General features: G+C 25.2%; 1 protein-coding gene and 1 long non-coding RNA gene across 3 annotated transcripts; both read left to right on the forward strand.

Annotated features, from left to right (window-relative positions):
- The first annotated feature begins 40414 nt into the window (after positions 1-40414).
- Positions 40415-90338, forward strand: LOC122511619. The gene is made up of 3 exons (XR_006302536.1): positions 40415-40551; positions 52932-53045; positions 90249-90338. It is a non-coding gene; the product is annotated as an uncharacterized LOC122511619 (long non-coding RNA).
- Positions 90339-92869: 2531 nt separating this feature from the next.
- On the forward strand, positions 92870-95412 carry LOC122511611 (spindle assembly checkpoint component MAD1-like). Of its 2 annotated transcripts, XM_043626981.1 has the most exons (3): positions 92870-93013; positions 93713-95007; positions 95080-95412. In XM_043626981.1, the coding sequence occupies exons 2-3, from the start codon at positions 93763-93765 to the stop codon at positions 95269-95271; spliced, it is 1437 nt and encodes a 478-aa protein (XP_043482916.1). In that variant the 5' UTR covers positions 92870-93013; positions 93713-93762; the 3' UTR covers positions 95272-95412. The 2 variants fall into 2 exon arrangements, with proteins under 2 accessions (XP_043482916.1, XP_043482915.1); XM_043626980.1 differs by having other exon boundaries at positions 93713-95412.
- Positions 95413-144179: the final 48767 nt, after the last annotated feature.

Consider the following 144179-nt stretch of genomic DNA (forward strand, 5'->3'; position numbering starts at 1 on the left):
GTGGAAGGTGAATGCATTGCAAATGATTAATTTAGTCTCCTTTCCGCGAAGTTAAGTTTCCTTAAGTACCACTTTTGAGGGAAGGGAGGTAAAGGGCAAAAAAAGGAGTGAGAGAGTGAGAGAGAGAGATGAGCATGAGAGTATATCCTGGATTCGAGACACGTCTCCCATCCAAGTTACGACGTCCAGCTGGATCGTCCAATCTCTCGTGCGCATGGATCAACAAGCTCTTTTTCTCATGAATCCATCGCAAAAACACATCGAGAATCTCTTTGAAACGAGAAATAATGTGCATACTAAAAAACTTTTTTTTTTTTATTTCTACTTCCAAATAAAATATTCAAAAAAGTACTATTTTTATCGCATATTAATTTTTTCTTTTGCAAAATGTATTCTCAAGTATAGTCGAACCTTTGTAAACAATGTTCTGTCAATACTAATTAAAATACTAATTAAAATTTAGAGAGTAGGTATTATAATATAATAATAATTAGCAAAATTTTTGAATAGAGAAACAAAGGTGAATAAATAAAAATGAGGAGCAGGTGAGAAGATCAACAAATGGGGATGGCTATTGTTCAAGAAGAGATTTCAAAAAAAATGTTTCGAAAGACAGAAGGTGATAGTCGGGAGAGAAAGAGAGAGAGAGAGAGAAGAGAAGAAAAAGAAATGAATGGAGAAAGAGAGTCTCGTTACAGGGGGGAAATATATATCTCGCGGCGTGACAGCATCGTAACGAATGGTGGGCATTAGTTAACAGGATATCAAAAGGATATCCTGAGCTGGCCACCAAGGAGTCAAGACCCCACCCAACTTGCAGTCGATGCCGCGGCACACAACATTCATGAACGAAACCATATGGAATACAATGCCTCGAACCTGAAACTCTATCGCGATATCATCCCGGTTATAAATTGGAACACAGCTTCGTCCTGGCATTATGATGTCTCTAATATGTCTTTTTCCATAGTCATTCCCTGCCACTGGTCGCTATACACCATCATTATTACCCCCCCATGTAAATATTAATCCCCCACCTCCCCGAAAAAATAGAATTTTTTAAAATAATCAACAAGTTGGTAAATAAATCCACTCTGGTGACATTGTCAGTTTGGTTTCTTTCTTTTGTACTATACAGAATCACAATGTCATGAGGGCAGAAATTTTAGAAGCATTTCTGCATAACTACTTACAAATAAACGTTAGACTAACGTTAACTAACGTACACTAACGTTAGACTAACGATAACTAACGTTCACTAACGTTAGACTAACGTTAGACTAATGTTAACTAACGTTATAATCTGATATTAGTAATCAAAAAATGTCGTTAGACTAACGTTAGCCTAACGTTAGTTAATGTTAGTCTAACGTTGGTAGCATTAGCTAACGTTAACTTTTCCACCTGGGATACATGATAGTAAATACCAAACTTGAAAGATGATAATAAATTTTTACTATGTATACCATAAAATTATGGTATACCATGTATATTTTTAAATTTGAAAGTTGAGAAGAGAAATGATATGATGATGAACACAGTTGGAGGGGCAAAAGGAGGTCTAGTTCTTCAGATACATGGGTCAGTCTGGTAGGCGTTACCAAAGAGGCCAGGCCTACCTTCTGAATCAAAGCTTACAATGGACCTGCAACAATACAATGTGAGTGAGCTCGTTCCGAAACCTAACCTCACTTCTTCACTGACGCCCTGAGACACTGATGCGTGTGTCGAGACCGGACACCAAAACTCAATACAAAGATAGCCTTTTCCTGGTCGCCCACCTCCTGTCTCCTCTATCGCACAATGTACTCACATGCGGAGCGATAAAAAGTTTAACATTGTTGACAACCTACTTGAAAGCGTGATAAAATTAACTATAAACTTTGATATCGTTTTCTCAATCTACACATTTACAAATACTATTCATTTGAAATTAATTATATTTCGAGGCGCGCATTATCTAGAAATGTAGCCATGAATTTTAGAAAAACAAAGTTGTATGTATTATTCTAAAAGAGGAACAAACAATTGTTTTTGGAATTGTTTTTGAAGCATTTGGCAACCCAGGTGGAAATGTTAACGTTAGCTTATGATATTAATGTTAGACTAACGTTAGACTAACGTTAGCTTATGATATTAACGTTAGACTAACGTTAGACTAACGTTAGCTTATGATATTAACATTAAAACGAAACATATTTGACTCCTTTTCATGTTAAAACAAAAAGTCATTGTAATAATAAAAATCCCGAAATAAAAGTTTTCAAATAAAAATTCTTTCCGAATACACTTGACGTATAGTGATCCAGGAGCAACGGACTTGAAGAATGTAATTGCTGCAAAACTTGAGACTATATAAAACCACATACATTTATACCTTGGATCTTGATTCTATACCTGAAAATAAATAAGAAATGCAGGAAATCGTTATGGAGTTTATATGTGTGAATGTTTAAGATCTCTGTTTCTTATATTATACGCGTCCATGAGTCAGCACATGATCGTGACCTCGTTACCTTGACTCTTATGCGGCTACTGTTTTCCCAAGAATCGCGCGCGACAATCAAAAGAATCAAAAAGAAAAGAAAAAAAAATTGCCAGAACGATGACAACAATAAATTTTATGACCTCGTCAAAAATGTCAACTAACTTTTATCAAGATCCCATTCGGCATCACACCTCACGATCGTATCACATCATGATGATAATTATATTGAAATTAACGCGAAACACTTTCGCTCGAAACGATTTCATTAGTCTCTTCTTCTTCTTCCCTGCGCCTTAAAAAAACGAAGAAGAAGAAGAAGAAGACAGAAATTCACAATGATGAGTCCGAAAAGTGTCTTTTAACGAGAATATGGATCTTGTTTGCTTTAAAGATTGGTAATTTTGATAAGTACGAATCGCTTCCCAGAAAACACCTTTGAAAGTGTGCGATTTTATATAAGTTTTAAGGTTAAAATTACCAATTCAGCTGAAAAAGTTCTATTTCACTATAGAATTATTCTATAGAATCAATCTATATGAATTCTAGTGAATATTCTACAGAATTTTACTAGAATGATTCTATAGAATTTCTACATGAATTCTACTAAATTTTAGTGATTTCTAACGAGAAAGGATTTAAATTCGTGAAATATTTTTTAACTTTATATTAATGTGTAATTAAATTTTACATTTGATTTCTATGACAAATTTTTGGCAAACATTGTTTATATCATTTAAATATATTCTAATTCAGTTAATTTACCCAGGTGGAAAAGTTAACGTCAGCTAATGCTACTAACTTTAGACTAACATTAACTAACGTTAGGCTAACGTTATAGTCTAACGACATTTTTTGATTACTAATATCAGATTATAACTTAGTTAATATTAGTCTAACGTTAGTCTAACGTTAGTAGCATTAGTTAACGTTAACTTTTCCACCTGGGTTAGTAACAGTACTCGAAGCAGTGAAAGTATTTAAAAATACGGATTTTACGGATCATGATCTAGATCCTTAATTTAATGCAATACTATACCTAATATTAATCTGAATCATGATCTACATCATTTTCGGGCATTTTTTCGGGTAAATTAATAAGATTCGGGTATTTGAATTCGGACAATTTTTTTCGGGCGAATGTCCATTCGGGCATGTATTTTCGGGTTTTTGACCTGGAATCAAGGCCTATAATATAGGTCTGACTGATCTGCTTTGTGGGATCCACAAAGCAGATCAGTCAGACCTATTATAGGCCTTTTAAAAAACCAGAAAACCTCGTAAGGCCCTTGCTAAACCCCCATTTTCAAATGAGGCAAAGTATTACGAAAATTTCTAAAACAGAACAAAGAATTAAAATCACATTCCCCATAGAGAATACTTAATAGCAAATATTTTTAAACTCTGGATTCAAATTTTTGGGTACCGACCAATATCCACCTGTCACCGTTTATCCTCCATGTGTGTGTGTGTGAGTGTGTATAAGAGAAGTGAAAAAAAATTCACTCTCATTCCCAGGGGACAAATGTTTCTTACAATTAGCAAAGCGGTTGGGCCGATCTCGAGCAATCTCTCGGACGTGTCGTAATTCATAAGTAAACCAGAAGGCAGTGCACCGAGCTGTCCCAGCGTCCCAGCATTTACGAGAATCCAGTTCAAGTGTGTATATAAACGCGGATACCCCAACAATCCGGTGGGGGCATGAACGCAGGTAGGTATATATATATATGACGCGCTGGATAACCAGTTCTCCGTGATTTGTGGCTATTCCCGAGCGATCTGGGCGCGATAATAAAGTGGCAATGGGGCTTGTTAGCGATGTGAGTTCAACGAGAGACGTTGTTTCTATATGTTGTTGTACTGCCCTCGACGCATGCCAGTCAACCAATCACTTTTCTTCTAATTGTAATTTCGTGAGAAAATTATTTTCTCCATTTCTTCATTATTATCCCCTACTGTTATAAAACATTTATCTTTCTTGTACCCTTAATTTAAAAAAAATATATTTTTCCTTATAAAATGTTACCTTCGAATTTCTCCCCTTTTCCTAAAATCTCCATATTTTTACCCTTTGTTTAAAGTTCTATATTAAGGATCTAGATCATGATCCAAATTAATATTGGGTAGTAGTGCTTTAAACTAAGAATCTAGATAATGATCCAGTAATGCTAACTAAGGATCTAGATCATTATCCAGATTAATTTTAGGCAGTGCTTTAAATTAAGGATCTAGATAATGATCCAAATTAATATGATCCAGATTAACATTAGGCAGTAGTGCTAACTAAGGATCTAGGTCATGATCCAAATTAATTTTAGGAAGTTAGTGCTTTAACCTAAGGGTCTAGATCATGATCCTGATTAATGTTACCTGGCAGTACTTAAAATTTAGAATTTGGTTCAAGATCCAAATTAATGGCAATACTATTTATTATTAATGACAATATTGACTCAAGACGGACATATATTTCATCAATATTGTTCCCATATTCCATGCTCCTTGAAACTATCATCCATTTTTGTTTGTCCGATAGAAACATTCTACACAACCATTAATGAAAAAGAAGAGAAAAATTTTCCAGAATGCAGTGAATCAAAAATGAAAAAAGAAAGAAGCATAAGAACAAGAAGAAGAGGAAAGATTGAAGAATGAGAACTTTGTGTAACGAAATAAAGGAACGTCAAAGGATAACGATCGCTTTACACACTAAGGAAATGCCTGAGCTCCTTAGCAAAATTGTTTAAGGCATATACACATAATGCTCTTGCGCTGGTACTTTCGTCGAAGTTCGAGGCATCTCATGGGGGATGGTATTCTCGCTCGGCAACCGCGACTAAATCTCCGTTTATGACAAGAACAGATGTCTACAAGCCTTTGTTGGGCCTAGTTTGTGCGAAGGCGCCATATAAGCTTCGCAATACGCCCTGAAACATAACACATACTCTCAGTAAAGAAGTACAACACAAACATATTCGCCCTTACTGCTTCTTTTTTGTTTTTGCTTTGCAAAGAGACGAGAAAACTGGCGAAAGAATAACGATATATAAAGTACATCCGACGATAGTATATCTGTATCAATTGTATGCATATATGGGACCCATGGCCATTGCCTACGTACATTTGTCGCGCCTAACCATTATATGGTTTATCGTTATTGTTCGGCATCGAGAAGGCACTTATACAAAAACGACAGTAAAGAGAATGAAAGAGAGAGAGAGAGACTAGCAGACATAACCCCCATTAAACCCTATACCTTATGCGATCTTCATTTAAATACGATTATGGATAACGCGACTCGCACCACTATCAATTTGATATTCAAATGAACGATCTTTTGTTCGACGACAATTTTTCGATCGCTACAATCCGCGAATCGATTCTGTTATTCTGTTGGGATATTGTACAACCGATTATGGTCTCATATTTTATCCAACAGCAGAAGCAGTAACAGCAGCGGTATAAAATGTATAAATGCCCTCGAGTTGGGGACGTTATCGTAATTTTCTTTCGATTCAAAGAATATTATTTAAGAATTAGGTGACATTGTTATCGTCGATTCTGATTTGCATCGTTTATCCTCGACTTAATCTCTCTTTTTTAATTATAAAATTATAGTAAAGGAGAATAAATCGAAAACAATTAATTATAAAAAATAATCTAGACCTGCTGTTAGCGGTATTTAGATCCAAGTTTTGTTTCGTTAATTTCGGCCCCAAAAATAAAAGCAAGAAAAGGGTTTAATTTCTTTGGAAAAATTTGTTGTACCTATCCTAAACTCTAATACAGAAATTGACACCCATATGAATACAATCATAAGGTGTTGCTATAAACCATAAGGTGTAGTTTATAGCCAGTCGAGTAAATATATACATTTTGTACATATGTTTATAAAATAAATACAGATCGAGTACATAAAATGACCTAGGAGTATAAAGATGCCTTAATATAAAGATTTCTATACCAAATATAACGCACAAAGGACACCGCCGAGAGCTGTCATATTAAATATTATTTATGCTACTGCGCATAAACATGCTGGCTACCGCTATGCGACCACATGCGTATTGCTATATAGGTAACATTCTTATATATGTATATAAACAAATATATATTGTATATGTATATACAATAGCCAAAGAGGGTTTATACTGCATGTAAAGCCACTCGATGTAACATATATACAGTCAGTATTCCAATCAGAAAACAATATCGATCCATTGTTTCGACTCACCAATAAATATCATGAAATAATATCGGTCGAATGAATTACTGCCGATCTTACAAGCAGATCGGTTCCTTTCAATGTGTATATACTTCATGCCTTTGGTAAAAAGAAAAAAAAAGCGGACATTATTTCACTTGGTTTATTTTTTTTTTTCAATTCTTTGCGAATTTATCCGTCTGGTAAAAGTAATACTGGAAATATATTCGATAACTTATTCTGTAAAATAAGTAAAAAGTAATTTTTTGAACACTTACGGAAGGGATTCTTGATGTAGAAGAACTTACTCCGGAAAATATATTCGATGACTTCTTCTACAACAAATAAAAAATATTTTTTTTGAACACTTACGGAAGGGATTCTTGACATATAGAAGAACTTATTCTAGAAACATTTCAGAAATATTCGATTTCATAGAAATTTTTGAAAAAAAAACATTCGGATTATTAAATGTTTAAATTAATCATTAAATATCGAATGTTCTTAAAATTTTAGAACTCAACAAAAAAATCTTTGATGCAAATAGTTCCGCCAAGTAAAGTTTTTTTAATTGTCCAAACAATTAGTGAAATAAAAGTTTACCAAGTAAAATTAAAGTATATTAGTAATTAAAGTAATTAAAGTAAAACTAAAGTTTTTTGAATTGTAACAAATATAAAATTTAATTTAATTATTAACATAAACAGCTCATGAAATCCGATTGTTTGTTATAATAAAAAATTTCTATTAGAAATTTTAAGATCTTGGCGTCAATACTTTCTTTATTAGAAACATTATCGATGCCAAGATTTTAAAATTACTTCTAATAGAAATTTTTTATTATGACGAATAATTGGATTTCATTGGCTGCTTATGTTAATCATGAAATTAAATTTTAATTCGTAAAAAAATTAGAAACCAATCAAAAGCAATTGTTTCATTGAATAACAATTTCGTTTTTCCGGAAAATGGTTTTTTTCTGGGACAATTATTTACAGAAGTAAGATTAGAATTTTGATGATTAGTAAAAATAAGGAAACGACTGTTAGAGTAGTTCTTCTTTAAGAAGGGGAGAGACTAGGTGAGTTGAATTAGCCCTTAAAGCTGAAGTGACAAACAATTGTATCGAGAGGGAAAAAAGAAAATTTTCAAGTTTTGATTCTTTTAATCTACCAGTTAATTTTTCCTCTACGATAGTTAATTAAAAACAAAAATTTGGATTTTTACACTAATTTTTCGAAATAATCTAAATAAAAAAATTTACTTCGTATCCAAGTTTAGATTATTTTTTTTATTTAAAAATACTAATAAATACCGTCAGTGGAAATTTTTTTTATTAAATTATCCAAAAGGAAAAAAAGTGGCGAATTTATTCCTATGTTTGTAACAAACGCTAATGGCACATGTTGAGACATCTCTTGGTTTTCGCTCGAACCTCAACTTACAATTTCAGCGATTCTCAATTTTCGGCTCCAATCAAAAAATTAATTTTCTTTCTTTTTCCAAAAATATTAAAGCAATTCTATTAAAATTAATTTTTTTTTGTTCTTCTATTAAAAACTCCGCAATATAATTTCAAAAAAAAAACTTCTAAATTTCTATTTAAAATTATTTTTTCTTCCTTCTTTTGCATTGATGAAAAAATTTAAATTCATTGCATTTCTGACAAAAATGTCAAAAAGAAGAAAAAAAAGAAGAAGTTTACTATTAAAAAGACAATTTTTGATGCAAGACAAATTCTCCAGGCACCCATACACAAAATAAAACAGTAGTTTTATTCTTATCGATATTAGCATGGAAGGGCAATTTACAAAATCGTTACATGCTTCGAAATGGGACATTTGGGTCCACTAAAAGATATCTGTCCTCGAATAAAACGACTTTTAAATAACTTGTTAATAAATTGCTTTCAAATAAATATTCAACTTGGATAACAGTTTTCGTACGGTCCAAATCGAATTTTATTTTTCAATTTAAGATATTAATTTCAAAATTCTTACTTCTTTGAAAATAATTTCTATTATTTTCAATTATTAAAATATTGGGACAATATTGTCCCAATATTTCTGTCACATCTGCAACATTTCAGAATATCCCGAAATGGGAAAATATTGGGACAATATTGTCCCAATAATTCTGCCGCATCTGTAGAATTTCAGAATATCCCGAAATGGGACAATATTGTCCCAAAATTTCTGCCGCATTTGTAAAATTTCGAAATATCCCGAAATGGGAAAATATTTCAGCCGCACCAGTAAAATTTCGGAATATCCCGAGATGGGAAAATATTGGGACAATATTGTCCCAATATTTCTGCCGCATCTGTAAATTTTCGGAATATCTAAAAATGGGACAATATTGGAAAAATATTGTCCCAATATTTCTGCCGCATCTGTAGAATTTCCGAATATCCCGAAATGGGAAAATATTGGAACAATATAAATTGTCCCAATATTTCTGCCGTCTTAAAAATATCACACATATAAAAAAAAATTCCTGATAATTTTTCCAATAATCTTTATTTGTATATGTGCACGTATCAAAAAAAGACGAATGCATTTGAAAAGCCACATTGTCGTGATCTCGTAATGGAAAATCCCGAACGTGGCATAATCTCTCATCGAGTGGTTGGAGAGAGAGAGGTCGATGAGGTGTGAAAGGATAAAAGGGGTGAGAGGGGGGGTGAGGTTAAAGAGGATTGCCGATCTATCCATGTGGGATTCTGTAGTCACTGAATGCCAGATAAAACCTCGCTGATGCCTGCCTCGGCGATTCAAGTGAGAGCCAGATGAACTGAGAACGAAAGTGGAAAGAGAGGACATAGGGGGAAAAAAGGAGGAAAGAGAGGTGGCGAGAGAGGAAAAGGCGATCCCTATTGAAAGCGAGCGGAAGGTAAAACTCGAGATCACTATATACGAAAGAGAGCAGATCCAGAAGACTCATTCCAAATCCATATAAATTGTCCTATTGTTGCCCTGCAATGCATACCAATTTTTGTATTCTTCTTCTTATTCTTCTTCAAGAAACAACTTTGGCGAAAATCAAAATTTTGATTTTTACCAATATTTCCATATTGGGTGAACAAGGTTTTTTTTTAATTTAAATAGGATTCTAGTAGGGGCCTAGATAGTTAGGCCCCCTACTAAAATCCTACATTAGAGTAATTTTCAACCATAAAAATAAGTAGAAATTTTATTTATCTGAGTAGGAAAAAAACAATTTTTCAATTTTTATTAATTGCACTAAGAGCAAGTGCGGAATTTGTTGTGGAGAATAAAATATAAACCGTAATTTTATTCCCATAAAAAAAGAAGGCGGGGGATGGGTTAAAGAGTGATATTTTGACATTGAAAAAGTAGGGAGTAACAGTAATCACAGTCAAAATACTTTGGTTTAACCGATAAATTATTATCTTCACTGTGAAGATTAGCCTCAATGTTGCGACCCTCATAAATATTGGAATTTTTTTTTTTCACGCACATATATAGATATATATATTTATTTTTCGCGTTCCGTTAAGCCGATTTTCTTTCTACCGATGACTTCGAGACGCTTATGAAGTAACCGATGCCGAACTCTCAGCGCCTGAAGCAAAGATCCTCACAGCACCTTTCTTCCCTTTCCTTGAAACTAAGCTGCGAGAGATTAAAGACGTTTCTCAGCTTCCTTTTAGTCGGCTCGAAGTTAATGCAAACTATATAGAAAATAATATTATTTTGTCAACTACTTCTTTTTCACCAATGTTTTGCTAAATACGAAAAAATATTTGCCACAAAATAATAAATATATAAAATTCCAGGATTTTCCAAAAGTCAATACTTTTTAAAATTTTAGTCAAAAATTAAAAAAATTTCCAGACCAATAACACAAACTATTGCTAGAACAATTCCAATTAATATCTGAGTTATCAACATTAATTTAGTTAACAATTCATAAAAAGTAACGAGGCGCATGATTATTCCCCAAATGTCATTTGATCGAACTGTCATTTTATCGAATTGCATTTATCTGAACTGTTATTTTAACGAAATGTCACTTTTGCGAAACGCCATTTTTACGAATTGCCACTTTTGTGAAATATAATTTTTACTAATTGTCATTCTTACGAATCGTTATTGTTCTGAAATGTCATTTTTTCGAATTGTCATTTTTACGAAATGTCATTTTTGCGATTTGCCATTTTTACGAATTGTCACTTTTGCGAAAAGTCATTTTTTCGAATTGTCATTTATGCGAACTGTCATTTTTTCGAATTGTCATTTTTACAAAATGACAATTCGCAACAATGACATTTCGTAAAAATGACAATTCGAAAAAATGACAGTTCGGATAAATGGCAATTCGTAAAATTTTAACATTTCGTAAAAATAACAATTCGAAAAAATGGCAGTTCACAAAAATCACAATTCGCAAAAATGACTTTTCGCAAAAGTGACAATTCGTAAAAATGTCAATTCGCAAAAGTGACAATTCGTAAAAATGATATTTGTCAAAAATGACTTTTCGCAAATGTGGCAATTCGTAAAAATAGCGTTTCGCAAAAGTGACATTTCGTCAAAATAACAGTTTGAATAAATGCAATTCGTTAAAATGACAGTTCGGTAAAATGACATTTATGGGGAATAATCTAGTCCCAAACTATTGCTAGAACAATTCCAATAGTTATCTGAGTCATCAACATTAATTTGATTCACAATTCATAAAAAGTAACCACAGCCGCTAATCAGTAGAAGATGAAAAATTATTTTTTGACCGAACTAATAATGAAAGTATTGACGCCAAAATCTTAAAATTGTTTCTAATAGAAAATTTGCATTATAACAAATAATTGGATTTCATTAGCTGCTCATGTTAATCATTAAATTAAATTTTATATTTGTTACAATTCAAACAACTTTAGTTATAAATTTAGCTAGGTCAACTTTTATTTCACTAATTGTTTTGGATATTTGCAGAAATGTTTTATTTGGCGGAACTTTTTGCATCAAAGATGTTTTTGTTGGGATATATTATCTATTTAGAAGATATGGATTTTAAAATTAGGAAACTTTTTGTTTGCCAAAGATGAAAGACTGGAGTTGCAATTTTGTAAATCGTTTGCTATTTATCATGAGAGGTGGAGAGACCAACATAGAGAGACACACATCTCTCCCTTTACACGATTCGACCGTTTTCATATTCTGTTTTACCATTTTCATATATAGCGAAATACAAGCCGCCAGAGATTTTAGAAATTGATCGTACGTGAGGACAGGCGTGAGGAGTTGGCGAAAATCACCCCCTCACGTAATATGCAAAATTCTCCCCCATTCTTTCATTGACGGAAGTTTTAACATATTTTCCAAACAAATATATTGAAATTGTAAAATGGGAAAAACTTTTTTTTATTTTAGACAAAAATCTAAATATTATTAAAACTAATTAGGTTAAAGTAATTACATATTAGTTTTCATTATATTCACACGATTCAAAAAAATTTTGTAGATAGCAAAGCTTACGAAAAGTACTGCAAGTTTCCGGAGCTAGCGTTTTGATAGCTTGCTGCAAGCTTGTACTGCAAGTTTCCAGGACTAGATTGCCTGTTAGTTTCCCAACAATAGATTTAAATCAGGCTAAAAATTGACCCAAATCTGACAAACTGGTGAAATTTTTGTTTTGGACCCAAGATTTCTGTACACTTGTTAGAATGAATGATGATGATGATGACGATGATGATTTTTATAAAAACGAAACAATTTGTAATGCATTTGCCAGAAAAGTGGCGTACAAGCCAAGACGTACTGAGTGATGGTGGTTGAAAAAACAGACCAGTGTACGTTTATGTGTCTCATTTATCAGCACAGATATTATTATGGCTCTGCGTCGGAATTTTTACACACGTTGAAACATTTGTACACTTTCGGGATATAATATAAGAACGTAATAATGCAAAACACAGACAAATAAAAATACAGATATTCTAAATCGCGTATACTCCGCCTTTTCCTTCCCTGACATTTTTATCATTTCCGCCTTGACCTCGCTATTCGATTACATCCTTCCCTTTTGGACGTTATTCGGTACTTTTCGGATTTCATTTTAAAATTTAACAGATGTGTAAAAATATTTTTTTAGTAGGTCTGTCTTAGGTCTTAAGTGGTCCTGATAGCCCTGGCCCTACCCTGACTGTGTAGGGTTGTGCTGAAGCTAGACCGAGGGTTTTTAGGTTCCGGGACTTGATTTTAATTTCTCGATCCAGGGAGAATAAATATTTTCATAAGTAATCATTTCTATTTATAAATAGACAAATGGAAAAATATAAGAAACATTCATAAACATCTTTATTTTCCTCTGTCAAGAAAAAGTATATCGCTTATTTCAGAATTCAAATTCAGTGCACTTGATGCACGTGAAACGTTTTTCTGAAAAGAATTCTCGCTCGGTTTTTCACGTTCTCTCGGGTTTTTTTTTTTATTTTATTTTTTTTTTGTGAAATAAGCGTATGCACGAAAGAAGAAGAGAGAGAGAGGATGGATCAAGAGAACCTCAGGCCAAAGAGGTGGTCCCTCCTCGGTCGTCAAACCTTAATACATTTACAGCTCACGAAAGCTGCTGGTGCTGCTGCTTCTGCTTCTTCTCTTCATCTCCTCATCCTCCTCTCTCACGTTTGCTATATATTCAACAGATCTCTCTATAGGACTGTATCACATTTTCGCATATGTGAATCACACTCACACGAATGACATTTACTTGTAATTGTGCGTATATAAACGAATATGTTTCTAAGTAGAAGAAAGATAGCTCAGGTCGTCTGTCCCTAGCGGCTAACCCCCTGATATATCGTTTACGTGTCTCAACGTGCATATGTCGTTTGGGACACACGCCTTCTTCTTCTTCTTCTACTACTTCTTCTACTTTCTTCAACTTCTTCCACCTCTACTTTCCTCCACTTTTTCTCTGTATACGAGAATTCAACCCAAAACCATCTTTTCTCATCTAGTAGATATCGCTGGAGTCTTTATTTATTTCATAGTTCTTGAAAATATTTATTACTCCCTACTGAGGAAGAAAACAAACATTTCCTAAAATTCGAATGATTATATCCTGACAATTTTATAGACATATTTGCAGGTGCATATTTGCATATTTGCAACCAGTGAAAGTATTTAAAAATACACTGGCCTTTACGGACCAAAAATGAAAAATTACTGACAAAAATATAAAGAGTCCGAGTCAAATAAGAGAATTTTACTTAAGACTATAAATTAAATTTTTCATAACTATAAAACATGAAGAAATCGATAACTCCGAGTCTTCGACTCGAAGTCATCGATTTCTTCATGTTTTATAATAATTAATAATTATTATTAATACAAAAAATTTATAATAATTAAAATCATTATCAATTCAATTATTATTTTTAAGAATCTTCATCTAAAATTCTTCTTAAAATCGATTATTTTTAATAATTTTCGAAAAAGTTCTTTGACAATTTTCATGTCCATTTGTTTACAATATTTAATTTTACGAAATTTCAATTATTCGTAAATTCTTCAATTAAATATGTATTGGAAAATAAAGACTTAAAATAATATAAAAAAAATTTAATTAAACTTCTTGAAAATAATTAATTTTAAAATTCAATTATTTCTAGAAATTCACGCAATATTATTGCTTTTAATATTCAATTATAATCTAGAATTTTAACTAAATTCCATTTTCAAATCAATTTTTATTTGAAAATTCTACTAGAATGCAATTATTTAAATATAAATTTAAATGCAAAAATGCAAATAAATAATTTATTGAATAATTGAACGTTTCTTAAAATTCAATTCCCATAAAAAATCGTTATCAACAAATTTTCAAATAATTGAATTCTATCAACGAATTTTAATAAATTTTTTGAGAATAATTACATTTTTGGAGTGATTTTATTAAAATTGTATTAAAAAGTAAATGAAATTCTGCATTGAATTATATTATTTATCAAAATAATTGAATTCTTGCGAGGAATTTTATTAAAATTTTCGAAAATAATTAAATTCTTGTAAAAAATTAACAGGAACTCAATTGCAGAGATTCAATTATTTGCAAAAGTCTTGATAAAATTCATCGCAAGAATTCAATTATTTTCAAAAATATCAGAATTTTAGCAGAAATTCAAACATTTTAAAAAGTTTTAATAAAACTTTTTTTGGTAGAAATTCAATTATTTTTAAGACAATTTTTAAAAAAATTGTCTCGACAAAATTCAATTATTTTTAAAATTTTAATGAAATTCCTCGAATGAATTCAATTATTATAATCTAAGATTTTAACTGAAATCTATTTTTAAATCAATGTTTATGAGAAAATTCTACCAGAATTCAATTATTTAAATACAAAAACAAATAATTTAATGAATAGTTGAATGTCTCTTGGAATTCAATTCCTATTAAAAATTTTATCAACAAATTTTTAAATAATTAAATTCTTTGGACGAATTTTAATAAAATGTCTAAGAATTTTTTCGAGGAATTCGATTAAAATTCTATTGAAAATAATGGAATTCCTAAAAAGAATTTTATTACTTTTGAAAATAATTGAAATTTTGCAATGGATTTTATTAAAATTTTTGAAAATAATTGAATATTATTACTTTAAAAAATCATTAAATTTTGTCGAAGAATGTTGCTATTTATTTATAATGATAATTGAGATGTTGACCATTTTTTATAGATTTTTTGAAAATAATTGAATTTCCGAGAAGAATTTTAATATTTCTAAAGATAATTGAAATTTTGACGAGAATTTGAACAAATTTTTGAACATAATTGACTTTTTGCGAAGAATTTTATTACTTTTAAAAATAATTGAATTTCCACAATGATTTCCAATTTCTCTAAAATTCTCCAAATTATATCTTACAATTTACTAACTTTTCGTCTTTTCTCAATGAAATTTCAGACATTACGGGCCTTTTTTCAAAAAAACGGACTTTTACGGACTTGAAGCAAAGTTACGGACTTTTTCAGGATTTACGGACCTACTTCGAGCCCTGCAATTCGTAAAAATGACGATTTGCAAATATGATTTTTCGCAAAAGTGTCAATTCGTAATAATGACAATTCGTAACATTGACATTTCGTAAAAATGACAATTCGAAAAAATATCAGTTCGCATAAATGACAATTCGCAAAACTGACAAATCGAAGAAATGACTTTTCGCAAAAGTGACAATTCGTAAAAATGTCGATTTGCAAAAGTTACATTTCGTGAAAATGACACTTCGGAACAATAGCTATTGGCAAAATATATATAGCTAAATATGGCAATTCGTAAAAATGACGATTCGTAAAAGTGACATTTCGTTAAAATAACAGTTCGGATAAATGCAATTCTGTAAAATGACAGTTCGGTCAAATGACATTTGGGGAATAATCATGCGCCTAGAAAATATTTGTATTCTTAATTTTATTTCAAACTGCTAAAGTAGTGAAAGTAAAAATAAAAATAAAAACATAATCGACTCTCAGGTACGTGGAAAATACGAAATATTGAAGAAAAGAATATTTTTCGAATTGATTTAATATTTAACACAACATTGCACTTATTCAATATATAAACATATATTTATCCGTTTCCCTTTTTGATTAATCGCAAAATGTTGATTGTGTGTGAATGCAAAAGAAGAAATTAAAATTAAGAAGAAGGGGAATGAGGATCTTTATCGCGTTTGGTACGTTCAATTCGCATAATAAACAATCCTCGGAGAAAACCGGAACATATCTTGCGGGCGAGCGCATACAAATAAACCATTATCGCCTGGCGACAAGTTATCTCACACCCGCTGCTTGTCCTATGAATGTCTCGACCTGAAACCACACACAGTTATCACCTTTTATTTCTACACATATACGTATACACATATAAATAAACGCGTGAATCAAACGAGAAAACCCGCCCAAGGAATACCTAAAGGACATCGAAACATAGCAATGCTTTATGGTGGTCCGCATTTGAACCTGATTTATAAGTGCATTACCTCAACAAACACACTCGAAACACACATCTCTTTTCTTCAGATTCGATTTCTTTACTAACACTTTTTCAATTTCTTTGATTTACCATATATTTTTTTTTACCTTTTTTTTATCCTTTTTTTTGTATATATAACTTTAGTGCCAAGATCCTGTTTAATGTGGATAATAAATTTTATAATATACTAAAGTAAAATTTTGTAATGTTCGGATTTTTTTTTTCATTGGCGTTTAAATGTTTTATGTATATAAGCGCAGAGGAAAAAAAAATGATATTATGGACCAGAAGGAAAAAAGAATTTATCGCTCTTTAATTGGTGGAGAAAAATTGTCTGTGATTTTTATATAGATGATTTTTGCTCTGCAATCGTATATTTCTGATGACAAACGATATTCATTCGATGCTAATTTTTTCACACCGTTTTGCAATACCGATCGTGTCGAGAAAACTTATAGCCGACACTTGGGATCGTTTGTTTCTGTGCGAGAATTTACCTGCTCTCACTTAATCGTTGACTCGAAACTCGTAAGTTAATCCCGAGAAACCTTTTTCGTACTGGTTTTGTAATTTTGTAACTTCCCAGCTTGTAGGCAAATTATTACTTATAAAGCGGTCAGTCGATCATTGCCGATCACAAGAAGGGATAAGGAGGGTTTTTTCTTTTTCTCTCTCCTTCTCTTTAGAAAACCAGTTATATTTTCATAAATATATTTTTAATTTTCTTTTTAAATTTAAAAAAAATTTTTTTAAATTTCTTTTTAATTTTTTTTTAATTTTTCTTTTTAAAAGAAATTAGGTTTTGTTTCTTTTTGACCGAAAAAAATTCATTTCATGCCCATGCGTTATCGGGCAATTTGTTCCTTGATTCGAACTGTAATTAATAAAGTGACAATTTGACTGATAATGTTGAAAAAAACCGGTTCGGCGAAAGCAGACGAAAGACTAGAATTCAGATTGAAAACATGGAACTGTTGTTGTTAATATTCACCGATAAATAAGTAATAGTGTCCAACAAACTGGAACTTCGGAATCTTATCGAAACAACAATTTAAAATGGCCCTTGGTAATGTTATAGGTCTTTAATGATACCAGTTCTTCTCTATCTCTCACGATCCTTCATTCTCGACTTTAAACAGAAATATGCTTCTTACAGAAACATCTGCTTGCTTTAAATACATTTTTAAAAGTACCCTCTGAATATTATATAAAAGAAATTTACCCTCTAGAAATAAATATTTCATTATTAAACAATTTTATATCAATTCTTTTAAATTTTAACTTGTATTATTTTGAAGAAAGTCAGTTTTTTTGAAAAACGGTATGTAATTGAATTGATAATGATTTTAATTATTATAAATTATTTTTATTAATAATAAAAGTAAAATGTTCTCTTATTTGATTCGGCCTGATTCTATTTTTGTCAGTGGGACCGTAAATAGTCCGTAATTTTTAATTTTTGGTCCGTAAAGTCGGTATTTTTAAATACTTTCACTGCTTCGAGCCCTGGAATTGTCATTTTTGCGAAAAGTCATATTTGCAAAATATCATTTTTACGAATTGTAATTTGCACGAATAGTTATTATTCCGAAATGTTATTTTTTCGAATTGTCATTTATACGAAATGTCAGTTTTGCGAATCGCCAATTTTACGAATTGTCACTTTTGCGAGAAGTCATTTTTGCGAAATATCATTTTTACGAATTGTCATTTTTGCGAAAATTGCTATAGTAATTCTATATAGGCATACAAGTTTACCATAGCAATTTTCGCAAAAATGACAATTCGCAATAGTGACATTTCGTAAAAATGACAATTCGAAAAAATGACTTTTCGAAAAATTGACAATTCGTAAAAATGTCGATTCACAAAAGTGACATTTCGTAAACATGACAATTCGAAAAAATGACATTTCGGAAAAATAACGATTCGTAAGAATGACAATTCGTAAAAATGACAGTTCGGTAAAATGACAGTTCGGTCAAATGACATTTGGGGAATAATTATGCGCCTCAGAGAGTTAAAATTAAATTTAAAAAGTTACGTGTTTGCGAATGTCAATAACAGAAATAATGAATTAATAATAAAATTTTGTGAAATAAAATACGTAAACGTATATGTCTTGATGTTCCTTAAGGGAAACCATGATGATGTATTGTGAGAGTGGTTCTCGTATAACCTTAGAAGGAGATTAGCCATAATCTGAAATATATTGGTGCTCAGTGTTTGTCCACATCTCGTTGACCGGCATTATAAATCGGCGTAGCGTAGGCATTTGCTCGTGGACATTACTCAAAGCCCTGTGCGCCATACGATAATGCGCCTGATATCGCGAATCTTTGTAAATATATTGTATTAGCGACTTCAACGAGCGCATAATCAAAAAGATCCGCGAAAGCTCTCTGCATAATTAATATAATAAACTGGCAAATAATTCGCGCACTAACACGAGCGGCTAATTTCTTATTTTCCTTTTTTTTCTAAAAATAAAATTAGTAATTTTAAAAATAGAATTTAAAAAATTTTTAATTTAAATTTAAAAACAATAAAATAAAATATGAATCGTAAAAAATGCGTGTAGTAAATATTGCCGCAGTATTTGATCCCTAGATACGATTTCTATTCTTTAAAAAAAATCACCGATATGAATAAAAATTGATTATTAAAGGAAACTTTCACTATAAATAAATGGATAAATAAATGCGTGAAATTGAAATGAAGAAAAAGAATTCCAATTATTGAGATTGGGAAAAATTCGAATTGTGTAAATCAGTCAGGGATGTCGCTTGAATTAATATTTACTGTCATAGTGCGGTCTAATTGCAATTAATACAAAGACTTTGTCGGCGTCATGAATTGTGGTTTCGTCAAAGCACCAATAAAGAGAGTGTGCGGTGTTACAGTCATTGCGCGCGAGTGGTATTTTCGTTACAGCGCCAGGTTATTTTCTCTCGACAAGTTTTATTAATAGCTTTTAAATACTACCAGAAGAAATTTTTGAAAAATTTTTCTATATCATTTATTAACCAATAATTTAGTTGCCTAAATCACTAAATTTCTGTACGATAAAGAATTTATTTATAAAAAATGTTTTTAAAAATGTGTTTAATAAATTTATTTAAAAAATGTTTTTAAAAATGTATTTAATAAATTTATTTAAAAAATATTTTTAAAAATGTATTTAATAAATTTATTTAAAAAATGTATTTAAAAAAAAGTGGGGAATTGACAATTTCTCGATCGACTCTCGTGAAGTGAGTTCGATTCGTTTCTTGTTATAGATGTCGTCGTCGTTTTCTACCCACTCGCGATAAGTCGGCTTCGTGTTGTGACTCAATCCCGCGATTTCTTCCATTATAAATCTTTCTCACGGATATAAATCAATGCGTCCTCTAGCGATGTGATACGAACGAGAGCCCTCTGATACACTGCCAAAGGACCCTTCGATTCGAGAAAAGACACATTGGTCCCACTTATGGTACTCTATGTTTTACGCCAAGGACTCCATTCTTTACTCGATGCTTCAGAAAGGAATGTCCCCAAAAACACTCAAGAAGCTTACAAAAAATTTTTTTTATTTGCATTTTCATTTTATTTCACTTTTAGAAATACATTTAAATCAGAAAAATTTTAAATATATTGGAAAGAGGGTTAACTTTTGGGCATGCTTTGTTTTTTTTGATGTTTTGAGTATAAAACATGAAGAAATTGATCGGTTTCTTAATTTTTTATAATAAATTAAAAATAACTGAGGGAGAAGATCATTATTTTATATAATAGGAATAATTTTACTGTAATTTTTTGAAAATTATTTTTATCATTTTAATTCAATTATTATTTTCTAGAATTTTAAAATACAAAACAATTATAGTTAAAGATGTTTAGACTTCTTTGGATTGTTCTAATATAGTAAAAGATTAAATGATTAAAACTATTAAAAGATTAAAAATCAATTATCTTTAAAAATTTTTTGAAAAAGTTCTTTGAGAATTTTCAAATCTATTTGTTTACAATTTAATTTTACGAAATTTCAATTATTCAGAAATTCTTTAATTGAATACGTATTAAAAAATAAACACTTCAAATAATTTTAGAAAAAAATTCAATTAAACTTTTTCAAAATAATTAATTCTACAGAATTGTTGATTATAATTATGAAAAATTAAGATTTTCAAAGAATTTAATTTGAAACATTTTCAAAATTCAATTATTTCTTAAAATTCATGCTATAATGCTTTTAATATTCAAATATTATTTAAATATTCAAATAATTTGAATAATAAATATTCAAATAAAAAATTTTAACTGAAATTAATTTTTAAATTAATTTTTATTAGAAAATTCTACGAGAATTCAATTATTTTAATGCAAAAATAAATAATTTATTGAATAAATAAATATTCCTTAAAATTAAATTCTCATAAAGAGGTTTATCAAAATATTTTTAAATAATTGATTTCTTTTGACGATTTTTAATAAAATTAGTAATAGAGTTGAAATTATCGATAAAATCGTTAAAAATAATTACATTTTTCGAGAAATTCGATAAAAATTTTATCAAAAATGATTAAAATTCTGCGATGAGTTTTATTATTGTGTTGAAAATAATTGAATCCCTAAGAAGAATTTTATTATTTATGAAAATAATCCAATCCCTGTAAAAAATTGTATTATTTATGGAAAACATTTAAATTATTGCAAAGGAATGTATAAAAAATTTGTAAATAATAGAATTATTCATATGAAATTGAGGAAAATTTTTGATAATAATTGAAATTTTGACAAGAATTTTATCAAAAATTTTAAAAATAATTGGATTTTGAAAAAGAATTTGATTACTTTTGCAAATAATTGAATTTATGCAATCATTTTAATTTTTCAAATATTTTCAATTTTAAAATGAATGAATTAAAAATCACCGAATTGTTGCAAACAATTTTTTAAAAAAATTTGACAATAATAGAATTTCTTTAAAGAATTTTATTATTTAGGAAACTAACTAAAAATAGTTGAATTGTTTCGATGGATTTATTAAAATTTTTAGAAATAATTAAATTATTATGAAGAATTTTATAGAAATATTTGATAATAAAAAAATTTTTTCGTGACATTCAATTAAAGTTGTTTCGAAAATAATTGAATTTCTTTAAAGAATTTTATTAAAATTAAGTATATTCAAAATAATTGAATTCATCACAAGAATTTTACTATTTTTTGAAAATAATTGAATTCTTTCAATTTTTTTTTTTTGACGAATATATTTAAAAATTGCATTGAAAGTAATTTTATTTTTATATAGAATTTTTGAAAAATATTTTGAGAATAATTGAATTATTTTTAGAGATTTTTAAATTCTTGTTGAAATTGAATTTTATGGACATTTTTGAAAATAATTAAATTCTTTCGTGTAATTTTATTTAAATTAGATTAAAAATAATTTAATTCCTGCAAATAATTTTAGTATCTATAAAAATAGTTGAATTGTTTTGAAGAATTTATTAAAATTTTAGGAAATAATTGAAATTCATGGAAATTTAAAAAGATATTTGAATTCATCCGAGGAATTTAATTAAAATTGTTTTGAAAATAATTGAATTCCTCCAAAGAATTTTATTATTTATTAAAATAATTGAATTTTTTCGAAGGATTTATTAAAAGTTCAGAAAAAATTGAATTTTTTCGAAATGTGTTATAATTTTTTTAAAAAATTAAATTCTTCTGAGGAATTCAATTAAAATTGTTTTGAAAATAATTGAATGTTTGTAAAGATTTTACTATTTAAAAAAATAGTTGAATTGTTTAGAAGTATTTATTAGAATTTTAGAAAATAATTGATTTCGTGAAATTTTATTAAAATTTTTGAAATGAATTTATTTGTTGCGCGCATATTATTTGTTAGTTTCTATGAAATTCATAAATGTAAAATTAAATTTAAGATTTATGTAAAAAATATTTAAATAAGAATATAAAAATAAAGAAGATTTTGTTGTGAAATGAACGAAGTAGATATGAAAATTTTTTTCTTTGAATGTAAAATCCGATCGAAGGAGTCAAGTTGATGAATGTTATTTCTATTGGGAGGTGAAACGGAGGCACTTGAGGGTTAAAATAGTAGAAGACGAAGGGTCCTTTGCAGTCTATTGGTCTCTTTATTTCTTCCTTCTTGCCCAGCGTCGAAGAGAAGCACCACACACTCGATGTTATTTACGACTGCTGATTTATCGGATGAAAGGAAGCGGCAGCTCAGCTTAAGTCTCGGACCAATCTCAACGACAATGTTAAAGAAAAGAAACTTACTTTTTCCCCCGAAAAAAATATTTTTTTCCCTCAATAAAACGAATCATTTTTTAAATTTCCCATTTTCTAGATAGTAAATTTAAAAGAAAAAATTTAATTTTTTCTTAAATTTACTTTAACGAAATAAATAGAAAGAAAAGAGTGGATAAATTTAAGGAAGATATAGTACACAGTTTGGTTTATTGTGCGGCTGTTAATGAAAGTGGGAGTAATAGTTCGATACCAATTAGTGGAGAAACTGTTCGAAATGGCTGGTGGTGCTCATAAAAAGAAACGGCTCCTAGGTAAGTAGGTATATGCTTCTAGCATTAACTACCCCCATGGACTATGGCCGCAGAGGACCCAACGGGCCAACGTTAATTGAACGCACCGCTCGTAACAAACTTACCCCACGGCTCACTCTCTCTCTCTCTCGCTCATTTTCTCTCTATACATTCCACCCCTTGAAAAAGGTCGACTCTTCACATTTGTGAGAATCTATACCACTTACTTTTATGGTTTCCCAGCCTAGTCAAGTGTACACTTACTTGCCACGGGAAATAAAAACCCTCACAACTATTATTGTATACTCTTTCTTTTCTGTCTTTCGAATGCTCCAAAATCAAGAATCAAATTGTGAAGATAGGGATCCGTAATTTTCGAGGCAGATTTTTATTTTCATTGAAGGAGAAGAAAAGGGAAATTAAACGATAAGAGGAGGAAAGAGAACAGAATAAAGGAGAAGAAAGAGGAAAAAGAAAAGAAAAAAGAAGGAAAAGAAGAAAGAAGAAATAAAAAAAGAAGAAAGAAAATGAAGAAGCAGAAACAATAAAAAAAGAGAAGAAGGAAAAGAAGAAAGAAACAGAATGAAAAGAAGAAGAAGAAGAAGAAGAAGAAGAAGAAGAAGAAGAAGAAGAAGAAGAAGAAGAAGAAGAAGAAGAAGAAGAAGAAGAAGAAGAAGAAAGAAACAGAATGAAAAGAAGAAGAAACAATAAAAAAAGAGAAAAAGAAGAAAATGTTATTATAGGTAGATCGCAACTAGGAGAAGCGGCCCCCACCCTACGGACGCATAGTGGGGGACCGCTTCTCCCTACTATGCGCCAAAAAAAATTTTAATTTCCTAATGAATGTCTCGCTTAATTTCATTCCGAAATTTTAATTTTTTTCTCTTTTCACAAATTCCTAGACACAGAGCTAGAACCAGTAAAAGAATTTAAAAATACGGACTTCATGGACCAAAAATAAAAATTACGGACTAATTACTAACAAAAATATATAACCAGTCCAAGTTCATGTTTTATAATAATTAAAATTGTCAAATTGATAAAGTCATTATCAATTCAATTATTATTTTCAACAATTTTTAACTAAAATTCATCTTTAAACCAATTATTTTTAATAATTTTCGAAAAAGTTCTGTGACAATTTTCAAGTCCACTTGTCCATCTACAAGAATTCAATTATTTAAATACAAATAAAACTAATTTTTATTGTATAATTAAATGTTTCTTTAAATTCAATTCCTACAAAAAAATTTATTAACAAATTTTTAAATAATTGAATTCTTTCGACGAATTTGAATAAACTTTTTAACAATAATTACATTTTTCGAGAAATTCGATAAAAATTTTACTGAAAATAATTAAAATTATGCAATGAGTTTTACTATTTCTATAAAAAAAAATTGATTCTCTAAGAAGAATTTTATTATTTTAGAACTATATTTAATTTTTGCAAAGAATATTACTACCTACTATTGAAAATAAATTAAATTTTTGCAATAATTTGTAACTTTTCCAAAAATAAATTTTTCTTTGGGTTTTCAACTACGATTCTTTTAAAAATGCAATTATATTTAATAATTTTTGAAAAAGTTCTTTGAGAATTTTCAAATTCAATTTTATGAAATTTCAATTATTCTTAAAATTTTCAATAAAATATATGTTAGAAAATAAAAGCTTCAAATAATATAAAAAAATTTCGCAATTAAACTTTCTCAAGAACATTAATTTCTATAAGAATTGATGGTTAAAAATATGAAAAATTCAGATTTCAAAAGATTTTAATTTAAAACCTTTTCAAAATTGAATTATTTCTAAAAATTCAAGCTATATTACTTTTAATATTCAATTATTATCTAAAATTTTAACTGAAATTCATTTTTAATTAATTTTTTATTAGAAAATTCTCAGAGAATTCAATTATTTAAATACAAAAATAAATAATTTATTGAATAATTGAATATTTCTTAAAATTCAAATTGCCATAAAGAATTTTATAAACAAATTTTTAAATAATTGAATTCTTTCGACGAATTTTTATAAAATTTTTTAAAATAATTACATTTTTCGAGAAATTCGATTATTCGTAAATTTTTCAATTAAATATATATTAAAAAAATAAAAACTTTAAATAATATAAAAAAAAATTCGCAATTAAACTCTCTCAAAAACATTAATTCCTAAGAATTGTTAGTTAAAAATATAAAAAATTCAGATTTTTAAAGATTTTAGTTTGAAACCTTTTCAAAATTCAATTATTCCTAAAAATTCAATCTCTAATGCTTTTCATATTCAATTATAATCTAAAATTTTAACTGAAATCCATTTTCTAAATCAATTTTTGTTATAGAAAATTCTACAAGAATTCAATTATTAAAAAAAACAATTTATTGAATTTGCATATTTCTTAAAATTTCAATCCCGTGTAGAAAAATTTCGTGGCGCTAGCTTGCAGCGCTAGACTGCATGTAAATTTACCATGTATCTAGCACTGCTAGCTAGCGCCAAGGAATTTTTCTAAACGGGATTCTTATGAAGAATTTTTTAAATATAGTTTTAAATAATTGAATTCTTTTGACGAATTTTAATAAAATTTTTAAGAATAATTATACGTTTCGAGGAATTTGATTAAAATTATATTAAAAACAATTGAAATTCTACGATTAGTTTTATTATTTATGAAAAATAATTTAATGATTGCAAAGAAATTTATAAAAAATTTGTAAATTTGTAAATAATTGAATTCCTGTGAAATTGTTATTATTTTATGAAAATAATTAATCGTTTGCGTAGAATTTTATTAAATTTTTTTTTTAAAATTGAAATTTGAAGAAGAATTTAATTATTTCTCATGATAATTGAAATTTTAAGGAGAATTTAAAAATTTTTTGAAAATAATTGAATTTTCGCGAAGAATTGCTTCAAATACTGAAAATATTGCTTCAAATACCTACCATTTAATTGACTCCAATAAATATTATTGGATTATTGTATATTTTCTTCAAGTATAAATATTTAATTGATAAATAGTGAATTAATTAATTGAATCAAATAAATTTTTAACAGTGTAGTTATTTTTTTTAAAATAAATATTTTGGTTTTTTTTTGAGTTTTTCTCTGGATGTTAAATACTAGAGGGATGATTATGGAACATAAGGTAAATTATATTATTATACGAAGAGCTTAGAGACGTTTTAATTTATAATATTTGTTATAAGAAAATACGTCCGTTTTGTATAGAGGAGACATCCGAAAATAATTAGATTAGCATCCAATAAGTCGGGTCGCAATTTATGTAGTGTTAAATATGTGGTCAGCAATGCAACTCTGACCCTTCGGACCAAGATCTTCGCTTAATTGGAAAGCCAGGGAGTTTCCGAACAGTTTAACTGGCCTTCGGAGTGCCATCGTCCGTCCGACTATCGTAAATGTTACAAGGTCCCCCAGTATTATCTCAGTGGACAGAGATCCTGATCCCTTCTTGACTACTATATGTACAACCTAAAAGAAAACTGATTACCTCGATTGATCCCTCAACCAGTAGCTTCAACCACTATATATACTCCCTCTTTACCTTCCTCACAGCTAATAAATTTCTTACTATATAATTTTTATATTTTTTACCATCTTTATAGAATTTCTACTATGTAGTATTTTTCTAGTATTTCTCATTTTTTAAAATAAATTCATTTGTTAACTTCTGTCCATTTTTGAATTCATTTTTAATTCATTTTTAATTCATTTTTAATTCTTTTTGAGTTCTTTTTGAATTCCTTTTGAATTCTTTTTAAATTCTTTTTTAAATTCTTCTTTAAATCAATTATCATTAAATAATTTTTAAAAATTGAAAATTCATTAAATTCGAAAGAGTTATTTTTTTTATGAAATATACTCGAAAGATACTCTCGATCAGGTGGTTTTTGGATGCCTACTTGGATATAAATCACCGCGGCACGCGATGATCGAAAAATATTACAAGAATATATCAGAGTTGTCGGCACCCTGTAACCACCCCCTCTCTCACTGATGCTCTCGTGCCTCTCCGCCACCCCAAGGTAGAGAGAGAGAGTTATTTCGGGGTGCGAGGTGAAACGACGTCTATATCCCAAGACAATGATATGTGACTCAGGCAATATCAATAATTTTCGCATTTCTCCACCGTATATTTTCTCTCCTCGCGAATCCCACCCTCCAAAAGTTGACTTTTCTTTATATAAAGAAGACTAAGAAATATTCTCCGCAAGACTACTGACAATTTTTTTTCTCAAAAAGAATTCTTTTCTTTTCCTTACAAAAAAAAAAAAAATTTGCAAAATCTTTTCAATCTATCGTCGATATTGAGTGACAAAATAGATTGTACACAGAATTTTTTACAAAGAATCAAAAAAATATAAAATAGTGTAAAAAAATATATTTTGCAGAAATTGTTAGAATTAAAAAAAAGCGTAAAAAATTTAAATATTGCCAACGAAAATAATTGTACATACAAAAAGTGGAAAGGCGATTTTTCCCGCACTTTTGGAATAATATTTTTTTAAAAAACCACAGAAAATATGGTATGAGAATGTATGAAAAACGAGAAGAGTGGAAAGGTGTCGTTTTTTTTTGAGAGAGAGAGAATAAGTGTGTGGGTGCTCGTAAAGCTCTCTGTATGCTGCAGGCCACAGCCCTTAAAAACCGCGAACAAGACTATCTTGAGGAAGGGAAAACAGAATGAAGATGAAAGAACACATAACCCTTTTTCATTCATTCTTCTTGTCCGCAATCCACTCAAAGTCAACCTCAAAATGTTTGAAAAAACATTCTCGTAAATTCCATCAAACTATTTATAATTTTTTCTTTTTTTTTTTTTTTTTGCTCCATTTTTTATTACTAAACAAAAATTTTTTTAGATACTCAATTTCTCGAATGCTCAGAACCTCGAAAACTCAAATTGATTTGAATTTAATTGACCATCATTTAATTGACAACAATAAATTCAATTCAATTCAATATTTCATTGATAATAGTCAATTAATCGGATATTTGAATCAAGTGAATTTTTTTTTCAGTGTAGAATTTTTTTTGGTTCTTAAATATTATAATACAGACATCATGTATGTTAGAAATCCTCAAATTATAAATTTCAGTGACGTTTATTGCCACATGCACTGTGATCCAAATTTTTTTTCTCGGAAAGGCCACAAATATCTAATTCTCAACTTGTAAGACATGACAGGTTATATTTAACGTCATAATATTCCCGCCGTGAGTAAATTTTATTCGGGCGTTCCCAATGGTACACCTGTTCTCTCGAATGTTGATCAAACAGAAACATTTCTCACACTAAAATTCAATTTCGAAGAAGGTCTTCTCTTTTAGTAACTGGATAAATTGTATTTTTTTCTGAACAGTAAAATTATTATTATTAATTAAATAATTATTAATTAACTATAATAATCGTCGTATTCTGTCCAGTCTGTCCACAATTAAAGTTAGACTTTTGTAAACGCTTTTGTTTTTTTGATATATGCTTTGATAGATAATATTATACCTACTTCTTTATTATTTTTATTATTTTTTAATTTAATAATATTTTCTTCATTTTTCAAATAATTCAAAAATATTTTTCTTAATGTAAAAAAATTATTGATGTTATTATTCATTATTTCTTTGTTTCTAAAAAAATTAGCATTTTGTAACAAAAGTTTTATAGGTAAATTAACAAATGTAAATCCTGCAAAATATTATCCTTTTTTTAAAATGAAAAACTTAATTGTTTGACAAATCGAAATTATGCAGCTAATTTTTCCATTTTTCTAAAAAAAAAAATTTTTTAATTCTTGGAGAATTCAAAATTAGAAAATAGAAAATATTTTGCACATTTTCTAATTCTCAATTTATTTTGGAAAAAATATTAACAAAATTTCTATTTGTTAAAAATCTATTTGTAAAAAATCTTTAAATATTTTTTAAAAAATTTCTTTAACAATTTTCAAATCCATTTGTTTACAATATTCAATTTTACGAAATTTCAATTATTTAGAAATTATTCAATTGAATGCGTATTAAAAAATAAACACTTCAAATAATTTCAGAAAAAGATTCAATTAAACTTTTTCAAAATAATTAATTCTACAGAATTGTTGGTTATAAGTATGAAAAATTAAGATTTTCAGAGAATTTAATTTGAAACCTTTTCAAAATTCAATTATTTCTTAAAATTCATGTTATAATGCTTTTAATATTCAAAAATTATTTAATTATTTCAATAATTTGAATAATAAATATTTAAATCTAAAATTTTAACTGAAATTCATTTTTAAATAATTTTTTATTAGAAAATTCTATGAGAATTCAATTATTTAAATGTAAAAACAAATAATTTATTGAACAATTGAATGTTTTTTAAAATTCAATTCCCATAAAGAATTTTATTAACAAGTTTTTAAATAATTGAATTCTTTCTATGGACCAATTTTAATAAAAATTTTTAGAATATAGTTACATTTTTTAAGGAATACAATTAAAATTGTATTAAAAATAATTGAATCTCTGTACAAAAATTTGATTGAATTAACAAAAGTTTATAAAAATAATTGAAATTTTGACAAGAATTTTAGTAATATTTTTGAAAATAATTGAAATTTTGCCAAGAATTTTATTGTTTATAAAAAAAATCGAAATGTTGAAGAGAATTTTTTTTAACATTTGACTACAATTGAAGTTTTGGAAAAAATGTTATTTATTTTTATTTTATTTGATATTTTTACTTTATTTTATTATTTATTTTATTTATTTTACTTTTAAAAATAATTAAATTCTTGAGACGAATTTTAATAATTGTTTCTTTTTAAATAATTGAATTCTTTTGTGAAATTTTATTGAAAGATTAGATATTTAAAAATAATTGAATTTTAATATATTATTGAAATTAATTAAATTTCTGCGAAGAATTTTATTAAAATTATTTTGAAAAAATTGAATTGTCAAAAAGAATTTCACTAAAATTAAAAATATTTAAGGAAAATTATTCATTAAATAATTTATTTATTTTATGATATATAGTTGTTCAAGATTTAAGTTATTTAAAAAAAATTTATTGTCAAAAATAGAAAAAATTGAGGTATTTTTTTTAAATTATTGGTAATTTTATAGTTTATGAGTCAAACAAGAAAGACACAAAAATTCAGAATTTTTTTATGAATTCTAAAAATTTAATTTTTTTCAATTAATAAAAATTCCTGACATTTCCCTAAATTCCCCATGTACATACTATTATTTTTAAAATTACTAATTTTATTTAAAAAAATGGAGTGAGAAGTCAGCCCTTTTTTTCCTAGTACAGGACAATAAAGTGAATAAATTTTGGTTACAGATCTCGTGAAAGTTTTCTTCTTTTCTTTTTTTTTTTCTTTTTTCGAGGAAAAGGGAGAAGAAATAGTCAATTGTTTTGCGATGAATCCATCTTCTATATTCTGTATGGCAAACGCAGCATATAAACATCAATTCAATGTATGAAATCTGTCAAAATAAATTTTCTTCTTGAAATTTATATATATTTATATATGTGTGTGTAAAAATGTGACGTGCCTGTCATTTTTCTTCCCGCGAAGAATGTGATCTTGATATGAAATATTGTTGTATTGTCTGAGTTTTATACTATACACGAGAGCGCAAAAGAGGGGGGGGGGTAAGGAGGGGTGAACTTCTCCCAATATTTTGCAGCGAAAGTAATAAAAAAAATATTTTCTCTTTTTTATTAAAAAAAATATACCCAGTTTTTTCTATATTTTCTAAAAAAAAACAATATTTCTTTTATTATCAAAAAAAAAAACTATTTTCATATTATTTTTTTCATTATTTTCGATAAAAATATTCTGCTTTTTATAATCGAAAAAATTCCCTTTTTTCGATGATAAAAATATTGTTTTCTTATTATAGAATATTATATATTGTAATATTGTTATATTCTTCTTTTTATTTTTGAAATTACTTTTTTTATTTTTAATAAAATTCTCTAATAAGAGAGAAATGTTTTATTTTCAAAAAAAAGAAAAAAAAATTGTTTTAGCTAAAATCAAAAATAGAATTTTTCGTTTTAAAATATAATTATATATTGCCATCGTAAAGGGAATAAATTTTGTCGAGTTTAAACTACTCTAATTATATACAAATGAAGCAATGTTATTTTCACAGCAATGAATTTATCAGTGTTGAAGAATGTTTGGGGGGAATGAATGAAATCGAAAAATAAAATTTTTCGTTTTTTTTTTTTTTTGAAATGATTTCCAAGTAACAACGTATACAACCAATTAAATGCAAATGTTTTTGTTTATGAGTTTGGTGGGATAGGTGGACATTTATCGATGTTGCACATTAGCCTACGCATCGACGTGTACTGCGCGGCTTGGGACTCGAAATGAAATTGTGAACGAAAGATAACGCGACAAGCTTTTAAATCAAGTAAAAAAAAAAATTCCCCTGAATATTTTGAATTGTTTGAAATTATATATATAAAAAAATGCGATTTTTTTTATTGATAATTTACTACTTTTTCTTTTGTCTTTAATTTTTTGTTTTATAAATTTTTATCCATTCCGAAACAGAAGAATAATTTAGGCAATATTGCTTCGACATTGCCGGGTAATATTTTTTAATATTGCCGGTATTATTTATAAATAGAAAGTAGAATAATTTGCCTAATAAATAATAAAATATATATAGAAATAAAATATATAGACATAAAATATATAGAGTACAAATATAAAAGGACTCTATACGTGTTATGAATTGATGAATTCAAATTTTCTTCAAATGTCATTATAAAAGTTTTCTACATTCAACAAACACGCAATGGTTGTGACTGTCGCGCGCGTTTTCTGTGTGCTTCGAAACGTTGTAGACACGCGCCGAGAGGCTAACCTGATTAAGTCACGAGTGGATGTCGCAGACGGGTGATATTAATTTTCGCGAATGCATCCGAGCGCTGATTGATTTCAAAGTTGTGTCGGCAAGAAACTCAACTTAAGTCACTCTCTCTCTCTCTCTCCTCTTCTCTCCATCCCTTATATATATCAAAACAGCCACGCGATTCATTCGTTCGCCACGCATTTCTGGGATTACGCTTTGGCAAAACTTGTATTATATATATATATATATATATATTTGTATATATTTTGTACTATACAAGACATGACGAGAGCTTCGAGAAAATCAACTTGCTTTTGGGGTAAAAGCCGCGCTGTCATAAAAGTTTCTTTCGATCTCGATACACTTCCAGTTTCACTTTAACGAGAACCAGGCCAAGTTAACTACTTTTCGAACTGAAGTTCGAAAACTCGTTGGGAGTTATGGCACAGTGAATGAAAATTTTGTAAAAATATTACCGTGACTAATATTTTTACAATTTTCATGACATCTATGGCTTGAGTTATTCTAGCAACGGTTGCTATGGCGACAGTTATTTTGGAAACAGTTTCCATAGCAACTGAGTTAGTATAGCAACGGTTGCTATGGCGAGAGTTATTTTGAAACAGTTTCTATAGCAACTAAGTTATTATAGCAACGGTTGCTATGACGACAAATACCTAGGAACGGTTTCCATAGCAACAAAAGGCCTAGAAACTGTTACCATAGCAACCATACACGGAGAGAGAATATATATTAAATTTTGTAAAAATATTTTCAAATTGGGGAAAAAGTGCGACAAAGCGAAATTTTGATATCAAAAAATACTAAACTTTAAAAAAACTTATGTGAAATTTAGTATAATTATATCAAATATCAAGAATATTAATTAAATTCTAATATAACTTTACTAAATTTCATATAAGTTTTTTTAAAATTTAGTATTTTTTGATATCAAAATTTCGCTTTGTCGCACTTTTTCCCCAATTTGAAAATATTTTTACAAAATTTAATATATATTCTCTCTCCGTGTATATTGGCATGGTAACAGTTGCTATGGCAACCGTTTCTACTATTAATAATACTACTAATAATTAAAATAATACTAATATAATAATGATAATAACACAGAAAAAAATGTGTTAAATTTTTTGCGTGTACTTTTCAGATGGTGTTGTTTTAACAGAATTTTTGTGTTATTTTAACCCCATTTAAAATGTATATTAATTTAACACCCTCTAGTGTTAATTTAACATACTCTAGTGTTATTTTAATAACATTGAAGTGTTAAAATCACACAGTGTCGGTTAAAAATGTTGCGTGTTGATTTAACACTACTAATAATAATAATAAACTCAGTAGTAATAGTAGCAATATTGCTAAAATCAAATACAGATATAAGATACTTTTGATTTGAGAAATGAATTAATGAAATGATAGAAGACTTATGTAATCGACTGCCAAGAACTTATGTCATAAAAATATCATAATGTGTGGTGCGATGAGGCCTGAAATAAATGGGAATGATAAGAGTAATAAAGACGATGATCGCAGATATTCGACGATTGGCATAATTCTCTTGGGAGTCTTTGCTGACATCAAAATAGTAATCGATCTTCCCACTGATCATGAATTTTCACCCTTGGAACACGAATTAATGACATCTCTCAGTCCGATAAGACAACACATCATATTTTATACATCATATTTCCAATAATATATAGCTAAATATCATCAAAAGATTCTTGAATGTCGAGTATTTTTTTCAAGATTGTTTTTCTTACTGCAGGGCTTGAACTAGGTCCGTAAATAACGTAAAGGTCAGTAAATTTGCTTGAAGAATGTTAAAGTCGCAGTTTTTTTTTTTAAAAAGGCCGTAAAGTCCGTAATTTGATTAAGAAAGGACGAAAAGTTCGTAAATTGTAAGATATAATTTGGAGCATTTTAGAGAAATTGGAAATCATTGTAGAAATTCAATTATTTTTTAAAATAATAAAATTCTTCGCAAAAATTCAATTATGTTAAAAAATTTGTTTAAATTCTCGTCAAAATTTCAATTATCTTTAGATTGATTCTTCTCCGAAATTCAATTATTTTCAAAAAATCTAAAAAAAACATTGTCAACATTTTAATTATCTTTATAAATTAGCAAATTTCTTAGCAAAATTCTTCGACAAAATTCAATTATTTTCAAAAATTTTAATAAAATTCATTAAAAATTTCAATTATTTTCAAAAGTAATAAAAGTCTTTTTAGGAATTCAATCATTTTCAATACAATTCTAATCAAATTCCTCGCAAAAATTCTTAAAAATTCTATTAAAATTCGTCCAAAGAATTTAATTATTTAAAAATTTGTTGATAAAATTGTTAATAGGAATTGAATTCCAAGAAACATTCAATTATTCAATAAATTATTTGTTTTTGTCTTTAAATAATTGTATTCTGGTAGATATTTCTCATAAACATTGATTTAAAAATAGATTTCAGTTAAAATCTTAGATTATAATAATTGAATTCTTTCGAAGAATTTCACTAAAAAATTAAAAATAATTGAATTTGAAATTGTCTTAAAAATAATTGAATTTCTACCAAATAAAGTTTTATCAAAACTTTTTAAAATGTTTGAATTTCTGCTAAAATTCTGATATTTTTGAAAATAATTGAATTCTTGCGAAGAATTTTATTAAGAATTTTGAAATTAATTGAATCTCTGCAAAGATTTTTATTATTTCACGAAAATATTTAAATTCTAACGAAAAATTTTATTCTAAAATTTCTAAAAGTATTTGAAGATCTGCTAAGAATTTTGTTATTTTTAATTTATGCCAAGAATTTTATTAAAATTTTTTAAAATAAATGAATTCCTGTTAATTTTTTTACAAGAATTTAATTATTTTCGAAAATTTTAATAAAATTTCTTGCAAGAATTCAATTATTTTCATAAATAATAAAATTCAATGCCGAATTTCAATTACTCTTTAATAAAATTTTAATCGAATTACTCTAAAAATTGTATTTATTCTTAAAAAATTTATTAAAATTCGTTGATAGAATTCAATTATTAAAAAATTTTTAATAAATTTTGCAATCATTCAAATATTTTCATAAATAATAAAATTTTTACAGGGATTCAATTATTTTTATAAATAATAAAACTAATCGCATAATTTCAATTATTTTTAATTCAATTTTAATCAAATTTCTCGAAAAATGTAATTATTCTTAACAATTTTATTTAAATTCGTCAAAAGAATTCAATTATTTAAAACTTTATTGAAAAAATTCTTCATGAGAATATAATTTTAAGAAACATGCAATTATTCAATAAATTGTTTTTTTCAATTTAAATAATTGAATTTTCTAATCAAAATTGGTTTAAAAAATGTATTTTAGTTAAAATTTCAGATTATAATTGAATAATAAAAAAATTAGAGCGTAAATTTTTAGAATTAATTAAATTTTGAAAAAGTTTCAAATTAAAATCTTTGAAAATCTGAATTTTTTATATTTTTAACTGACAATTTTTAGGAATTAATATTTTTGAGAAAGTTTAATTGCGAATTTTTTTATATTATTTCAAGTTTTTATTTTTTAATATATATATATTTAATTGAAAAATTTATGGATAATTGAAATTTTGTTAAATTAAATTGTAAACAAATAAAATTGAAAATTCTTAAAGAACTTTTTCAAAAATTATTAAAAATAATGCATTGATAGAAAAATTTTAGTTAAAGTTACAAAAAGGAAATTCAATTTTAGAAAAGTTACAAATTATTGCAAAAATTCAATTATTTTCAAAAGTAATAATATTCTTCGAAAAAATTAAATATTGCTTAAAAACAATAAAATTCTTCTTAGGGATTCAATTATTTTATAAATAAGATAACTCATCGCGGAATTTCAATTATTTTTAATACAATTTTAATTTTTAATCGAATTTCTCGAAAAGAAATTTTTTATTAAATTTTTTATTAAAATTCGTCGAAAAAATTCAATTATTTAAAAATTTGTTAATATAATTCTTTATAGGAATTGAATTTTAAGAAACCTTTAATTATTCAATAAATTATTTATTTTTGTATTTAAATAATTGAATTCTAGTATCGAATTTTCTAATATAAATTGATTTGAAAATGAATTTCAGTTAAAATTATTTCTTGAGAAAGTTTAATTGTAAATTTTTTTTTATAATATTTAAAGTTTTTTATTTTCTAACATATATATTTTATTGACAATTTTACGAATAATTGAAATTTTTTAAAATTGAATTTGAAAATTCTCAAAGAACTTTTTCAAAAATTATTAAAAATAATGAATTTTTTAAAAAATTGTAGTTGAAAACACAAAAAAAAAATAAATTTATAAATTTATTATTTATTTATTTATTTATAATGAATAAACAAACAGTTTTATAACAAATAAATAATAGTTTTGTAATAAATAAATCGATATTATTACTCAACTAAATAAACCAATAAAATTGAAAAAATGATGACAAAATTGAAAATCACGCTCATTAGGATTAATTAAATATAAGAAAATAATTGTCCCCGTCTTTAAAAATTTAAAAAAAGAAGAGAACGAATGATAATTTCTCTCCTGAACTTAAGTCATAACTTGAAGCGTAACAATCTTTACGCTAGAATGTAAATGTTTGTTTAGCATGCAAGAGAAATTATATAAAAATCCTCCTTCCTCCTATATATCGCAGTCATATATTCAGTAAATCATGAAATATGAAAATAAAGTGATTCTTAAAAAATTTTGCTCTTCTTCCGTATTATACTATAATTATGTCTTTCGATCCTAAATTTTTCTTTTTCACTTCACTTATAAATTTCCGCATTTGATTTTAGAAACGATATTCATAAAACTGAGTGCGCTCACCAATATATATATATATGCGAGATTCGCATATATTCACGCTTCAGAGAAATTGGAAATTCGAAATGGATCTCGCGAGAGAATGATGTAGGAGCTATTTCTCGTGACACTTCGAAATAGACTTGATAGTGTGGCATTACTATTCCATGAAGTGAACAACGCTGATAGGTGTGTTATTGCATATTTCGAAATTTGTTGTATTGGACAATTATTTTTTTAATACTTCAAAGAGTATATTAGGACTTTTTTTTCAATCCCATACTTAGGGGATTGTTATCGACAAAAAAATCGGTCGACATTGGGGACAATTAGGAATTAGGATTCAAAAGCACTCACAACTTTCCTAAGAATATTGAATTGAGACAAAAAACATTGATACGTTTTTGTTTAATTTTTTTTTCGACTTTTTTCGACTTTTCTAAGGAAATGCGACTAATCGACTTTTTCGAGATTTGTTTTAGTAAAATGCGAATGAAATTAAAAATTTTTTTTTTAATTTAAATTAAAAAGTTTGAGTCAAAAAAAATTTTTTTGTTACATTTATTTACAAATTTCTTTCAAATTTTTCGAAAACATCAATAACTTCTTTTTTAAATAAATATTTAATTATTATTTTCCATAGGAATTAAAATTCTTCAAAAGATTCAAATTCAAAACTTTTTGAAATTTAACAACTTATAAAAAATTGTTATTAAACATGAAGAAATCGATCACTCCGAGTCTTCGACTCGGAGCAATCGATGTCTTCCTGTTTTCTAATAATTAAAGATAACCGAGTGATAAAATCATTAATTAATATTATAAGACTTTTAAAAAAAAAATTTTTTAATTATTTTTTATGCAAATAATAGAACTATTGGGAAGAAATTTATAAAACATAAGTAAGTAATTGAACTTTGTAGAAGAATGTTGATATTTACAAAGATAATTGAAATTTTAAGGATTTAAAAAAAAATTTTTTGAAAATAATTGAATTTCTGCGAAGAATTTTATTACTTTTGAAAATAATTGAATTTCTAGGATGAATTTTATTAATTTTGGCAAATAATTGAATTTATGCGGAAAATTTTATTAAAAGTTATGAAAATAATTGAATTCTTGCAAAGATTTTCATTAATAATTGAAAAAAAAATTTATTTCCTGTGTCAAAAATTCAATTAAATTTTTGCGAAGAATTTTATTAAAATTCCTTAAACTTAATCCTTATTCTTAATTAAACTTCCGAGAAGAAAATTTTGTTAATTATAAAAATAATTGAAATCTTGTAGAGCATTGATTAAAAATTATTGAAAGTAATTAAATGTTTTCAATGAAATTTAATTAAAATTTTTTATTGAAAATAATTCAGTTCCTATCATTAATCTAATCAAAATTTTTCAAAATAATTGAATTTCTTGAGAAGAATTTTAGTAATAATTGAAAATAATTGAATTCTTACGATAAATTTGATGAATTTTCGAAAATAATTGATGTCATGCGAAGTGTACAATTATTTTTTGAAAATAATTAAATTCCTTTGAAGAATTTTATTAATTTATAAAAATAAAATTACTGCCAAAAATTTAAAAGTTTTTTTTAAAAAATAATTGAATTCTTGTAAAGAATTTTATTAATTTAAAAAAATAATTGAATTCCTGTGAATAACTTTATTAATTTGGCAGATAATTGAATTTCTGCGTAAAATTTTATTAAACGTTTTTGAAAATAATTGAATTATTGCAAATATTTTTATTAATATTTGAAAATAATTGAATTCATAAGAAGAATTTTATTTCCAATTTGTGAAAATAATTGAATTTTTGCGAAGAATTTTATTTTTTTTTTGAAAATAATTAAATTTCTAGGATGAATTTTATTATTTATAAAGATAATTGAAATTTTGACAAGAATTTTATTAAAATTCTTTGCAAATAATTGAATTTTGAAGAAGAATTTTGATATTTATAAAGATAATTGAAATTTTGAACAAATTTTTTTTTTAAATGTTTAAAATTAATTGAATTTTGCAGAAGAATTTTGATATTTATAATATAATTGAAATTTTAAGGAGAATTTAAAAAAAAATTTTGAAAATACTTGAATTTCTGTAGTAAAGAATTTTCTTATTTTTGAAGATAATTGAATTTTCCAAAGAATTTTTTTAGAACTTTTAAAAACAATTAAATTTTTATGATGAATTTTATTATTTATAAAATTTTGAGGAAAAATTGAAAAAAGTTTTTGAATATAATTGAATTTCTGCGAAGAATTTTATTACTTTTGAAAATGATTGAATTTCAAAGAAGAATTTTATTATTTATAGAGATAATTGAAATTTTAACAAGAATTTTATTAAATTTTTTTTTAAATAATTGAATTTCGGAGAAGAATTTAATTATTTATAAAAATAATTGACATTTTGAATTTTGAATTTTTTGAATTTTGACATTGAGAATTTTGAAAGAAAATGTTAAAAATAACTAATTAAAATTTTGCTACGAATTTTATTTAATTTTTCTAAATTCTATATCTGATTGTTTGATATTAATGTATCTGTTGTTGAGAAATGTCATTTTTTTACAATTTTGACAATTTCGTGTTTCCTTTTTTTCGTTTCTTCTAAAATTTCATGCGACTTTTTTTGGAAATTTTATGCGACTTTTTGTGACTTTTGTTGTAAATTTATGCGACTAAAGCGACTTTTTTTTGAGACTTGAAGACGATCCGAGCCCTGAGTCTGCGTAGGCGAAGGATTAATCCTAAATTTCGGAATTTAGGATCAAATTTAGGAATACAGACAGTACTTTATTTCTGTTACTCGAAAGGTTTCTAAACATCTCTTGAAAATCCAAAGGCTCAAATTTTAAGGGGTTTTTTGGGAAGAGAATCTTTGCGGGGAAAAAGAATAGAGAACATTGGAGGCGATCAAGTATGCTCACTCAACTAAAGGCAGTTTTCACGGGTCATTTCGCGCGATTCGCATGAAGGAATCCTTTCCCTTAGTATCATCTTCTGGAAAACGTTCATAAAATATCAAACAGTAGCACTCAACAGTGTTGACGCCTTTATGAGCTCGACGAATGCTCCTTAAGTTTCCCTCTTTACATATCTATAAGGCTAAACAGCAGACACTTATTTTTATCGAACGAATTTCTTCTTCTTCTTCTTTTATTTCTCAAATATCATATTACTCCATCTATACTTATACTAATATGGCGTAATTTTGTCTTGTTTTTTGTTTTATATTTTACAGTGTTGAACTCGAGAAAAAGGGGATTTTATTTTCTTTTAAAATACTCCCTTAATGTTTATGAGATGAGATAAGATCAGAAGAGAGAAAGAGAGAGAGAGAGGGAGTTTGTTCGTGATCTGGAGATTTCCATTGTTTTTGGATTAATGACACCATGCGATGGAATTCGTTGCATTATCCGAAGCTTATGTATGCTAAGTACCATGAGGAAGGAGCCGAACGTTTAGTATGCAAGGGCATTGCCGACGTGTGCATCCCTGAATGCGCATTACGTCAGATTGCATGGTTTTGAATTCCATAAGGTAATATATAATTGTAACATTTCTGCTTCCTGAATTCAATTCCAGTATTTTTTTTACTTTTAATACCATTCTTATATTTAATTCTTTTTTTTTCAATATTTAACTTATTTTTGATACAATTTTTTGTACTAATTTTCTTTTGCTCCATTCCATTTTCCTTACGAAACTTTTAATACGCACGGAAAATTTTGGATCAAAAATCATAAATTCAAATGTTTGCTGTTTTCTCGAATCCGAAGTCAGAATTGTCAAACTGGTTCTTTTTTTTGAGTTATACTCAAAAAACGACTAAAAATACGAATTCGAACCAAAAGAGTAAAAAAAAATTGTTATGACACTACGTTAGTATATTCCTATGTATTTTTGCTAGCTGAATACGAATCCGAAGTCAGAATTCTCAAATTGGTTCATTTTTTTGAATTATACTCAAAAAACGACTCAAAAATACGAATTAGAACCAAAATAGTTATTTTCGTAACAAGGGCGCAAAGTAGGTGATTGCGACGATGGCGAAATGAAGGGACCGAGGGGACATAATTTCGCGCCCGAGGCGAAGCCGATGGAGCGAAAGTGTCCCCGAGGTCCCGAAATTTCGCCAAAGTCGTAATCACCTTTGCGCCCATGATGCGAACATAATTTTTTGTCCTAACTGCATGGAAAGTATGGCATTGAGGGCACGCACGATTAAACTCTCATATGAGTTAAAAATTAAGCTCTATATAAACATTATATCGAATGAAGTCTATAATGATAGAAGTTTTAAAATAGAAATAAAAAACAATGTATTCTGGAAACATAGTATTTATTTAGAACGTAGTAGTTAATAATTGAACAAAACTGAAACAGGAACTTTTAAAATTGACAATTTTGATAAACGAAATGGGAACAAAACCAAATATCTCATTATTTTTTTTAGAGAAAATAAAAAAAAAATTGCAAATTTTTATAGACAAAATAAAACAAGTTGAAAATGTTTGCAGTTTTATAGTCAACATAAAAAGAAAGTCGAAAATGTCGCATTTTAATGAAGAAAATCAAATAATTAACAAGCGGGCGCAAAATACTTTTCCGCCCGCTCGGAGGTAGGGGAAGCGGGCGGAAAATACTTTACCGTCCGCTGACGTCATACAAGCGGGCGCAAAATACTTTTCCGCCCGCTTCTCCCACTCCCGGGCATAATGTGTTACTTTGCGCCCGCCTTAAGTGCCCGAAATGACATACTTTCCGTGCAGGTAGGACAAAAAAATTTTTGTGACACTACACTTGTAAATTCTTATTTATTTTTGCCCGCTGAATCCAAATCCGAAGTAAAAATTGTCAAATTGCTTCTTTTTTTTAATTTATACTCAAGAAACGACTCAAATATACAAATAAGCACCAAAAAAGTAAAAAAAAAAAATTTTTTTGACACTACACTTGTATATTCTCACTTATTTTTGCCCGCTGATTCCGAATACGAAGTCAAAATTGTCAAATTGGTTCTTTTTTTTGAGTTATACTCAAAAAACTGCTCAAAACCCGAATTAGAATAAAAAAAATAAATATTTTTTTATAGCACGACATTAGTATATTTCCATGTATTTTTTCACGCTGAATCTGAATTCGAGGTAAAAATTGACAAATTTGCTTAAAATTTTGAGACAAATTAAAAAAACGACTCAAAAAACCGAATTAAAAAAAAATTAAATTTTTTTTTTAAAACTACACTACAATATTTCCACATAGATTTTTTTTACCGTTAAATCTGAATTTGATGTCAGAATTTTGAGAGAATAGCTCAAAATTTTGAGATAAAGTCAAAAAATTGATAAAAAAAATCGATTTAAAATCAAAAAAGGAAATTTTTTTCCATGGCACTAACACTTGTATATTCGCGTGTAGTTTTTCACTGTGATTTAGAAAACAGATTCTCAAAGTGGCTCAAAATTTTAAGTTCAATCAAAACTGCTTATAGGTTCGAATGTTTTATTTTTTGTAAAAACACTAATGTTTAAAAAAAGAGTTGAGTCTCTTAACTTTAATTTGTTTTTCTTGGCAGATTTTCTTGAATATCTCAAAATTTTGAGCCATTTTGATGATTCTGACTTGAAATTTTGAGATCCAAGTGAAAAAATATAAGAGAATATTCTAGTGTAGTGACAGAAAAAAATTTCTATTTATTTTATTTTAAATCGCTCTTTTTATCAATTTTTTTGAGTTTTTTGAGTCGTTCTTTTGAGTTTATCTCAAAATTTTGATCAAATCTGTTAGTTCTGAATTCAAATTCGGATTCAGCGTGAAAAAATACATGGAAATATAATAGTGTAGTGTCATACAAAAAACTATTTATTTTTCTGAATTTAATTTGGCTTTTTGAGCCGTTTTTTGAGTTTATCTTAAAATTTTGAGAAAATCAAAATTTTTTGAGTCGTATTTTATGTTTATCTCAAAATTTTGAGTCAATCTGTCAATTCTGACTTCAAATTCAGAATCAGCGTGAAAAAATACATGGAAATATAATACTGTAGTGTCATACAAAAAACTATTTATTTTTTTGAATTTAATTCGGTTGTGAGTCGTTTTTTGAGTTTATCTCAATATTTTGAGTAAATCTGTCAATTTTGATATACAATTCGGATTCTGTGTGAGAAAATACATGAAAATATACTATTGTAGTGTCGTACAAAAAAATATTTATTTTTTAAAATTTAATTCGGTTTTTTGAGCCGTTTTTTTGAGTTTATCTCAAAATTTTGAGCAAATCAGTCAATTCTGACTTTAAATTCGTATTCTGCGTGAAAAAATACATGAAAATTTTTTAGTGTAGTGTCATGCAAAAAAATATTTATTTTTTTTTTCAATTCGGTTTTTTGAGCCGTTTTTGAGTTTATCTCAAAATTTTGTTCAAATCTGTAAATTCGGACTTTAAATTCGAAATCAGCGTGAAAAAATACATGAAAATATTCTAGTGTAGTGTCACACAAAAAAATATTTATTTTTTTGAATTTAATTCGGTTTTTTGAGCCGTTTTTTGAGTGTATCTCAAAATTTTGAGCAAATCTGTCAATTTTTTACTTCGGATTCGGATTCAGCGTGACGAAATAGATATAAATATACTAGTGTAGTGTCATGACATTTTTTTTTTATTTTTGTTGGTTCTAATTCGTATTTTTGAGTCGTTTTTATAACTCAAAAAAAAGAATGAATTTGACAATTCTGACTTCGGATTCGAATTCAGCGGGCAAATACATTGGGTACTTGTTGTAACATTTTGCATCAAAGATATTTTTGTTGGGATTAAAATACATCCAAGAAAATTGTACTCTAAATATATGACAGTTCGAAAAAGATCAATTTATTTTCAAAATATAAATTCTTTATCCCATAGAATTAAATGAAGAAAAAAATTTTTTTTTTCTCCTGTAAAAATGTAGTCCTGCGTGTTCGAAGGCGGAATTACCAGATTTAACGATACGTGCTCGTATAAAAAAAACTTAGATTGTAGTACACAACGATAGCCACGAAGTGTCTTTTTATCGAATGAGTTTAATCCCCCTGCAGTTTTATTGGTTTTGAAGGGTAGAGAAGGGAGGGGGAGGGGAGGAATGAGAGACTTTCCTCTCTCATCCCTTAACAGTCTCTGTATCGGACTCAACTCTGTTCTTCTGTTTTTAGTTTTTTCTCCTGAATTTTTTTTTTTTCCCCAGTAGACAGTCCCGAAGGGCCAATTTCGCGATACGAATCTGAAAATATATGGAGATGTCAGTTTAAAGGACGTAAAGCGAGTGAGAGGTGAGACTTTATGGCATAAGGTCGGCAAGGACCAAGTGCCACCTCCGGCGATCCATAAGCGTGATGTACCACCGACACCTTCAACCCCTCGATATCAGTTTTTTTCCCATTCCCTCTAAATTTCATAATAAGGGTACAGATTTAGAATATCCAAAAAAGAAAAAAAAATATTACTGATATCCCTTGAGAATATAGCAGAAAATCTTTCTATAAATAGATTTAAGTTTCCCATTCATTTTTTTTTACAGTGATTTTTAAATATCGACTTGTAAATTTAAATTTCGTAAGGGAATTTTGAAGAATTGAATTTTTGAATTCAAATTTCAAAATTTGAATTTTGAAAATTGAATTTTGAAATTTGAATTTTGAAATATGAATTTTGAAATTTGAAAAAAAATTGCCACTGTTAAAAAAATTGAAGGAATAAATTGAGAGAGATGGTCTAGAGTGAGAGGGCCACTCGTAATAATCTCCGCTAATTTAGCTTCTGGAATACGGTAACTGTATCGTTAATATTCCGGAGTCGGTTAATAATAGATGTTGATGCGCCATTTGGGCCGATGAGATTTCGGGGTTGGAGAATTCGAGGTTGAAGTGGACCGCGACCGGGCGTCGCAACAAGGGTCGAGCATTCGAGAATACGCGAGTCTGGACCCTATATAGTATACTAACGCTCGTTTATAAATATTAAATCGACGATCGTTCTCCAACAAGTTTATATGTACCAACCTCGTTCATATTTTCACTTTCCTTTTAATACACACACAACAAACGCCCGAAAAGAAAATTAAATCTTTCCTCTAAATTCACAATTTTTTTTACCATTAATATTCTGTATAATTAATATTTTATAATTTATACAATCAAACTTTGAAATTAACCATCACTCCGAGTCAAATTTGACTCGAAGTTTTAATTAACTATTATTATTATTATTATTAATTATACTTAATTATATTATTATTATTATTAATATATTAATTAATCTTCGTGTTCTTTCATTCATTTTGTCCGCAGTTTGAAGTTAGTTTTCGTGTATGCTTTTTTTTCTTTTCCTTAAAAAATATTGTATGACAAATAAAAAATATGCAGGTATTTTTTCATGATTCATAATAAAATAATATTAGAAATTAGAAAATTAAAAAAAAAAAATTGTGATTAACAAATAAAAAATATACCTATTTTGTTTGTTATATTTTTTCTATAACAAATTTTGTTTGACTGATCTAAATTATTGTGCAAATTATTCTCCTTTTCATTTATAAAGAATAATAGAAAATTGTTAATTGTTAAAAAATTTTGATTAAGAAATAGGAAATATACACATTTTATGCATAATTTTTATTTCTCAATAACAATATTGTTTAAAAACTCATTTTTTTCTTTTGGGAAGAAAAACATTAGATATTCCCATTTCTTAATATTTTTCTAGAAAATTCTCAAATTTTATAAGGAAATAATTTGCATGAATTCGATTTCTTAATTTCAATTGTTTTAATAAAATTCAAAGTTCTTTTAAAAATGAAGGAAAAAAATGTTTATAAATTATATTTGTCAATTGGAAAATTTAATTGAAAATGAAACTGAAAATTTTTGAATTTTTAAAAAATGAAGAAAACAATTTTATTAAAAAAAATGTTCTGTTAAATTTATCTAAAATTTTAACTAAAATTCATTTTTCATTTTTAAATTAATTTTAAGTAGAAAAATCTATGAGAATTCGATTATTTAAATACAAAAGTAAATTATTTATTGAAAAATTAAATGTTTGTTAAAATTAAATTCTCATAAAGAATGTTATCAACAAATTTTTAAATAATTGAATTCTTTTGACAAATTTTAATAAAATTTTTTAGAATAATTACATTTTTAGAGGAATTCGATTAAAATTGTATCAAAAATAATTAAAATCCTGTTTATAAAAATAATTAAATTGCGCTGAAGAATTCTATTATTTATGAAAATAATTGAATTTTTAAAAAGAACTTTGTTAAATTTCTTTTTAATTATTTTTTTTTTAATTTTATAAAAATATTTTTAAATAATTGATATTTTGCGAAAAATTTTATGAAATTTTGTATTTTAAATAAGTGAATTCCAGTGAAAATTTTATTACTTATGAAAATAATTCAATTATTATCTAAAATTTTAACTAAAATTCATTTTTAAATCAATTTTTATTTGAAAATTCCATGAAAATTCAATTCTTTAAATACAAAAGATAATTATTTATTGAATAATTAAATGTTTGTTAAAATTGAATTCTCATAAAGAATTTTATTAACAAATTTTTAAATAATTGAATTCTTTTAACGAATTTTATTTAAAATTTTTAAGAATAATTACATTTTTAGAAGAATTTGATTAAACTTGGATCAAAAATAATTAAAATCCTGTTTATAAAAATAATTAAATTTCGGTGAAGAATTTTATTATTTATAAAAATAATTGAATTCTTAAAAAGAACTTTGTTAAATTTTTTTTTCAATTAATTGAATTCTTGCGACGAATTTTATAAAAATATTTTTAAATAATTGATATTTTTCGAAAAATTTAATGAAATTTTGTATTTTAAATAATTGAATTCCAGTGAAAATTTTATTACTTATGAAAATAATTCAATTATTATCTAAAATTTTAACTAAAATTCATTTTTAAATTAATTTTTATTAGAAAATTCTATAAGAATTCAATTATTTAAATACAAAAGTAAATTATTTATTGAACAATTGAATGTTTCTTAAAATTTAAATCTTATAAAGAATTTTATTAACAAATTTTTAAATAATTGAATTCTGTTGATGAATTTTAATAAAATTTTTAGGAATATTTACATTTTTCAAGGAATTCGATTAAAATTGTATTAAAAATAATTGAAATTCTGCGATTAGTTTTATTATTTATGAAAATAATTAAATGTTTGCTTACAATTTCATTAAAAATTTTTTTAAAATAATATTGAATTTATTTGTGTAATTTTATTAAAATAGTAGATATTGGAAATCATTGAAATTAGGAAAATTTTTGAAAGTAATTGAAATTTTGACAAGAATTTTATTAAAATTTTTGAAAATAATTGAATTTTGAAGAAGAATTTTTTTATTTATAAAGATAATAATTGGGATTTTGTCGAAACTGTTTTGTAAATTTTGAACATAATTGAATTTGTGATAAAAATTTTATTACTCTTGATAATAATTGAATTTATACAATTATTTGTAACTTTTTCAAAATTCAATTTTTTTTAGTGTTTTTAACTAAAATTCTTCTACAAATCCATTATTTTTATTAATTAATTAAATATTTATTGACAAATTCAACTATTTTCAGAATTTAATTTATTTTAAAAATTGAGTAAAAAGTTAGCCTGAAAATTGTTGCTAGTTTATAATATTCTGTACAATTATAATTATTATGAGTATCTGCTTTACAAAATTTTCAAAAAATACTTTTCCGCAATTTTCGTTTCTTATAAAATTTGATTTACAAATGTAATTGACAAAGGGAGTAAATTCAAAATTTTAATTTCAGATGAAGCATTTTCTTTATTAGGTCTTTTCCCAGATGTGATATCCCTCTCCTTCTCTCTCTCTATCTCTCTCTCTTTCTCTCGATGGTATATATTTTGCACACATAGGTATTTCTCAAGGGGTATTCATCCAGGAGTACATTTTGGAATCAAGTGAAAAGATGCTGGAAGGAAGAAAAAAAGAAGAAAAGGAGTCTATTTTCTCAAAGAATAGTATTCGTCTGGGGACAGAAGAAGAAATTTTCAGTTCCCTTGGGTCGATTTCCAGAACCAATTGTCGCGAATATATTTCTCATTCTGGTCATTTTGTATATTTCACAAAACAAACGGTGAATTCGTAAATTATATAAACGGCGCATTTCTATCTTTCGAAATTGTACATTTATACTATAAACTATTTATACTCGCAATGTTGTGCCATTTTTTTTTCATTTTTAAAATAAAAGTAAAAGTTTTCTTCAAAATTCACTTTTTATCAAAATCAAGAAAGGATGAAAATACTATTGTTTGTAACATTGAATTGAGAGTAACTATTTTCATAACAATTGCTAAATTCTATTTCAAATAATTGAATTCCTGTGAAAATTTTTTTATGAAAATAATTAAAAGTTTACGAAGTATTTTATAAACATTTTTTGTTAAATCATTCAATTTTTTTGGAAAATTTTTTATTAAAAATACTAGATATTAAAAATCATGAATTTGGAAAAATTTATGAAAATAATTAAATCGTTTTAAAGAATTTTATTAAAATTTTTTTAATTTTTTGAATTCTTTCCAATAACTTTATTTGAAATTTTTGAAAATAATTTATTTATTTCAACTGTTAACAAATTTAAAGTAGTTTAAATTCTCAAACATGGAAAAAAGGAGCTTTTAGTGTAACAAATAAAAAAAAGTATCCAAATAGTAGCAAATCGTTAAAAAAAAAAAAAGTAGTAAATAGTTGGTCTTTAGTAGATGAGTGCGAGGCCTGAGATCGACTCGTTTTGACACGTAAAGTGCAGAGTTAGACACTTTCAGAAATGAAGGCTGAAGGGTACATTTAGATGAACTTGGCTACATAAAACATATCCATAAACCTCGTAGGATTTCGTCTGTCTAGGCGAACGATATCCCATAGGAAAATACGTTCAAAAGTGATTTTGAATATTCTCCTCTCGTGTTCGTTTCATTTTCTCTCTATTTAGCCACTTATTATCATAATCGATGGTGTCTAGACGACCTGCAATGTTTGACCACACTCTCAGCGAACATTCGAAAATTAGGTAACATTAGATTAACCCTGATAACGCTCTTACTGTTCAGTTTTTTTTTACTGTTAATCGAAAGTAACCTAAATATTTCAAAATTCTTAAAAATTGGTCCTAGTAAATATTATAAAACTAACAAAAATTTCTACTTCTTACTATCTTTTTTTTAAATAAAATTAGCAATTTTAGAAATAATAGAATTTAAAAATTTTCTAATTTAATTTAAATACTATAAAACTAGCAAAAATTTCTACTTATACTTCCTTTTTTTTAAATAAAATTAGCAATTCTAAAAATAATAGAATTTAAAATTTTTCTAATTTAAATTTTTGTTGAAAACACTAAAAAAATTCAATTTTGGAGAAATTACAAAGAATTGCAGAAATTCAATTATTTTCCAAAAAAAAAAATAAAATTCTTATAAAATTCAACTATGTTCAAAATTGCAAAAAAAAATTCTCGTAAAAATCCCAATTATCTTTATAAATAACAAAAATCTTCTCCAAAGTTCAATTATTTTCATAAATCTCAAAAAAAAAATTCTTGTCCTAATTTCAATTATTTTCAAAAATAAAATGCATTTTTCTAATTTCAATGATTTTCGATATCTACTATTTTAATAAAATTTTCCAAAAATAATTCAATTATTAAAAAAAAAATTTAATAAAATTGTATGCAAACATTTAATTATTTTCATAAATAATAAAAATTTCACAGGAATTCAATTATTTTCATAAATAATAAAATTTTTTTAAGGAATTCAATTATTTTTATAAAGAATAATTTTAAATTCTAGAAAATAATGATTGAATTAAAATGATGAAAATAATTTTGATGAAGTTACAGTAACAATATTCTTATAATATAAAATAATGATTTTATCTTTCGGTCATCTTTAATTAATAGAAAACATGAAGAAATCGATCACTCTGAGTCTTCGACTCGGAGCAATCGATATCTTCATGTTTTATAACAATACTTTTATAAGTTGTTTAATTTAAAAATGGATTGAATTTAAAATTTTTTTAATGTCTTAATTCCTGTGGAAAATCCTGTTCCAAAAATAAGATTAAAAATAGAAATTGTGCAAATATTTTTCTTCTTTTTCCAAAACAAAATAATAATTTTGTTAAAAAAATTGTGATTCATAAAGAAAAATAATGAAAAAGAAATAAATTTTCTATTTCTTAAACACAGTTGTTTAACAATTTTCTAATTTTGTTTAAAAATAAAGAACAAAAATCTGCATGATTTCAATTTGACGAAACATTCAGTTTAACAAAATTTTAGTCTTCTAATGAAAATAAGTGAAAAAAAATTCTGATGATATCTATTTGTCATTACAATTTTGAATTAATTTTAATATACTTTATAATAATCGTAAGTTTCCTTTCTTATAGCAAATTCTCTGCATTAATTGCTTGTTTTGAAAATTAATTTTTGTGAATTATTGTCACTTTTTTTAATGTAAAAAAAAAGAAAAACCAAAAAAACTCGTTTTATTTACTTCACAAAATTGACAATTAACAAAAATTCAATTCCATATTTTTTATTTTCCTAAATTTTTCCTAATTTTTATCAAAATTATTTACTTTTTTCTTATCCTGCTAATAAATTGAATTCCTGCAACGAATTTTATTATTCATGAAAGAATTTAAAATATATTTTTAAAAAATAATTTAATTCTTACAAAGAATTTTATGAAAATTTTTAAATAATTCATTTCTTTCGAATAATTAAGCAAATTCTAATTTAAATAATTGAATTGATGAAAATTTGTATTATTCATGAAAAGAATTGAATTCTTACAAAAAATTTGTACAAACCATTTTTTAAATAATTGAATTCTGTTTGGAAATTTTATGAAAATAGTAAATATTGAAAATCATTGAATTGCGAAAAGTTTTTAAAGATAATTAAATTTTACAAAGAATTCGATTAAAAAAATTTGGCCAATAATTGAATGTCTGTGGAAAATTTTATTAAATTTTTTTGAAAATAATGAATTCCTAAAAAACATTTTATTATTTATGAAAATAATTGAATTTCTGAGAAGAATTTTATTATTTATAAAAATAATTGGATTTTTCAATTAATTAATTTAAAATACTATTAAAATTAATTGAAATTTTTCGAAGAGTTGTATTATTTAAGAAAATAATTGAATTCTTGGGAACGATTTATTCGAATTTTTTAAAATAATGAAATTTCCAAGAAGAAATTTATTACTTGTAAAAATAATTGAATTATTGTGATAAATATTGTTATTTATAAAAATAATTGAATTTTGAAAAGAATTTTATTAAAATACCTTAAAATAATTGAATTTTCCGGAGTAATTTTCTTATTTATCCACATAATTGAATTCTTTTGAAAAATTATTTGTGTAAATAATTGAATTCTTAGAAAAAATATTAATTATATATAAAAATATAAATTTAAAAAGTAATTGAATTATTTCAAAAAAATTTAATTAAAATTGTATTTAAAACAATAAATTTTTTTCGAACAATTTTACCAAATTTTTAAAAATAATTATTCAATCCTTCCAAAAAATATAAAAAAAACATTTTTTTAAATAATTGATTTTTTCGAGGAATTGAAATTAAGTTTTTAAGAATAATTACATTTTTCGATCAATTCCTGTAAAATTGTATTAAAAATAATTGAAATCCTGCTATGAATTTTATTATTCATGAAAATAATTGAATAGTCGCTAGGAATAAAATTAATTTTATTATAATTCTCAAAAATAAGTGAATTACAGAGAAAAATTTTATTATTTTTTAAAATAATTGAATTATTGTGGAAAAGTTTATTAAAATGTTTAAAAAGAATTGAATTTCTGTGAAAAATTTTATTATTTTTGAAAGTAATTTAATTCTTCATAAGAATTTTATGAATTTTGTTTCAAAAAATTAATTTTTTCGAAATATAATAAAGATGAAAATTTTATTAGTTTAAATAATTGAATTCTTGTGGAAAACTTTATTTGTGAAAATAACTTAATTTTTCGATTAATAACTTTAAAATAGTATTAAAAGTAATTGAAATTCTTCGATGAGTTTTATTATTTATGAAAATAATTAAATTCGCATGCTTAGAATTTAATCAAAAATTTTTTTAGAAAATTGAATTTCCATGAAAAATGTTATTATTAGTGAAAGTAATTGAATTATTGCGAAGAATTGAAAATAAATTTTGTTAAATAATTGATTTTTTTGAAATTTTTTTTTTAATTAGCGAATTAAAAGTAGTGGAAATTCTTTAAAAAAATATTATTTATATTCTTTGTTTAGAAAGTTGAATATATAATTTTTTTACCTTCTCTATTCTTCAGAATAATTAAAATTTTCGTAATGAAGATTATTTTTAATGCAGGTATCAAATAACAATTTTTGCAAAATTCAATTTTCCTAAGAAAGTTTAATTATTTTCAATTTTGAAAATCTGATGTCAAATTTTGAAATTAGTATCAAAATTTGTTAAAGGTTTTTATAAATTTTAAAGTTTAAAATTTAAAAATATAATGTACAGTCGAACCTGGATAAGCGAGAGTTCAAGGGACCAGCAATTTTCTCTCGCTTATAGAGGTTTCTCGCTTATCCAGTTCTCTCTTATCCAGGTTCGACTGTAATTTGAAAATTTAATTCTAATTAGTTAAACAAAAGACAACTTCAGAGTAAATGAGGGACTGAAAAAGTGAATGAATGAAAGAACATTCAAATTATTATAGTTAATTTTCAAAAAAAAAGGTAATGAAACAAAAACTTCTCAGAAAAAGAAATGAAAAGTTTCTGAATTTTTTTTTATTTCCCTTTTTGCAGAATAGCTTTCCTGTCAAATTCAGCGTCTGAAGATTCCCAGGTTACGGGGGTGGTAGCTGTACACGCATAATAGAGGGAGACAGCGAACGAGCGAGCAAGCGCAAATTAACCTGGGTAATGAAAACACAATGAAATTATAATAAACCAATTGCCGGGTTGATTCGAAGTCAGGAAGGAGGCCATTCAATAATAAAACACGTACCCACCTACCGTACATATTCTCCTACGTTGAGAATTAATTTCTCGAGAGCCTTTATGCTCTCCGACTGACCAAACGTTACTATGTCCCAACCACATACGTGAAAAGCAAAACGTATACACTTGCCCATAATTTCCATGTGTGTACATAAAACCCGCTCCTCGGAAGTAAGAGCCCAATGTGTATATGAATTCAAAATGAAAATACTTACGCGAAAACGGTTTTATACTAAGTACATGCGTTAATTTTCTAAAAACATATCAGAATTTCAATTTTTTTTTAAGATTCTTTTATATTTTTTGTTTTCCTTTAATTACGAATCTAAATCGATAAAAATATTCGAAAATAAAAATATACTATTATTAAATGTTTACTTTTAATAATAGTGCGAACATTTAAATATTGATTTTCTTATTCATTTAATTCAGTAAAGAAAAATAGATATAAATAATTTTCCAGGAAATAGAAAATTAAAATGAATCTTTCTTTTCATTGTCGACTAAAACAAAGTGTCAAATAAAAAAAATCTATAAATTTTATAAAACTATTTTCTAAGAAATAAAATTTGATACGTTCAACTTTTAAATAACCGATAATGCATTAAATATGATTATAAAAGTGAATTGCAATTATGTTAATTTAATAATTAACAGGACATCGTTATTCCACTGAGTTGGATATTAAGTGATAAAACTAATAAACCGAAAATAATTTTTAATGGCCTCATTAATATTTCATTACAAAATGGAATAAATTTCAGAAAAAATTAATCCGATTGGTTTTTATAAAATTACCAAGAATAATTAGACATTAAATTAAAGAATAAAAATTGAAATAGTTTTTTTTTTAAGTTAATCCAGACTTTGCAATCGATAATTAATTTTAAAAAAAGTAGCAAAAAGTAGCTTTCAAACTGAAGAAGGTAGCTATAAAAATTAAAATTTTTGACAATAATTAAATGTCTGTGTGACATTTTATTAAATTTTTTGGAAAATAATTGAATTCCTAAAAAGAATTTTATTATTTATGAAAATAATTGAATTCATGCGAACGACTTTATTAGAATTCATTAAAATAATTGAATTTCCAAGAAAAAATTTATTACTTTTAAAAATAATTGAATTCTTGTGATGAATATTGTTACTTATGAAAATAATTGAATTTTCCAAAGAATTTTATTAAAATGCCTGAAAAATAATTGAATTTTTGGGAATAATTTTGCTATTTATCTTTAATAATTGAATTCTTTCGAAGAATTATTTATGTAAATAATTGAATTATTGCAAGAAAAATTTAATTAAAATTTTATTTAAAATAATTGATTTCTTTCAAATAACTTTGTTAAAATATTTGAAAATAATTGAAATCCTGTGAAAAATTCTAATATTTTTGTAAATAATTGAATTCTTCCAAACATTTAAAAAAAACACTTTTTTAAATAATTGATTTTTTCGAGGAATTGAAATTAAATTTTTAAGAATAATTACATTTTAAGAGCAATTTCTGTAAAATTGTATTAAAAATAATTGAAATCCTGCGAGGAATTTTATCATTTATGAACCAAAGTGATTAGTTAAAAATTTTATTAACATTTTTCTAAAATAATTGAATTTTGGAGAAAAATGTTATTATTTATAAAAATAATTGAAATTAACAAGAATTTTTTTTAATTTTTGAACATAATTGAATTTCTGCGAAAAATTTTATTACTTTTCAAAATAATTGAATTCTTGAAACGAATTTTATTCAAGTTTATAAAAATAACTGAATTTCTGTGAAGAATTTTATTATTTATATTTAAATAATTAAATTCCAACGAATTTTATCCAAGTTTATAAAAATAATTGAATTTCGGTGAAGAATTTTATTATTTATTAAAATAATTGAATTCTTGAAAAGAACTTTGTTAAATTTTTTTTAAATAATTGAATTTTTGTGACGAATTTTATAAAAATCTTTTTAAATAACTGATATTTTTCGAAAAATTCCAGGGAAATTTTGCATTTTGAATAATTGAATTTCTGTGAAAATTTTATTACTTAATTGAATTATTTCGAAGAAATTTATTAAAAAATTTTTAAATAATTGAATTCCAGGGAAATTTTGCTAAGAATTTTATATTAAATTTTTTAAAAATAATTGAATTTTCAATAAGGATTTTATTATTTATAAAAATAATTGAAATTTTGACGAGATTTTTTTTTTTAATTTTTGAAAATAATTGAAATTTTTAGAAGAATTTTTATAACTATTGAAAATAATTGAATTTCTGAAATCATTTGTATCTTTTCCAAAATTCAAATTTTTTTTAGTCACAAAAGTAAAGTTTTCAATAAAAAAAATGGCGCCATCTGACTTTAATTTTTATCTCGAGACCATAAAAAATTATCAATTTCCAACTTCAGACCTTCTCGTACACGTGCGCGAGAGAAATTATAGAGATGCAAAAACTAATTAAAAGACAGAGGAATATAATTAATTTTTCTAATAATAATTCTTGCCACGTTATTATTTTACAAATGGGGGTTTTACTCTTCTCTGAGCCTACACCACTCGCACTCTCTTTAAGGGTTGAAATAATTTCATAAGGGCAAAGCGCAAGAGATGAAAAAGGTGGGGTTTGAGTTTCCCAAATCTACATTTGGCAAAATATAACTCCCGTTTTCTACCACCCTCGTTTCTGACCGCGTCCAAGCCACAACAAAGACTACCCTCCTATCTGTACGGCACCTTCAAAAACCCTCCATTCCCCCTTTCCACCCTCCTCCTTTCCTACTAAACACACGCAATTGTATTTCCTTCTGAAATTTCCCTTATTGGCCGCACTTTACAATCGAACATTGAAATTCACTTTGACTTTTGGTTAACAATTTCCTAAGGGAGGTCATTCATTAGAAACTTATTTGAAATAGTGTATATCAAATATGGTATTATTTTACCAAATGTGTACGAAAAGCATACGAGAATATTAATGAAACATATTATTTACTCTAGAAATAATTATTCTATTTTATTAAGTATTTTTATGGGGTTTTTTTCCTAACTAGTTTCTGTCAGGGGCGGTTAGACTAAGTCATCGCACTCATCTACTAAAACCTACTAGTTACTACATTTACGTTATGCTACTATAAGGGTATTTTTTTAGATTTTAGCCACTAAAAGACCCGCTATTATTTCTGTTTTTTTAAAAATATCAAATTCTTTAAAATGATTCAATTATTTTCAAAAAAATATTCGAAATTCAATTATTTTCAATATCTAATATTTTCATAAAATTTCGCAAAAAATTCAATTATTTAAAAAAAAAATTGATAAAATTCATCCAAAATTCAATTATTTTCATAAATAATAAAATTCATCCAAGAATTTCAATTATTTTTAATACTATTTTAAAGTAAATTAATCGGAAAATTCAATTATATTCGCAAATAAAGTTTTTCACAAGAATTCAATTATTTAAACTAATAAAATTTTCATATTTATTATATTTCGAAAAAATTCATTATTTAAAACAAAATTCATAAAATTCTTATGAAATATTCAATTATTTTCAAAAATAACCAAATTTTTAACAGAAAATCAATTCTTTTTAAACTTTACTACTTTTATGTTAAAAACTACTATTTCGGTATTTTTTTTTAAATTTCAGCAAAGTTTGAATCAGATAAAAGTTAGGAAAAAATAAAATTAAATATGTTTTTATGCTATATTTATTAATAAAAATTCTCCAATGGATTGTTAAAAAATATTATTTTGTATTAAAAATAGTATTTGAAGAAAAATAAATTATCTTTTAATTCCTATTTACGGTTTTTGAAGAATTATCATTTTTTAAATTTTAAAATGAAAACCTTATCAAGCAGACTTTGTAATGGAATATGAAAGTGTCATGAATCACAGATCGCGAATCACCAGATTGGAGATACACTTTCAACCGGGTCCTAATTTAGAGAAGGAGATGGTTGTTCAAAAAGGAGGAGGTGGAAAGGTGGTGGCAGGGGGCAGGGGGGGTGAAAGGGGTACAGTAGCACAGGGTAATATCAACTCCGCGCCATATTGCTGATTAACATATGCATCCAATACTAGGGGCTCGCTCAAATGCAAACACGTCAAGCCGGGAGCTATCTCTTCTCGAAACATTGTATACAACATATAAACTATAATTTCAAAACGCTATATTAAAGGTCGACTCTCATTCAGTGACAACTCATCTGCAATTTACTTTTTTCTTAAATTATCGCAATAAAAACCTAAAATAAAAAAGGAGAAAAATTCCTAATTTTCCTCAACCATTATAGATTCGTCTTTTTACAACCTAGAACATCCTATAGAAAAACTAACTTTGCAATTCTGGCTTTGACGCCCTCGATAATCCAAGCATACCACAAAGAGATGTTCGGGGTTTGCTCGTAGGACGACGAGAAAGAGAAAAAGAGAGAGAAAGAGAGAGAGAGAGAGAAGGAGGGAAAAGGTATATGGACGAAAGGCAAATGAACGAGTCTCTCTCCATGAAAGGAACTCGTACAGATCCGGGAAACCCCATACGAAGGGAGGGGAGGGGGGATTTTTCCCCGCGACATGGACCGGCCACCGACTAATTGGAATTCGTCCGTAGTAGTCGAAGCGCCTTTCTATAATTGAGACGCAGCCAGACCGGCGAAATAAAAAAAACAAAGCCGATGGAGGATACGATCTCGCTATCTCTCACTGAGAACATTTTTATCCAAATACTTGCAAGGTACATTCTATATTGTATTGAATTACCAGGAGTCTTTCATATTTTTTTTTTTTTGGTTTAGATCTCAAAAATAATTATAACGCAGGGAAATTTAATATTATTCATGTTGAGAAAATATTTTACAACAAGGAAGTGAATAGGTATTAATAAATAGGAGAAAAATATATTTAATTTTATTTTTTCCCTGACTTTTCCCTGATTTCCAAACTTCGCACTCATCTACTAAAACCTACTATTTAGTACTTTTTTACTATATGATACTATTTGGGTATTTTTTAGATTTCAGCTACTAAAAGTTAATATTTCTGTTTTTTTTTTGGCAAATTTCCACTACTTTTAAGTTTTAATTCGCTAATACTAGAAATCAAAAAATTATTCTCAAAAATTATAATTAAATTTTTTAAAACGATTCAATAATTTTCAAAAGATTTTGATTTCCACAGAAATTCAATTATTTTTATAAACTTGGATAAAATTTGTTGCAAGAAATTATTTTTAAAAATTTTAATAAAATTCTTCACAGAACGCATTTTGAAGTAGATAATTCCGATTGGGACAGACAGCCTACCCGAGAGTAGCTGCTGTTATTGCACGCTGCGGCTCAATTCTTTAAAACGATTCAATTATTTTCAAAAAAAAAAATATTTGAAATTCAATTCATTATTCAATATCTAGTATTTTTATAAAATTTCGCAAAAGAATTCAATTACAAAAAAAAAAATTGATAAAATCCATCAAAAATTCAATTATTTTCATAAATAATACAATTTCCACAGGAATTCAATTAATTTAGAATAGCATTTTCAAAAAACGATTCGCCAAATTCAATTATCTTTACAAATAAAGTTTTCCACAAGAATTCAATTATTTTAAATAAAATTTTTATAATATTCATTATATTTCGAAAACATCAATTATTTAACAAAATTTTTATACAACACTCCACAATAATTCAATGACTTTCACTAATAATAATATTTTTCATAAAAATTCAATTTTTCAAAAAAAAGTTTATTATTTACAAAAATTCGAAAAAAATCCTTTGCAAGAATTCAATTATTTTTAAAGTAGTAAAACTTCTAAAAAAATGCATTAAATTGTTACATAAGTAGTACAATTTCTCAAAAAATATTTAATTATCTTCTTAAATAATAAATCGATTAGTCGGTAATTCATTTTTAAATCAATTTTTATTAGAAAATTCTAGAAGAATTTAATTATTTAAATTAAAAAATAAATAATTTGTTGAATAATTGAATGTTTGTTAAAAATGGTTTCTCATAAAGAATTTTATCAACAAATTTTTAAATAATTGAATTTTTTTTTTTACAAATCTTAATAAAATTTTTAAGAATAATTACATTTTTCGAGGAATTTGAATAAAATTGTATCAAAAATAATTAAAATCTTGCGCGATGAGTTTTATTATTTATAAAAATAATTACAATTTTCCCAAGAATTTTATTAAAATTTCTCTAAAATAATTGAATTTACAGAAGAATTTTATTATTTACAAAGATACTTAAAATTTTGACAAGGATTTTTTTTTAATTTTTGAACTTAATTGAATTTCTGCGAAGAATTTTATTACTTTTGAAAATAATTTAATTCTTCAAACGAATTTTATCCAAGTTTAAAAAAATAATTAAATTTCAGTGAAGAACTTTATTATTTATAAAATTCTTTATTTATAAAAATTATTTATATTATAATTATCTATATTTATATCATAATAAAATTATTTATAAAAATAATTGAATTATTGAAATGAATTTTCTTAAGTTTTTTTTTAAATAATTGACTTCTTGCGACGAATTTTATAAAAAAATTTTTTAAATAAATTTATTTTTTTCGAAAAGTTTTATGAAATTTTCTATTTTAAATAATTGAATTTCTGTGAGAATTTTATTACTTATTAAAATCATTGAATTACTTCGAAGAAATTTATTAAAAATTTTGTAAATAATTGAAGTTTTATGAAATTTTCCCAAGAATTTTATTAAAATTTTTCTAAAATAATTGAATTTTTGAAACGAATTTTATTCAAGTTTGTAAAAATAACTGAATTTTTGTGAAGAATTTTATTATTTATATAAATAATTGAATTCTTGCAACAAATTTGATCCAAGGTTGTAAAAATAATTGAATTTCGGTGAAGAATTTTATTATTTATAAAAATAATTGGATTCTTGAAAAGAACTTCGTTAAATTTTTTAAATAATTCAATTCTTACTACGAATTGTATAAAAATCTTTTTAAATAATTGATATTTTTCGAAAAATGTTATGAAAATTTGTATTTTAAATAATTGAATTCATGTGAAAATTTTATTATGTACTTATAAAAATAATTGAATTATTTCGAATAAATTTATTAAAAATTTTGTAAATAATTGAATTCCTGTGAAATTTTGCCAAGAATGTTATTAAAATTTTTGAAAATAATAAAATTCCTTCAATTTGGAATTTTGGAGACGAATTTTATTATTTATAAAGATACTTTTCCTACTTTCTACCCACTTCTTTTTTAATGTCTATTTAAAAAAGAGGAAATAGAATATTTGTATAAAAATCAAAGAAAAAAAGTGACGCTAAATTGCATACAAACAGAGAATTGATGTTAAGAGGGAGGGTGTGACGTAATTTACATAAAGAACCCTAATTGTTATTTTGTTAACTCCTAACAATAGGAAAAAAAACAATACACTTTTCTTCGATATTAAAAAATCATTTACGTTGATTCAAAAAATCAATTTAACAATATGAAGAAAATTAGGCGAAGAATATGCATAAAAATGGAAAAAAGATTGGAAGATTCGGAGTTTGTTTTTTTTTCCTAAAAAGATTGGCCAGTGGCTCATGCGGACAGTGATAAAATATTCAGGGTGTGCTTAGGGGACTATATTTCACGTAGGAAATCGGTCGGTTGATTTTTATAATACTGGTCAAATATAGCCTAGGGAGAGTCGGCAAGTACGTCGCCTCGAGCATAACCGTCTACCGTCATACAAAGGGCCGTGGCATAACAAATAGATGTATAAAGGGTCAATAAAGGCTTTTTCGCGGTAGTGGGAGTCTACTCCCCGAGGCACCCGGGAAATAAATCTGAAACTCGCTTTCGCTCTCTTTCGGCATCGCGCAGCGGGACACAAAACTTAAAATCAAGGGTTGACACGGTGTCCTTCTTTTTATATTGTTGTATATGCCCGAACGTAATTCTACATCCATTTCCATTTGAATATTCATATCACCAATTCACTTCCGGTATTATTATTATTATATTCTAGTGTTTAGAATAATGTTGAAATTTTTTAATTATTGTAGGCCTCGCACTACTCATCTACTAAAACCTACTATTTAATACTTTTTTTTACCAATTGCTACTATTTAGGTACTTTTTTTATTTGTTACACTAAAAGCTACTTTTTTCCATGTTTGAGAATTTACAATAATTTAAATTTGTTAACAGTTGAAATAAAAAAATTATTTTAACATAAAGTTATTGAAAAAAATTCAAAAAATTTTAATAAAGTTTTTTAAAACGATTCAATTTTTTTCACAAATTTTTCATAATTAAATGATTTTTATTATCTAGTATTTTTATTCAAAAATTTCCCTAAAGAAGTTAATAATTTAAAAAAAAATGTTTATAAAATTCTTCAAAAACGTTTAATTATTTTCATAAATAAAAAAATTTTCACAGGAATTTAATTATTATTGACAATTTGAATAAAATTCTCAACAACTATTCAATTATGTTCATAAATAATAAAATTCATCACAGAATTTCAATTATTTTTAGTACAATTTTAAAGTAATTAATCGAAAAATTCTATTAATTTTACAAATAATAACATTCTTTTCAGGAATTTAATTATTTTTGAAAATTTTAATAAAATTCTTAACAACTATTCAATTAAGTTCATAAATAATAAAATTTTTTAAAATTTAACTTCATTCCTCGAAAAAATCAATTATTTAAAAGAAAGTTTTTCTAAAATTCTTTGCAAGAATTCAATTTACAAAAATATGGGAATTTTTCACAGAAATTTAATTATTTTCAAATATTCTAATAAAATTGTTCAAAAGAAATGAATTATTTTAAATACAATTTTAATTACAATTTTTTGAAATAATTCAATTATTCTTGTAGATTTAATAAAATTCTTCTTAAGAAATCAATTATTTAAATAAATAATTCTTCGAAAGAATTCTATTATTAAAGATAAATAACAAAATTATTCCCGAAAATGCAATTATTTGGAGGCATTTTAATAAAATTCATTGCAAAATTCAATTATTTTTAAAAGTAATAAATTTTTTTATTGAAATTCAATTATTTTAAAAAATTCTAATAAAATCGTTCGCAAGAATTCAATTATTTTCACAAATACTAAAATACTTTTTAGAAATTCAATTATTTTCAAAAATATAGTTTTTCACAGGAATTCAATTATTTTCAAATATTTTAATAAAATTCTTCCCAAGAATTCAATTATTTAAATAAATAATTCTTCGAAAGAATTCAATTATGTCCATTAATTACAAAATTATTCCCGAAGATTCAATTATTTTGAGGCATTTTAATAAAATTCTTTGCAAAATTTAATTATTTTCATAAATAACAATATTCATAACAAGAATTCAATAATTTTTAAAAGTAATAAATTTCTTCTTGTAAATTCAATTATTTTCAAAAAAAAAAAATTGAATAAAATACCACACAGATATTCAATTATTATGTCAAAAATTTAAATAGAATTCTTTATAAAATTTAATTATTTTTAAAAACTTTTCGCAATTTAATGATTTTCAACATCTACTATTTTCATAAAATTTCCAAATAGAATTCAATTATTTAAAAAATTCTTTCTAAAAATCTTCGTAAGAATTCCATTCGTTTTCATGAATAATAATAATTTTCTCAGGAATTCAATTATTTAAATTAGAATTTGCATAAAATTAGTCGAAAGCAATCAATTATTTAGAAATTTTTAATAAAATTCTTTTGAGGGATTCAAATATTTTTTTAAATTTTAATAATAATCGTTGCAAGAATTGAATTATTTTTATAAATATTAAAACTCATGGCATGATTTCAATTATTTTTAATACAATTTTAAATAATTTTGGCGAAAAATACAACTATTCTTAAAAAATTTTAATAAAATTCTTTAAAAGAATTCAATTATTTTCATAAATAATTTTAAATTAAATAATTTTCAAAGAAATTCAATTATTTAAAACACAATTGTCATAAAATTTTTTAAACAAAATCATATCTTATAAAGATTTTTCTAAAATTCTTCTCAAGAATGCAATTATTTTAGAAACTTTATTAAAGTTCTGTGACAAAAATTCAATTATTTTCATAAATAATAAAACTCATCGCAGGATTTCAATTATTTTCAATATAATTTTAAATTAATTCCACTAAAAACGCAATTATTCTTAAAAATTTGAATAAAATTCTTCAAAAAATTCAATTATTTTAAAAAATTGTGATATAATCCGTTTCTTATTAATATAAGTTAATAATTATATTATAAATTATATTATTAATATAAGTAGAAGACTCGATATCTTCCTGTTTTATACTTATGATAAATTTAATTTTCAGTTTTAAGTTAAATTTTCTCTTTATTTGACTTGGACTTAATAGTTATATTATTAATTATATTTATTTGTATTAATTACTATTTATTAGTATTTTTAGTTAAAAATATGCCCTATTTATTAATTATATTAATTAAAATTAGTTTTTACCGGTATTGTTAAATAGTTCTATAACATAAAGAATACAAAATGCGGAGTGATATTATCGTATTTCAAATATCAGGATGTTGGTGGTAAGGAAGAGAAATTCAGTAAGGCGACATATATTTCAAGTTGCAGAAAAGAGGGAATAATTCCGTGGCCACTGGAGCAATGTTCGAAATGTTGTATTACAGGTGGATATCGCGGTTACCTGTCTCGCACGCGCTTCATTTCTATATTCTTGTCATGCTGGATTATTTTACTCTTTGATCGTATGAACGAAAGACTAGTTACCAATCTTCCTTTGTATCTCCCTTTTATCTCCTGTCTCATCTTTCCCTTTTCCTCATTTATAAATATCAACACTGTAACTCAAAACTCCGGATCTTTATTCTCAAATCTTAAAGGACTTTTCTTTTTATTCAAATAATAACAATAATAGAAACAGGAAGTCGATCCAATTTCTATTTTTGAAAAAAGGAGATGTTCTCTAATTTTTATTTATTCTCTGATTTGTAATTAATTTTCTAATTTTTATTAATTCTCTAATTTATAATTATAAATTAGAGAATTAATAATTATAAATTCAAGAATTTTGTACTTTAGAAAACTTTCTGTAAAATGTATTTTATTATTCTGAGGGATAGTACGGCTACTTACTGAAAATCTATTCAGCAATGTCAGTTACTCTAGTAACTGACATTTGAAATCATAATTAACAGCTGGTTGTATAGATTATCGTTTTGTGTCTCTTGGATAGCGATTGATTCACCACTTTTGTGGGAGGGGATGAGGAGGAGGATGAGGGGTTGAATTGATGACGAATCATCAGTTAGGGATATCGTGAAGGGTGAACACGAATTTTGGAGGGATAGTACACAAGACTCGTCGATCGATGATCACCGTCACGAGCCACCACATCGAACAAATGTTCTGGCTAGTGACGGTCAATATTGAGTAACCAATCATAGTTGAAAAGACAATTTGTCATTTTGATTTCAAATAAATATATATTTATTCCCAAATAGCAGAGCATATTTTACAAGACGCAACCTTCGTCACTTCAGGGTTGCCACAAAAATTTAACTTTATTTTTCCCTGATTATCAAACACAACTTTCACTTTTTCCCTGACCCTATAAAGAATATTCTGATTCACTCTAAAAATTATTAGATACTCAAAAAAATATTCTTAATACATTTATTTGCGAATTTCTTTAATTGCAAAATTATTAGACACTCAAAAAAAATATTCTTAATACATTTATTTGCGAATTTCTTTAATTGCAAAATTATTCAAAAACATCAATAACTTCTTTTTTGAATAAATATTTAATCATTATTATTTTTCCGTAGGAATTAAAATTTTTTAAAACATTCAAAAAAAAGTTAATTATTTACAATAATCCTAATAAATTCTTTCGCAAGAATTCAATTATTTTTACAAGTAGTAAAATTTCACCAAAAAATTTAAATATTTAAAAAAAAAATTTAATAAAATTCGTTGCAAGAATTCAATTATTTTCATAAACAATAAATCGATTATTCGGTAATTAATTTTTAAATCAATTTTTATTAGAAAATTCTAGAAGAATTCAATTATTTAAATTAAAAAAAAATAATTTATTGAATAATTTAATGTTTGTTGAAATTGAATTCTGGTAAAGAATTTTATCAACAAATTTTTTAATAATAATTGAATTCTTTTAATTAAAAAAAACTTTATAAAAAATTTTATTAAAACAAATTTTAATAAAATTATTAAGAATAATTACATTTTTTGAGCAATATTGTAAAATTGTATCAAAAATAATTTAAATCCTGCGATGAGTTTTATTATTTGTGAAATTAATTCAAATTTTTCCTAGAATTTTATTAAAATTTTTCTAAAATAAATGAATTTCGGTGAAGAATTTTTCTATTTATAAAGATACTTGAAATTTTAGCAAGAATTTTGTTTGAACTATTTAACATAATTGAATTTCTGTGAAAAATTTTTTTATTTTCAAAAATAATAATTTTTTTTTATAATTTTTGTAAATAATTTAATTATTTCGAAGAAATTTATTAAAAATTTTGTAAAAAATTGAATTTCCGTGAAATTTTGACAAGAATTTTATTAAAATTTTTAAAAATAATTTAATTTCGAAGAAGTTTATTATTTATAAAGATAATTTAATTCTTCCCACGAATTTTATTCCAGTTTATAAAAATAATTGAATTTCGGTGAAGAATTTTATTATTTATAAAAATAATTCAATTTTTTAAAAGAACTTTGTTAAATTTTTTTTAAATAATTGATATTTTTCGAAATATCGAAAATTTTATTAAAATTTTTAAAAAAAATTTAATTTCGAAAAATTTTATTATTTATAAAGATAATTGAATTCTTGCTACGAATTTTATTCAAATTTATAAAAATAATTGAATTTCAGTGAAGAATTTTATTATTTATAAAAATAAAATATTTTATTATTTATAAAAATAATTAAATTCTTGAAAAGAACGTTGTTAAATTTATTTAAAATAATTGATATTTTTCGAAACATTGTATGAAATTTTGTAGTATTAAATAATTGAATTCTTGTGAAAATTTTATAACTTATGACAATAATTGAATTATTTCGAAGAAATTTATTAAGAATTTTGTAAAAAATTGAATTTCCGTGAAATGTTAACAAGAATTTTATTAAAATTTTTAAAAATAATTGAATTTCGAAGAAGAAGTTTATTATTTATAAATATAATTAAATTCTTGCTACGAATTTTATTCAAGTTTATAAAAATAACTGAATTTCTGTGAAGAATTTTATTATTTATATAAATAATTGAATTCTTGAAAAGAACTTTGTTAAATTTTTCTTAGAAAATTGATATTTTTTCAAAATATCGAAAATTTTATTAAAATTTTTAAAAATAATTTAATTTCGAAAAATTTTATTATTTATAAAGATAATTGAATTCTTGCTACGAATTTTATTCAAGTTTATAAAATTAATTAAATTTATGTGAAGAATTTTATTTTTATTTATAAAAATAATTGAATTTCTGGAATCATTTGTAACTTTTCCAAAATTAATTTTGTTATTATTTTGTTATTAGTATTATTATTATTAATTTTGTTATTATTTTTAATTAAAATTCTTCTATCAATCTAGGATTTTTGAAAATTATAAAAATTTAATTATAAATAATTTATAACTAATAATTTTATGTTCTTGAAAAATTAAATTATTTGAAAAGAAATTATTGTAAGATATAGTAAAAATTGAAGGTTTTGTATTAAAATTCGTGGGAATCTTATAGTTTACGAGGCAATAAAAAAACATCAAAATTCGGAGTTTTCTCATGAATTTTAAAAATTCAATTTTTCCAGTACTTTTACTAAAAATCCCTGACTTTTCCCTGATTTCCCTGACCAATTTTACTTTCTCTGACTTTTTCCTGAATTTCCTGACTTCCCTGACCTGTGGCAACCCTGCACCTGTAAGTTTCAAGAATACCTTTCAGCGTAAGCTTGCTGCAAGTAGTTTGCAGTAAGCTTAAGCTGAAAAGTTGATTTTTTCTACTTTAGAAGTAAATTTACTAAAAATGGTCAAAATAAGTAACTTTGTAAAAGAGAAGACATCTCTTATCGGATGTAAGATAATTTATGTATCTATTTTACATATGATAATAATGAATTGTGTCTTTGTCCATACAAGAGATGTAGCGTCATCGCCAAAGTCGAATTGTTACCTATATGTATATATACTGTCGGTATTCCCAGTAACCACAGATAATGACGCGATATTATGCATAGAATATTCGGCGCACATCCGCGGGCGTATTCTCCGTCGTTGATTTATCGGTGTCTTCATTATTAGGAATGCACACGCGCCGCCTGCCCATTATATATATACATCTGAGTGAGGACCGGTCTCCTCTCTCTGAGGACAATGTGCATATACGGGCGGGAATACAAGAGACCATTGAGACTCACCTAGGACCAGATATAGATGGACAATTAGCTACCGTCACCGTCTATAATTCCTCCTAGATTAGTAGCCTCATTTCTAATTCCCTTCAATTGTCATTTTACATATCAATGGGGCAAAAGAAATTATTATTTACCATTACTGTGTATACTTTTCCTGTAATGCTGCTGCAATAGTTTATACTATAAATAAAATACTCAACAGTATCCCTACAGTATTAATAAAATTATAATCAATAATGTCCTTTCATAATATTCAAAAAAAAATTTAATTAATAAATAATTCTAAATAGATTGTTATATCCAAAAGAGGAAGAAAAAAAAAAATTACAAAGTATACCTTTATCCCTTTTAACAATGTGTAAAGTATAGGGGGAATAATTGATAAATTCGAAGAGAAAAGTTTTGAGGGTAAAAAAAGAAAAGGAGCAAAAAAAATAAAAAATAAAAAGAAGCAAATAATTGGGAAACCGACTAGTGCATATGAACGAGGCGATGGAAATTTAATTATCAAAGTGTCCTTTAGCATCCTTCTGAATAGCTGAAGCATCGAATCTCTACGTGCGTTCAATGGAAGAGCATTTAATAAAAAGCCCGCACTCTGAAGTGAAAAATCCAATAGTGACGAAGCGTTGGCAAATATTTTTTCTTTCTAAACGGGGATTTTTTGTTTTTTTTTTGTGTTGAAGGCGAACTAACATCAAATCAAGTGCGGATCGGTTTCATCGCGCTTGGTTTTATTCTTTGATAACCAGTTTTTCTGTACACACCAAGCGAACTATACAATTACATTCTACACGCAAACACACTGATAAGATGACCAGGAGGTTTTTTTTTTTTTATTAATCTTTTACAAATTTCTCACATATTCTGAAAAGTTAATAATACAAAATAATTTCAATTATTTTTTTAATAAATTATATAATTTCATTAATAAAAATAATTAATTGCTAAAAAAGCAATGTTAGTTTTAATTGAAATTAAAATTTAATTAAATTAAAAAATTAAAACTCTAGTATTTTAGTTCATTGAGATTTAATTTGTTTCCTGTGGTTTAAAATGTAAAAGAGAGGCGCCACCTAGTAAATTAATGCCAATATTGTTTTTAGCGACCGAAGCGCTTCTGCGGAAAAAGTGTTGCAACTCAGGTGAGAGGACTTTTTTCAAAAATGTCAGAATTGAGTGAAGAAAATAAAAGCGCTTACGTTTGTTAAACTAATAAACAAATTTTGTATTCTAGTGTTTTCAAACTAACGAAAAAACAAAATTTTCCTTCCCACCACTTAGTGACTGTAATATTAAAAAAAAAACAAAGATTATACCTATTGTCGGATCTATAATCGAGGTATTTAATAAACACCCGTTACACACTATATCCCGCGGGAATCTGGAAAAACGTGGGTATCAATTTGTGGTATAAAAGGTTGCACTTGATGTATTTTTATTTATTGCCTCCCATCGGACTGTGCAAAGCTCAAAACCACACCTCTATATATATGTATACAGCACGACGACCACCCTTCGCACCCTGTTAAATCGCATTACTCAGATAAATTGTATTTTCAAGTTTTTTCCTTCACGAGAAATTGAAATGGAATTGTTATATGCGTACACGACAATTTGTCCTATCGTCAACATTATTTCATATCTCTCGACGTTATACCAACATCTTTTCATTGTTTTTAAAAAATTTTTGAATACTTTTGATACGTTTTTTTTTGTCTTATGCCCGGTTAACGTACCCTAAACTAAAAAATGTTTTAAAAGTGATAGATACCAACGCCTTAAATTTATATTTAGTAAATAATGGAATTTTAGAATACGTTTCTTTAGGTTAAATAATTTGTTAATTAATTAATTTTTTTTGTTACAAAAAGTTTAGTTGAAAAAAGTCATAAATTTTCTAAAATAATTATAAATTTTAGAAGAATTTGAACTAAAATTCTTTAAAATTTCTATTTCTGTGCGAGGAAATTAATAATCATTGGAAAATTTTTATTTTAAAAATTATTCACATTGCAAAGAAATTTTAATTCAAATTGTTGAAAAATACTTGAATTTTTTAAATAAACTTTATTAAAAAATAAACAAATTAATTGAAACTTTCTTAAAATTAATCCTACAAATTGTTGATTAAATAGAAATTTTAAAAATTATTTAAGTTTTAAATCATTTCATTTAAAATTCTGCAAAAAATTGCAAATTTTAACTTAATTTTTAAACAGACTTGAATTTTGTTAAAAATTAAAATTAAAAGATTATCAAATTTGTCAAAATTTTGGTGAATTTTTTCAAAAAATAATGCAATCTGTCAATAAAATTCTTATTTGAAAATATAATTCGAGTTTTAAATAATTTTATTTACAATTCTGAAAAAATTGAAAATTTTAACTTAATTTTTAAAGTTTATTCAACATGAATTTTGTTAAATAATGTTTTTAAAAAATTAGGTATCAAATATATTAAAATTTTGTAGAATTTTTATGAAAAATAATGCAATTCGTCAATTAAATACTTATTTTAAAAATTATGCAAATTTTAAATAATTTTCTTTAAAATTCTAATAAATTTGAAAATTTGAACTTAATTTTCAAGAAGACTGGAATTTTGTTAAATTCCTAATGTTATTAAAAAATTATCAAATATATTAAAATTTTGTGGAATTTTTTTAAAAAATAATGCAATTTGTCAAGAAAATACTTATTTTAAAAATTATGCAAATTTTAAATAATTTTCTTTAAAATTCTAATAAATTTGAAAATTTGAAATTAATTTTCAAGAAGACTGGAATTTTGTTAAATTCCTAATGTTATTAAAAAATTATCAAATATATTAAAATTTTGTGGAATTTTTTTAAAAAATAATGCAATTTGTCAAGAAAATACTTATTTTAAAAATTATGCAAATTTTAAATAATTTTCTTTAAAATTCTGATAAAATTGCAAATTTGAACTTGATTTTTAATGAGACTTGAATTTTGTTAAATGTTATTAAAAAATTATTAAATTTATAAAAATTTTGTGAAATTAAAAAAAAATAGTGCAATCTGTCAAAAAAATACTTATTTTAAAAATTCTTCAAGTTCAAAATAATATTACTTAACATTGTGAAAAAATTGTACATTTTAACTCAATTGTTAAAAGATACTTAAATTTTTAAAATAATTTTATTAAAAAATAACCAAATGAATTGAAATATTTATTGAAATTTTTTTTTTAAAAATAATCTAATTTGTCAATAAAATATTTATATTAAAAATTATTCAAATTTAAATAATTTTATTTAAAATTCTGACCAAATTGTGAATTTTAACTCAATTCTTAAAAGATACTTGAACTTTTTAAATAAACTTCATTAAAAATTAAACAAATTAATTGAAATTTTCTTAAAATTAATCCTACAAATTGTTGGTTAAATATTAATTTTAAAAATTATTTAAGTTTTAAATAATTTTATTTAAAATTCTGAAAAAAATGAAAATTTTAACTTAAATTTTAAAGAGACTTGAATTTTGTTAAATAATGTTTTAAAAAAATTATTAAATTTATCAGAAATTTTGTGGAATTTTTAAAAAAAAATAATGCAATTTGTCAATTAAATACTTATTTTAAAAATTATTCAAGTTTTAAATAATTTCATTTAACATTCTGAAAAAATTGTACATTTTAACTCAATTGTTGTAAGATATTTGAATTTTTAAAATAATTTTATTAAAAAATAAGCAAATGAATTAAAATTTTGTGAAATTTCTTTTAAAATAATACAATTTGTTAAAAAATTTCATTTGAGATTTAAAAAAAACCCGAAGTTTCAAAGAATTATTACTTAATAATTTATAAATAATTTTATTGACTTTTACAAAAATTGTTATTGACTTTTACAAAGAGTTTCAATTACAATTTGTATTAATTAGTAAATTTTTTAAAATGATGTAAATTAATATGTTTCTTTAGTACAAGTCTGGAAAAACTTTTATTAAAATTCTCAAAATTTAGAGTTTATAAATATTTTAATTCTCTTTCTGTCGACAGTTTGTAAAATATTTTTAATTTTCTCAATTCTATTAAAATTTATTGAAGTTTTCAAGAATTTTATTGTAATTTTTGTAATAATCAACGGAAGTTTGATACAGTAACTAATTTTATTTCTAACTATTTCAATCTTTAAAAAATCGTCCGCCATTCTTAATTTTTGAAAACTAACATCAGATTCGTAATCAGCGACCCCAAAAACCCCCGAGTAACAAGTTTTAAGTAAATCCGACTGATTTTTAAAAACTCATCCGCCATATTGGATCCGGCATTTTGAATTTTTTAAATTTTGCGCAAATTTGACTCCAGATTCGTATTCAGCGACACCAGAAAACCTATTTACAATGGCGATTATAATGTTTTGTCTTTTATCCTAATTGCGTGACTGAAAGGCTTATAAAAGTATCAAATTGCAACAAATTGATACCAAAAATTGATCCAAATGTTTGGTATTAATTTGATCCACTTTAGTATCAATTTGATACCTTTAAAAAAAATGTGTAATTTATGGTCTGCTCCTAGGAAAAAAAATAAAAAAAAATACTTTCTAACGTAGATGAGAATATGTAAAAAAAAATTGCAACATTTAGCATCTATTTGAAACTGAAGAGTCAGCCTAGCCGTCAATCGAAATCGCCAACATGAGTATCACTTACATGTAAATCCGAGGCTAAAATCCCTTGCAGAGAGAACTAAAGCTAGTGTACTGTTGCAAACCGTATATATATAGAAAGAGGGAGACAGTAGAGAGAGTGAGGAAGGAGGATAAAGTGAGCGAAAGTGGAAAGGGTTGAGTGTTTGGCCGATCGACGGCATACTGAGAGGAGGACAGTATTATAGAGAATGAGAATCGTGGAGAGGCGCGATGTATTAATTACCGGTATTGATGTCCATTTGCAGTGAATTGATGTGTGGTCAGTGTTGCATCACGCGCAGGGGTCGACCAGCTGAAACCATGTGCGTATAGACACACGGGATATGTGTATATATATATATTTATGCCTGCGTGTGCACAAACATCGACAGACACATTTCTACTGTTCCTCTTGCGATTACATGCATCGTAATGCCTTCCATGTCTCATTCGATTCCCTCCCACCTATATTCTACATCACACACTGATTCTATATGTTCTCAATTCACTCCAATCCGATTTTAACCAGAGGAAAAACAGTTTTATTTTCTCCTTTTCTTGTTTACTTTGTCTTTTGTTTGTTTATTTTGCTCAATGGGGCTTTATAGCGTTTAGCACTATTTTTCAATTAGCTACTTTAATGTTCTTGATTGAAAAAATTCATGACGATGCGCTAAGTTGCAACAACACAAGAAAAAAATATGTGTTAAATTTGTTGCTTGTACTTTTCAGATGGTGTTGCTTTAACAGAGTTTTTGTGTTATTTTAAACGCATTAAAAATGTATATATTAATTTAACATCCTCTAGTGTTAATTTAACACACTCCAGTGTTATTTTAACACCAATGAGGTGTTAGAATCACAGTGTCGGTTAAAAATGTTGCATGTTATTTTAACACTACTTTTAGTGTTAAAATAACACTTCTTTTTTAAGAGTAAAAGTTTACATAAATAAAATTATGGATTCTCAATGAAATAGACCTTAGAGAGTAAAATCCCTTTCAAATAATAGAAGTAAATGATTGTAGGAAAATAAAAAAAAAGAAGTAGATGAAGAAAAAGGAAAATACGAAGCTTTCTGATTCGAGTTGAGATGTCTAATGACGATTATACACAGATTTCATATGTCTGATGAAGCATTTCCTATTGCATTCACCATTTCAACAGCCACGAATGTGATATCGAATGTCACTCGCAGAATCCGTCATTTCATCGGACCGATTCGACCACACGTCATTGCGGTAAGATCTCCCAACTATCCTGTCTGCCTCTGATTTTCCGTGCAAGCATTTCATTCCCTTCTCTCGCCCACCTGTCGAGAAGACCACAATTTCCATCTAATACTTCCATACCCGAAAAATTATCCCCCCTTCTAAAAAAAAAAAATTACAAGTTAAAAAAAATCCCTTCTTCTCCCCAAAAGGGATATTTCTTATAATAATTTTAATAGACTTTTCAATATCTACAATTAATAAAAAGTGGTGAAAATAGTAAAAAAAAAAAAACTTGATAAGTCTGACAAAAACTCCTCCATGATTTTTTTTAATAAATATATGCAATATAGAGTTAGACACATGCTGTGAAGGCATTCTTGGTTCTAATGTCACCCAGATCGGAATAGAATACAGAGCAGTAGTTACTCTGTATTCTATATAGACATATAGTTGTATATAGATGTATAAGCATATATATATAACAATATATAGGTGTATAACAATATATAGATATATAACAATATATAGGTGGATAACAATATATAGATATATTAACCATATAGATATATTAACAATATAGTTATATATATATACAGTTGGTTCTATATATAGCAATGAGAATACATGCAATGTCCATAGGTTCGTTGAGGACTGCGTTGCATTGTGTGACGTCATCATTTGCATACGACGCAACACTGACTGTGGATGCATCGCAAACCCAAACCCCCTAACCTTCTCCAGTATAGATACCTTCTCGACTGAAGTCCCATAGTGTTATGTCTATGTCCAGTATCTATATAATTATTGTCGCGAGGCCATGGCAGTCAGGTCGTCATGATTTACCGCATGCTAATAAGCGGCTAAAGACCCGGGGACCATGCCACGCTAGCTATAAATCTCAACGACTGTTTCTGCATCGCGAATTGCTCTCTATACAACCATCTTGGGAGAGAATGAATACACAACAATCTGATCATGTCAGTGCGATGGAAATTATCTTCGAATAAGAATTAATAATTCGCAACTAGCGATGAAGGCTAAACCATATAGTCTTGAACGCTAAACTATTGGGAATTATAACTCTAAACTCTGTAAAGCATCTTTGAACGCTAACCTATAAGTATAAACGCTAAGATATAACTCTAAACGCTAAGGTATCTCTAAAGGTTAAAATAAATCTAAACGCTGAGCTATCTCTAAAGGCTAAAATAAATCTAAACGCTAAGCTATCTCTATCCAAAGGCTGAAATAAATCTAAACGCTAAGCTATCTCTAAAGGTTAAAATAAATTTAATCGCTAAGCTATCTCTAAAGGCTAAAATAAATTTAATCGCTAAACTTTCTCTAAAGGCTAAAATAAATCTAAACGCTAAACTTTCTCTAAACGCTGTTACTATCTCTATAAAAGCTAAACTAGTTTTAATGATAGTTTTTAATGTTTAATCAGCGTGCTAAATGTTGCAGTAGTGCTGAACTATAAATTAACACTACACGGAGAAAAATATAAAGTAACTTTTACTACTTTCAAAGGAAAAAATTTTGGGTAAAGCATTTCTGGTAATTTTTACTATACTTTTGGAGAAAATTTTACTACGTTCGAAGTACACATTTGTAAAAACCGCTGCCAAGTTGTACATTTTTATAATTTTGGTGTTCATTTCATGAACACTTTGCTTCCTCATAGAAATAATAATAATTGAAATATAAGAATTACTTCTTATAAAAGGGTTAAAAATCATTAAATCTTGGTCCAAGAAATGTGTTTTTATATATTCTATAAGATGGTAATAATAGTTTAATAATTACACATAAGTTAATAAACAAGAATGTTGAAAAAATGATATTTTCCACAATTTTTGATTTTTCAAATACCAATAATTTCATAATTTCTGACCGAATCAGGTTCAAAAATAGGTCAATCGAAGCGTTTTCTAATGCTCTTCAAGTTGGTAATAATTTTTTGAAGTTACTTTTACATAATTTAAAAAAAATTTTTATAAAAGTCTTATTTTTCAAAATTTTAGATTTTTAAAAGTTTAATATTTCCGGTTAATATGGACGAAAAATGTTCAATTAGGGCTCAAAAGATGCGTCTGAAAAAACTCTACAAAACTAAATACAAAACAAAACTAAACTTCTACATTTTTTAACAAAATTTTTATAAAAGTCTTATTTTTCAAAATTTTAGATTTTTAAAAGTTTAATATCTCCGGTTAATATGGACGACAAATGTTCAATTAGGGTTCAAAAGATGCGTGTGAAAAAACTCTACAAAACTAAAGAAAAAGATTTATAAGTGTCCTAACATTTTTTTAAGTTATGTCCAAAAAACGTTTTTTTACAAAATGAAAAATGCAAAAAAAAAATAGTTAAACTTCATGAATCGGGCTGAAAATACTCTCATTTTATGTCCCCCGGGGAGACCTACAATTTAAAAAAAAATTGAGGCCTTTAGCTCTTTCTCGTTCTGAGATATTGAGGCAGATGTAATGTTAGTACACACACACACACACACATCGGGACAAATTTTTAAAATCCGTTTTTTGGACTTCGGAGGTCAAAATACGTCGAAATTTTTTTTTATTTATTTAGAACATTTATACGGGGAGTTCCTGTGCATATATAAAGTACTAAAGTATTAGGCATAATAAAAAAAAATTTATAAATATGTCAAAAAATGACAATCCAAAATTTTGCTAATACAAAGCTTCCTTTTTGAGGAAGCATTAGTAAAATTTACTTCGAAGTTCGAACGTAGCAAAATTTACTACAAAAGTAGTAAAAATTACCAGAAATGCTTTACCGGAAATTTTTTACTATAAAAGTAGTAAAAGTTTTAGTCATCTACTAAAATCTACTATTTACTACTTTTTTTTACCAATTGCTACTATTTGAATACTCTTTTTTATTTGTTACACTAAAAGCTACTTTTTTCCATGTTTGAGAATGAACAGTTGAAATAAAAAAATTATTTTCAAAAATTTTAATAAAGTTATTGGTAACGTAAAAATTAGAAAATTTTCAATAAAATTCTTTAAAACGGAATTAAATTATTTTCACAAACTTTTCATATAATTCAATGATTTTTAATATTTACTATTTTTAATAAAAAAAATTACCAAAAGAATTGAATAATTTAAAAAAAAATATTTTCGAAAATTCTTCGCAAACGTTCAATTACTTTCATAAATAAAAAAATTTTCACAGGAATTTAAATTATTTAATACAGAATTTTCCTAATATTTTTCAAAAAAAATCAATTATTTAAATAGATTTTCATAAAATTCTTCACAAGAATTCAATTATTTTTATAAATATAATAAAATTCTTCTCAGGAATTCAATTATTTATTTATTTTTGAAAATTTTAAATAATATTCGTTGTAAAAATTCAATTATTTTCATAAATAATTAAAAATCACAACAGGATTTTCCTTATTTTTAAAAAATTTTTTTAATGAATTCCTCGAAAAATGCAACTATTCTTAAAAATTTGATTAAAATTCGTAAAAAAAAAATTCAATTATTTAAAAAAATTGTAATGAAATTTTTCATAATAATTATTGGATTATGTTCAAATAGAATTCCTATTAAAAAGATTCGTCAAAATAAATGGTGGCCTTCTTTTGACGAATCTTTTTATCGAATTAACTTCTTATTTAATTTTTTTTTTTTAAGTAAAAAACTACTAAAATTTGTGCAAATTTACTGGTTCTCTAAAGGTTAATAACTTTGGCCATTCAATATTAACAAAATTTCACCGAGTAATATTCGCAATATTTCTATTATACACTCTAAATCTGAATCAGTGAAAATTTCACTGATTTCAATTCAGTGACCCAGTTTTCTTTGATGAATCAGTAGAATTTCACTGACAATCAGTGAAAATTTCACTGACAATCAGTGGTTTTTACTGATTCTCAGTGAAATCCCACTGATGAATTAAAGAAAACTGGGCCACTGAATTGAAATCAGTGAAATTTTCACTGATTCAGATTTAGAGTATATGTTTGTTTTACTTAAAATATTTGTATATTTTTATCGGAGTTACATCGTTTCTTCTTTTGCGAAACGCAGGTCAGTGTTGCTGAGTAAATATCTTTGCAAACAGGGGGGAAGGGGGGGGGGGTTGTAGGGTGGTAGTAAAGAATGGTCGTATTCAAGTGACCAACCCCCTCTCCTTTACTCCGGTTCACCCTAGTTCAACCCTGTGTCGGTGTGGCTGAGTCGACCACAGTGCAAAGTTTCTGAAGCGAGACAAGCCGCAATATAATGCCACCCCTTGGAACAAACCAATGGGTTTATAGTATTCTCACCCCCTCCCCCTCTCTCCTTTCTCACCCAATTTTCCAATTTTCTCCCCAAACAAAAGCAAAAAAAAAAAAAAAAAAGAAAAGAATTTCCATATTTCGCCCACAGAAATTAGATTATAGCACACAGTCACTGTATGGGATAATATTGATTAACGTTAGCCCAAGGTTCTGATGCCTAATTCCGTTTAGGCTATAAACAGATCAAGTCCAGACTAAATCCAGCGCAAATTGTTATTAATTCGCATCTTAATAATGACCGCGTCAGAGGCGTCACCGTATCTCAGAACGTGGCAAATTAGCCACTATGATAAATGACAGTCAACGTACACGTGCATTAGGCCACAACCCTCTCTCTGTCTATTCGAAGTTGAGTGTATGTGTTCGTTTACGCGTATTTGGGGAAATGGGGGTTGAGGGGGGGGGGATCAAGGGGGTTGGAAACTATGGGTATGAATCCTCCGGACATACCGCACAACCAACCCACTGGAGACGCGGCTGCCTATTCAACATGTGCAACCGTCAACGTGCTGAGATACAATCAATCAAATCAATTAATGATTCAATTGTCCGATCACATCACAAGACCGCACATAATTGTCTTCTTGTAATTTCGCAATTAACTATATTAATCTCCGTATTCTTTAATTCATTCTGTCCCATTCTGTCCGCAGTTTGAAATTAGTTTTCGTGTATGCTTTTGTTTCTTTTTTCTTTAAAAAATATTCTTTGACAGATTGAAAAAAATGCAGGTATATTTTTTCTTGATTTATAATAAAACAATAATTGGAATTATAAATTATAAAATATAAAAAAATTATGATTAACAAATAAATTTTGTTTATTATTTGCTTTTTTCTATAATAAACTTCGTTTGATCTAAATTATGCAAATTTATCTCCTTTTTATTTACAAAAAAATATGAGAAAATTTTTTATTGTTAAAAAATTATAATTAAGAAATAGGAAATATACGCATAATTTTTATTTCTCACTAACAATATTGTTCGGAAGCTCATTCTTTTCTCTTTTGGAAAAGAAATTCTATTCTATTTGGCAATTATACAAATTTCAATTGAAAATAAAATTGAAACTTTTTAAATTTTTAGAAAATAGAGGAAAAAATTTTACTCAAAAAAAAAAAAAAAAAAATGTTCTGTTACATTTATTTACAAATTTCTTTCATTGTAAAATTATTCGAAAACATCAATAACTTTTTTTTTAAATAAATATTTAAATATTATTTTTCCGTAGGAATTAAATTTTTTCAAAACATTCAAATTCAAATCTTTTTAAATTCAATAACTTATAAGAATATTTTTATAAAACATGAAGATAGCGATTGCTTCGAGTCGAAGACTCGGAGTGATCGATGTCTTCATGTTTTCTAATAATTAAAGATGACTGAGTGATAAAATTATTATTTTATATTATAAGAATATTATTACAGTAACTTTTTCAAATTTTCATAATTTTAATTTTCAATTATTATTTTCTAGAATTTTAAATTAGTTTTTACGAAAATAATTAAAAAAAAATAAATAAATAAAAAAATAAAAAAATTTATTATTTATAAAAAATAATTTATTGAATCATTTAAATATTTCTTAACTTTGAATTCGTATAAAGAACATTCTTAAGAGTTTTTAAAATATGTAATTAAATTTTTACGAAGTAATGCATTAACATTTTTGATAACAATTAAATTTATTCAAGAAATGTAATTAAAAAGTAAATTAAAAATAATTATTACACTTTAAGAAACAAATAATAGGGGAATGTAGTCAAGGTTGGCCTACTGTCTAGGTAGGCCACTCGCGTTTTTTTGTCAAGTTCACTAGCGCCACCTACGCGCATTTTTGTCGAAGCTTGTCTTAGTGAAACCTAACTTTTTGTTCAATTACATTTTCGGAAAATCGAAAATTGTGTTTTCTGTGACGTCGGTACAAAAAAAGCTCAAAAAAAGTTTTGTGCATAATGTGAAAAACCATTAATAAAAGATAAAAAACAAATTGAATCGTCAAGGCAAGTATGCAGAAAATTTGTGGGACTCATGGTTGAAAGGAAAACAAAGTAAAAAATCGAATCCCGAAACGTATTTCTTTATGGTTACAACAATTCGGTAATGTTACTTACTGTCAAGGTCGGCCACTATGTGTTTAAAATGCGCAAAGATGAGGACGAGCTACTTCATTTGCAAAAACTGCAATTCTGTATAACTCATAATATAATTGATCATCTTATTAATATTTTTATTTAATTTTATTAATATTTTAGTGCAAAACTTTTTTTTATTTATATTTATTTTTTTATATTGTTTATTGTTATTATTTTGTTATTTCATTAAGTTACAAACTGTAAACAATAAAGAATCAATTTTCCGTAACTCCAAACATGTTATTTTATTTTTTAACGATTAATGCCCTTTGAATTTTAAACATGGCCGACCTTGACTGTAATGGCCAACCTGGACTACAAATTTTTTTTTTTTTAAATCTTTATAACTTTTTCATTTTTAAACCTGTCAATTTACTTTGTACAGAAAAAATGTTCCTATTAAACAGGACTTTCCAACCATATACTTCAATTGTCCAAATTCATTTTTAAAAAAAAGTTATAAACAAAAGTCAAAAAGGTGGCCGACCTAGACTATGTTCCCCTATCAAATTTTTTTATTATTAGAAAATTATAAATTATTTATGAAAATAATTAAATTTTTGTTATCGAACTTTAATAAAGTTTTTAAAATAATTGCATTCTTGACAAGAATTTTAGATAAATCTTTTTAAAGAAATGATTTTGTTAAAAAAAAATTTATGAAAATTTGTGTTTTAACTTTTAAATAATTGAATTTTTTTGAAACTTGCATATTATTTTAATGAAAATAAATAGTTTTATTATTTATAAAAAAAAATTTTTTTCAAAAATTATTAAAAATAATTTATTTAAAGAAAAATTTTAGTTAACACTGAAATAAAAAATAATTTTGGAGAAGTTACAAATACTTGCAGAAATTCAATTGTTTTCAAAAGTAATAAAATCCTTCCCAGATATTTAATTAATTTTTTAAAATTCTCTTTAAAATTAAAATTATTTTCAGACATTATAAAATTTCTCTCTGAAATTCAATTATTTTAATAGCTTTTAATAAAATTTTTCTTCAAAATTCAATTATTTTCAAAAATTTTAATAAAATTCTTCTCTGAAATTCAATTACTTTCCTAAATTTTAATAAAATTTCTTGCAAAATTTCAATTATTTTCAAAAATTTTCCTCAATTTAAATGATTTTCAATACATTATTTTAATAAAATTTTTCAAAAGAATTCAATATTATTTTTAAAAAATTTAATAAAATTCTACGCAAACATTTAATTATTTTTATAAAATAATAAAAATTCTACAAAAATTCAATTATTTTTCTAAATAATAAAATTCTGTTTAGGAATAATTGAATTCTAGTAGAATTTTCTAAAAAAATTTATTTAAAAATTAATTTCAATTAAAAAATAATTGCATTCTTGACAAGAATTTTAGATAAATCTTTTTAAAGAAATGATTTTGTTAAAAAAAAATTTATGAAAATTGTGTTTTAACTTTTAAATAATTGAATTTCTTTTGAAACTTGCATATTATTTTAATGAAAATAAATAATTTTATTATTTATAAAAATAATCGAATTCTTGCGAAGAATATTTTAAAAATCTATTTGAGTAATAGATTTTTTTTCGAAATAATTAGGAAAATTTCGTATTCAATAAATTTTTCTATAAAAAATAATTTATTGAATAATTGAATATTTAAAGTTTGAATTCGCTTATATAAAGAACTATATCAACATTTTAAAAAATAATTGAATTTTTACGAAGAATTGCATTAACATTTTTGATAATAATTAAATTTATTCAAGAAATGTAATTAACAATAAATTGAAAATAATTATTATACTCTAAGAAACAAATTATATTAAATTTTTTTTTTTAATAAAATTGAATGTTTTCGAAGAATTTTATTTAAATTTTTAAGAATAATTGTTTGTTTAGCGGAAAATATTTTTCGAAAAAAATCAATTACTTAAATAGATTTCTATAAAAAACTCTTTGCTAGAATTCAATTATTTTTATAAAATATAAATAATAAAATTCCTCTCAGGAATTCAAATTATTTTTTAAATTTTAATAATAATCGTTGTAAAAATTCAATTTAATTCAATAAATTATTTATTTTTGTATTTAAATAATTTTATTCTCGTAGAACTTTCTAATAGGAATATTGATTTAGAATTGAATAAAATAAAATGATTAATGTTTGGAATAATTTTATATTTAAAGTTCAACAAAAAGAAAAGTGATTGAATTTTGAAAGAATGACTTTTGTAATTTTTAGAAATAGTTAAATTTCAAAAATGTGTTACATTGAAATCATTTGAAAAAATTTTAATTCCTGTAGATAAAAAAAATAAAAAAAAAATAAAATAAAAATAAATAAAATAAATAAATAAAATAAATAGGTACTTAAATATTTATTCTAAAAAATTATTCTTTTTTTAATTGTAATTAAGAAAGTATTAAAAAATTGTGTCGTCAAGTTTAATATTTATATAGTTACTTAAAAGTTTTAAGGTTTTAAACTATTTTTGCCTTTGCCCATGGTTTTTCAGATTTTGACCTCAGTTGTTAAAATATATAAATTTTCTTTTATAAATTAATGGTTTGCAAACATAAATTCGTGAGTTTACATTTATAATTTTAAGTACTGCACTTTTGAAAAATTATTTGGAGCAAAAAAAATAAGAAGTAAAAGCTTTTTTTTCTTATTTTTTTAAAATAAAAAGTAGAAATAGAAATAAATTACAAAAAAGTAATTTTGAATGAAAACAGTCAGTAATCATTCTACTGGTCAAGTTTCTATTTTAGCAGTCTCCAGAGTGAAATGTTGAGAAGAATCGAGGTTGGAAAGGCGAAATGGATGATGAGAAAGGGTGAGTTGAGCAAGTGAGAGAGAGTTGGTTTTGAGTTTCGCGTTTCTACTCTCTAAAGTCGGACAATAAGCTAGCTACCCCTCGACAACGGCCATAGGACTGGACCGTGTATTGTCTACACTGAATAGGGGCCTTGCAAGATTTATTTCGTATATTTCACTTGCCGTTTCAATGGCGATAGCACAACGTTGCCACGGGCCACTTTGAGTGTCGTTGCTGCCTTCAGGCGCCTTGCTTGCGAACTTTGACAACTGACCTCGCTCACACTATACTGTTCATCAACAGATAGAGAACTCAAATAACATTTCAAAATACAATAGAAACTTTCCTTTCAAAAAAAAAGAAAGAAAAGAGAAAAAAACACATTTCTTTTTCAAAATGACAAATTTCTACATTTGTGAAAAAAACATTTTATATTCAGTAATGTTTTTACTCGATTAAAAATAAATTTTTAATCACCTGAAGTCAAAAATATTTTTAATTACCTAAAGGCAAAAATATTTTTAATTACCTGAAGTAAAAAATATTTTTAATTACCTGAAGACAAAAATATTTGAATTACCTGAAGTAAAAAATATTTTTAATTACCTGAAGACAAAAATATTTTTAATTACCTGAAATCAAAAATATTTTTTTAATAATTATAAGGAAATTTCCAGACTATTTTCCCATTTTTAATCATCAATTTCAGAAACCACCGAATTAAAAATACGCCCTTTATCCCCCAAACCCCCTTTTTTTGAGTGCAGATCGGTATCGAAATTTATTTGACGGTTTTATTTGCATTGGTTCCCCTCTTGACTTTTAAACACCCCCCCGCTTCTGCCCCCTTGCCATCAACTCTAGAAAGGGCAAAAGACATCGAGAAAATAATTGTACGGTGTTTGGCGAACAGTGCGAAAATCCTTCTTACCCTTTCTTTTCGTTTTATCTTAATGAAACTCCATAAATAAGAAACCTAATGCAATGGAAAGAAAAGGGGGTTGAAGAAAAAACCGCGAGAGTTTAAACCCATCCGAAAAAGTTCTATAGAATTTCACTAGAATCATTCTATAAAATCATTTTGTATGAATTCTAGTGAATATTCTATAGAAATTCACTAGAACGATTCTATAGAATTTCTATATGAATTCTACTAAATTTTAGTGGTTTTTAATTAGAATTTAGAAAGAATATAAATTTCGTGAAATTTTTTTTTTTTTAACATTATATTAGTGTATGGCTACTACAGGGGATAATTTGAAGAATTTTAGAGAAATTTCAAATGCTTGCAGAAATTCAATTATTTTTAAAAGTATTAAAATTCTTCCCAAAAATTCAATTATGTTCAAAAATTATTAAAAATTCTCTTCAAAATTTCAATTATCTTAAAAAATAATAAAATTCTTCTCCGAAATTCAATTATTTTAAAAACTTTTTAATAAAAATACTTCTGCAAAATTCAATTAAATTAAAAAATTTTAATAAAATTCTTTGCAAAATTTCAATTATTTTCAAAAAATTTTCACAATTTAATGATTTTTAATATATATCTATTATTTTAATAAAATTTTCCAAAAGAATTCAATTATTTAAACAAATTTCAATAACATTTTACGCAAACATTCAATTATTTTCATAAATAATAAAATTTTTACAGGAATTCAATTATTTTCGTAAATAATAAAATTCTTTTTAGAAATTCAATTATTTTCATAAATAGTAAAAATCATCGCAGAATTTCAATTATTTTAATTGAAATTTTAAACGAATTCATCGATAAATGTAATTATTCTTAAAAATTTTATTTAAATTCGTTGATAGAATTCAATTATTTAAAAATTTTTTGATAAAATTCCTTATTAGAATTAAGAATACAAATTTTAAGAAATATTTAAATATTCAATAAATTATTTTTTTATATTTAAATAATTGAATTCTAGTAGAATCTTCTAATAAAAATTTATTTAAAAATGAATTCTTGTTAAAAACAAATGAATTTGTAAATTCTCCAAAAAACTTTTTCAAAAATTATTAAAAATAATTTATTTACAGAAAAATTTTAGTTAACACTAAAATAAAAATTAATTTTGGAGAATTTACAAATTCTTGCGAAAATTCCATTGTTTTATAAAAGTAATAAAATCCTTCCCACAAATTTAATTATGTTTAAAAATTTTCAAAAATTCTCTTTAAAATTTCAATTATTTTCAGAGATTATAAAATTCTTCTCCGAAAGTCAATTATTTTCAAAAATTGTAATAAAATTCTTCTTCGAAATTCAATTATTTTCAAAAATTTTAATAAAATTCCTTGCAAAATTTCAATTATTTTCAAAAAATTTTCCTCAATTTAATGATTTTCAATATATCTATTATTTTAATAAAATTTTCCAAAAGAATTTAATTATTTAAAAAAAATTTAATAAAATTCTACGCAAACATTTAATTATTTTTATAAAATAATAAAAACTCCACAAAAATTCAATTACTTACAAATTTTTTATAAATTTCTTCGCAATATCATTCAATTATTTTTAATAAAAAATAAAATTATTACAGTAATTCAATTATTTTTCTAAATAATAAAATTCTTTCTAGGAATTCAATTATTTTCATAAATAATAATAAAACTCATCGCAGAATTTTAATTATTTTTAATAAAATTTTAAACAAATTTATCGATAAATGTAATTATTATTAAAAATTTTTATTAAAATTCGTTAAACGAATTCAGTTATTTAAAAATATGTTGATAAAATTCTTGATGAGAATACAAATTTTGAGAAACATTCAAATATTCAATCAATTTTTTTGTATTTAAAGTTTTTATTTTCCAATATATATTTAATTGAAGAATTTACGAATAATTGAAATTTCGTAAAACTGAATATCGTAAACAAATGGATTTGAAAATTGTCAAAGAACTTTTTCGGAAATTATTAAAATTAATCGATTTAAAGAAGATTTTTCGTTACAAATTCTTGAAAATAATAATTCAATTATTTTTATCACTCGGTCATCTTTAATTATTATAAAACATGAAGAAATCAATCACTCTGAGTCGAAGACTCAAACTTATCGATATCTTCGTGTTTTATAGTTATGAAAAATTTTATTTATATTTTTAAGTAAAATTTTCTCATATTTGACTCGGAATTTTTATATTTTTTCAATATAATTGCTCCGTAAATGTTCTCAAATTTTTCATTTTTCGTTCGTAATGTTCGTATTTTTATAAATACTTTATCGCACTGGTTCGGGTTCTGAGTAGACTTCAAGTGAAATATATCTTCTTTCAAGGAAAATAAATAAAATTGTAAGGAAAATATTGATAAATATTAAAAGAAAAGAGAAAGCAAAAAAATTGATTTAATATTTTATTTATTATTGTATTATAAAATAGAAATTTAGTTATCTGGTGTTGATTTTGCCTTTTAATAATGTAAAGGGAATAGAATTGAAATTTTATTATACAGCATAGAGACGCGGAGGAGAAATAAAAGAGTTCGTAGACTATGAGAAATGGACTGCTTAAATATTTATGGTGCTAAAAAATAAACGGGGATTTACGTAGTTCGCCAAGGGTAAAAAGGGCTTCGGTGAGATTAGCCACACTCCATCGATGACTTCACTTATACCCATTTCACCCTTTTCATACATGTACATCTACGATTTACTAATTACTTTTTTTTTAGTTTATCTCTTTTAAAAAAGAAATCCTGTCAGAGCGAAATGGCATTTTTCGGAATCAGTTCCTTAAAATATTTTTTATAATATTTTTTATAATATTTTTTTGTTAAAAAAATATCTTGAAACAAGATGAAAAGATTCTAAAAGGATAACAATAAAAACTTAGAAAAAATTTCGAACCGCATTCTGTAAAGTATGAGGAACTGATTCCTAAATTAGTTATAAAGGATGTTAATAAAAAAAAATTCGTAACACAATTTACTTCCCCCTATGAATTTAAAATTAATACTGCAAATTCTAATCACCCTCTTGGTAACAAAACACAGTTCCTGGAGGGTAAATTTATAAATTATTGTCAAGAAATGTTAGATGCTTTAAAAAAAAAATTATCCAACGTTAATTTCAAAATCAACCAATTAAATATACAATAGTAGGCGCAGATATCGTTGTGTAAAATGTACTAATTCGTGAACTGCGTAGCGTCGTCATGCGCAATTAAAGTACCAATTATAAGAGATAAAGAATGCCAAAGGCAACCCCAATAAAATTAGCATGAAATACGGTGTTCTCTCGTGCCCAGGCCCATAGGGCATGTATACACGTCCGCTTGAAGAACAATAAAGTCCTTATCACAGTCACAAATTAAAAATAATTATTTTTTAAGCTGAAAAATACCACCCGACCCCCTCACCCCCTTTTTATCTTTTCTTTCACTCTCAATTTTTGTAAGGAGCAAAAGAAAAATCTAACGACATTTTCCTTCCTCGAGGAAAAAAAAAATACCTATTACCATTCCGATGAGATTCTTGTCAATGAATTATCGGCGTCTCTTTTAACTGATGCGGGAGAAAACTCCCCTTTTCATTCTGATTCAACCCTTTTTTCTCTTCTTCTTTTTTTTTTTTATTCCCAAGTTCTTTCTTGCAATAAGGACGATCGTTCCTGTCCCCGCGGGGCGAAAGTCGTTTTATAGTCCCTGATTATCAGAAGAGAGGTAGGTACGTGATGGAAAATGTTCTTAATGGATTCTGGCAGTCTTATCAAGGATGAAAAAAAAATCACGCAGAATTTTAACCCTTTTTAGAGCAAAAAAAAAAAAAAAAATTCAAATATTTACAAAATAAATCTAAAATTAAATTTCATTGGGGGGGTAAAAAGAATTTTGTTTTAATGATACATATTTTTGGCAAAAAGATTGATTTCCAAGCTGAAAAAGTTCTATAGAATTTCACTAGAATGTTTCTATAGAATTTCTACATGAATTCTATTAAATTTTAGTGATTTTTAATTAGAAAGAATTTAAATTCGTAAGATAATATTTTTCAACTTTATATAATTAAATTTTACATTTGATTTCTATATGACAAAATTTAGGGAAACAAATAGTTTATATCATTTAAATATTTATAATTCATTTAATATAGTAACAGGGCTCGAACAAGTAAAAGTATTTAAAAATACGGACCAAAAAAAAAAAAAAAAACATTTTACTTAAAAAATAAATTAAATTTTATCACAACAATTTTTAACTAAAATTCTTCCTTAAAATCAATTAATTTTCGAAAATAATTTATATAAATAGAAAAATAAATAATTTATTGAACAATTGAATGTTTCTTAAAATTCAATTCTCATAAAAAATTTTACCAACATATTTTTAAATAATTCAATTCTTTCGACGATTTTTAATAAAATTTTTAAGAATAATTACATTTTCCGGGAAATTCAATTAAAATTCTATTAAAAATAATTGAAATCCTGCATTAAGTTTTATTATTTTTGAAAATAATTGAATTCCTAAGAAGAATTTTACTATTTTTGAATATAATTAAATTTCTGCGAAGGATTTTATTATTCATTAAAATAATTGAATTTCTGTAATGATTTGTAAATTTTCCAGAATTAAATTTTTTTCTAAAAAAACTAAAATTAAAAAATAAAATAGTAAATAATAATAATAATTTAATTAATAAATAAAGAACTAAAATTCTTCTATAAATCCATAATTTTTTATAATTTTTGAAAAAGTTTTATGAAAATTTTCAAATTCATTTGTTTTTAACTGAAAATTTATTTTTAAATCAATTTTTATTTGAAAATTCTACTAGACTTCAATTATTTAAATAAAAAAAAATAATTTTTTGAATATTTGAATGTTTCTTAAAATTTGCATTACTCTTGATAATAATTGAATTTCTGCAATAATTTGTAACTTTTCGAAAATTAAAATTTTTTTTCTTGTTTTTAAATTAAATTCTTCAGATTTTCAAAGATTTACATTTGAAACCTTTTCAAAATTCAATTATTTCTAAAAATTCACGCACTAATGCTTTTAATAATATTCAATTATAATCTAAAATTTTAACTGAAATCCATTTTTAAATCAATTTTTATTAGAAAATTCTACTAGAATTTAATTATTTTAATATAAACAAAACAATTTATTGAATAATTGAATGTTTCTTAAAATTCAATTCCCATAAAGAATTTTATCAATAAATTTTTTCTTGATGAATTCGATTAAAATTGTATTAAAGAAAATTGAAATAATACAATAAGTATTATTATTTATTAAAATAATTGAATTTCTATACAGAATTTTATTATTTACGAAAATAATTGAATCCATGTGAAAGATTTATTATTTTATAAAAATAATTAAATAGTTACGTAGAATTTTATAGAATTCTTTTAAAATCATTGAATTATTTTGGAAAATTTTATTAAAATAGTAGATATTAAAAATCATTAAATTGAGGAAAATAATTGAAATTTTGTCAAGAATATCATTAAAATTTTTGAAAATAATTGAATTTTGGAGAAGAATTTTATTATTTCTAAAGAAAATTGAAACTTTGACGAGAGATTTTAAAAATTTTTGAACATAATTGAATTTCTGTTAAGAATTTTATTACTTTTAAAAATAATTGAATTACTAAAAAGAATTTTATTATTTGCGAAAATAATTGAATCCCTGTAAAAATTTTATCATTTATGTGAATAATTGAATGATTTCGAAGAAATTGATAAAAAAATTGTAAATAATTGAATTCCTGTAAAGTGTTCTTTATTTTATGAAAATAATTAAACGTTTGCGTAGAATTTTATTAAATTTTTTTCAATATTCTTTTGGAAAATTTTATTAAAATAGTAGATATTTAGAATCATTGAATTAAGGAAAATTTTTGAAAATAATTGAAATTTTGCCAAGAATTTTATTAAAATTTTTGAGAATAATTGAATTTCGGAGAATAATTTAATTATTTTTACTAAACTTTTTACTTTGTTTCAAATAAAGTTTATGTAGGTCAAATAAATTTTATGTTGCTTCGATAAATTTTATTTGGTTCAAGTAAAATAATTTATTTGGTTCAAATAAATTTTATTTGGTCCAAATAGTTTTATTTGGTGCAAATAAATTTTATTTGCCTAACATTGATTTCATTTGGTTTAAATAAATTTTATTTAGCTAACATGGTTTTTATTGATTTAAATATGTTTATTTGGTTTGAATAAAACTTTCATTCTTATAGAATAAAATTTTTACTTAAATCAAAAATAAAAAAAAGACAAAATTATACTTTTATTTATCTCAAATAAATTATATTTGATGCAAAATAAAATTTTCCTCTAGATGCAAATAAAAATGATAATAAAATATATAAAGTATTAAAAAGAAAAAAAAAGAAGTAAAATAAAATATATACAAATAGAATAAAATATAAAAAATACCAATTATCATTATTTGGAAAATATTTTTGAACCTCGAACTTAAAATGATTTAATAGTAAAGTAAAAATTTCAATTGCAGGAAAAGTATTGTCCGTTGGTTAGTGTGGCATTCACGAGAAGGCAGCACCTACTGGCAAGAAAGTCGATTTCAAACTTCAAACATTTCAAGGTAAGGAAGAAAAAAATTTAAAATATGAAAATAAATGAAAATTTTTGAATTTGAAAATTAAAAATTAGTAATAAATCAAATAATCAATGCAATCTATAATAGATGCATGCGTTTAGGGTCAAGGTTCGCTCTCACTGAGGGCAAAGGTGGCGGACGACAATTTAAGGGTTGTAAGACGCCTTGACCTTGGGTCACCAACCCCCATTTATACTCTATTACCACACAACGTTTTAGAGCAAAGATTTACGATTCTACGACCAATTTTCTCGATTTAGCTCATAAATTAATGTTTTTATATATAAAAAATTTTTAATTTACTTTTTCATTATTAATTTTCATGATCAAATACAATTTTGAAAATTACCTTAAGTACAACAAGAAAATTATTTTTTTCCAAACCCCCTTTTTTCTCATTCTTCATAACAATGATATCTCTATATTTGAGGAAAAGATTTTTAATACAAGAAAGTTCATATTTATCGTTTCGTGTCTTATTTTTTAATTACATTTATCTGCAAACAGACAAGAAATAATTTTCATCTCGAGGACTCTGCGGGTACACGGGCGAATTACCAGAGCCGATGTAAATTACCACTAACCGACGAGAGTCTTGGGTCTTTATCTTCTTTATCTCTCGAGTATTTTAGCGGTTATTTTTTCCGGTAGGAACTCACGGTGACCCTCTCTCACTACTCATCTAAGAAGACAAGACTTCTTCGCGAGAAATTAGCTATGGCCTTAAACGAGAAAATTTTTAATTATTCCTTATCGAAAAGTAATCTACCAGATTCTTTTTCTTTTTCCCCTGAAAAAAACCCTTCAACATCAAGCTTATAAATTTTTTCCCCGTTTGAAATTAATTTTTACTTTTGAAGTATAATTGAAAATAATTGAAAATGTTTGAAAATAGTTGAAAATGGTTGAAAATTGTCACAAATGGTCACAAATGGTAAAAAATGGTCAAATATGGTCAAAAATGGTCAAATATGGTCAAATATGGTCAAATATGGTCAAATATGGTCAAATATGGTCACATATGGTCAAAAATGGTTCAAAATGGTCGAAAATGGTTACAAATGGTAAAAGTTGATTAAAAGTGGTTAAAGTTGATTAAAAGTTGAAAATTAAGTTCAGGGACTAAAATTTCGGGAAGTTTAAAAAATAGAGACGCTTAAATATTCGAGTAATGGTATTAAAAAAAGGCTGTACCGTGAGAGCCGTCGATGATAATATAAATAATTCAGTTAGCTACGTTGGAAGCCTTATTAGTTCGAAGGAGCTATAAAAAAAACTTATTGCGGTACCCAATTCGCCCTCAAGTAACAACAGGACCACAGGAAAATTTATGCAAATAAAAAGAAGAAAATCTGTAAAAAGAAATATTTAATATATATTTTCGGGGGGTAAATAAAAATCCCAACAAAAAACATCTTTGATGCAAAAAAAAATTCCGCCAAATAAAAGTTTTTGCAATTGTCCAAACAATTACTGAAATAAAAGTTTGCCAAGTAAAATTTATAACTAAAGTTTTTATATTGATTTATTTTATAAAGTTTACTAATTTTATACTTAAAACAAAAGGAACAAAAAAAACTAATTATATCATATAGCTAAAAGAATATTCTAAATCATAATTTTTTAACATTTTCATTTTCGTTATATTTATTAAGAATTTTCAAAAAAAAAAAAATTTTTAAACGCCTTATTTTTCTGACGTTTGTAGCAAATCTATTTTTTGTTAAATTTTTTCCTACAAAACCGCAGTCACGCTTTTATTTTACAGATAAAAGATATTTTCGTTCTTAAAAACGAAAATAAAAATATTTATTACTTTAGCTTCAAAATTAGATTATTTGTTGGTACAACTGTCTCATAAGAAAAAATTAATTTATTAAAAATCTATGCATATAAAAACTGTAGCAATTTTATTAGTTTAAGAAAACTGGGAAAAAATAATATAGCAAATTCAGAAAAGGGGGAGGGGAGAAAAATGACGAATTTAAAAATTTGGGGCGTAGGATTAATTAAAGGGAAGGAAAAAGTGAAAAACAAGGGGATTAGGTAAAAAAAAAGGGACTAATGCAGTGAACCTTGTAATATTTCTTTTAATTACTTTAGGTGATTCTTCAAAATCCTTCCATTGTTCTAAAAAATATTTGATTAATAAAAATTTTAGAGAACCATTTTTATCATCTAAAATTTTATTTTTTAAACATTCAAATGAACGAAACGTTTTTCTATTTAAATATTTTTTGAAATTACTGACACCAAAAAGAAAATTAATTAAAATTAAATTTTTTCTTTAATGAAAAATCCTCATTTTAAAATACAAAACAATTTTTTGGATATATTAAAATTTATTGAAGAAAAACTTTGCTTATCTTCTTTTTAAACATTCACTAATAAATAATTTTTTTTTTTTTTTTTTTTTTTTTTTTTTTTTTTTTTTTTACTCGTTACACTTGTAGTTTTTCTACTGGTCAATGGATCATAAAATTTAGAGATATTTTTAAAGTATAATATTAAATATGACAAATAACAAAGTTGGCAAATTGCGTTACATTTAGTCTTCGGTTACGTGGCACTAAGTTTAAAATAAAAAAAAAAATCTTGAAGTTCGTCTGATTATTCCTGTGTATTAAATTTACGAATAAGTTTGACACCAAGCCAAGGAGGTAGGCGCATATATAATTTTAAAAATCTAATAAATATTTATTTTAATTACTCCGTCGGTAATATTTACAAATTGTAAATTAGTATTGCTTAACATAACAGAAACAACGCTCCCTCTTTCTGTACAAATTTCTAATAAAATGTCATTCCATATGTGTGTGTGTAAACATCACATTTTCATAAATATTTCAAAATCATGAAGAACTTTTGGGTTGAATTTTTTTTTTAAATTGTAAATCTCACCTGCGGACATAAAATGAGAGTACTTTGAGATAGATTAATAAAGTTTAACTAAATTTGTTTTGGATTTAAAATTTTGCAAAAAAACGTTTTTTGACCATAATTTTAAAAAAAATGTTAAGACACCTATAAATGTTTTTCCATAATTTTGTAGAGTTTTTTTAGACGCATCTTTTGAGCCCTAATTGAACATTTTTCGTCCATATTAACCGGAGATATTAAACTTTTAAAAATCAAAAATTTTGGAAAATGAGACTTTTGAAAATTTTGTTGAAAAATATCGTTAACAACTTGTAGACCATTAAAAATCGCTTCGATTAACCTATTCTTGAACCTAATTCGATCATTGATTTAGAAAAATAAACAAATTATTTATTGTAGCGTTAAATTCTCTGTTACTCAATAGAGACTGAAATTTAATTAAATTATTAGTCTAGTCAATAATTATGTATACTTTTCAGAGCTTTAAGTATCTATTGGAAAAAGTTGCAATACATTGCGTTTATCAATCATGATAAGACTTGCAATAATCTTCTTTCTAATCTCCATGATTGAAAGCCAAAATTGTGACTATGATATTGATCAGTTAAAAGAAATAAAACAAATTTTCCATGATTCTGAAAAACGAATGAAAAAAGCAACTCAATGTCAAAGTAAAAATGCGGCAATTGTCATAGGAAATGGAAGAGGGGGCAAAAGTACACTAATTAATTACTTAATGGGAAATGAATTGGTAGCTACTCAATCTAACAAATATGAGGACATTAAAATAAATAAAGCTAACAACAATATCAGAGGACCAGAAATTGGTTCTGGAACACTGTCAACTACTACAATTCCCACAAAATGGAACTCAATAAGGTCAGAATTACATAATTTGGACATCTGGGATAGCGCTGGATTTGCGGACAATAGAAAGAAAATGCAAGATTTAAATAATTCCTTTCATCTCTATCATTTGACAAGAAAAGTCGAAAATCTAAAACTTATTTTAATTATCAGTTTTGATGAAATTATTAATGACAATGTTGATCAGATGAGAAGACTTTTAAGTTCTTTAGAAAGATATTTTAATAACACGTTTGAAGTTATTTTTCCAGCTATATCAGTAATTATCTCAAAAGCACCTGAAATGGATGATTTTGAAAATTTAATCGATTATAAATACATAAATACTAAATTAAATAATAGTTTTTTATCAAGTTCACAATTGGATGTATCCCCAGTTTCAAAAAGATTTATACGGAATATAATAGAGAATAACAATCGTTTAGCCATTTTCAAGCGAGCACAACAAACGGGGACTGTTACTTCTGATATCGATGTTAATATTATTCAAGCTATTAATAACTGCGAGAGCATAAACAAATCAATTCGCCAAAATATAGGTTTAACATTTTCACAAGAATCAGAAAATTGCCTACTAAATGCCAGTCAGATATTGTTTCCCATACAAGAAATTTTACAGTTTCAGAATGCACTGTTCAGCTCGTTAAATGAAAATTTCGATACTTCTTGTCAATCCAATAATACTATTACTTTACAACTCAATAGTGACGAATTGAAAAAAATCAACGAAAGTTTGAATACTTTGACGAATAATTCTAAAACAGAGGTTAAAATTAAAACTCTGGAAATGATTAGTGATAATTTGAAAAATTTCATCAACAACAATGATATTGATACTAAAATAAGTCTAATTCAATTTCTTGATTTTATACTAAAAAGAGATGAAATGAGTTATATATCCACTCCAGTAAGTGATCTTGTTGATTCCGTAAAAGTGAAAATCCGCTCATTGTTAACATTATGTTCATTTAAATTAAAGGAAATAACAGAGGTTGATTATGAAAAAAAAAAAGTTGAAGGTGCTAAGGACTCAGAAAGAGTACTGAATAATACGATTAATAATATATCAAATCTCAATGTACGTAAAGAAGAACAAAGCGCTTGGCAACAATTTCTGAAAGACCTTGCACGCTTTCTTCAATTAGACGGAAGTGCTATGACTATGGGTTAAGTTAAACAATTGTAAACTTGCAAAGATGTTATTATCTACTGAATGTAAACAATCGTTTCAAGTGTTTTCAAATTCTTTCAGGTAATATTGTTCCTTACGATCGCACACAACTATTAAACCAATCATGTTTCTGAAAAAAAATTAGTAAACAAACAAGTAAAAATAAAACAGTAGTCAGACACCTTCAAAAAACCGTAGAAAAAATTTTTTTTTTAAATTCTAGAAAATAATAATTGAATTAAAATAATGAAAATAATTTTAATGAAGTAACATTGACTTAATTCGTTAATATAATTACAATTAGTAAAATTAATAAAATAAATCAATATAAAAACTTTAATTTTAAAGGACACCGCACTAAATACACTAAAAATGGCTTTCGGTTAAAATTCTTAATATTTTCAAAATTTTTAGTTAAAGGTTTTCTGTTTAAAAAAATAATTAAGCGAAGGTCAAGAAATAAATAACCGAAAGCCATTTTCAGTGTGTTTAGTGCGGGGTCCTTTTACTTGGTAAACTTTTATTTTAGTAATTGTTTATGGACAATTATAAAAACTTTTACTTGGCGGACGATTCTGCATCAAAGATATTTTTGTTGGGATTTTAAAACTTTTTGAGAAATTTCAAATTTTTATCAAATGCATGAAATAATATTAAAAGGGAAAGTGTTTAAAAATTTATTTTCAATTTTTTTTTTTGTTTTGGGAGAAAAATTAAATTATTTCAAAAAATTCGAAATGTATTAAAATTTTTTGAAACTCATATTGAGATTTCAACACAATTAATTGTATTCCAGAATTTTTTTGACAAATCCATTAAGTAGTTTAGTCTTTACGTTTGTCTAAATTGAAAAAAAATACAATATTTCGGGAAAAATCCAAATGTTTAAAAAAATACGAAATGTATTAAAATTTTCTAAAATATTGAATAAACTTATAAAAATAATGTCTTTTATTATTCTTTATTCATCAAAAAAGAAAAATTGAGCAAAATCGTTAAGATTTACTCGAGTTATTACATTTTATCATCGATAAACAGTCGATTATTTGGAGAATATTTATTTGTTTTTTTTTTTATTTTTACTTGGCGGTGATTCTCTCCCTTTCGTCAAGCAAAAAAAAACAGAAAAAAATTTGTTAAGAAAGAAAAGTTGAAGAAAGTAGATGAAAAACAAAGATCCATTAAAAGAAATTTCTTTTTTTTTTTGCCCGAAAGAGTAAAAACGCACGAAATTGTTACTTTCTTCAGTGCAGTGATGTCTCAGTGATTGCCATGAAACAGGCGTGGAGACACAAGAGAGGTCCTGCTGCTGTATGAAAGCAAAGACTGGCGAGTAGTAAAAGAAAGAGAGAACAAAAAAAAAAAAGAAAAAAAAAGAGAAAAAAAATGCCTAAAGCGATGAAACGAGGGATGTAACTCGAGAAGCGATCCATAGCCATTTAGAAGTTTTAATAACATTACGATATCTATATGTACGTTCTTGGGTGGATGGGAAAAAAAATCGACAGGAACCCCCGCGAGCGCCCGTTTCTACTTCGCAATTCTTTTTCCACTCCCACTTGAAGCCATTTCTTCTCACTCACTCACTCACTCACTCTTCTTCTTCTTGCTGCTGCCTTCCATCCGGTAGCGCTCCTGGGAACCACAGAAGACGAAGGCAAGAAGAAAGTTTATAAAATATTTAAAAGTACGGAAACGTCTCCTATCGCCCGGGGCGATAAATTTCCACTTACATTTTATTTTTCGTTCGCTTGCTCGGTCGCTCGTTCGTTCCGCCATCCTTAGAATGAAAGAAGAAAGAAAAAAAAAGAAGAAAATAAAAAAAAAAAGAGGGGAACGGGCGCTGGATAAAATGTAGGGAAACACGAAACGGGGATTGACGATCAGAGTCTAATTTTTAAAAGCTAAAGAGCACTTGTTTCCTTTCATGCGCTTTCTTTTCCAGAGACTCTGATGTAATGGTGGTAATTTAAATCAGGGTTGGTAAGGAAAAAAATGATTTACTATCGAGCAATTATTTTCCAAAAAATTTATTATATACTTTCATTTTTATTTGAAAGAAAGGTATTTTTTTAAAACAGGTATTTTTATTTGAAACAAAGGTATTTTTTTTAAACAGGTATTTTTATTTGAAACAAAGGTATTTTTTTTAAACAGGTATTCTTTTTTAAAATAAGGAATACTTCCTTTAAACGAAGCTATCCTTTTTTTTAAAAGAAGGTTACATTTCAAAAAAAAGATTTCATTTTTAAAATAAACGTTTCGTTTTGTTTTTTCTAAAGTAGAATAACAGGCTTTGTACTCGATAATTAATTTTTAAAAAGTAGCTTAAAGACAGAAAAAAGTAGTAAAAAAGTAGCTATCGAAAAATTAAACTTGACAACTCAATTTTTTTTAAATTTCTTAATTACATTCAAAAATAGAATAATTTTCTAAAATAAATATTTAAATTCCAATTTATTTTGTCTACAGGAATAAAAATATTTCAAATCATTTTAATGTTACGCACTTTTGAAATTTAACTATTTTTAAACAAAAGTAATTCTTTCAAAATTCAATCATTTTTTTTTTTTTTTTTTTTTTTGAAATTTATAAATAAAATCATTCAAAACTTTAATCATTTTATTTTATTCAATTCTAAATAAATTTTTATTAGAAAGTTCTGCGAGAATGAAATTATTTAAATACAAAAATAAATAATTTATTGAATAATTAAATATTTATTAAATTTGAATTCTTATAAATAATTTTATCAACATTTTTTTAAATAATTGAATTTTTACGAAGAATTGCATTAAAATTTTTTATAATAATTAAATTAGTTCAAGAAATGTGATTAAAAATTAATTGTAAATAATTATTCCACTCTAAGAAACAGATTATATCACATTTTTTTAAATAATTGAATTTTTTCGAAGAATTTTATTCAAATATTTAAGAATAATTGCGGTTTTAGCGGAATTAATTTAAAATTATATTAAAAATAATTGAAATCCTGCGATGAGTTTTATTGATTTATATGAAAATAATTGAATTTTTGTCACCGAACTTTAATAAAGTTTTAAAATTAATTGCATTCTTAAGAAGAATTTTAGAAAAATCTTTTCAAAGCATTGCTTTTGTTCAAAAAAATTTATGAAAATTGTGTTTTAAATAATTGAATTTCTTTGAAAATAGTACATTATTTTTGAAAATAATTCAATTCTTTCAAAAAATTTTAAATCCTGTGATGAGTTTTAATATTTATAGAAATAATTGAATTCATACAACGATTATTATCAAAATTTAAAAAATAATTGAATTCCTGAGAAGAATTTTATTATTTATAAAAAAATTTAATTCTTGCGAATAATTTTATAAAAATCTATTAAAATAATTGAATTTTCTTTCGAAAAATATTAGGGAAATTCCGATTTCAATAAATTTTTCAATTAAAAACAATTTATTGAACAATATAAATTTTTTAACTTTCAATTCTTATAAAGAACATTCTCAACATTTTTTAAAATAATTAAATTTTTACGAAGTAATGAATTAAAATTAAAAAATTATACAAATATAAAATTAAAACAAATTATATTGAATTTTTTCCTTATTAGAAAATTATAAATTACCTACTTATGAAAATAATTAAATTTTTGTCAACCGAACTTTAATAAAGTTTTTTAAATGTTTGCACTCTTGAGAAAAATTTTTGCTAAATATTTTTAAAGAAATGATTTTGTTCAAAAAATTTATGAAAAATATTTTTTAAATAATTGAATTTCTTTGAAAATTGTATATTATTTATGAAAATAATTGAATCCTTAAAAAAAAAATTATTAAAATTATATTAAAAACAATTCAATTATTCTAAAATATTTCATTAAATTTTTTTAAATAATTGAATTCTTTCAAGGAATATTATTGAAATTTTTAAGAATAGTTGCATTTTTCGCTAAATTTATTTAAAATCGTATTGAAAATAATTGAAATCCTGCGATTAGTTTTAATGTTTATAAAAATAATTGAATTCTTAGCACGATTATTAATTAAATTTTAAAAAATAATTGAATTTCTGAGAAGAATTTTATTATTTATAAAAATAATTGAATTCTTGCGAAGAATTTTATAAAAATCTTTTTAAATAATTGATTTTTTTTCGAAGAATATTTGGAGAATTCTTTTTTAAATAATTAAATTCTTGCAAAAATTTTTTTATTAATAAAAATAATTGAATGTTTGCGAAGAATTTTATAAAAAATTTTTTTTTAAATTATGCAATTCTTTTGCGAAATTTTTTATTAAAATATAGTAGATATTAAAATTTATTGAATTACCCTCTAAATCTGAATTAGTGCAGATTTATTTACCAATTTGAATTAGTAGCAGTTTAACTACTAATTAACTACTAATAACTAACTAATTAATTTAACTACTAATTAATTAATTACTAATTAATTAACTACTAATTTAACTACTAATTCATTTAGTAGAACGTATTTTTTACTATTTCAAATTAGTAAAAGGCTCACTAATGAATTAGTACTTTTCTACTAATTCAATTATTAGAATTCTAATTCTAGTAGTTTTCTACTAGCAATTATTAGAATTCTAATTTCAGTAGTTTTCTACTAGAAATTAGTAGTAGTAAAAAATTAGTAAAACATTGGTAAATGAACCCACACTATTTTTCCAGTAGTGAACTATTAATTCAGATTTAGAGAATACGAAAAATTTGTGAAAATAAATAAATAATTGAATCGTTTTAAAGAATTTGAATCAAATTTAAATAATTTTTTCCAATAACTTTATTAAAAAATTTTTAAAAATAATTTTTTTCTATTTCAACTATTAACAAATTGAAAGTAGTGTAAATTCTCAAAAAATGGAAAAAAGTATCTTTTAGTGTAACAAATAAAAAAAAGAGTATCCAAATAGTAGCAAATCGTAAGAAAAAAAAAGTAGTAAATAGTAGGTTTTTAGTATAGATGAGTGCGAGGCCCTGGAATAATGAGATGTTTATGGTTTATAAATTGATGAGCGGATTTTGGGGTATGGTTGTGACAACGAGAGCTGGAAAGTTTGACAGTGGCCGACCACAAGAATTTCTCGGCACTGGGATGGTTTATCAATCCACCCTACTTCTACAAAGAGGGTGGCCACCGGACGTTGTTGGTCAGGAGGTGGGCTTAAAATGGGAGTAGAAAGCACTTGATCTTAGAGAAGACCACCGCTGTGGGCAGCTCAAACTCCAGAAACCCTAGCTGGTGGTTTTGCCCCTTGCGATGGGGTTAAAGGCACCTTGCAGCAACCAAGCGGATAAACGCCGTTTAATAGACGACGCAGAGTCATCTTCTAATTTGTAGACGATCGGCCAGTGACTAACTTCCCTTCTATTTACTCCATCCAAACTCTTCTCTCCTCCATTATGTGATTATCTCTCATTCCAAAAGTCGCTTAATAAACAAATTTTTCAAATTCCCTCAAATTAATTTTTTCATTTACTAATCACGTGGTTTTAAATATAAAAAAAAAAAACAAAAAACAAAAAACAACCTTAAATTAATACATAAAAAGCTTTGATAAGTTAAAAATATAATTTTAATAAAATATTAGACAGTATCGTAATTTTTCACCAAGGACTAGCAGGACAGACTGACGAAACAGTTTAGCAAATAAAAATGATGAACATCAGAATAATTTTGATGTTATTTTATTGGTATTTGTCACGAAAAAGAAAACGATGGGGAATGATGGGATATTTTAACATTTTAGGATTGAAGGGGGAGGGGGGGGGTTGGTAGTAGGTCAAGTCGAGCCAAGAGTATTGTCGCCGGAAGTCTCCGTTGGGACACGACGATAGGTCGGGGGTAATTGGACAGAGGAGATCGAGCACTGTCTCTATAACAATTCACTATAGTGGAAAACCCCTTGGCCGGACTTGAATCTACGGACCGAAAGTCCAACTCTCCCTCAACAATATACATAAACCTATCGACATTCTCGAAACGACCCCATGCTGAAGAAACCAACATTTCTCTCTATATAACCTTTCCTCTTTGCCTTACACACTGTGTGTCACGCGACAAACAAAAAAAAAAAATTCCAACAGAAATGATACTCTTTTTTTTTTTTTGTTTGCCCAGCGAGACGTCTCGACAAAAGAAATATTTATTATTTACTGAAAATTCAATATAAAAAATTCTGGACAATAATATGAATTCCTAGTTCAAGTAAATGTAGGAATAGTTATTATCGTATCAAGGGCGCAAAATAGGTGATTGCGGCGATGGCGAGATGAAGGGACCGAGGGGACATTTTCGCGCCCGAGACGAAGCCGAGGGTGCGAAAGTGTCCCTGAGGTCCCGAAATCTCGCCAAAGTCGTAATCTCCTTTGCGCCCATGTTGCGAACATAATTTTTTGTCCTAACTGCATGAAAAGTATGGCATCGAGGGCACGAGCGAAGCGGGCGCAAAAGTACAGCAAGCGGGCGTAAAAGTACTTTTGCGCCCGCTCGGGCTAGATGAAGCGGGCGCAAAAGTACTTTTGCGCCCGCTTGTGTGACGTCAGCGGGCGTAAAAGAACTTTTGCGACTGCTTCCCTGGCCCCGGGCGAGAATAAGTTACTTTGCGCCCACTTTAAGTGCCCGAAATGACATAATTTTCGTGCAGGTAGGACAAAAATTTGTTTTTATAGTTCAAAAATAAATAGCAAGGCTTATTTACACCGTCGCGCCGGCAACTCTAAAGTTTATAGTCTAAAACTTGTAAATTCTAAGAAATGGAACGTTAGAGACGGAGTGGGGGCAATGAGTAAGAGAGAGAAAGTAGGAAGCATCTCTCTCGCACTCGTTGCCCCCACTCCGGCGCTTAGAAGTCGAAACTCGTGAATTCCGAGAAACGGAGCGTAAGTAACGAAGTGGGGACTCCCTCTTCGCAACTACGGTTCGTTTTTTAAAATTCACGTCATCTATTAACATTTTTTTTAGATTCATAAAATCATGGGAATTTTTGTTTAATACAAAAATTTGAAAAGAAAAACACTACTAACAAAAAGCTTTCTTACAAGCGACCTACAAATGTACGGGATTAGAAACTTGAAACTTGTTTTTGAAATCGAAATTTATACACTGGACTGTCATTAGGAAGAGCAAAACAACAAATGAGCATTGTCAAAAGGAAGCTTAGAATCGTATTTGACTTGCATTTTGGTTTGGAATGTGGTTCAGTATTTATGAAAATAAGCATCACATAATTCCCCATGATCCTCTGAATCTATAGGAAAAAAAATTATAATAACTAAAAACTTAAAGTTCCACAAAAAAAAAAACTGAATTAGTCGCAAAAGTATATACAGAGTTGCCACAAAAATTGAATTTTTTTTCAGACTTTTCCCTGATTTCCAGACAAAATTTTGAATTTAATTTTTAATTATTATTTTCTACAATTTTTTTACTAAAATTCTTCTTTAAATCAATTTTATGATTTTTAATAATTTTTCATAAAGTTTTTTTTTTGAGAATTTTCAAATTCATTTGTTTACAATATTCAATTTTACGAAATTTCGATTATTTAGATATTCTTCAATTAAATATACATTAGAAAATAAAAACTTGAAATAATTTTTAAAAATTTCGATTAAGCTTTTTGAAAAAAATTAGTTCCATATAGAATTTTTAATTAAAAGTATGAAAAATTCAGATTTTCAAAGATTTTAATTTTAAAACCTTTACAAAATTCAATTATTTCTAAAAATTGAAATAATTAGTACCTAACATCTTCAAAATTCAATTATTATCTAAAACTTTAACTGAAATTAATTTTTAAATTAATTTTTATTGGAAAATTCTACGAGAATTGAATTATTTAAATAAAAATAATAAAATATAGATAATTATTAAATAATTGAATGTTTCTTAAAATTGAATTCTTAAATATAATTTTATCAGCAAATTTTTAAATAATTGAATTCTTTGGACGAATTTTAATAAAATTTTTAAAAATAATTACATTTTTCGAAGAATTCGATTAAAATTGTATGAAAAATAATTGAAATTCTGCAATGAGTTTTCTTATTTATAAAATAATTAAATCCCTAAGAAGAATTTTATTATTTTTGAGCAATATTTAATTTTTGTGAAAAATATTATTACGTTTGGAAATAATTGAATTTTTGTAATAATTTGTTACTTTTCTAAAATAAATTTTTTTTTTGGGTTTTGAACTAAAATTCTTCTATAACTGCATTATTTTTAACAATTTTTGAATAAAATCTTTGAGAATTTTCAAATTTATTTGTTTACAATTCAAATTAACAAAATTTCAATTATTCGTAAATTTTTCAATTAAATATATATTAAAAAGTAAAAACTTTAAATAATATAAAAGAAAAATTCGCAATTAAACTTTCTCAAAAATATTAATTCCTAACAATTGTTAGTTAAAAATATAAAAAATTCAGATTTTCAAAGATTTTAATTTGAAACTTTTTCAAAATTTAATTATTTCTAAAAATTTGAAGTCTATTTTTTTATTATTCAATTATAATCTGAAATTTTAACTAAAATACATTTCTTAAACCAATTTTGATTAGAAAATTCTACTAAAATTCAATTATTTAAATTGAAAAAAAACAATTTATTGAATAATTGCATGTTTCTTAAAATTATATTCTCATGAAGAATTTTTTCAATAAAGTTTTAAATAATTAAATTCTTTTAACGAATTTTAATGAAATTGTTAAGAATAATTACATTTTTCGAGAAATTTGATTAAAATTGAATTAAAAATAATTGAAATTCTGTGATTAGTTTTATTATTTATGAAAATCATTGAATTTCTAAAAAGAATTTTATTATTTATGAAAATAATTGAATGATTGCAAAATTTATTAAAAATTTTTTAATACCTGAATTCCTGTGAAATTTTTATTATTTTATAAAAATAATTAACCGTTTGCGTACAATTTTATTAAATTTTTTTCAAATAATTGAATTCTTTTTTAAAATTTTATTAAAATAGATATTAAAAATTATTGAATTGAGGGAAATTTTTGAAAATAATTAAAATGCGGAGAAGAATTTAATTCATTTGGGAAATTTTATTAAAATAGTGGAATATTGAAAATTATTGAATTAAGAAAAATTTTTGAGAATAATTGAAATTTTGCCGTGAATTTTATTAAAATTTTTGAAAATAATTGGATTTTATTACTTTTTGAAAATAATTTAATTATTCTTGTCATGAATACTATTATTTATGAAAATAATTGAATTTTGCAATGAATTTTTTTTAAAAATTCATGAAAATAATTGAATTTCGTCGTGAAATTTTGCTATTCAATTATAAAAATAATTGAAATGGTGACGAAAATTTTTTTTTAGATTTTTGAAAATAATTGAATTTCTGCGAAAAATGTTATTAATTTTGAAAATAATTAAATTCTTGAGATGAATATTGTTATTTATGAAAATAATTGAATTTTATAAACATTCCTGAATATACATAATTGAATTTCGGCTAAGAATTTTGCTATTTATAAAGATAATTAAAATGTTGACGAGAATTTTTTTTTTAATTTTTGAAAATAATTGAATTTCTGGAAAGAATTTTAAATATTTATAAAGATACCTAGTTGAATTGTTTCGAGGAATTGTGTTAAAATTAAAAAAAAAAATTTTTTGTAACTAATTTCAACAGAATTGAAATTAAAATTTTTCAAAAACAATGGTTTATAAGAAATAACTTTGTCAGTTCTTCAATAGAATTAAGTTATTTAAAATAAATATTGTTGTCAGGAATAGAAGAAAATTAAGTTTTTTTTTATAAATTCAGAATTTTCTTATAAATTTTATAATAAACATTTAATTTTTTCCAGTACTTTTAACAAAAATCACTGACTTTTCCCTGACCAATTCTACTTTCCCTGACTTTTCCCTAAATTCCCTGATTTCCCTGACCTGTGGCAACCCTGATATAATTTTTTTTAGTGGGGACAAATTTATTTTCCTCTGCATTTTTTTCGTTCTTTTAATTTTCTTCAAAACTTGGAAATTTAATTTTGGTAAAATCTTAAATCAAAATCGACGACAATTTAGCGGTCAAGAGAGATTTAACACGTGTAATTAGGTAATAATTACCAAACCGCCTTTGAAAGCGGACGCGTTGCGTTAACCCAAATACAATTGTATTTCTCGCGTACGAGTTCGATAATGGGAATGCAAGAGGCGCCCCATTATCGAAATAGCAATTAGAATAAATCAGAAGTACCCAACGAATTATCGCCAGATTCAGGAGCTATTCATTATCCAGTTGGATTTGTCTGACGCTTATTAATTTCATTTTTGCAAAAAAAATATCAAAATCTGGAAATTTAAATCTTAATTTTTTCCCTCTTTTTCAAACCATTATTAATATTATTGGTACTCGATAACAATAATGATTCATTGTTTATATAGATTAGGTTACCACTAGGGAGTCAATTCTGTATTTTTATATTTTAATCAAAAATCTACCAAGCTGAGAGTAAAAAGTGAAAATAAAAATCAAATGTGAAATTAAACGGGAAAATGAAAGTAAAACTGAAAGTGGAAATGAAAATACATAATCGACCCCCAGGATACAGATTTTTGATAGACAGGAAAAATTACTGTGAGGATAAATTAAAAAAAAAAAAAAACAAATATTACAACATATTTTGTTTCGGTGGAATAATTTGAACATCATAACAAATTCTAAACGACTCTCGTGAGTTTAAACGAAACTGCGAAATATCTATTATATGGGAAGGAGCTTCGTGAATCTTAAAGCATCCTGCTATTCTTCGAACTGCGGGATAAAGAAGAGGAGAAGAGAGCCGCATCCGAGATGGCTCCCATGGGACTTGAGTTCGAATCCCATTACCGGACTCGCGCCCGTTAAATAGGTCTCGCCTCGTCAACCGGAAAATATATATACACACACAAACACATCGTTATAAAATAAAATACAAAAAAAAACCACCAGTCTTCCTTATTTGCCGCTCGATGGAAATCGATGCTTTAAATTTAAAATCAGACAACGAATTATTATATTATAATTTATCTTCAAAATTAGCCAATTTTGTCATGTAAAAAATTTTCTTTTATATTCACATATATTATAGTGACAAAAAAATAAACTGTCCGAATCAAATAAGAGAAAATTATACTTAAAACTAGAAATTAAATTTTTCATAACAATAAAACATGAAGATATCGATAACTCCGAGTCTTCGACTCAGTCTTTCTTCCGAGTCTTTCTTTGTTTTAAAATAATGACCGAGTGATAAAATCATTATTAATTCAATTATTATTTTCAACAATAATTTTTAATTAAAATTTATCTTTAAATCGATTATTTTTAATAATTTTCGAAAAAATTCTTTGACAATTTTCAAATCCATTTGCTTACAATATTTAATTTTAGGAACTTTCAATGTATTTGTAAATTCTTTAATTAAATATATATTAGAAAATAAAAACTTCAAATATAAAAAAAATTTCAATTAAACTTTTACAAAAAAAATTAATTTCAAAATTCAATTATTTCTAAAAATTCACGCTTTTAATATTCAATTATTATCTAAAATTTAAACTGAAATTCATTTTTAAATCTATTTTTATTAGAAAATTATACCAGAATTCAATTTTTAAAATACAAAAATAAATAATTTATTGAATAATTGAATGTTTCTTCAAATTCAATTCCCATAAAGAATTTTATCAACAAATTTTTAAATAATTGAATTCTTTCGACGATTTTAATAAAATTTTTAAGAATAATTACATTTTTCGCGCAAAATTCGATTAAAATTTAATTAAAAATAATTGAAACTCTGCAATGAGTTTTATTATTTGTGAAAATAATTGAATTCCTATTAAGAATTTTATTATTTTCGAAAATAATTGAATCGATGCGAAAGTTTTATTATTTTATGAAAATAATTAAAAATTTGCGTAAAATTCTATTAAATTTTTTTTAAATAATTGAATAGTTGAATTTTAACTGAAATCCATTTTTAAATCAATTTTTTATTCGAAAATTCTACGAGAATTCAATTATTAAATAAAAAAATTAATAATTCATTGAACAATTGCCTGTTTCTCAAAATTCAATTTTCATAAAGAATTTTATCAACAAATTTTCAAATAATTGAATTCTTTTGACGAATGTTAATAAAATTTTTAAAAATATTAAATTTTTCTTTGAATTCGATTAAAATTATATTAAAAATATTTTAAAATCTGCAATGAGATTTGACTATTAATTTACTTTTACTACTGAAGGGCTAATTTATAAATAAAAAAAAATAATTGAAATTCTGCAATAAGATTTATTATATTTGTGAAAATAATTGAATCCCCAAGAAGAATTTTATTAGTTTTGAACAATATTTAATTTTTGCAAAGAACATTATTACTTTTGAAAATAATTGAATTTGTTTAATTTTGTGTTTTTAACTAAAATTCTTCTATAAATGAATTATTTTAAATAATTTTTTGAAAAGTTCTTTGAGAATTTTTAAACTCATTTGTTAAAAATTCAATTTTTCCAACTTTTAATTATTCGTAAATTCTTCAATAAAATATGTATTAGAAAATAAAAACTTCAAATAGTACAAAAAAATTTAATTACACTTTTTCAAAAAAATTAATTTCAAAATTCAATTATTTCTAAAAAAATTCACGCTATATTGGTTTCAATATTTAATTATTATCTAAAATTTTAACTGAAATCCATTTTTTAATCAACTTTTATTAGAAAATTTTACTAGAGTTCAATTATTGAAATACAAAAATAAATAATTTATTGAATAATTAAATTTCTTAAAATTCAATTCTTATAAAGAATTTCATTATTTACGAAAATAATTGTATCACTGTAAAAATTTTATTATTTATGTAAATAATTGAATGATTGCGAAGAAATCTATAAAAAATTTGTAAATAATTGAATTCCTGTGAAATTTTTATTATTTTATGAAAAAAATTAAATGTTTGCGTAGAATTTTATTAACTATTTTCTAAATAACTGAAATCTTTTAGAAAATTTTATTAAAATAGTAGAGATTAAAAAACATTGAATTGAGGAAAATATTTGAAAATAATTAAAAATTTTGACAAGAATTTTATTAAAATTTTTCGAAAATAATTGAATTTTGAAGATGATTTTAATTATTTCTAAAGATAATTGAAATTTTGACGTGAATTTTCAAAAATTTTTTAACATAATTGAATTTTGGCGAAGAATTTTATTACTTTTGAAAATAATTAAATTTCTGCAATAATTTGTAAATTTTCCAAATTAATTTTTTTTTATGTTTTTAATTAAAATTCTTCTACAAATGCATTATTTTTTTAAATTTTTGAAAAAGTTCTTTGAGAATTTTAAAATTTATTTGTTTACAATTTAATTTCACAAAATCATGGATTTTAATTTGAAACATTTTCAAAATTCGAATTATTTCTAAAAATTTAAGCTATATTGCTTTTAATATTCAATTATAATCTAAAATTTTAACTGAAATCCATTTTTTAATCAATTTTTATTAGAAAATTCTACTAGAATCTAATTATTTAAATATAAACAAAACAATTTATTGAATAATTTCATGTTTCTTAAAATTCAATTCTCATAAAGAATTTTCTCAAAAGATTTTTAAATAATTGGATTCTTTTGAGAAATTTTAATAAAATTTTTTAAAATAATTACAGTTTTCGAGGAAAAACTAAATTAAAATTGTATTAAAAATAATTGAAATTCCGCAATAAGTTTTATTATTTATGAAAATAATTGAATTCCTAAAATGAATTTTATTACATTACGAAAATAATTAAATCTATGTGAAAGTTTTATTATTTTATGAAAATAATTAAAGAATTGCGTATAATTGTATGAAACTATTTTAAAATAATTAAATTCTTTTAGATAATTTTATTAAAATAGTAGATTATTAAAAATTATTAATTTGAGGTAAATATTTGAAAATAATTGAAATTTCACCAAAAATTTTATTAAAATTTTTGAAAATAATTGAATTTTGGAGAAGAATTTAATTATTTCTAAAGATGATTGAAATTTTTACGAAAGTTTTTAAAAATTTTCTAGCATAGAATTGAATTTTAGCGAAGAATGTTATTAGTTTTGAAAATAATTGAATTTCTGCAATCATTTGTAATTTCTCTAAAATTCTCCAAATAATATTGTGTAATTTACGAGCTTTTCGTCTTTTCTCAATCAAATTACGGACTTTTGGACCTTTTTTCTAAAAAGCTGACTTTTACGGACCTTTACTGGTTTTACGGAACTATACTTCGAGCCCTGCACAATATTAGTTGGTAATATTGTCTTTTAAGCCTAAATATGCATTCAACTTTTTATTAAAATTTAGCTCACATGCAAAAATAAATTTGCAATTCGTTAAACACTGAATTAAATAAAAAAATTAAAAACAGTAGAAAAAGGGAGCTGTGTATAAGTATAATTGCAGGTGGTTGCTTTTTATTAAAATTTAGCTTACAATAATAAATTTCCAATTCGTTAAAAAATGGAAGAAATAAAATTAAAAAGTATAGAAAAAGGGAGCAATGTCTAAGTAGGAATAAAGGATATGGGAGAGGGGTTACGAGGGGGGGAGGGTAACAAAAGAAGTGGTAAATCCTTCTCGCTCAGCCAAACCAGAGTTTCTTTTCCTATATTATTCGCGGTGAATAACGAGAACACTCAGTCATTCCTTCCAATTTAAGTGTAACGAGGCACACCGATACATTTCTTCTTATTCTTTCTGGGTGTACCCCACTCCACTGGTCTAATCCACCATTACTCACCATTATTCGGTCAGAGGAGGTGGAGGAGGAAAGGGAAAAACCAAAAGGAAGAGGGAGAGGGAGAGGGGGCACACCACGACGATGCCGGGCAAATAATTAATTTCTCACAGAGCTAACGAGAGGAATTTTTTTTTTTTTTTTTTTTTTTTTTTATTACAAGTCAGTGTCGACGAACTATGGACAATACACGATGAAATCTGATGTATATTTAAAAAAAACACGCAGCATCCACCACCCTAAAAATAGACAGAAGAAACAAAGAAAACGGAAATTTAAGGGCGGAGCAAGTCTGTGCTGAAATGGCACTTGTCAAGAATAAATGGAATTTTTTTTTTCCCCCAACCTTGACAATAATCCTAGAAGACGATGACATTTCTCCCAATAATTGAAATAGGATTTTTATCAAGGACTGTGGTCCTTGATAAAAAATCCTATTTCAATTATTCTTCATTTCTCCCAAAATGATTATTTCGATACCATCAATTCTTATTAGAATTCTATTAATTTAAATAATCCTAAAAAAATCCTAAAAAATAAATAAACCGATTAAAATAATAATATGAAAATTTCAATGAGGGAAAAAGTAAAAATTAATAATTAGAATAATAGTAAGAGAGGAAATAGTGAAACCGATTCAATAAAATTTAATACTATATTTTTATCGGTATAAAAATCTTCAGTTGGGAAAAAATTAAGAGAAAAATTAAAAAAAAAACGAATTGTTTCGGATTAGAAGTGTACTTATGGTGATTTAGTCACTGGAGTGTTCAAGTGTCTCTTGTTAAAGGCGAGGGACTAGTTTTCTTACGAGGGCGCCAAAGCAACTGAAGGGTAGTTCTAAGAAGCAAGGAGTGGGGGGTAAGGTGTGGGGGGAAGAAGGGGGGGGGGTGTGGGGTGGGTTTGTTGTACGATAGTTTAGACGATCTATGACCCGAGTTTGCTAAGAGACCTCGAAAGGGTGGATTTACTGGTCCTCCCTGCATTCACACCACACAAATTCAAGTGACCGTCGGTCGGTTTCACCCCCATGCTTCCGTCTCACTGCACGACTTATGGTACTTGATACACTACTTCCTCGTCCCTTGAAAATTGACACACCGTAACCGTGAACTCATTATTCTCAAATTCCCAAAATTTCATCTCTCATTCAATTAAAAATCAATACATTGAATTATAATTAATTAAATTAATTAAATTAATTAAATCATTCTATTTTAGTGTTATTTTTTTCTATTAATGAAATTTGACTTCAAATCAAAACCAAACCAACGATTTGTCAAAGAAAGTAAAAAAAAAAAAACAAAGCGAGTCTTAGACTATTTCTTAGTCAAAGTCATAGTCTATGTCTTAGTCAAAGTATAAGACTTGGTCAAAGTCTAAGTCTTAGTCTAAGTCGTAGTTAAAGTCTTGGTCATAGTCCAAGTCTTAGTCAAAGTCTCAGTCAAAGTCTTAGCCAAAGTCATAGTCTATGCCTTAGTCAAAGTATAAGGCTTTGTCAAAGTCTTAGCCAAACTATTAGTCAAAGTCTTAGTCAAAGTCATAGTTACAGTCTTGTTCTAAGTCCAAGTCTTAGTTTTAGTCAAAGTCTCAGTCTTAGTCAAAGTATAAGACTTGGTCAAAGTCTTAGCCAAACTATTAGTCTAAGTCTTAGTCAGAGTCATAGTTACAGTCTTGTTCAAAGTCCAAGTCTTAGTTTTAGTCAAAGTCTCAGTCTTAGTCAAAGTATAAGACTTGGTCAAAGACTTAGCCAAACTATTAGTTAAAGTCTTAGTCAAAATCTTAGTTAAACTCTTGGTCCAAGTCCAAGTCTTAGTCCAAGTCTTAATCAAAGTCTTACTTAAAGTCTAAGTCTTAGTCAAAGTCGTAGTTGAAGTCTTGGTCAAAGTCCAAGTCTTAGGCTTTGTGAAAGTCACAGTCTTAGTCAAAGTCTTATTCTAATTATTATATCTAAGTGTTATTTTAATACCTCGCGATTAATTGTAATAAAATTAATAGTATGCGTTAAAATTACAATAATTGATTATAAAACGAAAATCCGAACCTCCTGGGAAGGGGGGAAATAAATAAGAAGTCAAGAAGTAGAATAAGGAAAAGTGGCGTCATACTGATCTGCTATCTCCCTCCCCCCACCCCTCCATCCACTCCCATAATTCTTAGAAGTTCCGATTCAAAAGTACGCTCATAAAAGATGTTATAAAATCGTCATCCATGTCGTTTATACATACACCTCACTCGTCAAATAAAAAAACAAAAAAAAAAGTAACGTCCCCATAAATGCGAGTTATGAATATGTTCGATGCACATCACTGAAGGCAAAAAACGTGTTCTCATCCTTCCCTTCATATCATACTGTTTAACTCTAAAATATAGTAATAAATACAAAATTTATTTTTTATGCTCTTCAGTAAACATAATTGGAATTATAAATTTTAAATGTATACTCTCTACAGTGAAGTAACAATAATAATTTCTCTAATTACGAATAGTAGAGAAAAAAATGGATTAGTAGGATTCAATATGTCAAATTCAAGCAATTTTTGAAAATATCGTCCGCCATATTGAATCCGCCATTTTGAATTTATAAAAAGAACCCCAAGTACCAATTTTGAAGCAAATAGAAGCAATTTTTAAAAATTGTTGATAACTTTTCCAAAATAACATTTTTTTTTCGTGTTTTTAACTAAAATTCTTCTATAAATGCATTATTTTTAATAATTTTTGAAAAAGTTCTTTGAGAATTTTTAAATTCATTTGTTTACAATATAATTTTACAAAATTTTAATTATTTGTAAATTCTTCAATTATTAAATATATATTAGAGAATAAAAACTCCAAATAATACAAAAAAATGCAATATTACACTTTTTCAAAAAAATTAATTTTTAAAATTCAAATATTTCTAAAAATTCAAGCTATATTGCTTTTAATAAATTCAATTATAATCTAAAATTTTAACTCAGATCAATTTTTTAATCAATTTTTACAATTTTTATTAAAAAATTCTACTAGAATAAAATGTTTAAGAATAATTATATTTCTCGAGAAATTTGATTAAAATTGTATTAAAAATAATTAAAAATCCGGCGAAGAGTTTTATTATTTATGAAAATAATTGAATCGCTATGAAGAATTTTATTATTTTTGAACAAAATTTAATTTTTGCGAAGAATATCATTAACTCTTGAAAATAATTGAATTTCCCCAATAATTTCTAACTTTTACAAAATTAAATTTTTTTTCCGTGTTTTTAATTTAAATTCTTCTATGAATCGAATCTCTGTAAAAAAAATTTGATTGAATTGAGAAAAGTTTAAGAAAATAATTGAAATTTTGACAAGAATTTAATTAAAATTTTTGAAAATAATTGAAATTTTGCCAAGAATTTTATTAAAATTTTTGAGAATAATAGAATTTCGGAACAGAATTTAATTATTTCTAAAAGTAATTGAAATTTTGACGTAAATGTTTAAAATTTTTTGAACACAATTGCATTTTTGCGAATAATTTTATTACTTTTGCAAATAATTATATTTCTACAATAATTTGTAAATTTTCAAAAATTAAATGTTTTTTTGTTGCTTCTATTAAAATTCTTCTATAATTGCATTATTTTTAATCATTTTCGAAAAAGTTCTTTGAGAATTTTCAAATTCATTACTGTTTACAATTCAATTTTATAGAATTTCAAATATTCGTCAATTCTTCAATTAAATATATATTAGAAAATAAAAACCGCAAATAATACAAAAAAATTCAATTAGTACTTTTTCAAAGAAATTAATTTCAAAATTCAATTATTTCTCCAAATTTACGATATATTGCTTTCAATATTCAATTATTATCTAAAATTTTAACTGAAATCAATTTTTATTACAAAATTCTACTAGAACTCAATTATTTAAATACAAAAAAACAATTTATGGAATTGCATGTTTCTTAAAATTGAATTTCCATAAAGATTATTTTACAATAAAGATTATTTAAGATTATTTATTTTTTAATAAAGATTATTTTATTAATAAATTTTTAAATAATTGAAATATTTTGGCCTATTTTAATAAAAATTTGAAGAATAATAACATTTTTCAAGGAATTCGTTTAAAAGTACATTAATATTTGAAATTCTTTAAATGAGTTTTATTATTTATCAAAAGAATCAAATTCCTAAAAAGAATTTTATTAATTACGAAAATAATTCAAAACCCTGAAAAAACGGACTGTTGATTCGAGTTCAAAGTTCAAATTTTACCTTAAAAACAGGTTTTTATTGCTTGTATACAAAACCTTGTAATCCTGTGTGTAATAAAAATTACAGTAATAAAAACATTTCTAAAAAATTACGATATACATCTCTTATACATTTATTAGAATAAAAATTGTCGCATGATGACATTGGAAGATGTAATGTCAAAAACTGGGAATGTATATAAAAGAGGGTCGGAGAGGGGGCGGAATTAAAGGTGGGGGAGGGTAAAGAGATACTTAATGGTGCGTGGTGATATTAAAAGAGCATAAAAATGAGCTGTAATTTGTATCTGGGTTCAAAAGTTACGCGTAGGCCATCAGTGCTTTTCACCCTATATTCAGCATCATATTATTAAACATCTACTTAATACTCTGAAAAATTGTATCATATTTACGTATCAACAGATCCAACCCCCCTGTCGTGTGAATGAGAGAGAAAAAAATAAAAACTTTTCTTCATAAACGGCTCTCGATATAAGTTTATTTTAATGTAGGTCGGTGGAGATGTGCTTTTATGTAAAAAAATAAGTGCGAATGACCGCTGGGAAACATGTTTTTTCCATTTGTTATGATTTCTAAAAGAATATTCCGTATTTGGTATTAACTTTACTGTAAAAAGAATGGTACTATTTTAATACCCATTTTTGGTACTAAATCGTTATTTGGTTCTATTTTAATACCAATTTTTGGTACTAAATCGTTATTTGGTTCTATTTTAATACCAAAAATCAGCTCTAATTTAGAACCCTTTATTTACAGTGTGAAGTATAATCTTTTTTGTGAGGAGAAAATAGTGTCACAGTTTTCTTGAAAGTATCAAATTAATATTAAAGTGGATCAAACTGATGCCAAAAATTTGGATCAATTTTTTAGTTGATCCACATTTTTGGTATCAATTCGTTTCAATTTGATACTTTTAAGTTAACAGTGGTAAAATTTAGTGTGATTATTTGTATAACTTGAATGATTTTTTCTTGGGGGAGATTATTTAAAAAAAACCCCTATTAATTTATTTACTGAACCAGGTTCGGCAGTTCGGTTTGAATCTAAGATTACAGAACCAAAAGTTTGTCAGTTTGGTTAGAAAGAAAAAACCGAACTTGGTTTTAGTAAAATTACAATAATCGACAAAATACAACTTTTCTAAAACAAAAATTTAAATATGAGTAAAAAAAAAAAAGAATCAGAGAGCCTAGAGCTTGCTATGTATATATAAACATTTGGAAGGAGAGGATAAAAAGTCGAATCTTTTCAAATAGGGCGAGTAGGTGTACTTAGCATATCGTAAAAGAGCGCATCGTGTGTCGGCCCGTCGTGGCATGTATCGCGTCATAAAGATTATTACCAGGAGAGAGCTTTATTGTCACGCGTTATAAATGATGTCGAGGACTCTCGTATTTCGTCGAGTATTCAAATCGTATTTTTATCCAAGCCTTCTTTCGAGCGGAAGGATTTTGCGGGAGTCTCCGCATAGTATACACACACACACACAAAAAAAAAAGAGTGAGAGAGGGTGATATTCGTTCCAGAAAAGTGGTTGACTATGAAAAAAAAAGAAAAAAAAGCACTTGGTGTGTGAGAAGGAGAAGAAGAGGGGTAAAGCTAATGCCGCGTTATCGGCAAAGGTATTACCGTCGAAAGTAACGAACTCATGGCACGAATCTGTTTTACAGGCATAACCGCGATATATGGTCGTTACCTTCTTTTCCCTTCACCTTCCCTCACTCCACCACCACCCCCCTCTTTCTATGCCAACAATTCTTTAAGAGCATACATCACACTTTCCAGTTGTTGTAAAATATAAACACAAATGCTTCCTGTATGAGACTTTACGATATGTTGTATTTTTCTCCTACCATCCCCCTCTTTTTTTTTTTTTATTTTATCTCGTTTACAAAAAGCGAAATACTTTTTTGTATAAAAATACTAAAAACAAAAAAAAGGAATTTTGATTCTTGTTTCCTTTAAGTTTAACAGAAGCAATTCGACTTGATATCATCCGCGAAGAAGGGTTTTGTTATCCGAATCTCGTTGGGCTTGTTTATGACGTGGTGACGTTAGGTATAGAGAGGGAGAGAGAGGTAGTTGGGTCTGCGGATTGGCTTTCATTAATCCGCTAACCCTATCTACTCTATCTGCCCCTAAGACACCACATCACCCTTTAGTTTCCGTTCGTTCGTGAGTGTATATTATAAATCGCAATATATGCAACCGTTCCCTGAGTATCTATATTGTACCGCAGATTCTCCACGCGGCAAGCCTTAGACTTGAATATTTCAATACAGAACCACCCCTTTTGTATCCTACCTATTAACCTCGACACTTCTACAAATCCCCCTTTCTTCATAAGCTGATCATATCATAAACATCGGAAACTAAACTCTTAGACACATTTATATAGAATCGTTCCTGACTTTTATAAAGATTCCAACTTGGATTCAAATAAACATTCTTGATTCTTAGCACAAATAGCAAAACTAGAAAATACTTGAGAAGAATATATATTGTGATATTTGAGAGACAAATCAACTGAATATATAAAAAGGGAGGTATTTATGCTGTATTATATATTATATTTGCCAGAACATATTATCAGGGCTCGAACCAGTGAGTGTATTTAAAAATACGGACTGTACGGACCATTTAAATAATTTAATAATTTATACCATTCACCATTTAATTATTAAACATCTTTTTACTGGTTATTATTTTGTCAGTAATTGGCCCGTGGACATATTACTTAGAAAAAAAATAACCAGTCCGAATTAAATAAAAGTATATTTTACTTAAAACTATTTTATAATTATTAAAGCTAACCGAGTGAGAAAATCATTATCAATTCAATTATTATTTTCAAGAATTTTTTAAATTCATCTTTAAAACGATTATTTTTCATAGTTTTCGAAAAAGTTCTTTGACATTTTTCAAATCTATTTGTTTAAACTTTAAAATATTCAATTTTACAAAGTTTCAATTATTCGTAAATTCTTCAATTAAATATATTAGAAAATAATGACTTCAAATAATGTAAAAAAAATTCAATTAAACTTCTTCAAAAGAATCAATTTTAAAATTTAATTATTTCTAAAAATTCACGATATATTGCTTTCAAAATTCAATTATTATCTAAAATTTTAACTGAAATACATTTTTAAATCAATTTTTATAAGAAAATGCTACTACAATTTAATTATTTAAATAAAAAAATAAATAAGTTTTTGAATAATTGAACGTTTCTTAAAATTCAATTTTCAGAATGACTTTTGTCAACAAATTTTTTAAGAATTGAATTTTTTCGATGAATGTTAATAAAATTTTGAAAAATAATTACATTTTTTGATAAATTCGATTAAAATTGTATTAAAAATAATTTAAATTCTGCAATGAGTTTTTATTATTTCTAAAAATAATTAAATCCCTAAGAAGAATTTTATTATTTTTGAACAACATTTAATTTTTGCGAAGAATATTATTAACTCTTGAAAATAATTGAATTTCTCCAATAATTTCTAACTTTTACAAAATTAAATATTTTTTTTCGTGTTTTTAACTAAAATTCTTTTATTTTCAATTATTTTCGAAAAAGTTTTTTGAGAATTTTCAAATTCATTTGTTTACAATTCAATTTTACAAAATTTTAATTATTCGTAAATTCTTCAATTAATTATATATTGGAAGGTAAAAACTACAAATAATACAAAAAAAATTCAATAACACTTTTAAAAAAAAATTAATTTCAAAATTCAACTATTTCAAAAAATTTGTGCTATATTCCTTTCAATATTCAATTATTATCTAAAATTTCAACTGAAATCCATTTTTTAAATCAACTTTTATTAGAAAATAATTGAATTCCTAAAAAGAATTATTTATTATTTACGAAAATAATTGAATTCTTGTAAAAGTTGTATTATTTTATGAAAATAATGAAAGGTTTGCGTAGAATTTTATTAAATTTTTTTTAAATAATTGAATTCTTTCGGAAAATTTTATTAAAATAGTAAATATTAAAAATCATTGAATTGAGCAAAAATTTTGAAAATAATTGACATTTTGCAAAATATTTTATTAAAATTTTTTAACACAATTGAATTTTTGCGAATAATTTTATTACCTACTTTTGAAAATAATTGAATTTCTGCAATAATTTTTAAATTTTCAAAAATTTAATTTTTTCTTCGTGCTTTTTATTAAATTCTACAGAATTTTTAGTTAAAATTATGAAAAATTTAGATTATCAAAGCTTTTAATTTGATACCTTTTCAAAATTCAATTATTTCTAAAAAATTCACGCTTTAATGCATTTAATATTCAATTATAATCTGAAATTTTAACTAAAATCCATTTTTAAATCAAGTTTTATTAGATATGTAATTCTACTAGAATTTAATTATTTTAATATAAACAACACAATTTATTAAAAATTTAAATGTTTCTTAAAATGCAATTCCCATAATAAATTTTATCAATACATTTTCAAATAATTAAATTCTTTTGACAAATTTTAATAAAATTTTTAATTAATAATTAATTAAAAATTTAATTATATTTTTCGAGAAATTCGATTAAAGTTTTATTAAATATAATTGAAATTCTGCAATGAATTTTATTATTTATGGAAATAATCGGATTTTTTAAAAAGAATTTTATTAATTACGAAAATAATTTAATTCCTGTAAAAATTTTATTATTTATGTAAACAATTGAATGATTGCGAAGAAATTTATAAAAAATTTGTAAATAGTTGAATTTCTGTGAAATAATTACTAATTTATGAAAATAATTAAAGGTTTGCGTAGAATTTTACTAAATTTTTTTTTTAAATAGTTGAAATTTTTTGGAAAATTTTTTTCTTTTCGGAAAATTTTATTAAAATAGAAATTCAAAATCATTGAATTGAGGAAATTTTTTAGAAATAATTGAAATTTTGCCAAGAATTTTATTAAAATTTTTGAAAATAATTTAATTTTATTACTTTTGAAAATAATTAAATTCTTGTGATGAATACTATTGTTTATGAAAATAATTGAATTTTGCAATGAATTTTAATAAAATTCCTGAAACTAATTGAATTTTGTCGAAGAATTTTGCTATTCATTAATGAAGATAATTGAAATGTTAATAACAATAATGTTTTTTGATTTTTTGTAAATAATTGAATTTTGCCAAGAATTTGTATTAAAATTTTTGAAAATAATTGAAATTCTTCAATAATTTCTAATTTCTCTAAAATTCTCCAAATTATATCGTACAATTGACGAACTTTTCGTTCTTTTTCAAACAAATTACGAACTTTACGGACCTTTTTTCAAAAAAACGGACTTTTACGGATTTTAAGCAAATTTACAAACCTTTACGGAATTAACGAACCTATTTCGAACTCCTGCATATTATTTAATAACTATAAACTAAATATTCAGTATATAGTCTTAATAAATTTAATAATCAAACCAGAATATTCAGTTTTACTTATTAGCAAACCTATCAATATGGATATGAAATCAAAAACACCCTTTAAAACAAAACATCTTTATTCTAATTGCGTATAAGAACACATAAAAGGGCAAATTATTTTCGAGGAAGAGCTCGTAAACAATGAGGAAGATTTTGAAATTCCAATAACATGCGAAAGCGAAATGCCTTAACGTTTGAGTGAAAGGAGACTAGGGGTAGTGAGGAGAAGGGGGGAGGGGGGGGGGTGGGAAGAATAAAGATCCCTCTGACTGCCGATCGTAGTTATAAATTAACGATCCTACGAATAGGGGTAGGATATACTCACAGACACAAGTGTTGTGAGCAGGAAGGTGCTATAGGGGGAGGTTTATATATATATATGTGTGTGTGTGTGTGGCAAGAGAAATATCATCGAATAATGAATATTCATGCTGATGAGTTGCGGGACCGAAGAGAGTGAGAGATGGAAAGGACGAGGAGGAAGAAGAGAAGGTGGGTTGTAAAGTTGTCCCGTTGAGGATCGCATTGGTCCGCCATATTTTGTAGAATGTATTTCGCTAGCTTCTCTTATTCACCACCCTTCCCCACACCCCCTCAGGCATCGCTTTCCTAACCCAGCATCCACCCCAAACCCCCCCCCTCCGATTTCCCCGTGCCATTTCGTCTCCCTCCCTCCTCTTATGATTCGCGAAACTTCCCTGCTGTCAGAAAATGACCTTGGTGCCCCGCTCGACGATAATCGAACCAACGAGCAATAGTAATGGGGTTAAGTTCATTTTCAGAAAGCAGATTCAAGTCCCGGGAGAAAATATTTTTTTTATTATCATATATACGAAATAAGATAACAAGTTTTTTGTATATATTTAAATATACATAGTAAATTTTTGCATATTATTGTGTCAATATTGCAATTCATTACATTTATATTATGTGATAATATAGTAAAATGTCAAATTTTATTATGTAAATATAATAAGAGAAAAAAATATTATTATTTCTTCTGTCAAATTAAAATCAAAACTCAAAATCAAAGCAAAGTTTTCTGTCAAAAACTCAGACACGATTTTAACCCAAAAATTAACTCTCCAAATAGTAAAATTCAAATATCTTGAACTATTTTTATTAAGTTAATTTTCTTAAGTTATTTTGAGAAAGTGTCTTTTGAAAAATTTACAATTATCTTCTTGCAAAGAGGATAAAGATCATTAAAAGCAAAGAAGGTAAAATGCGCCGTCAACCCAAAGGACACATAAAAATTCATTAGTCTCGCAAATATAATACAGTTTTGAGAAGTAAATGTAAAATATATCTCTTACTTAAAATGGCTTAATTAAAATTTAGAAGCATATAAATGAGATTTCTTTATATAATTATTACGCAGTGAGCAACAATAATATTCTTGAAAGAAAATAATTGTCTCGAATTGACAAAAAAAAAGTTAATGCTTGAATTCCGCATACACTGTAAAAAATTTAGGGAGTTAACGGACTCGGGAGTTGAGAGTTAAATTTTTCGAGTTAAAAATCAACTCCAAAAGAGAGTTAATTTCTAACTTCCTTTATTCAACACCTGCGCGAGTTATTTTTTCCATGGGGAGTTAGCATTTGGGTGTTAAATTTTAACTCTCTTTATTTAACTCCCCTGGCATTAACTCTCCAATGGGTGCGACTTTTATAGAATCCCCTGGGGAGTTAAAATTTAACTCCCTTTTTTTACAGTGTACGTATTTATAGTTATAAAATTATAGAGATTCTTCTTATACATTATATAAAATTTAACTGAAATTCATTTTTAAATTAATTTTTCTTAGCAAATTCTACTAGAAGTCAAATTATTTAAATATGAAAATAAATAATTTATTGAATAATCAAATGTTTCTTAAGATTCAATTCCCATAAAGAATTTTATCAACAAATTTTTAAATAATTGAATTCTTTAGACGACTTTAATAAAATTTTTAAGAATAATTACATTTTTCGCGAAATTCGATTAAAATTAAATTAAAAATAATTGAAACTCTGCAATGAGTTTTATTATTTGTGGAAATAATTGAATCCCTATGAAGAATTTTTATTATTTACGAAAGTAATTGAATCCATACGAAAGTTTTATTATTTTATGATAATAATTAAAGATTTGCGTAGAATTTTAATAAATTTTTTTTAAATAATTAAATAATTGAATTTTAACTGAAATCCATTCTAAAATCAATTTTTATTCAAAAATTCTACGGGAATTCAATTATTTAAAGACAAAAATAAATAATTCATTGAACAATTGACTGTTTCTTAAAAGTCAATTTTCATAAGGATTTTATCAACAAATTTTCAAATAATTGAATTCTTTTGACAAATGTTAATAAACTTTTTAAAAATATTAAATTTTTCTTTGAATTCGATTAAAATTATATTAAAAATATTTGAAAATCTGCAATGAGATCTGATTATTAATTTACTTCCACTACTGAAGAGCTAATTAATAATATAAAAAATCGTCTAACCAACAATCTACATTTTACTACTGAAAAATAATTATAAAATACGTCTGACTAAGAATTTACTACTACTACTACTACTGCTAAGAAATTAATAAAAAAAAATATGCGTCTGACTATTACATTATTTTCAATTCTGAAAGGATAATTTATAATATAAAAAGTTGACTGACTAAAAATTTACTTTAACTACTGAAAAATAATAAATAAGAAAATACGTCTAACAAATAATTTACCTTTACTACTAAAAATGTAATTAATAATAATTAAAAACCTCTGACTAATGATTTATTTCTACTACTGGAAAAATTAGTATTAAGAAAATACGTCTGACTAATAATTAACTTCTACTACTGAAAAATAAATTATAAGATAATACGTCTGAATTATAATTCACTTTTACTACTGAAAAATAATTAATAAGAAAATTCGTCTGACTAATAATTTACTTTTACTACTAAAAAATAATTAATAAGAAAATTCGTCTGACCAATAATTTACTTCTACTACTGAAAAGTGATTAATAAAAATATACATCTGACTAATAATTTACTTCTACTACTGAAAAGTAATTAATAAAAAAATTCGTCTGACTAATAATTAACTTCTACTACTGAAAAATAAATTATAAGATAATACGTCTGAATTATAATTTACTTTTACTACTGAAAATATAATTAATAATAATTAAAAACGTCTGACAAATAATTTACCTTTACTACTGAAAATTTAATAATTAATAATTAAAAACCTCTGACTAATGATTTATTTCTACTACTGAAAAGTAATTAATAAAAATATACGTCTGACTAATAATTTACTTCTACTACTGAAAAATAATTAATAAGAAAATACGTCTGACTAATAATTTACGTCTACTACTGAAAAATAAATTATAAGAAAATACGTCTGAATTATAATTTACTTTTACTACTGAAAAATAATTAATAAGAAAATTCGTCTGACTAATAATTTACTTCTACTACTGAAAAGTAATTAATAAAAATATACGTCTGACTAATAATTTACTTCTACTTCTGAAAAATAATTAACAAGAAAATACGTCTGACTAATAAATTACTTCTACTACTGAAAAGTGATTAATAAAAATATACGTCTGACTAATAATTTACTTCTACTACTGAAAAGTAATTAATAAAAAAATTCGTCTGACTAATAATTTACTTCTACTACTGAAAAATAATTAATAAGAAAATACGTCTGACTAATAATTTACGTCTACTACTGAAAAATAAATTATAAGAAAATACGTCTGAATTATAATTTACTTTTACTACTGAAAAATAATTAATAAGAAAATTCGCCTGACTAATAATTTACTTCTACTACTGAAAAGTAATTAATAAAAATATACGTCTGACTAATAATTTACTTCTACTTCTGAAAAATAATTAACAAGAAAATACGTCTGACTAATAAATTACTTCTACTACTGAAAAGTGATTAATAAAAATATACGTCTGACTAATAATTTACTTCTACTACTGAAAAGTAATTAATAAAAAAATTCGTCTGACTAATAATTTACTTCTACTACTGAAAAATAATTAATAAGAAAATACGTCTGACTAATAATTTACGTCTACTACTGAAAAATAAATTATAAGAAAATACGTCTGAATTATAATTTACTTTTACTACTGAAAAGTAATTAATAAGAAAATTCGTCTGACTAATAAATTACTTCTACTACTGAAAAGTGATTAATAAAAATATACGTCTGACTAATAATTTACTTCTACTACTGAAAAGTAATTAATAAAAATATACGTCTGACTAATAATTTACTTCTACTTCTGAAAAATAATTAACAAGAAAATACGTCTGACTAATAATTTACTTCTACTACTGAAAAGTGATTAATAAAAATATACGTCTGACTAATAATTTACTTCTACTACTGAAAAGTAATTAATAAAAAAATTCGTCTGACTAATAATTTACTTCTACTACTGAAAAATAAGTAATAAGAAAATTCGTCTGACCAATAATTTACTTTTACTACTAAAAAATAATTAATAAGAAAATTCGTCTGACTAGTAATTTACTTCTACTACTGAAAAGTAATTAATAAGAAAATACGTCTGACTTATAATTTACTTCTACTACTGAAAAATAAGTAATAAGAATATTCGTTTGACTAATAATTTACTTTCACTACTGAAAAATAATTAATAAGAAAATAATTTTAAGAATTTTTAAACATTTTCAAATAAAACATTTTTAAATAAACCTTTTTTTGATAAATTCGATTAAAATTGTATTAAAAATAATTTGAATTCTGTGATGAATTTTATTATTTCCAAAAATAATTGAATTCCTAAAAAGAATTTTATTATTTACCAAAATAATTGAATTCATGCGAAATTTGTTTTTTTTTTATGAATATAATTAATGGTTTGCGTAGAATTTTATTAAATTTTTTTTTAAATAATTGAATTCTTTTGGGAATTTTTATTTAAATAGTAGATATTGATAATCATTGAAGTTACCGACTTCAAATCAAATTTGCGGACCTTTACGTGGTTTACGGACCTCGTTTGGGACCAGATGTAATAAAATTACAAGAGCATCATGTTTTTTGGGTGAATTTTTTCTCCTTTGGTTCGAGAACATAAAAATAAAACGCAAATCTAAAAATTAATAATATAATGGTAAAAAATGAATGGGACAAATTGTCATAAATCGTCATATTTTCAGGGGCAAAGTCGGCCGACGGACATACATGCAGTATGTATGTTTCCATTCCACGGTTACGAGCCTGAGTGTGAGCATGATTTTATATGCAAAGAGTAGTTTAGAGCTAATTGTTAATAATAGGATTGGTAAGGTGGGAATTCGTACCCCAAGAGCCCCCTTCGCCTATGTCGTTGTCCCTCTCACATTCAAAACCAACTGCTTCTGTTTGTCTCTCATTCTCTCCATGTGTGGAGTCTGTCTGTCCGTCTGTCTCTGGATTTTGAGCATACACTCTTGACTACATATATATGCTGTATATACACATATAAATATATATATATTTACACACATACTATTATATGTTTACATACATATACCCACATTTATATATACTATATAGAAAATATACATATCTATACTAAATATACATATATATTTATATTTTATATACACTCGTATATTTATATATTTGTATATATACACTCATATGTATTTATTTTTATATTCATATATATATATTTTTACATATATGTGCGTGAATACGAGGCGATATCAGATATATGCGCACAAACGCACATTCTCCACGTATATATACGTATTATTACGTATAAACGCATAATTCTGAGTTATACGACCCGAGGTCTTGTTAATGATAATTAAAACGCCCCGTTCTATACTTTTTGCCTTGGAATATTTTCTGCGCGAATTTTCGTTACTCGCGATGATAATAAATTAGCCGTGAGCGCCCAGGAGATGCTTTAACTTTTAACACATATGGGATAGACTTTTCAAAAATCTCGTTTCATAAACATTGACAAGATTCATCATTAATGAATGTATGATGATGAGTCTTTGCGACTATATGTTTGTGTGTCTGTGGTGGGATTTTTTTTTTTAATTTGTTTTATTCTTTTATTTTCTTTATTAAGTTTTCCTTTTTCCTACCGAAAAGATTGTCACTTCTTTTTTCTGTTATTACACAATTTTTCTATTGTATTCTTGCAATAAGTATCATCACTTTTTAATTAGTACAACATCTGTCTTTTTAATTAGTACAACATCTGGTCATAATATTGGGTTAATATTGTAAGGCCCGAAATGTAAACAAATGAATTTATAAATTCTAAAAAAATTTTTTTTTAAAATTATTAAAAATAATTAATTTAAAGAAGAATTTTAGTTAAAAACACAAAAAAAAAATTTAATTTGGAAAAGTTATAAATTATTGCAGAAATTCAATTATTTTCAAAAGTAATAAAATTCTTATCACAAAATTCAATTATGATTAACAATTTTTAAAAAATCTCGACAAAATTTCAATTATCTTTAGAAACAATTAAATTCTTCTCCAAAATACAATTATTTTTAAAAATTTTTGAAAATTCTAGTCAAAATGTCAATTATTTTTAGAAATAATTAAATTCTTCTCCAAAATTCAATTATTTTCAACAATTTTTGAAAATTCTCGTAAAAATTTCAATTATTTTTAGAAATAATTAAATTCTTCTCCAAAATTCAATTATTTTTAAAAACTTTTGAAAATTCTCGTCAAAACTTTAATTATCTGTAGAAATAATTAAATTCTTCTCCAAAATTCAATTATTTTCAAAAATTTTTTTAAATTCTAGTCAAAATTTCAATTATGTTTAGAAATAATTAAATTCTTCTCTAAAATTCAATTATGTTCAAAAATTTTTGAAAATTCTCGTCAAAACTTCAATTATCTTTAGAAATAATTAAATTCTTCTCCAAAATTCAATTATTTTCAAAAATAATTCTTCCCAAAATTCAATTATTTTCAAAAATTTTTGAAAATTCTCGTAAAAATTTCAATTATCTTTAGAAATAATTAAATTCTTCTCCAAAATTCAATTATTTTTAAATACTTTTAAAAATTCTCGTCAAAACTTCAATTATCTGTAGAAATAATTAAATTCTTCTCCAAAATTCAATTATTTTCAAAAATTTTTTTAAATTCTAGTCAAAACTTCAATTATCTTTAGAAATAATTAAATTCTTCTCCAAAATTTAATTATTTTCAAAAATAATTAAATTCTTCCCAAAATTCAATTATTTTCAAAAATTTTCCTCATTTCAATGATTTTCAATATCTACTAGTTTGATAAAATTACCCAAAAATTTTCATAAATAATAAAAATTTCACAGGAATTCAAATATTTTTTAAATTTTAATTCTTCGAAAAATGCAACTATTGTTCAAAATTTGAATAAAATTCTGTGAAAGAATTCAATTATTTGATAAAATTTTTATGAAATTCTTTACAATAATTGAATTGTTTTCAATATAATTTTAATGAAAATTTTTGAAAGAATTCAATTATTTTTAGAAATAATAAAACTCATCGCAGAATTTCAAATATTTTTAATACAATTTTAATCAAATTCCTTGAAAAATATAACAATTCTAAAATTTTTTATTAAAATTCGACAAAAGAATTCAATTATTGAAAAATTTGTTAATAAAATTCTTTATAAGAGTTGAATTTTAAGAAACATTTAATTATTTAATAAATTGTTTTTCTATTTAAATAATTTAATTTATAACTTTGTAATAAAAATTAATTAAAATTGAATTTCAGTAAAAATTTTAGATAATAATTAAATATTAAAAGCAATATAGCGTGAATTTTTAGAAGTAATTGAATTTTGAAATTAATTATTTTGAAAAGTTTAATTGAATTTTTTTTATATTATTTGAAGTCTATATTTTGTAATATATATTTAATTGAAGAATTTACAAATAATTGAAATTTTGTAAAATTGAATTGTAAATAAATGAATTTGAAAATTCTCAAAGAACTTTTTCAAAAATTATTAAAAATAATGCAATTATGGAAGAATTTTAATAAAAGCAAAGAAAAAAAATTTAATTTTTGAAAATTTACAAATTATTGCAGAAATTGAATTATTTTCAAAAGTAATAAAATTATTCGCAAAAATGCAATTGTGTTCAAAAAATTTTAAACATTTACGTCAAAATTTCAATTACTTTTAGAAATAATTAAATTCTGTTCCGAAATTCAATTATTCTCAAAAATTTTAATAAAATTCTTGGCAAAATTTCAATTATTTTCAAAAATTTTAATTAAATTCTCGTCAAAATTTCAATTATTTTCTTAAACTTTTCTCAATTCAATAAAATTTTTTTTACAGAGATTCGATTATTTTTAAATACAATTTTAATCGAATTCCTTCAAAAATGTAACTATTCTAAAAAATTTTATTGAAATTCGTCAAAACAATTCAATTATTTAAAAATTTGTTAATAAAATTCTTTATAAGAATTAAATTTTAAGAAACATTCAATTATTCAATAAATTATTTACATTTGTATTTAAATTATTAAATTCTACTAGAATTTTCTAATAAGAATTGATTTAAAAATGAATTTTAGTTAAAATGTTAGATAATTGAATATTAAAATGTTTAAGCGTGAATTCTTAGAAATAATTAAATTTTAAAATTACTTTTTTTGAAAAAGTGTAATTGAAAAAATTTATGAGTTTCAAAACGAGAAACAATTTTTTTTTACCATATTTCCCGCTTTTGTTATTGCGTAAAAACAAAAAAAATTTGTCCACCCCCTCTCTGGACAGATTTATTCTCACTATATTGTCGAGAGTATTTACAGGCAAATCGAGCAGCTTTCACGAAACATGGTTTGGATAATAAAAGAAAAACGGTCCCTATCATCATATTGCCCGCGGATGTAACAGAATCCGATATTAAGGGGTGTAAAGTATCGTTTTTCACCGAACAAGAGAGATAAACATCGTGACATGTCGATAGAGAATAACAAAAAAACAAAAAAAAAGAGAAAGTGAAACAAAAACAAAAAAAAATTGTAATTTCTATTATAATTTTCCATTCTATGCTGAATTGAAAAAAAAGAACAATGTCATTCTAGTCGTTACATCAAAAAGCAAAAAATTTACCCTTTGGCTATTGGAAAAATTTTCGATTCTACCAAAAGCAGGCTGTTCAGTAAACATTGGTTTTATTTACATTTTTCATATTTATTTTTTCCCCAATGTAGAAATATTGGGGAAATATATGGAAATATATTTAAAAGGGCTGTGAAAATTACAATTTGAAAATAAAAACAAAAAAGATAGTTTTTTTTTTAAATCAATGCATTCGGGCGGGATTTTCAGGTTGTAAAACCCAGCGAAATGGCACAAAGGAAGAGACCGAGACGTTAACGCGAAGGGTACGAGGGTAATGCAATGCTGGAATATGTCACAAATTAAGCGGGAGTGTATAAGAGAGAGAAAGAGAGAAATGGTAGAGTGCTCTCCAGCGTCATCGTCGTTGTCGTCGTCGTCTTCGCTTTTATTAGAATTATCTTTGTCACTTTCCCAAGTTTATATTTACTCCTCTTGGTGAACCTCTTAAAGCCCTGCTATACACCCCCCTCTCTTCCTTCCTTCCCCCACCACTACTCCATCTTCATCGTATCTTTGCCCCTTTCCACCCCCCCCTCCCCCCGCTTTTCGTATTTCACCCCCGATACCTACCACCTGAGGACATTTATAGAGGGATTGCTACTTACACTCCGAGAAACCACCAGCTTATTATCTTTATGACTTGGAAGATGGAATTAAACTGAGTAGGTAGGTATGCCCAAAATGTAATAATATTCATTACTATGCTAATGTCACGCTCGCTTTCGCTTCTTGAAGATTATGACAGTGGAACTTGCCTCATATTTTTGTTATCAGAAGATAAGTCACGAACGATGATAGATTTCGGAAAAAAATTTAGGATACTCCCCCGCCCCCCTACCTCCTAAAAGAAAATAGTGACGAGTATCTAAAAGAATATATGTTTGCAAAATCATATTTTAAAAAAAATTATTTATTCTTCATCATAATTACAGAATTCGAACCAGTGAAAGCAATTAAAAATACGGACTTTATGGAACAAAAATGAAAAAATTACGGACCAATACTTACAAAAATATAACCAGTCCGAGTCAAATAAGAGAACATTTTATTTAAAACCAAAAATTAAATTTTTCATAAATATAAAACATGAAGATATCGATAACTCCGAGTCTTCGACTCGAAGTAATCGACTTCTTTATGTTTTATAAAAATTAAAAATATCAAATTAATAAAATCATTAATTCATTATCAATTCAATTATTATTTTTAAGAATTTTTAACTAAAATTCTTCTATAAATGAATTATTTTTAATAATTTTTGAAAAAGTTCTTTGAGAATTTTTTAATTAATTTCTTTACAATTCAATTTTTTCAAAATTTCAATTATTCGGAAATTCTTCAATTAAATATATATTAAAAAATAAAAAACTTCAAGTAATATAAAAAAAATTCAATTACACTTTTTCAAAAAAATTGATTTCATAATTCAATAAAATTGTTATAAAAATAATTGAAATTCTGCGATGAGTTTTATTATTGATGATAATAATTGAATTCCAAAAAAGAATTTTATTATTTACAAAAATAATTGAATCCCTGTAGAAATTCTATTTATTAATATTTAAATAATTAAATTGAATGTTCGTGTAGAATTTTATCAAAATTTTTATGAATTTAATTCCTTTTAGAAATTTTAGTAAAATAGTGGAATATTGAAAATCGTTGAATTAGGAATAATTTTTGGTAATAATTGAATTTTTGCCATGAATTTTATTACGAATTTTTAAAAATAATTGAATTTTATTACTTTTGAAAATAATTGAATTCTTATGATGAATACTATTGTTTATGAAAATAATTGAATTTTGCAATGAATTTTGTTAAAATTCCTGAAAATAATTGAATTTTATTGAAAAATTTTGCTATACATTTATAAAGATAAAATATTAAAGTTTTGACATCAACATTTTTTTAGTTTTTTTTTGAAAATAATTGAATTTCTCCGACGAATGTTATTAATTTTAAAAATAATTGAATTCTTGTGATAAATATTGTTATTTTTGAAAATAATTGAAATTTTGCCAAGAATTTTTAAAAAATTTTTGAGAATAATTGAATTTTGGAGAAGAATTTAATTATTTCTAAAAATAATTGAAATTTTAACGTGAATTTGAAAAAAATTTTTGAACACATTTGAATTTTTGCGAATAATTTTATTACTTTCAAAAATAATTGAATTTCTGCAATTATTTGTAAATTTTCAAAAATTAAAATATTTTTTCGTGTTTTTTATTAAAGTTTTTCTTGAAATCTTTCTTTAATTCTTTCTTTAATACCTACTGTTTAAAAAAGTTCTTTGAGAATTTTCAAACACATTTGTTTACAATTCAATTTTACAAAATTTCAATTATTTGTAAATTCTTCAATTAAAGATATATTAGAAAATAAAAACTTTAAATAATTTTTTTTAAATAATTCGCAATTAAATTTTCTCAAAAAAAAAATAATTCCACCGAATTGTTAGTTAAAAATATGAAAAATTCAGATTTTCATGGATTTTAATTTGAAACCTTTTTAAAATTCAATTATTTCTAAAAATTCACGCTCTAATGCTTTTAATATTCAATTATAATTTAAAATTTTTAATTTATTTTTATTACAAAATTTTACTAGAATTCAATTATTTAAATACAAAGAAAATCATTTATTGAATAATTGCATGCTTCTTAAAAATTAATTCTCATAAAGAATTTTATCCATTAATTTTTAAATAATTAAATTCTTTTGACTTTGAATACAATTTTTAAGAATAATTACATTTTTTGAGGAATTCGATTAAAATTGTATTAAAAATAATTGAAATTCTACAATGAATTTTATTATTTCCAAAAATAATTAAATTCCTAAAAAGAATTTTATTAAATTTTTTTAAATAATTGAATTCTTTCGGAAAATTTTATTAAAATAGTAGATATTAAAAATCATTTAATTGAGGGAAATTTTTGAAAATAATTTGAAATTTTTCCAAGAATTTTACTAAAATTTTTGAAAATACTTGAATTTTGGAGAAGAATTTCATTATTTCTAAAAATAATTGAAATTTTGACGAGAATTTTCAAAATTTTTGAAAATAATTGAATTTTGGAGAAGAATTTCATTATTTCTAAAAATAATTGAAATTTTGACGAGAATTTTCAAATAATTTTGAAAATAATTGAATTTTGGAGAAGAATTTAATTACTTTTGAAAATAATTGAATTTCTTTAATCATTTGTAATTTCTCCGACATTTTTCAAATTACATCGTACAATTTACGAACTTTTCTCCTTTTCTCAATCAAATTACAGACTTTTCGGTCCTTTTTTCAAAAAATGTCTTTTACAGACCTTAAGCAAATTTACGGACCTAGTTCGAGCCCCGTAATTATATTTTTATTACAATTTGATTTTTAATAAAATTATAACTTCATTTAAAAAATGATTTTTTCTAATAAATAAAAAATATTTAATCTAATTATTATTTAAACTATTTAATCCGTATATTATTTGAATAAATAAATATTTAAATATTTCGTCTGATTAATATTTAATAATATTGAATGTAATGAAAAACATTCTTTGGAAAGAAGAGGAGACTAAATAAACTGGTAGAACGTTGCGAGTGGATTAAAGACAATGACGATAAAGGTAGATCATTACTTGTGGATTATAGACAAGATGACTGTAAGAAAGATGAAATTTCACTCTCTGCCCTAAAACTTTCATCATCAAAATCTTAATCCTCGAATATTTTTCATTAAATGTTAATATTCGAAATAGTGAAATGAAAAATTAAAAAATCTTCTTTTTAAAAAAAAAGAAAAACATTTTGGAGTTATTTTAACTTCACCTCAAGGGAGCAATTTTCTCACTCCTTGAGAATAGTTTCGAGAAAGAGGAAAGGTCGAGATTTTGCTATACTGCTTACACACGTCAAACAATTCGCATTTAATTAATTTTACGCAGCCCGATAGCGCGAATTTCGTTGTCAAAGCTTTGTTCTAGAAAAGGGTGACTGCCAACCCCTTTAGATATAGAATACTATATATATAGTAAAATATACACTGAATTCCCCCTTTTCAAGTCGCACAATCAGAGATAAGCAGTTTCATAAAGATAACATTTAACAATTTTCAAAATTAGTATAATCAATGTTGGTGAATAAAAATTTTTACTACTATTTATTGTTAGTAATTTTTCTTTTTTTTTGTGGCTTTTTGACTGTATTGCGTCTCCATTTCAAAGAAGAGTCAAATAACGGGCAAAGCACAAGCTTCTAAGATATAGTGTGTGAGAGAAGAGACTCCCATGTATACCCGACTCTACCTTATTACAATTAGGTTCCTTATATATCTAATTAGTAAGATTCTTAGCTACACTAGAGTGAAAGACGACAGTTGCGACCGAAGCTCTTGTTTCCTCTGCATCTTTCTCTCTCTCTCTATTTCTTACCTCACTCTTCACCTTTATTTACAACAAAAAAACCAACTTCTTTTTTTAAATTCTTATAATTATCTTTTTAGTCTTCATTTTTTTGGAAATTTTCTCAATATCACCCTCGCAGTGAAAAAAAAAATTACATAAATATTTTTTTTTTTTGTATATTTTTTAAGAATAAAATTTAACATTTCTTTTTTTTACAGCAAAAAAAAAAAAAAAAGAAAAAAAAATTACAGAAGGTATGTCGCGTACCAATGAAAATCTGAACAAGAACATTGCAGTAGATAGGAGCGTTGCCGGCGGCCCGTACATTTTTAATTCAACTAAAATAATTATACTTTGAGAAGAACAGAGTGCTTTGACACGATGCAAAAGGCTGCAATAAAAACCCTCCCTCCCTCCCTCCCTCTTCTTCCGAATGAGCATTGCTCATCCGTCCAGTAAAATAGCTTGTTGGAGAAAAATACATACGTCTAAATTATAACGAGGCTCACTGAATTTTCTTGAATCCTCGGGTATAAAAATGAAATTTTTCCAAAAAAAAATAAAAATTTTCCCCAACACTAATAAGTCTAATTTGCAGGAAAGGTTAAAATCATTTACAGAAATATTTTTCAGACCGTTTTTACTTACAATTACATTTAAATTAATTCTACATTTTTTTGCATTCTACGAAATATTTAATATTTCTTTTTCAAGCGGATCGTTTTTCCATTCGAAAAAATATATACCCTTTTTGAAGAATTAATGCAAAAAAATAGAAAATTTTGAAGAAATTCATTTATATTTTTTAGAAGAAGAAAAAAAGATGTGTTTCACACAGAAAAATGATGGGAGAGAAAAAAGAAAAGTGAAAAAGGAGAAAAACTGTATACTGAGAAGTCTACTCGCGGAAACTTAGTTTTAGATGCAGCCCGCGGATATTCGAATGTGCATATAAAAAGGAAATAAAGGCAAGGGAGCGAGTTTTGCATATGTAGACGCAAAAAGCACATTGCTACAACGGGTGTCTTGCAAGAATAATAATAAAATCATCACTGCTGTCATTCTTGAAAAAAGTTTTTTTTTATTTTAAAAATATTTTTTTTTTTTGATTCGATAAAAATAGTAGTTGTGGAAAATTGGAAACATATCGATAATAGGTGAGTATTTAAAATATTTTAGAGGTAGAAACTTAGTGAGGTCGAATCTTAGGAGAAGCGGCCCCCCACCATTCTTTCGCTTCCCCCTCTCTTCTACTCGTAACCCTGCGCACTTTATTTTCGAATAACTAATTTTTTAAATTTTTTTTTCGAAAATTGTCCACCAATCAATTGAATAAATAATTTACTACTCTCTGCTACATTCACTGTTTTTTCAAGTAAATAAATAAATAAATAAATAAATAAATAATAATAATAATAATAATAATAATAATTAACTATATTAATCTCCGTAATCTTTCATTCATTCTGTCCGCAGTTGAAAGTTAGTTCCTGTGTATGCTTTTATTTTTTTTCCTTTAAAAAATATTGTATGACAAATAAAAAAAAATAATAATGCAAATTATTCTTCTTTTTATTTATAAAAAATACTAGAGAATTGTTAATTGTTAGAAAAAGTTTGATTAAGAAGTAGGAAATATACCCGATTTATGCATCATTTTTATTTCTCAATAACAATATTGTTTACAAACTTATTTTTTTTCTTTCGAATAGAAAAACATTATATATTCCCGTTTATTAATATTTTTGCTGAAAATTCTCAATTTTCATAAGAAAATAATTTGCATTAATTCTATTTCTTAATTTCAATTGTTTCAATAAAATTCAAAGTTTTTTAAAAATAAAGGAAAAAAAATGTTTATAAATTATATTTGTCAATTAGAAAATTGCATTGAAAATGAAACTGAAAAATTTTTGAATTTTTCGAAAATAAAGGAAAAAAATTTATTTAAAAAAATGTTCTGTTAAATTTATTTACAAATACCTTTAATTGTAAAATTATGCAAAAACAATAATTTCTTTTCCAAATATTTTAAATAGTTAATTATTATTATTTTTTTCCATAGGAATTAATTATTATTATCTAAAATTTAAACTAAAATTGATTTTCAAATTAATTTTTATTAGAAAATTCTACGAGAATTTAATTATTAGAATACAAAAGTAAATTATTTATTGAATAATTGAATGTTTGTTAAAATTGAATTCTTATAAGGAATTTTAATAACAAATTTTTAAATAATTAAATTCTTTTGACGAATTTCAATAAATTTTTTTAGAATAGTTACATTTTTCAAGGAATTCGATAAAAATTGTATTAGAAATAATTGAATCTCTGTAAAAAAATTTGATTGAATTGAAAAAAGTTTTTGAAAATGATTGAAATTTCGATAAGAATTTTATTGAAACTTTTAAAAATAATTGAAATTTTGCCAAGAAATCTATTAAAATTTTTGCGAATAATTGAATTTCGAAGCAGAATTTAATTATTTCTCAAAGCAATTGAAATTTTGATAAGAATTTAAAAAAATTTTTGAACAAATTTAAATTTTTGCGAATAATTTTATTACTTTTGAAAATAATTAAATTTCTGCAATAATTTGTAAATTTTCAAAAATAAAATTTTTTTTTCGTTGGTTTTATTAAAATTCTTCTATAATTCCATTATTTTTAATAATTTTTGAAAAAGTTCTTTGAGAATTTTCAAATCCATTTGTTTACAATTTAATTTTACAAAATTTCAATTATTTGTAAATTCTTCAATTAAATATAATTTACAGAATAAAACCTTCAAATAATATAAAAAAAAAATTCACGTAATCTTTTCCAAAAAAATTTATTTCAAAATTTAATTATTTGTAAATAGTCAAGGTATATAACTTTGAATATTCAATTATTATCTAAAATTTTAACTGAAATTCATTTTAAAATCAATTTTTATTAAAAAATTCTACGAGAATTCAATTATTTAAATATAAACAAAACAATTTATTGAACAATTGAATGTTTCTTAAAATTCAATTCACATAAAGAATTTTATTGACAAATTTCTAAATAATTGAATTCTTTTGACAAATTTTAATAAAATAGTAGATATTGAAAATCATTGAAATGAGGAAAATTTTTTAAAAATAATTGAAATTTTGAGAAGGATTTTATTAAACTTTTTCAAAATAATTAAATTTTGTGAAGAATTTTATTTATAAAGTTGATAATTTTGAATTTGTCCATATTCTTTTGTAAATTTTGATGATAGATAATTGAATTTTGCGATAAGAATTTGATTACTTTTGAAAATAATTGAATTTCTGCAATCATTTGTAACTTCTTCAAAATTCAACTTTTTTTTAGTGTTTTTAAATAAAATTCTTCTATAAATCCATTATTTTTGATAATTAATTAAATATACACTGACTTTAACTAATTTTAGAAGATTTTGAATTATTAAAATTTTTTAAAAATCTAAGTTCATTAAAATTTCTAATTAAATTCATTCAACATTTGAAATTTTATAAAATTTCAAATTGAAACCGTTTGAAGTTCATTTTTTAATACAAAAATAATTAAAATTTTTTTGACTTTTCCCTGAATTCCCTATGTCAGAATATATGATTATTTTAATATCATAATAATATTTAAAGTATATATTCCAATTCATAATTTATTTTCATAAAAAATAATGTTAATAAAAAATTTTTACGTTCTATTATTTTTAAAATTGTTAATTCTATTTAAATCAGGGATTGAGAAGTGAGTAATTGTTGCTAGTAATATATTTTTAATAATAATAATAATAAATTCTATAATATTATAGTAAGAAATACATTCAAAGCCGAAAGGTGAGCAATAAATAACAATGGAATAATTTATCATGTTAACAAAATAACAAGCAATAAATTATTTGTGAATAAATAAGGAATAATAAATTACATAACCAAATAATAAATTGAATAAACAAATAAAACTTGGTCTTCAACGTAGAATCGAATTAAAAAAAATTCTTTTGAAATTCATAAAACTGAAAATAATATGATGTAATTTTTTTCCTTTTTTTTTTTTTGCCCAGTTTTCTCTGTATAATTGAAATTAAATTCTGAAAAAGAAGGTATGCTGGCTTATATAAGAGTGATCACCGAGTACATGACGCAATGGACTTAATTAAAATATGTATTTATTTTAATTTCTCTCGGACCGAGAAAAGTAGAAGGCAAGTCAGCCAACCCACTCGGTCAGGATAACGCGATTTGCTTACAGCCGCGAGCGTGCATACATCTAATTTTTTTTATGTATATACATATATATATATGGTATATATATATGTATATACATAGAGAGATTTTCAATAGAAGGTAAGGAGTTGTAGAAGCGAGTACCAAGTAATAATAAGTGGGCACGGGGGAAATTTTGCTTTTTCTGTTTCAAAAAAAAAAAAAAAAATACAAAAAAACAAAAAAAATCCCCACGATATTTCGGGGCAAGTTCTCATGTAGTCAAGAGCTCGTAAGGCACCAAGCTCTCAGTGCTCAATTGTGGACTTAATTAGAAGTGCCGCTAATATAGCTCTCTCTCATACTGCAAAAGGATAATACAACTCTACTCTCACTTTACAAGGTCCTATCTCGCTTCTTTGTTTCATTTCTTTTCCTTCATAAACTACTTTAGTAATTATTTTTCTTTTTTTGGGGGGGGAGGGGGGGGCATGGCTTTTCTTGAAATTCTCAACTTCTTTATATATACATATATTTTCTTTAATTGATATGGGAGACTTATGAACTGTGGAAGAATTTTTTTTTTCTGGAATGTTTTTTCAACTTTCTATAAAAGTTTCTTTGTTCCTTCCCAGACTCGTTCCCAGACTCGTTCCTAGAACAAAGAATTTTGAAAAGTTTCGCTAATTTTCAGAATATTCTCTTAAACATTCCAGTGGATGATTCTCTCAATATTCCTATATGGAAGGTTAACTTAATTTTTTTTTCCCACATTTAAAAATTACGTGGAAGTGCTCTCTGAAAATTCCATGGAATTTCTATGGAGATTCCATGGAAATTCTGAAAGTGTTTTTTTTATTTTAATAATATTTGAACATTTCTATTTTTGTTAGAGTTTAATAACAAAACCGAAACACGGATGTACACGGAGAGGGAATATTATATTAAATTTTGTAAAAATATTTTATAAATTGGGGAAAAAGAGGGAAAAAGCGAAATTTTAATAGAAAAAATACTAAACTTTAAAAAAAAACTTATGTAAAATTCAGTAAAATTATATCAAATATCAATAATATTAGTTACATTCTAATATAACTTTACTAAATTTCAGAAAACTTTTTTTTAAATTTAGTATTTTTTATTTCAAAATTTGCTTTCGAAATGTAGCACTTTTTCTATCTCTAATTTGTGAAATAATTTTACAAAATTTTCTAATTTGGTTTTTTTCATCAAATTAAAGCTTTCTTTATTAAAGAAAAGCTTTTTCCTAAATACGGAGATATTCAAAACTTTTTTTGAATTTTTTTCCGATTTAGAAAAAAATTGTATCTTGAAAAATTAGGCTGATCTAGACAATTTTTTAAAATAATTTTTGGAGTCGAATATCAAAATTGAGCTTTTTTTCATCAAATTGGAGCTTTTTTGCAATTAGTTTCCGATTCAGAAATGATTTGTGCCTTCAAAAACGACGGTGGTTTTGACAATTATTTTAACAATTTTTGGAGTCGAATATCAAATTTGTGCTTTGATTCATTAAATTGGATCTTTTTTATTAAATTAGATCTTTTTCTGAAACACGGAGATATTCAGAATATTTTAAAAATTTATTTCCGATTCAGAAAAAGGTTTTATCTTGAAAATCGAAGCTGGTGTAAATTTATTTTCATATTCATTGAAGGCATTTATTAAATTTGGGCTTTTTTAATTAAAGAAGAGCTTTTTCCGAAACACGAAGGAACTCAAAAGTTTTTTGGAATTTATTTTCGATTTAGAAAAAATGTCTGTCTTTAAAAACGACGCTGGTCTTGACAATTTTTTTTATTAATTTTTGGAGAGGAAAATAAAATTTTAGCTTTTTTCTACCAAATTGAAGCATTTTTATTAAAAAAAGAGCTTTTTCGAAACACGTAGGTATTTAGAATTTTTTTTAGCATTCATTTCCGATTTAGAAAAAATTCTTTTTTTTAAACAACCCTGGTCTTGAAATTTTTTTTAACAATTTTTGAAGTTGAACATCAAATTTAAGCTTTTTTTATTTAATTTAGATTTAATTTCCGATTTTCAAGAAATTATTTTCCTTAAAAGCGACCCTGGTCTTGACAATTTTTTAAAATAAGTTTTGAAGTTGAATATCAAATTTCAGCTTTTTTTGATTAAAGAAGAGCTTTTTCCGAAACTTTTTTTACGTAACAGAACTTTTTTAGAATTTATTTCCGTTTCTCAAAAAATTTATATCTGGAAAAAGGACGCTGGTCTTATAAATTTATACTCACAATTTTTCGAGATGAATAACAATTTTGAGCATTTCTTCATCAAATTGGAGCTTTTTTTATTAAAGAAAAGCTTTTTCCGAAACACGCAGGTATTCAAAACACTTTTAGAATTGATTTCCGATTTAGAAAAAATTTGTATCTTTAAAAACGACACTGATTTTGACAATTTTTTAAAACAATTTTTGAAGTCGAATATCAAATTTGAGCTTTTTTTATCAAATTCGAGCACTTTTGTTACAGAAGAGCTTTTTCCGAAACACGGAGGTATTCAGAACTTTTTTAGAATTTATTTCCGATTCAAAAAAAAAATTTTAAATTGAATTACGACAATTTTTGAAGTAGAATATCAAATTTGAGCTTTTTTTTATCAAATTGGAGCTTTTTTATTAAAGAAGAAATACAATTTTTCGGAGAATCGGAAATTAATTCTAAAAAAGTTCTGTTTCTTAAAAAAAAGTTTCGGAAAAAGCTCTTTTTTTAATAAAAAGCTTCAATTTGATAAAAAAAAGCTCAAATTTGATATTCAACTTCATAAATTGTTTTAAAAAATTGTCAAGACCAGGGTCGTTTTTAAAGAAAAGAATTTTTTCGAAATTGAAAATCAATTCTAAAAAAGTTTTCCAGATACATTTTTTTCTGAATCGGAAATAAATTCTAAAAAATTTCTGGATACCTCCTTGTTTCAGAAAAAGCTCTTCTTTTTATAAAAATGCTCTATTTTGGTGAAAAAGGTAAAATTAAAAATTAATTTAAAAGCTTTCCTTAATGTTCCAAAGAAAGTTTCGCAGAAAAAAAATTATCTAAGGGGCCGTCCATAAGTTACGTAAGACATTTAGGGGGGAGGGTCAAATTTTCAAAAAAAAAAATGTCTTACGTAATTTATGGACAACCACTAATTTTTACTAAAGAATATCTATATTATATTCTAAAAAAAAAGAAGGTTGACAATTTTTACTGTAAATGGACATAAAAATAGAGCAAGTTGTCACAAATTTTTTTTTCAACCCCCCGCATGAATTTAATTACAAGGAAGCGGCATCTTATTCTCGGTAAAGTGTTTCTTTCACGATTTATGTCATAATCGTCTGAAACAGAGAGCAGTGGCTTTAGAACTCGTGCGTGCTTTTGGAAGGTAATGCATCGTGTATCTCGCGGTTGTTTTCAATGCCACAAGCGGCTGCATTTTGCGGCAACGATGTAAGCAATGTTTCAACCCTGGTTTTTCTTTTTTTTCACCCCCCTCCCCTCCCCCTAACCCTCTTTTCTCTCTGACTTCTCTTTTATCACTCTTCAGAGGCAAAGCACTGGTCTCTCTAAATACTAAATGGTAAAATTTTTAAAAAGAAATAATGCCAGTATTCAGCATTATTTTTTTCTCTCTCTTTCTCTCTCTCTCTCTCGAGTTTCTATCCAGGGTCTTCAGTGTCATGTTTAAGAGGCGGATGAGCGACTTTTCACTACATTTTGCTGGTAACTTCAGGCTTTACACACTCCAAAGTACGTACATAAACGTTCTCTGTTCGCGACAACTGGGCACGCTGGTGTAAACACGAAATGACATTATAAAGGGGGTGACACAGTATACAGTCATGATTTTTCACCTTTTTTTTTCTCTTCTCCTCATTTTCTTTTTAGTTTTAAAAAATTTAAATAAGTATTGCAAGTCATATACTCGTGTTACAAACTGTATAAAAGTCCGCTTTTTCTCAAGCGTTAATTTTCATACGCGCTTCTGATCTTCAATTTTTGTTTTGTTCAATGCTCCTCGAGCTTAAAAATCACTTTTTATTTCATAAGAAATATAATTTATAATAAAGAATCTAAGGGAGGGGAATTTAAAAAGAAACTTTAAGGATATTGTCGTCGAATGTTACTAAAAAGAATTGAGGGGTAAATAGTGTCCCTTGGGTATAGTATCAGATATTGTAAAAAAAAGAATAAAAATAATAAAAATGAAACGAACTGTAAAAAAAGTAGTTATGTACCAAGGGGTTGGAAATATATATTACGAAACTTTGAAATTGGAACGAAATGATTATTTTTCCTTGATTGTACCAAATTTTACAACCTCAAAGAAAGTCATAATTCTTAATTGTAAATAAGAATTTGTATTCTTAAATTATATTTTTTTTGTACTGTATTTTCAAACTGTATTTTTTTGTAAATTGTATTTTCAAATTTCTGTTTACTAATTAGAAAATTTTTTCTTCTGGTACTGTGAGAATTAATAGAAAAAAAATTTATAGCAAAACTAGAAAGTTTTTATTAGGAAATTTTCATTGTCCCCTAAATAGTTAGACATTTGGACCTTTTCTCAGCAGTTAGTGTATATGTATACAAGCCGACGATAATCCAACCTCAAAAACATGAGTTTTCACTCTAACTTTTGCATTTAACTGTCATTTGCTATATCTACGCGGAAAGTTCTTTTTTAATTACCCAACTCGACATTTTGGAGTAATCGTGAAGTTTTCACTATAAGGAATCATCAGTGACTTTCCTTTTAGGGATTATTATTCATACAAAGATGGTAAACTCATCCCCTATAGGAGAATAAGCCGCAACAAAAAATTAAAATCTCGCAAATCTAATTTAGAAAAAAATGTTGCTAGAACAATTCCAATTAATATCTGGGTCATTAAAATTAATTTAATTCACAATTCATAAAAAGTAACCACAGTCGATAATCAGCAGAATACTTTTTTTTATTTTTTTGAGATTTCGTATACAGAGCAGCTTTTAAAAATTACAGTCAAATTCAGCATTTTAAATTTGTCTTTTTGAGAACAGAGTTGCGACAAAAATTTAACTTTATTTTCCCCTGACTCTTCCCTGATTTTCAAACAGAATTTTGACTTTTTCCCTGACTCTAAAGAATATTCTGATTCACTCTAAAAATTCATAGTAAAAAAAAAGTTCTATTACATTTATTTAGAAACTTCTTCAAAAGTAAAATTATTCGTTAACATCAATAGTTTTCATTATATAATAAATCATATAATATAATATAATGAATATATAATAATCATTATTTTTTTTCATTGGAATTAAGATGTTCAAAAATTTCAAATTCAAACCTTTTCAAATTGAACAACTCATAAGAATATTATCATTAAATATCAATTATTTAAATAATAAATAATTATTTAAATACAAGTAAGAATAATGTTTCTTAAAATTTAATTTTTACGATGAATTGTATTAACAACTTTTGAAAATATTTAAGTTGTTTTAAGGAATTTAATTAAAATTTTAATGAAATTTATTATATTGAAAAATTTTATAACAATTTTTGAGAATAATTAAAAACATTTTAAAGAATTTTATTAAAATTTTTAAAAATAATTGAATTCCTGAGAAGAATTTAAATAATAATTTTTTAAAACAATTAAATTCATGCAAAGAATTTTATTAAATTTTATATAAATAATTGAAATTTTGCCAAGGATATTATTCAAATTATTGAAAATAATTGAATTTCAAAGAAGAATTTTATTATTTATAAAGATAATTTAATTCTTCACAAGGATTTTTTAAGAAAATTTTAAATAATTTAATTTTTAACGAGGATTTTAAAAATATTTTGAACATAATTTAATTTTTGCAAAGTATTTTATTACTTTTCAATAGAATTGAATTCTTGTGATGAATTTTGATATTTATCAAAATAATTAAATTTTGGAAAAGAATTTTATTAAAATTCTTTAGAATAATTGATTTTAAGGGAAGAATTTTGTTGTTTATCAAATAAAATGTTATTTATGAAAATATTTGAATTTTTGCAACGAATTTTATTATTTTATTGAACAATTGAATATGTTTCTTAATTATTTTCTCAAGTTTTAATAAAATTCTTAAGAAGAATTGCATCTTTCAAGGAATTTATTTAAAATTGACTAAAAAATATTTGAAATTCTACAAAGAAAATAATTGAATTACTAAAAGAAATTTTATTATTAATAAAAATTATTGAATATCTTCGTAGAATTGTATAAAAAAATTTCTCAATAATTAAATCTTTTGATAAATTTTATTAAAAAAGTAAATATTGGAAATAATTGAATTGCGAAAAACTTTTGAAGATAATTGATTTTCTGCAAAGAATTTTATTTAAATTTTTGAGAATAATTGAATTTTTGGCGAAAAATTTTGCTGTCTGTAAGGATAATTGAATTCTTGACGAGATAATCGTTAAAATTTTTAAAAATAATTGAATTTCTTCGTAGAATTGTATCAAAAATTTTTCTCAATAATTAAATCTTTTGATAAATTCTATGAAAATGGTAAATATTGAAAATCTTATTGAAGTGCAAAAACCTTTTGAAAATAATTGAAAT

Source organism: Leptopilina heterotoma, unplaced genomic scaffold, assembly GCF_015476425.1.
Source record: "Leptopilina heterotoma isolate Lh14 unplaced genomic scaffold, ASM1547642v1 Lhet_88, whole genome shotgun sequence".
Lineage (NCBI taxonomy): Eukaryota > Metazoa > Arthropoda > Insecta > Hymenoptera > Figitidae > Leptopilina > Leptopilina heterotoma.

Excerpts from the sequence above, each read along its gene's own strand:
- LOC122511611 (XM_043626980.1), top strand. The coding sequence starts at position 93,763 with ATGATAAGACTTGCAATAATCTTCTTTCTAATCTCCATGATTGAAAGC.